The 127,532-nt window shown below is 43.5% G+C and overlaps 3 protein-coding genes across 6 annotated transcripts; all 3 read left to right on the plus strand.

Moving 5' to 3' along the window:
- The first annotated feature begins 10,902 nt into the window (after window positions 1–10,902).
- Window positions 10,903–63,894, plus strand: LOC109873947 (tenascin). 2 transcript variants are annotated; one of them, XM_031805785.1, is made up of 22 exons: window positions 10,903–11,299; window positions 23,817–24,400; window positions 24,746–25,966; window positions 27,127–27,390; window positions 28,072–28,187; window positions 30,073–30,226; window positions 32,700–32,969; window positions 33,653–33,838; window positions 35,479–35,568; window positions 36,241–36,504; window positions 54,468–54,743; window positions 56,215–56,337; window positions 57,048–57,191; window positions 57,848–57,967; window positions 58,629–58,772; window positions 58,946–59,076; window positions 59,414–59,546; window positions 60,462–60,613; window positions 60,861–60,957; window positions 61,167–61,328; window positions 61,562–61,725; window positions 61,900–63,894. In XM_031805785.1, exons 2-22 carry the CDS (start codon window positions 23,914–23,916, stop codon window positions 62,008–62,010), a joined length of 4,809 nt encoding a protein of 1,602 aa, XP_031661645.1. In that variant the 5' UTR covers window positions 10,903–11,299; window positions 23,817–23,913; the 3' UTR covers window positions 62,011–63,894. The 2 variants fall into 2 exon arrangements, with proteins under 2 accessions (XP_031661645.1, XP_031661655.1); XM_031805795.1 differs by having other exon boundaries at window positions 54,471–54,743.
- Window positions 63,895–64,495: 601 nt separating this feature from the next.
- b3galt8 (beta-1,3-galactosyltransferase 8) lies at window positions 64,496–67,448 on the plus strand. Its single transcript, XM_020463533.2, has one exon. It carries the CDS (start codon window positions 64,707–64,709, stop codon window positions 65,694–65,696), a length of 990 nt encoding a protein of 329 aa, XP_020319122.1. The 5' UTR covers window positions 64,496–64,706; the 3' UTR covers window positions 65,697–67,448.
- Window positions 67,449–70,908: 3,460 nt separating this feature from the next.
- LOC109882551 (dual specificity testis-specific protein kinase 2-like) lies at window positions 70,909–98,113 on the plus strand. 3 transcript variants are annotated; one of them, XM_020474652.2, is made up of 10 exons: window positions 70,909–71,335; window positions 74,202–74,317; window positions 82,527–82,735; window positions 84,685–84,806; window positions 87,368–87,416; window positions 89,632–89,781; window positions 95,013–95,186; window positions 95,311–95,394; window positions 95,614–95,700; window positions 96,143–98,113. In XM_020474652.2, exons 2-10 carry the CDS (start codon window positions 74,287–74,289, stop codon window positions 96,257–96,259), a joined length of 1,023 nt encoding a protein of 340 aa, XP_020330241.1. In that variant the 5' UTR covers window positions 70,909–71,335; window positions 74,202–74,286; the 3' UTR covers window positions 96,260–98,113. The 3 variants fall into 3 exon arrangements, with proteins under 3 accessions (XP_020330241.1, XP_020330249.1, XP_020330257.1); XM_020474660.2 differs by having other exon boundaries at window positions 71,022–71,335; window positions 82,530–82,735; XM_020474668.2 differs by lacking the exon at window positions 74,202–74,317 and having other exon boundaries at window positions 71,025–71,335.
- The last annotated feature ends 29,419 nt before the right edge of the window (window positions 98,114–127,532 follow it).

Raw genomic sequence — 127,532 nt, forward strand, 5'->3', positions numbered from 1 at the left:
TTTGTAGGGATCCAGATTTTGCAGCTCTTTCAGAACATCAGCTGTCTGGATTTGGGTGAAGGAGAAGCAGGGTCTTGGGCAAGTTGCTGTTGGCCGGGGTAGGGGTAACCAGGTGGAAAGCAAGGCCAGCCGTAGAAAAATGTTTATTGAACTGATCGATTATCATAGATTTATCGGTGGTGACAGTGTTTCCTAGCCTCAGTGCAGTGTGCAGCTGAGAGGAGGTGCTCTTATTCTCCATGGACTTTACATCGTCCCAAATTAGTGCTACAGGATGAACATTTCTGTTTGAAAAAGCTAGCCTTTGCTTTCCTAACAGACTGTGTATATTGGTTCCTGACTTCACTGAACAGTTGCATATCGCTGGGGCTATTCGATGCTAATGCAGAATGCCACAGGATGTTTTTGTGCTGGTCAAGGGCTATCAAGTCTGGGGTGAACCAAGGGCTATATCTGTTCTTAGTTCTGCATATTTTTTTAAATGGGCATGCTTATTTAAGATGGTGAGGAAGGCACTTTTAAAGAGCAACCAGGCATCCTCTACTGACGGGATGACGTCAATATCCTTCCAGGATACCCGGGCCAGGTTGATTAGAAAGGCCTGCTCGCTGAAGTGTTTTAGGGAGTGTTTGACTGCGGACCCATTACGGACGCAGGCAATGAGGCAGTGATCACTGAGATTCTGGTTGAAGACAGCAGATGTGTATTTAGAGGGCAGGTTGGTCAGAATGATACCAAAGAGGGTTCCCATGGTTTGGTTGGTTCCTTGGTCTGGTAGGTTCCTTGATAATTTATGTGAGATTGAGGGCATCTAGTTTAGATTGTAGGATGGCCGGGGTGTTAAGCATATCCCAATTTAGGTCACCCAACAGTGCGAACTCTTAAGATAGATGGGGGGGAAATCAATTCTCATATGATGTCCAGGGCACAGCTGGGAGCTGAGGGGGGTCTATAACAAGCGGCAGCAGTGAGGGACTTATTTCTTGAGAGATGGATTTTTAAAAGTAGAAGCTCGAACTGTTTGGGCATAGACCTGGATAGTATGACAGAACTCTGCAGGCTATCTCTGCAGTAGATTGCAACCCCGCCCCCTTTAGCAGTTCTACCTTAATGGAAAATGTTGTAATTGTGGATGGAAATTTCAGAATTTTTGGTGGCATTCCCAAGTCAGGATTCAGACACGGCTAGGACATAGGGTTGGCGGAGTGTACTAAAGCAGTGAATAAAGCAAACTTAGGGAGGAGGCTTCTGATGTTAACATGCATGAACCCAAGGCTTTTACAGTTACAGAAGTCAACAAATGAGAGTGCCTAGGGACACACAGGGCCTGGGTTAACCTCTACATCACCAGAGGAACAGAGTAGGTGTAGGATGAGGGTACAGCTAAAGGCTATAAGAACTGGTCGTGTAGTGCGTTGGGAACAGAGAATAAAATGAGCAGATTTCTGGGCGTAGGATAGATTCGGGGCATAATGTACAGACAAAGTTATGGTAGGCTGTGAGTGCAGGAGGTAAACCTAGGCATTGAGTGATGATGATAGAGGGTTTGCCTCTAGAGGCACCAGTTAAGCTAGGTGTGGGGATGTGTCAAAGGAGCTATCTGAGGCATGTTGAGCGGGACTAGGGGTTCCGCAGTAAAATAAAACTATGAGAGCTACCCTCAACAACAGTATACAAGGCATATTGACATTAGAGAGAGGCATATAAGCAATCACAGTTGCTGGGAGAGCAAGGACAACAACAGGTAAGACAACAACGGGTAATCAGCTAAGACAACAGCAACGGGTAAATTACAATGAATGGGCAGAGAGGGTTAGTTAGCTACACACAAGGCCTGAGTTCGAGGCTGGGGCCGACAGATAAACAAAACAAATTACCGTGTTAATGAACAGTCCAGCAGGCATCATGTCACGACTTCCACCGAAGTTGGCTCCCCAGCCTGTTCGGGCAGTGCTCGTCGTCACCGGCCTACTAGCCACCACGATCCCTTTTTCGTTGTCTGTTTGTTTTGTTTTATTAGTTTCACCTTTGTCCTGTTGTATGTGCTTAATGGGCTTCCTTATTTAAAGTACGTGTACCAGCCCTTGTTTTGTGCAGGATTGTATTTGTGTTACGTGTGTGCGTTAGGTAGAGGTGTTCGTGTTCTGGACCTGGCACCCTGTGTTTTAGGTGGTCCACATTACTGTCCGCGCCCTGTGTTGTGGGCTTGTTATTTTGTGCCGCATTAAAGTGCACCTTTTCCCTGTGGAACTCTCTGCGCCTGATTCCTTCCTCACCCACCTAGTCCCGCGTGACACATCAGCTGTGTAGCCGAGTGATCAAAGGGTCCAATGAGCAGCAATAGATGAAACAGGGAGACGTTCGGTAGTCGTTACTACGCTAGGTGAGCGGGAGACACGGCGTTCAGGAAGCTAGCTGGCCGGGGCTAGAAGAAGGGTCTTCACCAATATCCACGATGCAGAAGCCGGTTGAGAGCACATCGGCCGAATTACATCAGCAGACCAGCAGACCAGTCATGATGGATCGGTGGGGCTCCGTGTCCACAAACGGTCCAGGTCAATTGGCAAGAGAGGTATTGTAGTTGGTGTACTTCATTTGATAGCCGGGAGATGGGCCTAGCTCGAGACTAGCTCGAGGCTAACTGGTGCTTGCTTCTGGACAAGGGCGTTAGCCACAATAGCCACTCGGTAGCAGCTAGCTAGCTGCGATGATCCGGTGTAATGGTCCAGAGCTTCCGGCAGGAATCCAGTGATGTAGTGGAAAAAAGCAGTCCGATATTGGCTCAGTGTTCTGTCACTCATGGGGAAAAACTAACTCTGACTGGGAATATAAGTTTTGAATGATCATCCAACTCAGAATGAGTCCAAACATGTTGTGTATGCTGCTGCATAAATTGTGTAAAATTCTAAGGAGATATGTACACTGTAGCTAAGAAATTAATACTAAGTGTATGGTGTGTGCCATAACGAGCAGCCTGGTGACCTAGAGGCCGGAGAGGGAGCACATGTGACAGTACCCCCTCTCCTGCACGTTCGGCTCGAGCCGCAGGAAAACAACCATAGGGACGATCCCGGGGATCAGGAGCGTACCGGTCGCCTCCGCTGAGATGCAGAAATCTGATGAACCGGCTGAGACCTCCCCAGTTGCCTCAATCGAGGCACGGGAACCTGTTCACCCAGCTGAGGCATGGGAGCTTATCGAGCCAGCTGAGGCATGGGAGCCTATCGATTCCCTGATGCTTCCCTTAGGTGAGGCATCATTCTGTAACATGTGCGCTGAGAGTCGGAAGCAAGTTCAGGGAGTGAGTGTTTTAATAAATAAATGGAACATAATACAAACAAGAAACTCGAACAGCACACAGACATGAAACAGAAACAATATCGCCTGGGGAAGGAACCAAAGGGAGTGACATATTTAGGGAAGGTTATCAAGGAGGTGACGGAGTCCAGGTGAGTGTCATAATGCGCGTAACAATGGTGACAGGTGTGGGCCATAACGAGCAGCCTGGTGACCTAGAGGCCGAGAGAGAGCACACGTGACAGTGCTGAACAAATAGTTGTATTGACTACGTCTGTCCTAGCTCGCTCATTAATGTCTTCATCGAAATTACGGATTGCCTCTTAGGCCGGGAGAGTGGTGGGAAAAAATTCAAATACTGTGAAGAACTATTATTATTTACAAAGGATGTAAAAAACAAAACAAACAGACTTGTTGACTTACTGTGTGAGGTGAATAAAAAAATGAATGAGAAACTCAGCTTATTAGTGGTGAACTTGGTGAGGTAAGAGAATCCAAAATCAGATATTCCAAATGGAACTTTCCTACATATGCATGCAGCAGGCCAAGTAGGACCTACTACTATGTGTGCTCAGGCTCGCTAGCTCCCTCTGTATGTTCCTAGAGAGAAACCAGACACATGCTCATTGGTCACATGGAGTGCTCTAAACAAAAGACAATGAAAAAATTGTCAAAACTCGTAAGTGATGGTTGTGGAATAAAGCAAAACTTGTTTCTCACAAGCGTAGCAGGTTGTGAACTCAAAGTTTCTACTCCGATAATGAAACGGTAGGCTAAATGACTGTAATTAATACATGCATTAACAGAAATTAATGTAACCAATTAATGGATCATTAATGGTACATTTACTGGGCCTGCTGGTGACATATGTAATGGGGAATTGATAAATAGATATACAATCAAAAGGGCAAACAATTCACAAAATGTATGTGCAAGAATTGCCGGGAAACAGCTGACTGGATTCTGGAGAGCTGAGTACAGGTATTCTGGAGAGCTGAGTACAGGTATTCTGGAGAGCTGAGTACAGGTATTCTGGAGAGCTGAGTACAGGTATTCTGGAGAGCTGAGTACAGGTATTCTGGAGAGCTGAGTACAGGTATTCTGGAGAGCTGAGTACAGGTATTCTGGAGAGCTGAGTACAGGTATTCTGGAGAGCTGAGTACAGGTATTCTGGAGAGATGAGTACAGGTATTCTGGAGAGCCACATGCCATGTCTTCTCCACACACCCCTCCTCTTCTTCTTGTTTCAACATTTTTATATTATACTTTATTATATCTTAACGCATATTTTAGAAGCTTTTCACGGACAGCCACAACTTAATCAGCTAGGACTATTGCCACACGCTCTGCCCAAATTGTGGGCCTCCCAAATAGACATAGGCCTACAAACTTGGGATTTGAAACAATCCACAGCTTTTTAAAATAAGCTAATTATCCTTTGTCATGCTGTCTCTAGACTGGAGTAATTATATCATTTTGGCAAAACATCAATTCAGTTTAGGGGAAGCCAGCATCCGAACAATGCACTGTGCAATCGCCAACTTTCCTTTCCAATTCACAAGAGGCTGAAATCAGAGATCTGTATATAATGACGAGATGTTCATGTCTCCGCCCTAACAATAGGAGTTGTTGTCCCAAAGTCGGGAAGGCAAGCTACAAGCTTAGGTCTGCATAATATGACCATGAAAACACATTGGGAGTATTCTGGACAGATTTTTGGCAAGAGTGAAACCTCTTGCTCGCTCTCTGCTGAATCTATCACTGGAGAAAGCATCCGAGCGAGCCAAACAGCGCCCATCTGTCTTACTATACAGTACCAGTCAAAAGTTTGGACACACCTACTCATTCAAGGGTTTTTCTTTATTTTGACCATTTTCTACATTGTAGAATAATAGTGAAGTCATCAAAACTATGAAATAACACATATGAAATCATGTAGGAACCACAAAAGGGTTAAACAAATCTAAATATATTTCCTATTTCAGATTCTTCAAAGTAGCTACCCTTTGCCTTGATGACAGCTTTGCGCACTCTTGGCATTCTCTCAACCAGCCTCACAGGGTACACTTTTGTGGTTCCTACGTGATTCCATATGTGTTATTTCATAGTTTTGATGACTTCACGATTATTCTACAATGTAGAAAATAGTCAAAATAAAGAAAAACCCTTGAATGAGTAGGTGTGTCCAAACTTTTGACCTGTACTCTATGTAGCACATGTATGTATCTGATCCTGTCTGGCCAGAAAGAGTATGTCATGCCATACTCTTTTCATCCAGATACATGATCTACACATACTACCGAGCGCTGTCTGACTCACATGGACGCTTTATCTGAGATTGATGCGTCTTTCTTTAGGCGCTCATCTCGGTCAAATAAATTCGAAATATTTCTATATTTTATTTGGATGGGCAAGGAGGTACAGTAGGACCCCCTTAGGCCCGCCCATAACGTCGGCCCCGACACAGTCACACACACACATCCCTCTGCACCCTGCTCCTTATCTGCGGCTTTTTTGAGTTTATGAATGTGCCAACATCTAGCCTGTTTAGGCATATTAAAACACGTCCGTGTTATCCGATCCAATACGACTAACAAACGGTCAGTCTACGGAGTACGATAACGAATTCGAGTAGCCCGTGGCCAGGTCGGCACACCCCTACTGTAGACACAGTGCCAACTGTGGCAACACAAAAGGTGGGAGGTCCTTGCTTACTGGGGTCACACAGAGGCTGTAAACTCACAAGGTCCTGTCATTGTGTTGGGAAATGTACAGGTGTTTTATAAGGCTGATCACAACTAAGTGTGTGTGCGCTTGTGTGGCCCACAGCATCAGACCTCGAGGCTTCCAACAATGTAGATAAGACGATACTCAATATCGATGTTTGACAGGGGCTCTCTGTTTGAACAAGTACTTTCCTTGTGTGTTGATCATCCCATTTCTTCACACGTAGGAATGCTCATGAATAAGTATTGTCTAATTGGTTCCATTTGTGTATTTCCGTCATTTCTGCGGTATTTGCTTTTGCCAAATGTCCATCGTTCATAGAGATTGAAGAGCCATTGAACAGTGAAAGAGGAAGAAAGGATCCTCTGTCCTCCAGCTCATGGTGTGGCTCTGCTTGAGCCTATCCTGGAGCCATGTCTCTTCCCTCCCTGGGTTATGAATTATGGATTCCTTCTAATAGGTCAGTTTCTCCCTTGTTTAACTTACTGCAGCCATGGGCTTATTGTGCTGATGTCTGATTTTAATGGCACACTCACTTCACCCAAGCTGAGCACTCTCCACTTACAGATCCACTAGCACATCCCTTGCCTCCCAACGCTGTGTTATTGTCTCACTACTGCATTAAGCAGCATGGGTTCCTGTAGACTGGAGGATCTACAGGACTTCTCCGCTCCTTGCTACTCTTGCTACTGTCCAGGTTGACCTTCCCTGAGGATTTAACCCACACCATGCCAGCTAGCGGCTAGTGCAAATAATAGATGAAGGACAGACATCGGGAGGGAGGCAAAGTGACCAGGCCCCATTATTACCTGGGAATTCAATTTTAATGAGGTAAACAGGGTTTTTCCAGGTCATCTGCACCTTCAGTGGGTGATGTGTCTGCCCCATCAGCTGCCTTATTGCTGCCTGCCTGCCTCCACTACAGTACCTCCCTGCCTTGACACACAGAATTGCTGCAGGGGCTCCATCTTATAATTAGGTCTCACTGTCATTGACAGAAAGTGTCTCACTTCCCGCCGAGTCCTTTTCCTCGCCTTCAAGTCGAGTGCCACCAATTATACAGTGGCAAGAAGACCTTATTAAATATGCTCCAGGCAACCCTTGCCTTAGTTTTTCTTCTCACTCTAGCCAGATGATGTTTTCTGTCAGCTAACATTAGACGGAAGGCTAGCTAGCTGCTCCACCACAAATGAGTGACTAGAGCACTGTATTGATTTCATTCTAATTTGCTGCTTAGAAAGAAACAATTCCTTTGGCTGGCTTGTGTACTAGCAAGTTATTCAATGTCGATCTGGAGAGAGATGTACTAGCTGGCCATTTTCATGCTGTGGTCATGGCTAAAAAGGATCCAGCTTTTGTCAAATGAAAACCCAGATTTGACTTTTGTTGCAGGTTAGGAGAATTAACATAGCAGGTTCGGAGAATTAACATTAGCAGGTTAGGAGAATTAACATTAGCAGGTTAGGAGAATTAACATAGCAGGTTCGGAGAATTAACATTAGCAGGTTAGGAGAATTAACATTAGCAGGTTAGGAGAATTAACATAGCAGGTTCGGAGAATTAACATTAGCAGGTTAGGAGAATTAACATTAACAGGTTAGGAGAATTAACGTTAGCAGGTTAGGAGAATTAACGTTAGCAGGTTAGGAGAATTAACGTAGCAAGATCGGAGAATTAACGTAGCAGGTTAGGGGAATTAACATTAGCAGGTTAGGAGAATTAACGTAGCAAGTTCGGAGAATTAACATAGCAGGTTAGGAGAATTAACGTTAGCAGGTTAGGAGAATTAACGTAGCAGGTTAGGAGAATTAACGTAGCAGGTTAGGAGAATTAACGTTAGCAGGTTAGGAGAATTAACGTTAGCAGGCTCGGAGAATTAACGTTAGCAGGTTAGGAGAATTAACGTTAGCAGGTTAGGAGAATTAACGTAGCAGGTTAGGAGAATTAACGTAGCAGCTTAGGAGAATTAACGTAGCAGCTTAGGAGAATTAACGTAGCAGGTTAGGAGAATTAACGTAGCAAGTTCGGAGAATTAACATAGCAGGTTAGGAGAATTGACGTTAGCAGGTTAGGAGAATTAACGTAGCAGGTTAGGAGAGTTAACGTTAGCAGGTTAGGAGAATTAACGTTAGCAGGTTAGGAGAATTAACGTAGCAAGATCGGAGAATTAACGTAGCAAGTTCGGAGAATTAACATAGCAGGTTAGGAGAATTAACGTTAGCAGGTTAGGAGAATTACCGTAGCAGGTTAGGAGAATTAGCGTAGCAGGTTAGGAGAATTAGCGTAGCAGGTTAGGAGAATTAACGTAGCAGGTTAGGAGAATTAACGTTAGCAGGTTAGGAGAATTAACGTAGCAGGTTAGGAGAGTTAACGTAGCAGGTTAGGAGAATTAACATTAGCAGGTTAGGAGAGTTAACGTAGCAGGTTAGGAGAATTAACGTAGCAGGTTAGGAGAATTAACGTAGCAGGTTAGGAGAATTAACATTAGCAGGTTAGGAGAATTAACGTTAGTAGGTTAGGAGAATTAACGTTAGCAGGTTAGGAGAATTAGCGTAGCAGGTTAGGAGAATTAACGTAGCAGGTTAGGAGAATTAACGTAGCAGGTTAGGAGAATTAACGTAGCAGGTTAGGAGAATTAACGTTAGCAGGTTAGGAGAATTAACGTAGCAGGTTAGGAGAATTAACGTTAGCAAGTTAGGAATATTAATGTAGCAAGTTAGGAATATTAATGTAGCAGGTTAGGAGAATTAACGTAGCAGGTTAGGAGAGTTAACGTAGCAGGTTAGGAGAATTAACGTAGCAGGTTAGGAGAATTAAAGTAGCAGTGATAAACATCAGAAATGTACAGGACAGTACATTTAAATGACAATCTAAATCAGAACATCCTTCTGCACTTAATGAAAAAAAAAACGTGTCTCCCTTGAGCGAGTGTCTGGTTCCGGATAGCTACGAGAATGGATGACAGGGAAGGATACGCTCGCACACACACACGTCAGCAGGGAAATCAAACTCTGCTCCATGCATTTCGTGAAAAGTCAGTAGACAGAGGTAGGAGTAGAAGCATGACAAACAGGGAGTAGTCAAGCTCCCACTGCAATTCCCTGTGAATCCTCCCTCTCCTCCCTGACTGCGCTGCGGTGAAAGAGAGAGAGAAGTGGAGAGTGCGACAGGAAGGTGAGAAGAGGAACAGATGGAGAGTCGCAGTACGTGTTCCACAGGAACGTAGGGTCTCTCTGCGTGTACAGACATACTCATTTAAAACAGGTGCTATACTTAGACATGGCTCCACAGCTTCTTTTCATCCTATAGTTAATGACGGCGTTGATTATAACCTAAGCACTGATTGTTAACACAACTATACAGCTATAGACTAGATCCTCTTTCCCTTTTACCCTCAGGGGAGCCATAGCAAAATGAATCAGGCCACTTGAGTCATGGAATATGCTTTATTACCCAACGGCCAAGCTACATACAGTATGTGCCATTGTGTTTTGTATGGGATTAGGGGGATATTTTCTATCTGACTGGTCACTGGCTCTCAATAACACGGAGGGGATCATGTCCCCTGCTGAGAAAGCCTCTCTCTCTGTCTCCCCTCACCACACACCGCTACGTCCCTTGCCTCACACACCAGGCATACTTATCACTGTTCATGCATCCCAAACGGCGCCCTATTCCCTATATAGTGCACTTATTTTGAACAGAGACATATGGGCCCTGCTCAAAAGTAGTGCACTATTAAGGTAATAGGGTGCCATTTGGGATACACACAGTGTTATTCAGCCATAGAGAGGAAGGAAGACATGGAAAGTGTTTCCATTTTCAGATTGTTTTATACAGAGAACATCCAGAAACTGGCACCATTAGAATATGCCACATTTTGACAAGGTTTTTTCTGTCACAGCAGCTCTATTTCATGATATATTGAGGAGAAGGAAGCTAATGGGGGTTGATAAAAATGTTTGTCAAAGGGTTTCTTGAAACGTTCCACAAGGTAAGCCCCCCCCCCCCCCCCCATGCACCACGGCCATTATCAGCACCATAGCCTTTGTAGCTCCCGATTAGTCTGCAGGCCGGGTCACTCCATTCTCCATGCTGGATCCTCTGGCTCTTATGAAATATCTTTGATGCACATCCCCTTTTGAAGTCCCTGGGAATTAGGGGACACTGCCTGGGAGCAGTATGGCTTTGGCTTTGGCTGGGTCCTGCCTCGTCCTCGTTGGTTGTTCCTGTGTTTATTTGAAGTGGGGCTGTCTGTTTACACTAAATGCTCAGTGCAGCACAGCTCACGGCTGGTAATTGCTACCAGCATCCACCGGGTTCTGCTCTACTGGCGTACTTGTAGTGGACCCTAAAGAAGGAAGTGTTACATTCACCCCAGACCTGGGTGTAGACCAGAGGGATGGAGGTCCCTGTGGGTCCTGGTCAAAAGTAGTGCACTATAAAGGGACTAGGGTGGCATTTGGGACGCAAGCTGTATCTAAACACACACTAATCAAGGGCTGTGTGGTTGGTGGAGCACTGTAGGGAGAGCAGGCTCGCTCTGTATGATGCCATGTATGAGGTTTCAGTCTCCTGGTATACTTGGGGAAGGTAGTCGGTGAGAAGGGATAAGAGGACAAAGATCTGATTGGCATCATCATAATCATCATTACCATCACCACCACCACCATTATTATCATCCTCATAAAGCAGAGGCAGTCACTAGCTGCATTTCTCTTCTATATTCAAGTCTAAAATTGTATATTAATGTGGCCCTGCATTCACTCATTTTTCCCATTGGCTGCCTTACTTTGTGGCTAATATGCCCCCCCCCCCCCCCTGTCTACTCCGTCCCTTTCTCTCTCTCCCTCTCTGTACCGTGAGCGAGCAGGAGCCAGCCTTGAGGCATCCCGTTTCAACTCCTCAGCTTCCCGTAAGAGGGTTGGGGGGGGGGGGGGGTATTTAAGAGCGCTAGGTAGGAGTGGGGTCTGACCGCAGAGTCTACTGTTTAAGAGAAAGGGAATTCTCCCTCCGTCTCTCTTTCACTCAGTCCCTAGATCTCCTGGCTGCTCTCTCTCTCTCTCTCTCTCTCTCTCTCTCACTGGCTACAGCATCAGCAGGCTGGCTCTCTAGGTGGCAGGAATAGAGTGACTGAGAGAAAGAGAGGAAAATGACATAACTGTCATTGCTTTAGAAGGCAAAGACAGACCCACAAGAACATTTGTTTTATTTCAGCCCAACTCTACTACATTGATTTAGCTCCAGTGGAGAGATTCTGTGAATTCAGTAGAAGGTAAGCTGCTCCTGTCTTTACCTGGCTGCAACACTTTGACGCTCTGTTCGAAATAGAATGAGTGCTGATGTCTAGGTTTTGTGTAATCAGATAATTTAAGACTATTGTTAGTGTGACTGTGACTGTGGATTTGTATTCATATTAGAGAAGTATCAAATTGGAAAATTCAATCAATTTCATGATTTTGGTTTCTAAATCTTCACAGGAAATGACGTATTTATTGCAAAATATGTAGATATCAATGCATATTCTATAGATACATCAGAGAAATTGCTGTTTATTGTCATAGCAACATATTTTGAAATAGTAAACTGTGGATTGTAATTAGATAGATTTCATCAATCGAAGTGGGATCTTTTATTGTTTACCTTCATTATTATTTAACAAGCAGACACTTCTGAGACCGGCTAGGTTTTGTTCCATCATTACCGACAGTAAATTGACTTTACATGTTCAAAGGTGCCCATTACAGTTTATGAAGGATGTTGTTCACCACATTTTTGACATGCTTCTACTATGTAGCTCTTACCTAATCTCCTCCACCATCCGGCTCTCTCTCTCTAGAGCCTGAGGATGAGGTTAGCTCTTACCTGAACAGAGGAAAATGTGTAAATTGAGGGATCCAAGACATCAGCTAACTACTGAATAATTCTGCAAGGTGTTGTATTCAGTTGCGGTCGGCTCGGGTTGTGTTAGGAGTACAGATAGGGGTATGGTTGTTTCCGTGGGTGCTGCCTGCTGCAGCCTGCCAGATCTGAGTCTGTCCAGCCCTCTGTAAATCTACTAAATGTGTGCCAGCAGACAGCGGGCTTCTGTAGCCCGGAAGACAGACAGATGCTGTGCATTTGAGTTGCTCTCTCTACTCTCTCTACTCTCGCCCTGTTCTCTCTACTCTCTTTGCTTTATCTGCTCTCTCCCTGTTCTCTCTGCTATCTCTACTCTTTCTGCTCTCTCTACTCTATCTACTCTTTCTCCTCTCTCCAGGTTCTCTCACTGTACGGTCGGTACGCAGTACTTGCTGGCAGCTCCGCCGACTCCCTCCCTCCCTCTAGCCTATAGCAATGTACTGTTCACGCTGTTCAGCATGTGTGTGTGTGTGTGTGTGCACGTGGTCCTCACTCCTCACAGATGTCAAATATATCAGCACGCTCAGAGAGAAAAATTAGGGATGTAAGGAGCTTATTGGGGGGGTTTGTCGATAACGTCCCACAAAGAGATTACACCCCTGTGACTGTGATGACTGAGAGTGGAGGAGAGGATGGATATGGAGTTGTGTGTGTGCGTGTGTGCGTGTGTGTGTGTGTGTGTGTGTGTGTCTGTGTGTGTGGAGATATTTGTGTGGTGTGCTCTGTGTGTTTTGAGGCACTGTGTGTGTGTGTATATGTATGGAGATGTGGGGTGCAGTGAAGGAGGAGACTCCCAGGATACCAGGGTTGTGTCTGTTGGATGGTAATTGCGAAATTAGGGGGAGATGCAATGTAATACTTACACCTCATCTAATCTTTTAAACATTGTTGGGTAAATAACGGTTGAAACAGGCTCAACCCATGCAACACAATGATATTCAGTGCCTAATTGGCCGATATTTAACTTTTTCCACACACGATTCCAATGCTTGTGGGATTAATTTTGACATGAGTTATCTTGGTTTATTTGTGTGGGTTTTATTCTATCGCCGTGAGCTAAGACATATGACGCTTCAATGTAGGTTTTCCTCTGTCAACCACTTTCTCATATACTTGACGTGTGTACAGCCAGTGTCAGATTGGTAGTGTTTGAGTGCCGACTGCTTGCCTTCGGTGGTTGCTCAGGCTTGGGGTAGGAATGTTTTATGACCCTATTGCCATGTGCAGAGGGAGGATCCATTGACAGTGACACCCAGTGCCAGAGATGAGTGGGGAAATGTCCTTTGTTTGGACAGCTGTATCCTCTAACACCCCACGCTGGATAATCAACGCACTTGGAGAAATGAACTGTTTTTACATGTGTATTCATAATGACCTGAAGAGGTTTGTCTGTACACGCCCACGAGGAGAGGGAAGGATAGCAAATTAGTTGAATTTGGATGATTCTCAGGACCAAATGGTGATTTCTTTTTTTTGCTGGACCAAACAACTGCAACCCCCCCCCCCCCCCCCCCCCTTCCCTTCAGTCTCTCTCTCTCTCTCTCTCCCTCTCTCGCTCTGTGTCTCTTTGCACAGTCATTGCTCTCACTGACCGTATGACATAATTACATTTCTGCATATGTCTCATTGATTGAATTGAATGATGTTAAGTAATTGACTAGATAATGACCTGCTGCGGTTCATTTAGACTATTCCAGGTTGGTAAATGTGTGTTGGTATTTCTGATAAGGAAGTCGTGCATATCACCTTGTATGTCCCAGCCGCTGGCAGTAGGGCATGTCTGTCTGCCAGATGTTAGCTACAACACAGAGATTTAATCAGATCATAGTACCTGGGAACACATAGCCCACAATGTGGAGCTTGACTGCAAGACCAAAACCTTTCTGGAGTGAAGAAGTAATTGTTTGTGCTTGTAGTAGTTTGAGTTCCTGTGACTCATGAAATCCCACCATTGACAATGAATGAATACCATCAATCTACCTCTTTGAGAGGACCTATTTGCTTCATGTACACACAGACTAAGCCTTCGATCCAGTAAATTGACCTCTGTAGTATCATGCTTCGTATTTGTGCTTTGTTTTCATGTAATATTTGCTGAACACATTTGAGTGACACATACGCATGTATTAAGCCTTATAAAAGGCCTCTTTCCTATGTCACTCCCAGAATTGGCCCCTGGTGGTGACGGCCCCTCTGAGACAAAAAGCTCCCGACAGATGAGTCATCACCACGGGAACAAAGACACAAAGATTCTCTCAAAAGAATCCAATGTCTTAAAGTGCAGAAATCGCAGATGGTTTTTAATGCTCCTCTGATGCTAATGTGTGAGCTGAGTAGAGGGGAAGCACTGGCAGCCGGTTTGTGCGTCCCACATGACACCCTATTCCCTAAATAGTGCACTACTGTTGACCAGAGCCCTGGGACACAGCCTGCCTGTGTTCCGGGGCCTCTGTGTTACCAACATAGTCACTGCATTGGAGGCGTCCAAGAGATGAACACATGTGGCTAATAACACGGCTGTGACTCTTTGCCTTCACCAGTGACCCCACATATTGGAATGCACCCACCATAGCATAATGTTCCCGGGGTGGGGTTATATAGCTCATACAAGTGTGTGAATGGAAGCTAGTGCTTCCCATTAGGACACGCGACACACTTTCTGCCCTTATCGACATGCCGACAAGGACAACCAGATGTCCTCATATCACAGCCAACATTCCTGCCTCGATTTCCGAGTGGGAAAACCTCTCCTTCCTGTTAGAGAATAGGGTGGGAGAAAGTCATAAAGCCTGTCAATGCTGTGAAGAATCTCCCTCTTTTCAGTCCTGAAAAGATACGTCTACAGTACTTTGGATGTCCTTGAATAACCTGAACATCCCTTCGATTAATTTGCAAGTGAATGAAGAGAGCATAATTTTTATTACTCTATACCTTTTCATCAAGTTGTCTGCTGTACATTGTTAACACATTTGCCATATTGGAAATACTGGACTGCTGCCAGTGCAGCTTGCGAGGGAGGAACTAGGACCAAGGACAGAGGAAGTTGTCCTTTCCTCTGTCTGAATGTACTACTACAGTGCAAAGTCAGGGAGCAGCACCACGAGACGCTCCCCAGACGACATGGTGCTCCCTCTCCAGGAAAAGGGAATTCTCTGTCCACAGTTGATAGATAGTTTCCTCTCCCAAGTAAACATGAACACCCAGATTGTTCTTGCCTTGTGCCTACCACAGTCCCGGAAGTAGAAGGTTATTGGTCTATAAAGCCACTAAAGAGCCTAGCTGAGGTATCTTCTGTCTTCATGTCTGTGAAGGAATTGGATCATGCTGTCCGATTTTTTTTCCCTTCACTCGTGTGTGATCCTAGTGTCACTTTTGTATGTGTAGGCATTAAGTAATAAATCACTCTCTAGAGGTAACTATTATGAAGCCCACACAGCTCCTAGCTCTCTTGTTATAGTACTGCAATCAGATCTCGGTCGAGTTCGTCTTGCAGCTAGATTTGGTGACCTGAGACGGAAGGTGTCGGTTACTTGGAAAGTTTATCAGCCAGCCTCAATAAGATACCTTTTCACCACATTACGACATAGTTGGAATACAGTTCAACTCAAGCAGATTTGATTGGAATTGCTCAAACTAAGGGAAAGGAAGTGGGATAAATTAATGGAGGGTTAGGTTGTTAAGACCGTCTAGAAAAATGAGTGATTAGATGTTCTTTAAAGGCAGCAGATGAGGTTAGACTAATAAACAGGAGGTCAACAGTCCTCAACATGTAAAAAAGAGCTCATGAACAATGACTAGTATCTATCCTCTCCAGCTGGACTGGGCTATAAGAGCAGCGTGAGACGGACCTACTGTACGTTGGGCCATGAAGCAGTGAAGAATATTGATGGGCTCACTGTCCAGAGATGAGCGAAATCTTGACATCATAAAATGGAATTGAGTCTTCAGATATCTGCCAAGGCAGTCACCTCCCATGTGCATTCACAGTATCACACTTTGTCTTTGCATCTCAATGTCAGATTTGGAAATGGCTTTTCTGTTAAATGAATGTGTGTTTATTTTTGTAACAGTCAGATAAGGTAGGAGGGCTCCAGGGCAACCTTGTGGTTCCGTCAGGGTGATACTGTTCACCCTTGGCAAAGTGATCTCACTGCAGTGCATTGGCTTCGTCCCAAATGGCACCCTATTCCCTATATAGTGCAGTGCTTTTGACCGGGCCCCATAGGGCTCTAGTCAAAGTAGTGGACTATATAGGGAATAGGGTGCCATTTGGGACGTAGCACAGTGCTGCGAGATAAGTGTTTGTGCTGGTATCACAGTCCTCCACCCCCGGCCTGTCTTATCAGACGTGAACACACCAACCCCCCACTCCCGCGCTATGTGTGCCATCAGATACACCAGGGTCATAGAGGACCAATAACATGGGCCTTAATTTATATGAAACCAAACCAATTCATCCCAAGAAAAAAAAACAGACCATATTTCGATTTCATTTTCATTTTGTGTAATTTTATGCTTTCCCATAAGAGGGAAATTGATAAGCTATATGCCAAGAGGGGAAGTAATCAAAACATTGCAACACATAATTGATTTCATATTCTCGCTTCTTGGAGTGTTTTCCCCTTAGTTTTAAAAGCCAGCATATTAAAAGAGAGTCGCCTACAATTTAAAGTTTCTTAAAGTTAATCTTTTGGGATTTAATTGCATTTCTGCAATTATTCAACTAAAGTTGTCACCATGTAAATTTACACAATACGGAAATAATGTGACTTGTCCAACAGCCAGACATGATAACCAGCCAGGGTCCGTTTCTGTGTTGTGACCCACCAGGCCTTTCATCTGTACAAATGGAAGTGTATTGTGTGTTTATTATGACTGCTCAAAACAATCCAATCAGCGAACCCAAACCTGACCTGCCACGACCGACTGCCCTTTTATTAAGGGTGTCCAGGCCAGACAAAATAAACGGCTAAGGGGCGTCGGCGTCCAGTCGTCCACTAGCAGACTAGACTAAGAGGGCTTGTTTGGAGGCAGTGGACTGTGTTGCAGGGTGCGTCCCAAAGGGCGCCCTATTCCCTATGTAGTACACTACTTTGGACCAACTCCAATAGGGCTCCGTTTAAAACTAGAGCACTATATAGGGAATTGGGTGCCATTTGAGGCTCCTATAGGGTTGTAGGTCATGAGCACAGTCAGTCCCGTCAGTTAGCCTCATCCCTCTAAGGCAAGTGGGGGCAAAGTACGGCACTTTAATCCAGCACGCAAGACATTTACAAAAAAAGAAAGAAAAACAAATGTTATGCTTTTTTTCTCCCAATTTCATAGTAACCAATTGGTAGTTATAGTCTTGTCCCACCGCTGCAACTCCCGTACGGACTCGGGAGAGGTGGTCGAGAGCAGTGCGTCCTCCGAAAAACGACCCAGCCAAGCTGCTTTTTGACACAATGCCCACTTAACCCGGAAGCCAACTGCACTAATGTGTCGGAAGAAACACTGTACACCTGGCAACCGTGTCAGCGTGCATGCGCCTGGCCCGCCACAGGAGTCTCGCGATGGGACAAGGAAATCTCGGCCTGCCAAACCCTCTCCTAACCCGGACAATGCTGGGCCAATTATGCGCCGCCTCATGGGTCTCCCAGTCACTGCCAGCTGTGACCCCGCCTGGGATCGAACCCAGGTCTGTGATGCAGTGCCTTAGACCACTGCACCACTCGGGAAGCCCTGGCAAATTGATTTTAACAAACAATTGGTCCCCCCAAAAATGCGTCCCTCCGTTGAATTTCAAAATCTTGAGTGAAAAAGTTTGCCCTGCTCTACAGTATGCGGTGCCTTCCTCCCCTCCCTTTGGACAGATAAGACGAGATTGATTGACTGCTTCATCCGCTGTGTTATCAAATATGAATTTCTGGGGCATCCTCAACCCTGTGCAATATCAGCACAGGTCGTGCACTGTATGATAGGTTGAGACAGAGAGGACAGAGTCTTCCATTGTTGCAAGGTGATAACTTTAAAAACCCATTTTGAGGAGCAGCAACATTGCAACAGAGGGCTGAATTTGACAATCGATCCCATGTCTCTCTCTTTGCAGTCAATCCATGTTATGAGTTGTCCTGGAAATACATTTTTGTGTTTGATGATTATAACTCACAGCCATAGTGCTGTCCTCAGCTACTCTCTCGCTCGATCTCTCTCTCTCGCTCTCTCTCTCGCTCTCTCTCTCTCTCTCTGATTGTGACCTTGGTGGGGATTGAAACAAATCAATACTTTAACTGCTCCAGAAGAGGACATAAGTAGAACCCCTTTCAACTTGCAGGCGTTTCATTATGATTTATGTACATATAAATCATTTCAATATCAGCCAGTAGGACTGCCTTATTGAGGAGCTTCTCTTCAGAGATGAATCTTGACATGTGATGAGAGAGTTACTTATTAGCCGATTTATTCTTGCCTTTGCAATGAATGGATGCTCTTAGTATGGCAGTGTGGCATGATTCATTTTTGTTTGACGGAGCAACGTTTCCTGGTCATTGAGCCTGGTCCATCCACCCAGACATTTTGTATGGCGTCTCTCAAGGTGAAAAGATCCTCCAGACAATAACTTTTCATTCATCTCCTCACGAGCGACCCAGATTAAGGAATAGTGTGTGTGGCAAAGAAGGAAAGCTCCTTGTTGTCATGGGTGACCTACAAAACTAGGCAAGCTTGATGATTTCTACAGAAATGAAAAGAAAAGCATGCTTTTCCACATTCCCCTGTTTAACATACTGGTGATGTATAGTCTGGGGAGTTGGTCGGTTGAAGAAGTCATTGAATATTTACAGTTTTTACACATCAAGTGGGCCAATCTGCTTCAATATTCAGTTTGTTTGTTGTGGAGTTTATCTTACTGATACTAGATAGTAGCACGCTCCAGCCATGTGAATGCTTCCCTTATACTCCATCCGACAGGCATATCTTCTATTTATCATTAGCAAACTATCATGATCTGTATTAGCTTGCATTTAAGTCATAAAACACATGCCTGCTGTGCAGAAGGATGGTTGCCTTCCTTCCTGCTCTATCGATAGCCAGCATCTTTCACCAAACGGGCTACACAGTGACAGCCTGCACTGTGCATGGTGAACAGTGGTGTTTTCTGGTGATTTATCTTGGCTGCACCATATGGCACAGTGAGTATTAGTAAAGGTAGACTACAGTGATGATTAAGTTTGCCAGCATGGGGGCCAGGCTGGGCTGAGTTTGAAAGAAATCCTGGCTTCTGCATAGGACGTCTGAAATCCTTGACGGGATTGAATTCAAAATTCAAAACTTCCAGTGTCTGCAGGGCCGGCCCTGGGCATATTTTTTTAGGGAACTCAGTCAGGGTCTCAACTTACTTTCTCTCTGTCCCATGGTAAAACGAGAGTAGAATTGCATGAAATTAGTTATAAAATTGCTAACTGTCCTTCCCATAGCAAAATGGGGGGGGGGCTCCCAACCAAATATCACCTAGGGCCCCCAACAAAATCTCACCTAGGGCCCCCAACAAAATCTCACCTAGGGCCCCCAAAAGGCTAGGTCCGGCCCTGAGTGTCTGAAAGAAGGAAAGAAAAAAAGACATGGTACCACTGGAAAAACAATCATTGACAAAATATTGTGTTTATTTCCCCTGAAACTAGAGGTGAACGTGAGAAATGGTAGCAGCAATGCTAAGCGATTGAACATTTACAGTGCAAATTCTTAACACAAGTCAAAACTTGGGCCTATTCCCTATATAGTGCACTTCTTTTGACCTGAGGCCCTGGTCAAAAGTAGCGCACTATAAAGGGAATAGAGTGCCATTTGGAATGAAATCAAATATTGGTATACACCACTGTAGCTTATATGGATTTAAATGGGCTGTAGAAGTGTCCGGGTTTTCCCTCTTGCTAACTCCCTATATTCCACCCTGATCCTCTTCCTTCTGCTTTGTGTTAAATAAGTGCATTCACTTGATTTACTGAAGGATTAAGATCCTCCAAGACTCCAAATGCAACACACAGCGGAGAGACGAAAGGACTATTTATCAGAGAAAGAAAGAACGTTTGGTACTGTAATGGTAAGTTTGGAGATGGATAACACAGCGCCATGGTTTATACATGACACTAATGAGGAAGTCAGGAAGGTACCGTATGGGAAGGAGATGTACCGAACCTGCCCGTTTCCATCACAGCTGTCGCGGTGTATTTTTTTATACGGTGTGATTCTACTCGCATGACAACTGTGGATGGAAACGTGGTTTATACAGAGGAAATAACACCACGTTACAAACAGAGTAGGCTTTCATCTCTGCAGGGTCTCAATTCTGTCTCGTACAGTCTCTTCTTTTCCATGCAACAGGAAGAAGCATGCTTATTGTATTCACACCCACATGGCAAAACCGTTCATCAGTTTGATATGATTTCTAGATTCTCGTCATGTAGATTTGTGCAGGATCATCCTGATTTGATCAGTCAAAATCATGTCAATTTAGTTTGCACTGTCACACTTGACACTATTTCTTATAACTGTGATCCCCATCACTGATACTGTATGATCAGAGACCAATGCTGACTTCATTGTTTTGAGATTTACTGTGTCTCATTCATTTATCTAACCAATCCAAACTTTTGCATATGTATGTTGGGGGAAACCTTGTTCTATAATCTATGACAGGCATTATTGTTGCTTCAAAGGAACGGTATATACAGCAAAGTTTAAATTAGAATTTGTTTTGAAGCTTAGGAAGAAGGGACTTTGTTTGAAACCATTCCCAGCTATCCTCTGTGTGTGGTGGGTATAAAACTGAAGTGTTGCCGGCTCAGCAGCACTCTTACAATACTGGGCTAATTTAGATCACTTGCACTAAATATGTGTGCCAGCCAGCAGGTTCTTGTTCCCCTGGTAAAATCCCCCACACATTGGCCACATGGCAGCCAACTGGCTTTGTTGCCGTCTGAGAAGCTAACAATAGAGTAAAATAAAAGTGAGAGAATTAGAAAGTAGCAGCAGTCAAATTGTGTCAAGTCCGAGTGAGTGTGCCAGCAACCAACTGCATTAGCATAGTGCCATGGCCACAGGGGTCTGCTGACGGAAGTCCAGGAGGGGAGGTTGTTTTCTCTGTTCCCATGGTGGGAAAAAGGCTAGAACTGTCTGGTGTATTTCAATGATCATCTAATAATAACCGTTGCAGCATATCAAATTATGGTTGCAAGTAGTTGATATATTAGACTACTGTCTATGGATATTTGAGAAATACAAGTTTGGTTCCTTTCCACTTGTTTCGCCAAAGCCACAGATTTGCTAAATAATGCCTCGCACAAAGACTAGTTTGCTCTCTCAGAGAGGGTTGGTTCCCTAAGTGTTCCATGTGGAGAGAAGCCAGCCAGCCTCCAAAGTGAGAAAGCCAACCATCCGCCCAGAACTAAAACCCTAGCAGCAACTCAAAGCAATTTTCTGGCTATTTTGTTGATTTAATCCCTGGTTTGCGATGCTCAGGCACAGCGGAGCAAGTGTGTGTGTGTGTGTGTGTGTGTGTGTGTGTGTGTGTGTGTGTGTGTGCCTGCATGTATGCCTGTGAGGTGGGGGGGGTAGCTTTTTCGTGCCCCCGAGGGCCCAGATCTCAGCGCTCCCATCAGCAGGCTACATTAGTGCTCTTACTGTGCGTCCATCACGGAGGCACTCATCCCTGTCTGTCTAATCAGGGGCTGGCTGCTGAAGCTGAGATCAGCCGTGGGATCCCGTTCGCTCTATCCCTGGGACTGGAGCTCATCTGTCAGACAGCCTAATCACACGTCAGCGCAGGTTCAGGAGACTGAGCAGAGAGCAGCAGAGCAGTGGCTCCTCACATCACAGGAGCTACTGCTCATGACCTCCCTGTGCCAGTGGCTGTCTTGGCTGTCAGGCTCCCGCTCTCTGTGTGTAGAGAAGATTTATGATTCGCTGCACACCGTTAGTATATTCTGTGTCACTCTGACCCTGTCTGCGGCAAGGCGGTAACCCCCTTTTCATCACCCCACGATAATGGAACTCCCTCCATAATATATCCATGGCTGAGTCCGAAAGGGCACCCTATTCCCTATACAGTGCACTACTTTTGACCAGGTCAGAAGAAGTGCACTATACAGGGAATAGGGTGCCCTTTGGGACGTACCCGTATGGAACATGTCTAGGGGCTCATGTCTAGTTAATGTTGAATTGGTGTTGAGTCGCAACAATTGTCTCTTTTTGGAACATATGGAGAACATTTTATTATGACTGCTGAAAGCAATCCTACTTTTAGAGCAACCTGTGTATCTGTTCTTACTGAAGGTGAGAAACACCAAATACATGGTGGCAGCGTAGCCTAGTGGTAAGAGTGTTGGACTAGTAACCGAAAGGTTGCAAGTTCTAATCCATGAGCTGACACAGTACAAATCTGTCGTTCTGCCCCTGAACAAGGCAGTTAACCCACTGTTCCTAGGCCGTCATTGAATATAAGAATTTGTTCTTAACTGACTTGCCTAGTTAAATAAAGGTAAAATAAAATATTACTGTGTAATTAGCTAGGGGGAAACACCTCTTTTTTTGAAGGCAGGAAATCCATTGTTAAATGTGTATTTACCCTCCCCCTTATACTGACCAATAATGAGAAGGTAAAAAAACATGTTGAATTGTATGTCACTCTTAACTTACACAAAGTTACTTAATTCCTGATTGTTCAGCATTGTCTTTACAAACCCCTTCCATATGTCCAGATTTGTTCTGTTGTTGATAAAGAACATGTAATGTACGCTCCCCGTTCAAGCTCTGTTGCCCACAGAGGGGCATATTTTCACTAACATGTATTTTTTATGTAACAACAAGATCAAAGGACAGACCACAAGGTTTTACTGCCAGCCTCCAAACCATAACTCAATCTCAGCACATTTTCCAGCAGACCGTTACTCTTAAAAGAAGCAACATGTCTCGGGAGCCTAGAGAAACAGCCCAGTAACTTTTGGTGTGGAAAGAATCATGTTACCAAATTGAACTGAATGTTCGTCTGGAGAGCATCCCAAATGGCACCCTATTCCCTTTACAGCCCAGGGCTCTGGTCAAAAGTAATGCACTATAAAGGGAATAGGGTGCCATTTGGGATGCAAGCCCTGAACACCCGGCCAACCCTGCGCGGTGTGCTGCAAGGCTAGCCGGAACCCTGCAGATGGTCTCCCCCTCACCGGTTTTTAATCTGTCAGCTTGGGTTGTGGTCTGGGGCGTCGGGAAGGGGAGGGGAGGGAGAAGGTTAGTTCCATTTTCCCCACATGCAGGTGTTGCCTGCTGTTCATGGCAGCCTGTCATGAGAAACCCGGACAGAGAATAAAATCCCGCAGCACTCAAGGTCACAACTCGCCACCCCTGCAGTAATTGCCCCTGCAGTGTTGGTCCTCAGAGAAAATGTCTGTCTCCTCCACTGTGAGCAGGGGGGTTGAGATGGGGTGCAGGCAGGCAAGGAGATAACTAGGCAGAAAGGCAGGGCAGACAGACAGGCAGACAGACAGGCAGCAACAGGATCATGTATTGGAGGAGGTATTCTGTTAAATGAGACTGTGGAATGTTAATTGCTTTTAGTAGGATACTTTGACATTTCACTGTAGCCACATGATCTGAAGTGAATCAGGCTGTTGTGTGTTGGTCCCTGCCAGATCCATACTGGCTAGTAAGGGCAAACTAGAAATGTCAAGATGAACAATGAGTTTCATAACTTGAGAATTGAGAGTGGGTTGAGATTGTGCATTCAATATTTTATAAATAAATAAAGTAGCTACTGTTCTCCAATCTTTCTCCTATTATTTTCCCTACTCTCTCTTACATACAGTTTATCTGAACCTTCGGCTTCGATTCACACTAGGCTTTCTTTTTTTCTTTGATTCTAGGATACAAGGGCATCTTCGCCATCTCACAGATAGAACGACTCCATTCTCCTGACAGATCACAAGCTCTCCCAGCAGGACTTGACAGGACCTGGTCATCATGGTGATGAAAGGCCTGCTCCTAGGCTGTGTGACCGTGACCGTGTTGCTCCAGCTCTCCAGCGCTGGCCTGGTCAAGAAGATCATCCGCCACCGCAGAGAGACCCTGAGAGACCCCTCTGAGAACATGACCCTGCCCCACCCTGACCAGCCAGTGGTCTTTAACCACATCTACAACATCAATGTCCCCTCCAGCTCCCTGTGTTCCGTAGACGTGGAGAGCCCCGGAGGAACCGAGATCAAGCCCAAAGGAAGTCCAGTCCAGTCGGACATGCAGACCACAGAGCACCTGGAGCACACGGCGGACGGGGAGAACCAGATCGTGTTCACCCACCGCATCAACATTCCCAAGCAGGCGTGCGGCTGTGACAACCCCATGCACGACATGAAGGACATCCTGAGCAGGTTGGAGATGCTGGAGTCTGAGCTGTCCAGCCTCAGAGAACAGTGTGGCAGTGGAACCAGCTGCTGTGGAGCTCAGATTACAGGTACAGTATAGTACAGTCGGTCTACAGACACTCTAGGCCAGTGTTTCCCAATCTTGGTCCTGACACACCTGATTCAACGAAAGGTTTGATAATGAGTTGATTAATTGAATAACATATGTTAGTGCTATGACAAAAACAAAAGGACCAGGATGTGGAAACTGCTCTCGGGGCAGTTAGTTGTACTTTCGATTTAGATAACATTTTTAGATTGGTCTTAATTCTTCTAAAGATCAATAACCCCTATTCAGACTTGTCTTTGTCTTTTTGCATAATATTTGTGGTATAACTTTTACTATTATAATCACCTAAATTGAATTTTGTGTTAATCCCTCCATGTTTCCTCAGGTGAGGTGGCCACCAAGCCTTACTGCAACGGCCGTGGTAACTTCAGCACTGAGACCTGCAGCTGTGTGTGTGAGCCCGGCTGGAAGGGACCCAACTGCACCGAGTCTGAGTGCCCCAACTTCTGCCAGGACCAGGGGCGCTGCATCGACGGCAAGTGTGTCTGCTTCGAGGGCTTCTATGGAGATGACTGCAGTATGGAGCTGTGTCAGGTGGACTGTGGGGACAACGGGGAGTGCATCGACGCCATGTGTATTTGTGAGGAAGGCTTCACAGGGAACGACTGCTCCCAGACCAACTGCCTGAACAACTGCCTGGGGCGTGGCCGCTGCGTGGACGATGAGTGTGTGTGTGACGAGCCGTGGACGGGCTACGACTGCTCCGAGCTCATCTGTCCCAACGACTGCTACGACCGCGGCCGCTGCGTCAACGGAACCTGCTTCTGCGAAGAGGGCTTTACAGGAGTGGACTGTGGGGAGCCTATCTGCCCCAGCAACTGTAACAACCGCGGGGTGTGCGTAAACGGCCAGTGTGTGTGTCACTCCGGCTACAGCGGGGAAGACTGCTCCAAGCTCACCTGCCCCAACGATTGTACTGAGAGAGGCCACTGTTTCAACGGGAGGTGCATCTGCGACCCAGGCTTCGAGGGAGTGGACTGTTCCATTTTGTCCTGCCCAGACAACTGCAGCAACAGAGGCCAGTGTGTCAATGGAGAGTGTGTCTGCAATGCAGGATTTGAGGGCGAGGACTGTTCTGAAATCTCCTGCCCTATGAAGTGTCTGAACCAAGGGAGCTGTGTGAACGGAGAGTGTGTGTGCAGTAAAGGCTTTGCGGGGGATGACTGCAGCATCAAGACCTGCCCCAAAGACTGCCTGGGACACGGCGAGTGTGTTGATGGCAAGTGTGTGTGCTTTGTGGGCTTCACAGGCAAAGAATGCAGCGAGCTGACTTGTCCCAACAACTGTCTGAACCGTGGCCTCTGTGTCAATGGCCAGTGTGTGTGCAACCAGGGCTTTGCTGGGGAGGACTGCAATGAGAAGACGTGTCCCAATAACTGCCTGGAGAGGGGTTACTGCGTGGACGGGAAGTGTGTGTGCTTCGAGGGATTCCAGGGCCTGGACTGTTCTCTGCTGACCTGTCCAGGAGACTGCGAGGACCAGGGGAGATGTATGAACGGAGTGTGTCTGTGTAACGAAGGCTTCATCGGAGAAGACTGCTCTGAGGGTAAGAGACACAGGTTACGTCCCAAATGGCACCCTATTCCCTTTATAGTGCACTATGTTCAGGGATGTAAAAAACTTAAGCAAAAATACTTGAAAGTACTACTTAAGTCGTTTTTGGGGTATCTGTACTTTACTATTTATATTTTTGAAAACTTTTTCTTTTACTCCAAACATTTTCCCTGACACCCAAAAGTACCTGTTACATTTTGCATGCTTAACAGGACAGGAAAATTGTCAAATTCACACACTTATCAAGAGAACATCCATGATCATCACTACTGCCTCTGATTTGGCGGACTCATTAAACACAAATGCTTAATCTGTAAATGATGTCTGAGTGTTGGAGTGTGCCCAACTATCTGTAAATAAAATAAATTTTAAAAAATTGTGTCGTCTGGTTTGCCATACATAAGGAATATGAAATGATTTATACTTTCACTTTTACTTTTGATACTTAAGTATATTTAAAATCAAATACTTTTAGACTTTTACTCAAATAGTATTTTACTGGGTGACTTTCACTTTTTTTTTGTCATTTTCTGTTAAGGTATCTTTACTTTTACTCAAGTATGACAATTGGATACTTTTTCCACCACTGACTATATTTGACTAGGGCCAATACGGCTCTGGTAAATAGTAGTGCACTATATAGGAGAAAGAGAGATCCTTTGGTTGATGAGAGAATTGTTTGATGTGATGTCATTTGTTTATGTTGGCTGATATTTTTAAGGAACATTTCCACATGATGACATTCATTGGAATGCTAATGTGTCTGGCCTCACAGCATTGTTTATATTGCTTTAAATTAATAATATTGCAGTTTAATGTGGTTGTCGAATGATGGCATATGGGTTGAAGTTTTCCACTGGCTTCAACATGGAGAATTGATGATTTGGTTGAAGTTAGGTCATTAGTCGCCACAAAATAACTCCGATCAGAGAAAAATGTCAAATTATACTGTTAAAGCCCCCCTTCCATTGAACTGTAGTTGTGTTGCTGTAATTTTCATACAAAAAATATTCACTTAGCCTATCTTGACATTTTAATTTCCTTGCTTCCATGATATATACAAGCTTCCATGATATAAACAACAAAAAACAATTATCACTTCTAAAAAGATGAATATGTCCCCCAACATGTTGTTGTTTTGTGTCTCTCCAGTGTCTCCACCCAAGGACCTGACAGTGCTAGAGGTCACCCCGGAGACAGTGGACCTCTCCTGGGTTAATGAGATGCAGGTGTCAGAGTACCTGGTCACCTATGTGCCAACTGGCCTTGGGGGCCTGGAGCTGGACATGCGTGTGCCTGGGGACAAGAAGACTGCCACCATCAGTGAGCTGGAGCCTGGTGTGGAGTACCTGATCAGTGTCTTCGCTGTTCTCAACAACAAGAGGAGTGTCCCTGTCAGTGCCAGGGTGGCAACACGTAAGTCAGGAGTAGTGTAACTTTGACCCAGGATGCTGATCTTGGGTCAGTTTAGCATTTCCCCCACTAATGGTTAAGGTTAGGATTTGGGTAGGGGAAGCCGTTCCTAGATCTGTACCGAGGGTAAAAATTCACCCCGGAGCCATCAGGCACCTCTACGGTGCCCACTTTCGGACATTCTCTGTCTCAGCAGGCACTCATGATAAGGCTGACTAAAGTCTGACTGAGACTGTCCTAATATGGACACTGTACAACCTTCACCGTTGATGCCTGACTGCTATGGGTAATGCAAAAAATGCCATTCATTAAGGGCAGTCAATAAAAATCCAATGTAACTTTTAATATCAACAAATTGATTACAGGGCTAATGCGAAAATCTGTTGCCAATGTAATTTCATTCAATCACTCATTTGTACCTGGGATGGTGCAGTTTTTCAATGTTGCCCTTGATCTACCCGTCATTGGAACCAGCTGCCCGTGAGTCCATGTCTGGGTCTCAATGGCGCCCTATTCCTTATAGTGGACTACCTTGACCAGAGCCCATAGGGCTGGCTCTGGTCTAATCAGTGTACTGTATAGGGAATAGGGTGCCATTTGAGATGTAGCCATGTGCTGGGTGTCCTGAGGGTTAAGTAAACAGAACATCAAATATGGTCTTATTTGTCCGTCTCATCCCCTTAGATCTTCCTGCGCCTGAGGGTCTCAAGTTCACATCAGTGAGGGAGACTGCAGTGGAGGTTCAGTGGGACCCTTTGGACATCCCCTTTGATGGCTGGAACCTCATCTTCAGAAACACTGTGAGTTAGCAGCAGTAGACCCCTCATCTTCAGAAACACTGTGAGTTAGCAACAGTAGACCCCTCATCTCCAGAAACACTGTGAGTTAGCAACAGTAGACCCCTCATCTTCAGAAACACTGTGAGTTAGCAACAGTAGATCCCTCATCTTCAGAAACACTGTGAGTTAGCAACAGTAGACCCCTCATCTCCAGAAACACTGTGAGTTAGCAACAGTAGACCCCTCATCTTCAGAAACACTGTGAGTTAGCAACAGTAGATCCCTCATCTTCAGAAACACTGTGAGTTAGCAACAGTAGACCCCTCATCTTCAGAAACACTGTGAGTTAGCAACAGTAGACCCCTCATCTTCAGAAACACTGTGAGTTAGCAACAGTAGACCCCTCATCTTCAGAAACACTGTGAGTTAGCAACAGTAGACCCCTCATCTTAAGAAACACTGTGAGTTAACAACAGTAGATCCCTCATCTTCAGAAACACTGTGAGTTAGCAACAGTAGACCCCTCATCTTCAGAAACACTGAGTTAGCAACAGTAGACCCCTCATCTTCAGAAACACTGTGAGTTAGCAACAGTAGACCCCTCATCTCCAGAAACACTGTGAGTTAGCAACAGTAGACCCCTCATCTTCAGAAACACTGTGAGTTAGCAACAGTAGACCCCTCATCTTCAGAAACACTGTGAGTTAGCAACAGTAGACCCCTCATCTCCAGAAACACTGTGAGTTAGCAACAGTAGACCCCTCATCTTCAGAAACACTGTGAGTTAGCAACAGTAGACCCCTCATCTTCAGAAACACTGTGAGTTAGCAACAGTAGACCCCTCATCTTCAGAAACACTGTGAGTTAGCAACAGTAGACCCCTCATCTTCAGAAACACTGTGAGTTAGCAACAGTAGACCCCTCATCTTCAGAAACACTGTGAGTTAGCAACAGTAGACCATTCATCTTCAGAAACAATGTGAGTGGGCAGCACGCCCCTCTCCTGTCTCCCATGGTGCATTGCATGTTGTTAATGGAGCTCTCTCTACCTATTCCACAAGGAGGAGGTTGAGATCTTCAGAAGCCCACAGCCTATCATTATCCCTGTTTCCCTGTTGAAGAAACCATATACGCCCCATAACAGGACAGACACCCACTTCAAGCTTCAGTAATTGCCCTAGCTATGTGACTGCGTCCCAAATGGCACATAATTCTCTATATAGTGCACTACTTTTGACCAGAGCCCTATAGATCTATGGGTCCTGGTCAAAAGTAGTGCACTATATTGGGAATAGGGTGTAGGGTGCCATTTGAGAGGGAGATTATGCGAAACAGGGTTAGTATTTCATGGAAAATAGTTTAGCCGAGACAGTATCCAAAGACTGTTTTCTTTAAGTCTCTAAGTTTAAATGTGACTGAATGTTCTGCGAGGCTTCTATTGACAGCTCTAATGGCCATGTACTGCAGCCATGAGGCACAGAATGATTATTGTTTCTAAAAGCTTTTTTTATTTTCAAGAGCCTATGAGAAATAGTCCTAGGACATGAAAGCCACAGTTAATTACATTCAGTTCCCCCCACACACCCTACTATAGTTCTACCATCACAGACTGGACCCCTGAGTATGATGTGACTGACCTATTCCCACACCAAGGGATTGTCCCAAATGGCTCCCTACTCTCTATATAGTGCACTACTTTTGACCTGAGCCCAATTGGCAGTGGTCAAAAGTAGTGCACTGTAAAGTGAATAGGGTTTGGGAAGCTGCTCAAGCCTAAGCTTGCCTTTGAGGTGGGTAATGATAGATACACTCGATAGATAGGTACTTAATTAATCCCCAAGGGGAACTGTGCCATTATGAAACATGCCATATCATTTTAATGATTGGCGTTGTTTGGTGTCGGCAGAAAGAGGAGAACGGGGAGATTCTGAACTCCCTGGGCAGCCCTGACACCATGTTCGAGCAGTCTGGGCTGGGACCTGGTCAGGAGTACGAGGTCAAACTGGAGGTGGTGAAGAACAACACCAGCGGACCCCCGGCACGCAAGAACGTTTTCACAAGTGAGTGTATATCCATTTGTTTACAGGACAACAATTTACTCCTCCAGGCAAATAACTTGTACCTGAAAATAACTTATACCTGAAAAATGTACCTGAATGTTGAGCCTGAGTAGATGGTAGCCCCCCCCCCTCCAAGTATATCCACCTGGTCGCACTGTGATACCCAAGGTTTACAGAATCATATATACAGTAGGCCTTTGATTTAATGCCTCAAGGCTTGAATGTCTTATCTCTGAAGAAGCTTTGAATTAAATGTTCAGAATTAATTCAGAATTAGATTTTTTTTCATGCCTGCCAATGCTGGCTACACACAATTACAGGTAAATAACTCATTCAAAATATGGAGAGCTTCACACAGGGACCTGCCAGCATCAAGTCTACTGTAATCCTTGTATTCATGACATATTTGCATGGGAATAAGCCATAAACCCCCCTTACGCCATTCTGACCTCCTGCATACATTTTTAAATATGATTTCAATCAATACAGACAGACTCAGAAGCAGCTTTCAGCTGTCAAAGTTACACACAGAAACACATTGTCACATTGATCCAATAGATTTCTTGAATATCCCCTCTCCTGCAGCTCTGAGATTCTGTCCTAAATGCCACCTTATTTCCTATGTAGTGTGCTACTTTTGACCAGGGTCCTATGGGACTAGTAGTGTACTATGTAGGCAACAGGGTACAATTTAAGAGGATGCAATCGGACAGTCGGTCCAAGGCATCCTGAAGTTCCAACGTTGAGTGATTAGCTCATTACTTTTCATATCATCGTCTTGATTTACTAGAGGCAGTAAAAAGCCATCACTACCCCTTGGAAGGTTTAACAGTTATGAGGAAATAATATCTCCATCAGGGTGCTGCTATCAAGGCTAATGGCTTGTATCAGTGAGAAGTATTTTGGGTTTTGGATCAATAGAACTACAGGTTTTGGGGTTGAAACTATACTCCAACTGCCAGCTTGGTTCCCACCAACCCTCTCACCAGCCAAGCTATTTTTAGGTGGCTCACCACCAAAACATTCAAGACTAGTAGTCTTCGGGAATGGTGTTTTATTATATATATATATATATATATATATATTATTTTAAAGATTTGTGGAACATTTCAGCACTTAAATGGGATCTGAACAGAGTGTGAGCTTTTGACGCTGCCCCAGAGAGTTCTGTAACAACCAATCAGAATAAGGCAATTTCAATATGCTTAAGAAAATGTTTCACAAGGTTCTCTACTAACCTTTATGGCCTCACCTCCATCCCAAAGCAAGGTCAGGCTCTGCTTATTTATGGTTTGAAAACAGCCCCCAATTTGTCAGAGTAAACGGAGCAAGGCAAGGAGAAGCCATTAGCTACCTGACGTTCTCCTCTTAGGGATCGGATGGGTAGTTTATAAGTTAACGCATTGACTGTCACTACTATAGGACTAGTATTTACAATGTGTGTGAAGTCTATGGAGCTGTTGAACAATGGAACCTGAGCACCACACTGGGTGGTGTTAAGCACACACACACACACACACACACACACACACACACACACACACACACACACACACACACACACACACACACACACACACACACACACACACACACACACACACACACACACACCTATATCTCCATGTCACTCAGGGCTTCTTTATGTCTTCCATTAACACACATTGACATACTGTAGTGGGATTTGCATTCTGGGGGTCTAATTGCATGGAGTGATCCCCCCCCCCCCACCCCCCCCCCCCCCACTCTCCCCCTCCCCTCCCCCCATGGTGTGTATGTGTGTGGGATGGAGGCACCACTTAGGAGACAATCACAACCCTGGAACCGCACACACACGCGCACAAGCACACAGCCAGTCTCATTGGGGGTTAAATCTGTGTTAAGCTCCAATGCAGGTTCCATGTCTTATCTCCCTTTTGCAGAAGGTTTGACTTTCCTGAAGTTGCTGAATGTGACAAATCAATTCCATCACACTGTAGGGAAAGTGCCTTTCATGCTCCAGGTTTTGATGTGTACTTACATGAACAACCGCATGCATGGATGCATACTAGAAATTGCAGTGTTTTCAAACTATTATTGGTAGTACATGCTCTCACTATTCATATTCAACCCTGTAGCAAAGGTTCTGATGAGAGCTCATACTCTCTAACCTGGATTCCAAGTCTCTCTGCCCGATCCTTGGCATCTTACCTGGGCACCTGCAGCCAGTACCACTTCCTCCCTTGCCCAGTTCATTCCTAAATAGGCAACCTGCCTTAATTTAACAACCAAACCCCCTTCTCTGGCCCACGAACCTTATGAATGCTTACTAAATGCTTATTAAATGGGATTCGACCCAAATAGCACCCTATTCCCTATATAGTGGACTACTTTTGACCCGTTACCATAGTGCTCTAGTCAAAAGTACTGCTCTATATAGGGAATAGCACCCTGTATTCATCCCACCCCCTTTTCTGGCCTCCTCTCTCTACAGAGATCGATTCGCCCAGAGAGGTGGATGTGCGTGACGTAACGGACACCACAGCGCTGGTGACCTGGTTTCTGCCGGTGGCTGTGGTGGACGGGGTGAGCGTGACCTACGGGCCCAACGACAACCCCTCAGACAGGAACACAGTGGAGCTGTCCTCCAGCGACACACAGTACCACCTGGGCAGCCTGAACCCTGACACAGAGTATGAGGTGTCTCTCATGGCCAAGAGGGGAGAGATGACTAGTGTGCCTGTGTCTGAGAACTTCCTAACAGGTAAGACACGAGCAATGTCCCAATTGGCACCCTATTCCCTTTACAGTGCACTACTTTTTCATCAAGGCCCATTATTGCTCTGGTCTAAAGTATTGCACTATATAGCAGGGTTGGGGTCAATTCCAATTTAATTTGAAATTCCAATTACATTTTTGATTTCACTCATGAAGTGGAGAATGTACATTGAATTCAATTTGAATTTCAACAATCGTCAATTTACACAATTGGAATTGAATTGTAATTAGACTGTTTGAATTAGAATTGTAAAACATTTAATCTTTAATTGATATTTGTATATGTCCCAGTTAATATAATTAATGCAGTATCAAAAGTTGACTACATGATTTGTTTAAGTCATTTCAACTTGTATTTCTATATTTCCAGTACAGCTTGGCTGTCTGAACAGATCAGCCTGAAAGCCTGAGGGAATTCATTTGAATTTGTAGAAGTTCTAGGAATTTAATTATCTCAGAATTCAAATAATTTAATTAAATGGAATTTACAGGGATAGAATAGAATTATAATTTAATTTGTGGAATTGACCCCAATCCTGCTATATAGGGAATACTGGAACAAGCCTTTCATACAGCACTAGGGTTGCAAAATTCTGTTACATGGTACTGTATTTACATAAGGATCATACCATTCCCACTCCGACTGATCTGTGACTGGATGTGTTCCAGACCTGGATGCCCCGCAGGATCTGCAGGCGGTAGAGCTGACTGACGAGAGTATCACTCTGGAGTGGAAGAACAGCCTGGCTAAAGTAGACAACTACCGCATCAAATACGGCCCCCTCTCTGGAGGAGACCACGGGGAGCTGCTGTTCCCTACAGGACCCATGGACACCACCCAGGCCAAGATCAATGGTAAGTGATCTCATTTGAATATCTGTAAAACCCTGGTGAAGGCAGAGGGCTCAAATGTTATATCAATAAAGATGTTATTTTGATCTACTTCAACTGCCCTCCAAGAGTTTCTCTTCCAGACAACTTCCTCTTCACTTCAGTTAGCTCCTCAGTTCAATCGGCTTTGTTGGAGAGCGAGGTTGTGGCGGTGTTCCTTTCCCTTTGGTAAGACAGAACCCCTCCCACTAGTCCAGAGTTACAGGATGCTGTGGTGGTGCTAGTCTCGTTTCCCACTCTACAGGAAGTGAGGAAGTGAACTGTGCTTCTGGAACAGTTTCAGTTTTTAGATACTTTTGTTTTCTTTGAGTTTACATTAACTTATTAACTCTTTAAAAAAAGGATGGAAAAAGGATAGCTTTAAAACAACCATGCTATCTGTGTGTAAATGAATAGATATTGTTTTTCAATCTAAACGGCGGTGGCGCTCTGCCAACTATTCAGCCGCCAAGCATTTGTGGTCCTCTTTCAAAAATGTTCTGCATTATATTCAATGCACTTACAGTATTTCCAAATGGTCTGGTTTCTTTTTGTCTCGTGAAACGTTTGCCCTGCCACAAAAGCCCCCCAATTTATTAGAAAACAGCTAAAAGGAGAGTGCATTTGGGCTTTAAATTGAAACAAGCAACAGTGTTATTCCATGTGAGCTCCATCCTGGTCAAACAAGAAAAGCAGGGAGGGCCTTTTTTCATCCACATGCATCGGCTCCCAGAATGCACCATGCTTTGAGGTGGGCGGACGGACGTGTTTTTCTAAACCATGTGCCACTGCATTGAAGGATTAGGCTCCCTACTTTGAAAAAAATATAAAAAAGATTCCAAACCAGTAAATGTGTCTTTGTCTGAGGCCCATTCTTTGTCCTTGGGAGGCCCATCCCCTGTATATAAGGCAGTGCGTGCATTCCAAATGGCATTCCATTATCTACATAGTGTTTTACTCCCTACATAGTGCACTACTCATAAAAAAGTGCACTCTGTAGGGAATAGGGTGCCATTTGGGACACACCCAGTGTTTCTATTTAGCTGACTGACGTCCCCCTCCGCTCCTCTCTGATCCTCACACACCTCAGCACTTTTTTCACACAGTTATTATCTGTAATTGCCTTCACGCTTGTGATTTTATTGATAATGAGTTTCCTCTGCATTAGGTGTAATTTCATGCTGCAAGACTCCTGGTGCTTGGCTGCCTAGTGACCTCTGTGGGAGTTAATAAAGGAAATAAGGGCAGTTGGACTGAGGGCTGTTAATTGCACCGCACACAGCGATCTCAAAAGCCTCTTATATCACAGCAAATGTTGTTTCTGGCCCATAGAGAGCCTCTTCTAGAGCCATCAGTGCAAATAGAGGTTCCAAATACAGGTTCCAGGATGAAGAGGCTGAAACCCAATTATGCTTGAATCTCTTTTAGGCAATTAAGACCTTGAAGTGCTTGAGTCTTTTTCATTGTTGTCGAAGCTATTAGCTGCAAACAGCTGAGTGTTTTTCTATTACACAATTTTCATAGATCAAAACCTGATTATTGGTCAATACAACAAAAATATGTTCCTCATACTCTGTTTGCACACATCCGGTACAATACGTGTTATTTGTCTGTGTGTTGTGTAGGCCTGAGACCTGGGACAGAGTATGGGATGGGAGTGACTGCCGTGAAGAGCGAGCGCGAGAGCCTTCCTTCCACCACCAATGCCGTTACAGGTGAGATCTATTCACTTTTACTGTATTGTAAATAAATACATTGTGTTGTTTACTGTCATGGATAGTAGTAGGAATCTACTAATTATAATTCCCATTCAACTATTTACCTCCTACTATCCACAAATAGTTTTCTCCACTTGTCTTGTACTACAGTCAGACATCCTAGTCTTGTTAGCCTGAAATACTCCTTCTATATTTCCTATTCTATATTCTCCTTCTATATTATGTATTCTATATTCTTTGTCTATTTCATATTATTTGTTCTATATTATCCTTCTATGTTCTATATTCTCTTTCTATATTTCATATGATTTGTTCTATATTATCCTTCTATGTTCTATATTCTCTTTCTATATTTCATATGATTTGTTCTATATTATCCTTCTATGTTCTATATTCTCTTTCTATATTTCATATTATTTGTTCTATATTATCCTTCTATGTTCTATATTCTCTTTCTATATTTCATATGATTTGTTCTATATTATCCTTCTATGTTCTATATTCTCTTTCTATATTTCATATGATTTGTTCTATATTATCCTTCTATGTTCTATATTCTCTTTCTATATTTCATATGATTTGTTCTATATTATCCTTCTATGTTCTATATTCTCTTTCTATATTTCATATGATTTGTTCTATATTCTCCTTCTTTATTCTAATCTTCAGCATTGGATGCGCCTAAAAACCTTGAGGTGGAGTCTTCTACTGAGACCGAGTTGGTGCTGGTGTGGCAGAAGCCGGTGGCTAAGATCGACAAGTACAAGTTGCTATATGTGTCGGCCGACGGGTACAGGGCTGAGTTGACCCCCTTCTCCAATGACATCAAGTACACCCTGAGGAACCTGACGCCTGGCATGCTGTACACTATAACCCTGACCGCTGAGAGGGGACACAAGCAGAGTGGCACCGCAACCATCTCAGCAGCAACAGGTCAGTGAAGTCTCTAGCCTTGGTCCCATACATAGAGTTAGAATGAATAGAGCAGGTATCCCCATTCGGGTCAGTTATGCCATAATGGGAGGACTGGCGGCCATATTGAGTGTCCCCATATTCTATTTACAGTATATGGTTCCATACTGCAGTAGCCACAGGTCAGTGTGGACAGAACCTCTCCAAACCTGGTCCCTTACATATCTTTTTATGGTCTCAGAATGTACAGTATGTATACGAGCCACAGGTCAGTGTAAACAGTACTGTAATTGTCAAGCCAAAACTTCAATTTAATTGACAATAACTGTCTTGACAATGATGAGTTGGCAAGAGCACAAGCTAATCTGGAACCAGGCTAACAGTACACCTCTCCTAGCCTGGTTCCAGACTGTATGTACAGTGTCTGACTTAAATCTATCTTCATTGGCGAAAGCACAAACAGACTGGACGACTAGGCTACATCTCTTCACATGATGAGTTTTAGAAAATAATTATGTTAGGCTATACCTTAGCACTACCCCTATTCATCTTCCAGGTATATTAACTATCAACAATCTCTTACTGTATCTTAAAAAGCTATAGGAGGGATTTACACTGTCCATCATTCATGTTGATGCTACCCGTAGGGGTATGGAAGAAAGTAATTTTTTTTTATTCTGTGAGAATGAGTTTGGGCTGTGTTTTGTGAGGTTTGGTGCTGTAGGGTTTTTTATTATATGGTTTTGTACTGCAGGCTTTCGTACTGTAGGACCCCAGCCCTTTTTCTCATTAACCAAAGATTCAGTTTTGCTCTCGAGGCCTGCAGCCAAACCTAGGCAATGAATTGAATTCATTGTTACCACTTTTCTGTCTGTCTCTGTTTCCCCCCTCAAGCCTTTAATTTAACTGAATGTGGGTTTATTTAACTTATTTTACTGAAACTAAGGAAAGAAAAAGAAAAGATGATTGTGATTTTTTGTTGTTGCTAGCCCCAGTGGTCAGGGTGCTTCCAAACCAAACATTTGAGAAGAAAGTCCTCCAGTTATGTAACAGGGTAGCCAGTAATGTGTATGGCTATGGGCAAAATTGAAAACGCTGGGATGGAAAACGCTGGGATGGTTCAGAATAGCTTTATTTTGTTGAATCTGTGTCCCATGCTGCCAAGGTGCAGAATGGAGGCAGTGTGTGTGTGCTCCATACAAAGCTCATTCATGTGATAATTGTTGGAGTGAGCCCATTCCCCTGTGTTTTTTTGTGTGTGATTTGACTACGATGAACTGTGGGTCTGTCAGATAAAAGGACACATGCGGGAGCCCCTGCAAAAACATTGTGTCTCTGAAATTAACACTCCTCTAATCGCCATACAGCATTCGTTCCTCCGACTGTTTTATCGTCTCCAGACGGGTAATGCGAACACTAAGCATGCTGCATGTTAGCAGGGATATAAAGGGAACCCCCCCAGGTCTGGGCCTTACTTGTACTTGTGTTTGACAATCATCAGGCATTGAAAGGATTACAAGAATCTGAGTTCAAGTGTTTGGAGACCCACTGGAGTGAGCAAATAAGAAACACATACGTTCGGGAACAGCGGTTCTGAATTTTGAGGCTATTTCAAATGCTGAGCCAGTATTATAATAAATGTCCCGGTAAATTGAAAGTACCAGATCAGAAAGCAGTCAGAAATGTACAGGAAGATCAGGAGACAATAAACCTGCAGTTTAACCATCATTTAGGCTAATCTGCAAATTCAGGGACTCACCGAGTTGTGGGGAGCCTTTGTGTAAACGGAAGACTCAGGCACAATGAGAGAGAACTGTTTGATTGATCATATCTTGAGCAATAGTCAAAGGAGCCAATAACCGGATTGGAATAATAGAATAAACACATCAGCATGTATTGGCTTTAGTGCCCTGCACACACCATAAAGACTATGACGTATAACCCTAGAGTGTAAACTCTGCTGTACAGAACCCTCTCTATTCCGTTCACCCAGCTCAATGTAACATTGACAGGTTTAGGCCAGGGTTTCTTAAACTATGGTTTGGGACCCAAGGTGGGACCTGAGCATGTGAGCCAGTGGAGGCTCCTCAGAGGAGGAAGGGGAGGATCATCCTCCTCAGTGAATACATATTTGTTTTAAATTGTAAACAGATAAAACTATGCAAAATATACAAAAACACATAAATATATATATAAACTCAGCAAAAAAAGAAAGGACCTTCAGGACCTTCAGGACCTTCAGGACCTTGTCTTTCAAAGATCATTTGTAAAAATCCAAATAACTTCACAGATCTTCACTGTAAAGGGTTAAACACTGTTTCCCATGCTTGTTCAATGAACCATAAACAATTAATGAACATGCACCTGTGGAACGGTCGTTAAGACACTAACAGCTTACAGACGGTAGGCAATTAAGGTCAAAGTTATGAAAACTTAGGACACTAAAGAGGCCTTTCTACGGACTCTGAAAAACACAAAAAGAACGATGCCCAGGGTCCCTGCTCATCTGTGTGAACATGCCTTAGGCATGTTGCAAGGAGGCATGAGGACTGCAGATGTGGCCAGGGCAATAAATTGCAATGTCCGTACTGTAGGACGCCTAAGACAGCATTACAGGGAGACAGGACGAACAGCTGATCGACCTCACAGTGGCAGACCACGTGTAACAACACCTGCACAGGATCGGTACATCCGAACATCACACCTGCGGGACAGGTACAGGATGGCAACAACAACTGCCCAAGTTACACCAGGAACACACAATCCCTCCATCAGTGCTCAGACTGTCCGCAATATGCTGAGAGAGGCTGGACTGGGTGCTTGTAGACCTATTGCAAGGCAGGTCCTCACCAGACATCACCGGCAACAACATTGCCTATGTGCACAAACCCACCGTTGCTGGACCAGACAGGACCGGCAAAAAGTGATCTTCGCTGAAGAGCACTTCGCTCACCAGGGGTGATGGTCGGATTCGTGTTTATCGTCGAAGGAAAGAGAGACACTGAGGCCTGTACTCTGGAGCGGGATCGATTTGGAGGTGGAGGGTCCGTCATGGTCTGGGGCAGTGTGTCACAGCATCATCGGACTGAGCTTGTTGTCATTGCAGGCAATCTCAACGCTGTGCATTACAGGGAAGACATCCTCCTCCCTCATGTGGTACCCTTCCTTCAGGCTCATCCTGACATGACCCTCCAGCATGACAATGCCACCAGCCATACTGCTCGTTCTGTGCGTTATTTCCTGCAAGACAGGAATGTCAGTGTTCTGCCATGGCCTGCGAAGAGCCCAGATCTCAATCCCATTGAGCACGTCTGGGACCTGTTGGATTGGAGGGTGGGGGCTAGGGCCATTCCCCCCAGAAATGTCTGGGAACTTGCAGGTGCCTTGGTGGAAGAGTGGGGTAACATCTCACAGCAAGAACAGGCAAATCTGGTACAGTCCACGAGGAGGAGTTGCATTGCAGTACTTAATGCAGCTGGTGGCCACACTAGATACTGACTGTTACTTTTGATTTTGACCCCCCCTTTGTTCAGGGACACACTATTCAATTTCTGTTAGTCACATGTCTGTGGAACTTGTTCAGTTTATGTCTCAGTTGTTGAATCTTGTTATGTTCAAATATTTACACATGTTACGTTTGCTGAAAATGAACGCAGTTGACAGTGAGAGGACGTTTCTTTTTTTGCTGAGTTTATATACACTACCGTTCAAAAGTTTGGGGTCACTTAGAAATGTCCTTCTTTTTGAAAGAAAAGCACATTTTTTGTCCATTAAAATAACATCAAATTGATCAGAAATACAGTGTAGACATTGTCAATGTCGTAAATGACTATTGTACCTGGAAACAACAGATTTTTTATGGAATATCTACTTAGGCGTACAGAGGCCCATTATCAGCAATCATCCCTCTTGTGTTCCAATGGCACGTTGTGTTAGCTAATCCAAGTTTATCATTTTAAAAGGCTAATTGATCATTAGAAAACCCTTTTGCTGTTATGTCAGCACAGCTGAAAACTGTGGTGCTGATTAAAGAAGCAATAAAACTGTCCGTCTTTAGACTAGTTGAGTATCTGGAGCATCAGCATTTGTGGGTTTGATTACAGGCTCAAAATGGCCGGAAACAAATAACTTTCTTCTGAACCCTGTCAGTCTATTCTTGTTCTGAGAAATGAAGGCTATTCCTTGCGTGAAATTGTCAAGAAACTGAAGATCTCGTACAACGCTGTGTACTACTCCCTTCACAGAACAGGGCAAACCGTTTCTAACCAGATTAGAAAGAGGAGTGGGAGGCCCCGGTGCACAACTGAGCAAGACGACAAGTACATTAGTGTCTAGTTTGTGAAACAGACGCCTCACAAGTCCTCTACTGGAATCTTCATTAAATAGTACCCGCAAAACACTCATCTCAATGTCAACAGTGAAGAGGCGACTCCGGGATGCTTTGACGTCCTCTAACCTATCAGAGCTCTTGCAGCATGAACTCACATTTTGTCCACCCAATCAAAGGATCAGAGAATTAATCTAGTACTGAAAGCATAAAATACAGCTAGATAGCACTGCAGTGTATAAAATGTGGTGAGTTGTTGATTCAAAGAGAGATAGAAGCAATAGTCGAATAGTTTTGAACAAATACATTTCTTCCAAAATGAAGGAGAGACAAGAGAAAAATAGAGAGAGAGAGTTCTTCATTTTTATTTTATTTTTATTTTTATTACTTTCTATTTCACTTATTTAGCTAGCAAATGCAGCTAGCCTACTGAAACACCCTGCTCAAACAGAGGAATTATATGTTAGCTAGCAGGCTATGACTTTCCAACACAACACTGGAACTCTTCCAAATAAAGGTAAGCTTTTGGTTTACTAATATATTGCCTTCGGGGCCCGCCGGTGTAACTGCTTAATGACTGTACACTGTAACGTATGATGATGCATGATTGTAGCGGGTTTACTAACGTGTTAGTTCTATCAGCTATGCTGACTATGATGCTACCGCAGATAGAACAGTGAGTTTAGTTATACATATCTTTGTTGTTACTTTAGCAAATATGGTGACAACGATGTAGGCTTTGTGTAGCGGTTTGGCTTGGAAAGGTTTTTTCGCCTGGTCACATACAGCTAACGTGTTGTGCATGGAAGTCCACAAGTGAAGGGAAGAGGTGAGAGGAGGAGAGCACATGAGAAGAAATACAACATGGCTGCTATGAAAGTGAACTGTATTTACACGTGATCAGGGGTGTATTCATTCCACCGATTCTGTTGAAAAACTATTTCTATATCAGCTAGATGCAGGCAATAGTGTGCAAGGCGGTATTCAATGTCACTGTCAGTCCAAGTGTCACTGTCTGTCACCTCAAATTTGTCTCTTGACCTGTGTGCACCTATAATCTTTATAAACTTATAAACTTTCATTCATAGGCTAGGTTGTAGCAACCTCATGATGGGTATAGGGAAAAGTTGTGTATCATATAGTAGCCTAAACCTATCACTGTTACATTGAACTGGGTGAATGGAATATGAATGAGAGTCATCCAATATGCTGTAACAGAAATAAGGCCATGCTCATGAAAAAAACAACATCCTCCCTCATCTTAAATGGCCCTGACCGCCACTGATGTGAGCTGTGGGTCATGAGTTATGAGTAAACATTTATAATGACACACTATTTCTTCTTAATTTCGGTCGTTCAAGGACAGAACATTTCTCATTTTGGGTCTCGAGCTGAAAAAGCTTAAGAATCTCTGTTTTAGGCTACTACATGATTCTAAAATTGTCCCTGTACCCATCATGAGGTTGCTACAAATGAAATCAAAGTTTATTTGTCAGGTGCACAGAATACAACAGGTGTAGACCTTACAGTGAAATGCTTACTTACAAGCCCTAACCAACAGCGACATTTAAGTAAAAAAATAGGTATTAGGTAAACAATAGATGAGTAAAGACATTTTAAAAAAACTGTAAAATGACAGTGAAAATAACAGTAGCGAGGCTATATACAGGTGGTACCGGTACAGAGTCAGTGTGCGAAACCTAGCCTATGAATGAAAGTTTACAGTGTAGGTGCACACAGGCCGAGAGAATTTTGAGTAATCAATTGAGGAGACAGACAGTGACGCATTCAATACCGCCTTGCACAGTCTTGCCGGCATCTAGCTGATCTAGGGTGTAATCATTAGTCCAACAGTTGCAAATTAGAGTTTATTTTGGACAAATTAGGGAAAGGGGGATACCTAGTCAGTTGTACAACTGAATGCATTCAACATAAATGTGCCTTCCACATTTAACCCAACCCCTCCGAATCAGAGAGGTGCGGGGGGCTGCCTTAAGCGACATCCAAATTCCGCTATGTGTTTATCCCCTTTTCGACTCAGTTTGCTTCCGTTTAAGAAACAGACACAGTTCACTTTCATAACAGCCACATAAAAACAACATGCTCTTTGTTTATATGATTACTTCTCCCAACTATCTATGCGCTCTCCTCCTCTCATTGTTTACCTTCACTTGTGGACTTCAGTGCACAACACATCAGCTGTCTGTAACCAGGCGAAAAAACCTTTCCAAGCCAAACCTTCATATCATGACTGCTAACCACTACACACAGACTACACCTTTATCATGTCATAGTCAACATATTAGAACTAACTAGAACTAATATGTTAGTAAACCTGCTACAATCATGCAGTACAGTGTACAGTCAGAAAGAAGTTTAGCAGTTACAATAATTTAATGAACCCAGCAAGCTTACCTTGACTTGGAAGAGTGTTCCAGTGTTGGATAGTAGTAGCCAGCTAGCTAACATAGCAACCCTCTCTTTTTGAGCCATGTATTTGAGTAGGCTAAACTAGGTAGCTGCATTCTCTAGCTAAGTGAAAGTTTTTTTTAAAATACTATCAAATCTCTTTCTCTCTCTCTTGCTTCTCCTTCATTTTGTAAAAAAATTATTTGTTCAAAACTGTTCAACTATTGTCTTTCTCTCAATTTAAATCAACTACTCACCACATTTTATGCACTGCAGTGCTAGCTAGCTGTAGCTTATGCTTTCAGGACTAGATTCATTCTCTGATCCTGGACAACATGCCAGTTAATGTTGCAAGAGCTCTGATAGGTTGGAGAATGTCCTCCGGAATTTGTCATAATTACTATGTAAGTCTATGGAAGGGGGTGAGAACCATGTGCCTCCTAGGATTTGTATTGAATTCAATGTACCCAGAGCAGGAAAGAAGCTAGCTGTCCTCCGGCTAAACCATGGTGCTACCCTGCAGAGTGTTGCTGAGGCTACTGTAGACCTTCATTGTCAAGCAGTGTGTTTTAATCAATTATTTGGTGACGTAAATATATTTAGTATAGTTTTACCTAAAATAATTTATAGTTTTTAAAGTTTCACTATTTTTATTTTGATGAAATTCACTGAGGAGTATGGTCTTCCCCTTCCTCCTCTGAAACCAAAGTTCCAGGAACAAGACCGGAAATGTTGTTAAATTTTAAATAAGTTTTGATGTTTGATTAAAAAAAAGGTTTTACCCTGTTTTCTCCTCAATTTCATGGTATCCAATTGGTAGTTACAGTCCTGTCTCATCGCTGCAACTCCCATAAGGACTCGGGAGAGGCGAAGGTTGAGAGCCGTGCGTCCTCCCCGAAATACAACCCAGCCAAGCCGTGGTGTTTCTTCACACAATGCCCACTTAACACAGAAGCCAGCCGCACCAATGTGTTGGAGGAAACACTGTGCACTGGCGACCGTGTCAGCGTGCACTGCACCCGGCCTGCCACAGGAGTCGCTAGGGCATGATGGGAAAAGGACGTCCCTGCCTGCCAAACCCTCCCTTAACCCGGAAGACGCTGGGCCAATTTTGCGCCACTCCATGGGTCTCCCGGTCGCAGCCAGCTGCATCAGAGCCTGGATTTGAACCCAATATCTCTAGTGGCACAGCTAGCACTGCGATACAGTGCCTTAGGCCACTGCGCCACTCGGGAGGCCCTGTTGATACTATTTTGATATAACAATGTTGCATGACTATTTCACCTCAAAATGGAGCACAAAGTGCCTGTCCTGCATGTTTTTGAGATGATCTCGTCTTGACAATAAGTTATTTTATTCATCCCATCACATATCCATCTGCATGTGCTAAAGGCCAAACCTGAGACCCTGCCACAGTTGCTTCTGATGACTGAAAATGGGAGGAGTGACAATAATCCCAAATGGCACAGTAAAAGCAGTTTACATACACCTTAGCCAAATACATTTAAACGCAGTTTTTTCACAATTCCTGACATTTAATCCAAGTCAAAATTCCCTGTTTTATGTCAGTTAGGATCACCACTTTATTTTAAGAATGTGAAATGTCAGAATAATAGTAGAGAGAATGATTTATTTCAGCTTTTATTTCTTTCAACACATTCCCAGTGGGTCAGAAGTTTACATACAATCAATTAGTATTTGGTAGCATTGCCTTTAAATTGTTTAACTTGGATCAAACGTTTCAGGTAGCCTTCCACAAGCTTCCCACAATAAGTTGGGTGAATTTTGACCCATTCCTCCTGACAGAGCTGGTGTAACTGAGTCAGGTTTGTAGGCCTCCTTGCTCGCACACGCTTTTGCAGTTCTGCCCACAAATGTTCTATAGGATTGAGGTCGGGGCTTTGTGATGGCCACTCCAATACCTTGACTTTGTTGTCCTTAAGCCATTTTGCCACAACTTTGGAAGTATGCTATGGTCATTGTCTATTTGGAAGACCCATTTGCGACCAAGCTTTAACTTCCTGACTGATGTCTTGAGATGTTGCTTCGATATATCCACATAATTTTCCCCCTTATGATGCCATCTATTTTGTGAAGTGCACCAGTCCCTACTGCAGCAAAGCACCCCCATAACATGATGCTGCTACTCCCGTGCTTCACAGTTGGGATGGTGTTCTTCGGCCTGCAAGCCTCCCCCTTTTTCCTCCAAACATAACGATGGTCATTATGACCAAACAGTTCTATTTTTGTTTCATCAGACCAGAGGACATTTCCTCAAAAAGTACAATCTTTGTCCCCATGTGCAGTTGCAAACCGTAGTCTGGCTTTTTTATGGTGGTTTTGGAGCAGTGGCTTCTTCCTTGCTGAGAAGCCTTTCAGGGTATGTCGATATAGGACTCGTTTTACTGTGGATATAAATACTTTAGTACCTGTTTCCTCCAGCATCTTCACTAGGTCCTTTGCTGTTGTTCTGGGATTGATTTGTACCTCCAGGCATTCGGAAATTGCTCCCAAGAATGAACCAGACTTGTGGAGGTCTATCATTTTCTTTCTGAGGTCTTGGCTAATTACTTTTGATTTTTCCCATGATGTCAAGCAATGAGGCACTGAGTTTGAAGGTAGGCCTTGAAATACATCCAAATGTACACCTCCAAGTGACTCAAATGATGTAATTTAGCATATCAGAAGCTTCTACAGCCATGACATAATTTTATGGAATTTTCCAAGCTGTTTGAAGGCACAGTCAACTTAGTAAACAAAGTAAATGTCCTAACCGACTTGCCAAAACTATAGTTTGTTAACAAGAAATTTGTGGAGTGGTTGAAAAACTAGTTTTAATGACTCCAACCTAAGTGTATGTAAACTTATGACTTCAACTGTATATAGTGCACTACCTTTGACCAGGGCCGATAGGGTTCTGGAATAGGGTGACATTTGGGACACAGGAAATATACTACATGACCAAAGGTATTTGGAAACCCCTTCAAATTTAGAGGCCTCTGCTATTTCAGCTACACCCGTTGATGACAGATGTATAAACCCGAGCACACAGCCATGCAATCTCCATAGACAGACATTGGCAGTAGAATGACCCGTACTGAAGAGCTCAGTGACTTTCAACGTGGAACCGTCATAGGATGCCACCTTTCCAACAAGTCAGTTCGTCAAATTTGAAGAACTTGACTGGTCTACACAGAGCCCTGACCTCAACCCCATCGAAAAACTTTGGAATGGCCCGTACTGAAGAGCTCAGTGACTTTCAATGTGGAACCGTCATAGGATGCCACCTTTCCAACAAGTCAGTTCGTCAAATTTGAAGAACTTGACTGGTCTACACAGAGCCCTGACCTTAACCCCATCGAAAAACTTTGGAATGAATTGAAAAGCCACCTGATAGCCAGGCCTAATCACCCATCATCAGTGCCCAACCTCTCTAATGCCTGACCTCACAATACAAAAAAACCCCACAAGTTTTAACCTCTTACCACTCAAATCATGCCTCTCCCATAACCCATTATCACCTAACAATACCTCTTCCCACATTGTGTGTTTCCCTCACTTTGATGCACTGACTGTAAAAGATGTTTTGAAACCAACCGTCCACGGTATAGAACCACCCCTCCCAGACAAATATGATTCAGTTCACATGAGGCCTGGCATGGCCTACAGCGAATCAATCTTTGATCCACCCTTAGCACACTATCTGCCTGTCAGGACGTGCCATGAGATAAAAAGCACCTGAAGCATTTCTAAACTGTCAGTGGGCTAAGAAGTTAAGCAGTAGTTACAATAAGTGATAATAAGTATTTGTATGCAGTGGCAAAACTAGTAGAGTTGCATGAAATTAGTTCTAAATTTGCAACATTTTCTCTCCGCCACATGGCAAAATGTATACCCATGGCAAAATGTGTAGAATTGCAAGAAATGAACTTTTCAACTTCAAAATGTTCTGGACGGGTGCCACTAAAATGTTTTGCCAGCAAGGTAGGGGGGACGCCCAACCAAATCTTTCTTAGGGCCCTCAGGGCCGGCCCTAGCCTTTTGAGTGTTGTTCAATGTAGTAATCTATTTTCAGTTTGGATTTAAGTTGGGTTTCAGTTTGGTTACAGCCATCTGTTTTACAGCATAGAGTACATGGATGAACCTGGCCTCTGCATACTTCTGCTGTCATGGAGAGAATAATAACTGTCATTTCAGATCAGTTAGCCCCCTGGTACCACCCACTCCACAACAACACTCAGATAGAGACCCCTGGTACCACCCACTCTACAACAACACTCACATAGAGACCCCTGGTACCACCCACTCCACAACAACACTCAGATAGAGACCCCTGGTACCACCCACTCTACAACAACACTCACATAGAGACCCCTGGTACCACCCACTCCACAACAACACTCAGATAGAGACCCTGGTACCACCTACTCTACAACAACACTCACATAGAGACCCCTGGTACCACCCACTCTACAACAACACTCAGATAGAGACCCCTGGTACCACCCACTCTACAACAACACTCAGTTAGAGACCCCTGGTACCACCCACTCTACAACAACACTCACATAGAGACCCCTGGTACCACCCACTCTACAACAACACTCACATAGAGACCCCTGGTACCACCCACTCCACAACAACACTCAGATAGAGACCCCTGGTACCACCCACTCTACAACAACACTCACATAGAGACCCCTGGTACCACCCACTCCACAACAACACTCAGATAGAGACCCTGGTACCACCTACTCTACAACAACACTCACATAGAGACCCCTGGTACCACCCACTCTACAACAACACTCAGATAGAGACCCCTGGTACCACCCACTCTACAACAACACTCAGTTAGAGACCCCTGGTACCACCCACTCTACAACAACACTCACATAGAGACCCCTGGTACCACCCACTCTACAACAACACTCACATAGAGACCCCTGGTACCACCCACTCCACAACAACACTCAGATAGAGACCCCTGGTACCACCCACTCTACAACAACACTCACATAGAGACCCCTGGTACCACCCACTCTACAACAACACTCACATAGAGACCCCTGGTACCACCCACTCTACAACAACACTCACATAGAGACCCCTGGTACCACCCACTCTACAACAACACTCACATAGAGCCCCCTGGTACCACCCACTCTACAACAACACTCACATAGAGCCCCCTGGTACCACCCACTCTACAAAAACACTCACATAGAGCCCCCTGGTACCACCCACTCTACAACAACACTCAGATAGAGCCCCCTGGTACCACCCACTCTACAAAAACACTCACATATAGCCCCCTGGTACCACCCACTCTACAACAACACTCACATAGAGCCCCCTGGTACCACCCACTCTACAACAACACTCAGATAGAGCCCCCTGGTACCACCCACTCTACAACAACACTCAGATAGAGCCCCCTGGTACCACCCACTCTACAACAACACTCAGATAGAGCCCCCTGGTACCACCCACTATACAACAACACTCAGATAGAGACCCCTGGTACCACCCACTCTACAACAACACTCACATAGAGCCCCCTGGTACCACCCACTCTACAACAACACTCACATAGAGCCCCCTGGTACCACCCACTCTACAACAACACTCAGATAGAGCCCCCTGGTACCACCCACTCTACAACAACACTCAGATAGAGCCCCCTGGTACCACCCACTCTACAACAACACTCAGATAGAGACCCCTGGTACCACCCACTCTACAACAACACTCAGATAGAGCCCCCTGGTACCACCCACTCTACAAAAACACTCACATAGAGCCCACTGGTACCACCCACTCTACAACAACACTCACATAGAGACCCCTGGTACCACCCACTCTACAACAACACTCAGATAGAGCCCCCTGGTACCACCCACTCTACAAAAACACTCACATAGAGCCCCCTGGTACCACCCACTCTACAACAACACTCAGATAGAGCCCCCTGGTACCACCCACTCTACAACAACACTCAGATAGAGACCCCTGGTACCACCCACTCTACAACAACACTCACATAGAGCCCCCTGGTACCACCCACTCTACAACAACACTCACATAGAGCCCCCTGGTACCACCCACTCTACAACAACACTCACATAGAGCCCCCTGGTACCACCCACTCTACAACAACACTCACATAGAGCCCCCTGGTACCACCCACTCTACAACAACACTCACATAGAGCCCCCTGGTACCACCCACTCTACAACAACACTCAGATAGAGACCCCTGGTACCACCCACTCTACAACAACACTCAGATAGAGCCCCCTGGTACCACCCACTCTACAAAAACACTCACATAGAGCCCACTGGTACCACCCACTCTACAACAACACTCACATAGAGACCCCTGGTACCACCCACTCTACAACAACACTCAGATAGAGCCCCCTGGTACCACCCACTCTACAAAAACACTCACATAGAGCCCCCTGGTACCACCCACTCTACAACAACACTCACATAGAGACCCCTGGTACCACCAACTCTACAAAAACACTCACATAGAGACTCCTGGTACCACCCACTCTACGAAAACACTCACATAGAGACCTCTGGTACCACCCACTCTACAAAAACACTCAGATAGAGACCCCTGGTACCACCCACTCTACAAAAACACTCACATAGAGACCCCTGGTACCACCCACTCTCCAGAAACACTCACATAGAGACCAGGCTGCACACACACATAGCTTTGTTCTATTGAGGTCTCGCTTTCTGTCTTGCCTCTCACCTGCTAAAAAAAAACGACGTCAAATTAGTTGTCCCATTTGGTCATTTTAAAAGGGATATATTTGAAATGATCCTTTCAAAGCTAATTTTAAATTATTATTTATTTTGACAAAGGGAAGTTTTTCCATTGCATACTCGCAGTATAAACAATATGGGTATTGTATCATTGTTAGTAAACATCAAAAGCACATGATAGTTCAGCTGTTCCCAGATAATGATGATTCAGCAAATGGATAGATGGAGAGTCAGTGGTTTCTTCAAGTCCCTGAGGAGCTTTTGTTTCATTCTGTGAAGGCTCTGATCTGTATGCACCCCCAGTTCTCCCTCCATCCCTCGACTCAGACCGCTCTGCTCCGCTCCCAGACCCTCTGCTCCTCATTCTCAGGCTCACATTGACACTGTGGCCAGGAGCCTGGCGCCTGGTGTTGGGGTGCCAGGGACTGTTGCGGCTTGCTGGGACCATGGCTCAATGTGGCACATATTCAAGTCTGCTCTGAAGCCCATTGTCTGCATGCTAATGATCTGAAGAGAAACCAGCCCCAACCCCAACGTTTCGTAATTGTATGTTAGTTAAAGGGAAAATATGGCTGTTTTTTTCCCCCATTTACTGAAAGGTTTCTGTTTTGGAGCTACCATGTTTTCTTCAGACAGCGCTGATTGACATTAGCCTAAACATAATCAATTTACAACACTATGAAGTATCCATACAAACACTGTCAGTCTGTCTCCATTGATTGATTCGTTTGTGTGATGTATGTTCAACACACTTCTGAAAGAAGTCGAGAAACAAATGTTTGCACTCCTAGGTTGTGTCCCAAATGGCTATTCCCACTATTCCCTATATTTTATTTAACTTTTATTTAACCAGGCAAGTCAGTTAAGAACAAATTCTTATTTTCAATGACGGTCTAGGAACAGTGGGTTAACTGCCTTGTTCAGGGGCAGAACGACAGATCTTTACCTTGTCAGCTCGGGGGATTCGATCTTGCAACCTTTCGTTTACTAGTCCAACGCTCTCACCACTAGGCTACCTGCCACCCCATATACAGTGGGGCAAAAAAAAGTATTTAGCCAGCCACCAATTGTGCAAGTTCTCCCACTTAAAAAGATGAGAGAGGCCTGTAATTTTCATCATAGGTACACTTCAACTATGACAGACAAAATGAGAAAAAAAATCCAGAAAATCACATTGTAGCATTTTTTATGAATTTATTTGCAAATTATGGTGGAAAATAAGTATTTGGTCACCTACAAACAAGCAAGATATCTGGCTCTCACAGACCTGTAACTTCTTCTTGAAGAGGCTCCTCTGTCCTCCACTCGTTACCTGTATTAATGGCACCTGTTTGAACTTGTTATCAGTATAAAAGACACCTGTCCACAACCTCAAACAGTCATACTCCAAACTCCACTATGGCCAAGACCAAAAAGCTGTCAAAGGACACCAGAAACAAAATTGTAGACCTGCACCAAGCTGGGAAGACTGCAATAGGTAAGCAGCTTGGTTTGAAGAAATCAACTGTGGGAGCAATTATTAGGAAATGGAAGACATACAAGACCACTGATAATCTCCCTCGATCTGGGGCTCCAGACAAGATCTCACCCCGTGGGGTCAAAATGATCACAAGAACGGTGAGCAAAAATCCCAGAACCACACGGGAGGACCTAGTGAATGACCTGCAGAGAGCTGGGACCAAAGTAACAAAACCTACCATCAGTAACACACTACGCCACCAGGGACTCAAATCCTGCAGTACCAGACGTGTCCCCCTGCTTAAGCCAGTACATGTCCAGGCCCGTCTGAAGTTTGCTAGAGAGCATTTGGATGATCCAGAAGAAGATTGGGAGAATGTCATATGGTCAGATGAAACCAAAATATAACTTTTTGGTAAAAACTCAAATCGTCGTGTTTGGAGGACAAAGAATGCTGAGTTGCATCCAAAGAACACCATACCTACTGTGAAGCATGGGGGTGGAAACATCATGCTTTGGGGCTGTTTTTCTGCAAAGGGACCAGAACGACTGATCCGTGTAAAGGAAAGAATGAATGGGGCCATGTATCGTGAGATTTTGAGTGAAAACCTCCTTCCATCAGCAAGGGCGTTGAAGATGAAACGTGGCTGGGTCTTTCAGCATGACAATGATCCCAAACACACCGCCCGGTCAACGAAGGAGTGGCTTCGTAAGAAGCATTTCAAGGTCCTGGAGTGGCCTAGCCAGTCTCCAGATCTCAACCCCATAGAAAATCTTTGGAGGGAGTTGAAAGTCTGTGTTGCCCAGCAACAGCCCCAAAACATCACTGCTCTAGAGGAGATCTGCATGGTGGAATGAGCCAAAATACCAGCAACAGTGTGTGAAAACCTTGTGAAGACTTACAGAAAACGTTTGACCTCTGTCATTGCCAACAAAGGGTATATAACAAAGTATTGAGATAAACTTTTGTTATTGACCAAATACTTATTTTACACCATAATTTGCAAATAAATTCATTAAAAGTCCTACAATGTGATTTTCTGGATTTTTTTTCTTATTTTGTCTGTGTTGAAGTGTACCTATGATGAAAATTTCACTTTTTTGCCCCACTGTATAGTACACTTCTTTTGACCAGGGCCTCCATGTCCCTCTCTATCCCTCTACTGTATCTAAAGCAGGCCTGCTCCGCTCCTAACGAAAAGTGACAACACCTGGGATTTGTCTACTCTGGTTTTCATTTTCCACCACTTCTTCTCACAACAAGTTCCCTCGTTTCACGTCAGCCGAATCCTCTGGGTTCACACTGGCTCAAGCCCTTGCGACCCTAACGTTTGGTGTAGTGTTCTAATGAGTTATGGCCCTGTATCTAGCCAAGTGGCACTGAGGCGGCACCGAGTCCACTTCGAGATCTACGGCAGTCCGTCTCTCATATACAGCAGAGATAATTTAAAACCACCGTGGGCCACCTTCTATCCATCTGTAACTCTGTTTCTCCAGGAAGCAGCTTTAGTTTAATGAGCTGCTGTCTGTATGCTGCATTGCAGGCAGTCGGTCTAACCTCTCTCTCTCTCTCTCTGACTTCTGCCGAGCACTTCCTCTAACAGCTGTAGACTCCTGCTGGCTCAGCTCCTCTACTCTTCCTCTGCCATTATTAGCTACTGCTAATGACTAGTTAACACCGTTGGCTTTTACAACACTGCATCTGACCGACCCATCTGCCCTGACGTCACCCAAGCTCTTAAAACTCTAGTAAAACTCTGGCTGAGTCTGTCTAATGTTCCTTTTCTTCTGAATGTAGATTACTTTTCGTATCAGTGTATTTATGGAACTGATGCACAAATCCCATGTATGTTCTTTTGCAGTCACAGCATCGATAAACTAAGGGTTGAATTTGATCAAACTAGCTGGTTAATAACAATGTACCTATCTACACCGATAAAATGCATGTTGTTACTTTCATACTTACCTAGGGTTGCACAATTCCTGGAACTTCCAATAAATTCCTTGGTTTTCCAGAAATCCTGGTTGGAGGGCTTTGGATTTCTTGCTTATTCATTCCTGATTCCGGGATACCTCCAACCGGGATTTTGGGAAAACCATGGAATTTATTGAAAATTCCATCGATTTTGTAACATTACACACTCACCACAGTGGATGTGATAGGCACATACACTAAGCACAAGGTTTTCTACCCGTGTATAGTTGTGTCAAAACCTATTAAGATGCCTAAGTGGTATAAACACTTCAGTTATGCCTGACACAATGAGTATGAGTGAACACAAAGTCAACATGAAAATCATTATAATTCTTGGAAATAACCTCTTAATTTCCCCCAGGATGGGGTATGTAACAACTCTTAATTTCCCCCAGGATGGGGTATGTAACAACTCTTAATTTCCCCCAGGATGGGGTATGTAACAACTCTTAATTTCCCCCAGGATGGGGTATGTAACAACTCTTAAGTTCCCCCAGGATGGGGTATGTAACAACTCTTAATTTCCCCCAGGATGGGGTATGTAACAACTCTTAATTTCCCCCAGGATGGGGTATGTAACAACTCTTAATTTCCCCCAGGATGGGGTATGTAACAACTCTTAATTTCTCTCAGGATGGGGTATGTAACAACTCTTAATTTCCCCCAGGATGGGGTATGTAACAACTCTTAATTTCCCCCAGGATGGGGTATGTAACAACTCTTAATTTCTCTCAGGATGGGGTATGTAACAACTCTTAATTTCCCCCAGGATGGGGTATGTAACAACTCTTAAGTTCCCCCAGGATGGGGTATGTAACAACTCTTAATTATTGCATCTTGTGAACCTGCTCTTCTTGTTTGACTCATATTGGATCCATAGATTGATATGGATCCATAACTAATTGTGATGTCTATTGTACACACAGATTTGAATAACTTTTACTTCCTGATCTTCTGTAATCTTCATAAGAACTTATTTAAGTACTCTTGAGGTCTAGGGGACAAAAACAACATGTCTTCCCTTATCACCCAGAAGCTGAACCCATCGTGGAGTATCTCTTGGTCTCCGACATCACACCAGACAGCTGTAAACTGGCCTGGTCAGCGGAAGAGGACCTCTTTGATAGTTTTGTCATTATGATCAATGATACAAGCGACGACCTCGCTTCTCCGCAAGAGGTGGTCGTGCCCGGGGAGGAGAGAACAACAGTGCTTACTGAGCTAATTGAGGACACAGAGTACAACATTGAGCTCTATGGAGTCATTTCGGGACAGCTCTCCAATTCTATTTCCGTGGTGGCAAAAACAGGTACGCGGTATGACATCACACCAGCAATGGCCTAGGGCTACTGGATAGATTATGTTAGGAATGTATTCATTACAACGTGTCAGCTTCTTTTAATACTGTAAATGGTATATTCTCAACATCTCAATGTGTACCCCTAAAACAACAGCATGGAAATGGGGTCAACGTTGGGTCAGTGTTGAATATTTTCCATCCCTGCAGCCATTTTTGTTTACTAACCTGATAACATTGTGTGATAATATTTGTTCAAGGCAGCAATCTGGTAGAATTATAAACAGTTAGCTTTGCAAATTAATTATTAAAACCTGCTTGGGCTGCCTTGTGTGTCATGTGTCAGCAGCTGTGTGTGATGTGCCTCATCGTGGTTTGTCAACCCAGTTGGGCATGTCTGTTCTGTGTTCACTGTCCTGTCATTGTCTTGTCTGTCAGCACTCTTGAGTGATTCCACAGGAATCATCCAGCAGCCCTCTCATCTTAAACCAGTCCCAGCGTCTGTGAACCAACTGTCTGTCTGTCTGTCTGTCTGTCTGTCTGTCTGTCTGTCTGTCTGTCTGTCTGTCTGTCTGTCTGTCTGTCTGTCTGTCTGTCTGTCTGTCTGTCTGTCTGTCTGTCTGTCTGTCTGTCTGTCTGTCTGTCTGTCTGCTTGCTTCTGTCTGTCTGTCTGCTTCTGTCTGTCTGTCTGTCTGTCTGCTTCTGTCTGTCTGCATCTGTCTGTCTGTGTAAATACCACACTCAGGTTCTGATGGCCTCTCATTCACGGGGGTCCAGAGAACTGCTCAGGAGATTTACTCATCTATTAATTTGCTCTGTTTTTTTTGTCTCTATCTGTCAAGTTGTCTCCAATGTTGTCTTTGGCTGGCTTGCCCCTAAATGGGTTTGTCTGATTGTCTTTAAACTGTAAAGGGAAAGTTGTCTGTTGAGTGTCTGAATGGCTCTCTCTTGCTGTCCTCTGCCTTCTCTGGGGATATGGCTTCACTCTTGGGTCCAATGGCCCTGCCGCATGTTTCACTTTAGTGTGTCTGCAATGGGGGCAAGTTAATCTCCCCCTGTCATGTCTGTCACGCAGATACTGTGGCTCAGTACTGACGAAAGGCGCTGGCCTCTTTGTTTCAGTCTATCTCCTTTTATCTACTTTAACTAGTGGTTCTCAATGCTGGTGTATCGGCTCACACTAAAAGAATAGAATAATGTGTATTATCTGGGTTATTAATGGATTTAATATGATCTTTACGGATGTATTGAGGGATGGGATCTTTAGGAATGCTTTAGGGATGTGTTTTCCTGTTAAAATTATTTTTGTTTTAAATTTGTAACCAGTATTATTTTATAAAAAAATGTGATGAGGCATTATTTGATATCTTAGGATCTGGTATACATTTCTCTTCACTTAAAAGCCTGCCCACGGAGTCTTTAGCTAACTAGCTACCTGTCTTCTGTGTGTTTGTTGGACTCTCTATCATTTATCCTATGCCAGGGCTAGGCACCCCCACGGGCATCCGTTTCTCTGAAGTCACTGATACCTCTGCCACCGTACACTGGGCAATCCCCAGAGCTCGAGTGGACAGCTACCGTGTCACGTATGTCGCTGCTCAGGGAGGTGAGTACATACAGATATACCTATACTAAACATACCAGTGGAGGCTGCTAAGGGGAGGACGGCGTCAAACACATAGAAACCATTCCGCTCCAGCCATGACCACGAGCCTGTCCTCCCCAAGGAAGGTGCCACAAACATCCTGTGATACATACCTATACTTTACATACAGTGGCTGCAAAAGCAGGGGTAAGTCATTGACACGTATGGTGTGGTTATATGGCATTCGTTTTCATTTAATCAATGAAAAATAAATAAAGTGTTTTTTTGAGTCTCTGTAAAAAGAACTGATCAATCCTGTGGAATCCTATGTTAGTCTCATTCTGCCCTCTAGTGGTTGTTCTGTCTATGTGAGAGGATGTGGCAGTTTGAAAGCAGGGCGTCAACACAACTTCGATGTCAACTGCTTCGCTACTGGTTCACTATTTCAACTCACTACTTGATGATAATGAAAACACTTTTTGGGTGCTCATTCTATGAAGTTCATATGCTAAATGCTTTAGAATGCCTTGCATTATAATACACTTATAATGTGTTATGACACTAACTTTGTATACAGAATCAGACGTCTGACTGACCTTTTGACCGTGTGTGTGTGTGTGTGTGTCTGTCTGTGTCTGTGTCTGTGTCTGTGTCTGTGTCTGTGTGTGTCTGTCTGTGTCTGTGTGTCTGTGTGTCTGTGTGTCTGTGTGTCTGTGTGTCTGTGTGTGTAGGCGCTCCCAAGACTGTGACAGTGGGTGGAACTGAGACTCAGACCGTGCTGCCAAACCTTACCCCTGGAGTTACCTACCAGGTGTCAGTCATTTCTGTGAAGGGACAGAAGGAGAGTGAGCCAGGCTCCAGCAGCGTCACCACAGGTGAGATTCACACTTGTTCACAACACAAGGGCTGTGTCCATTTGTGTTACAAATGGGAATTCTGTTGAGCGTGGAAAAACCCAGCAGTATTGCAGTTCTTTACACACTCAAACCGGTGCGCCTGGCACCTACTACCATACACCGTTTAAAGGCAGTTAAATATTTGCCCATTCACCCTCTGAATTGTCTCAAGGCTTAAAAATCCTTCTTTAAGCTGTATCCTCCCCTTCATCTACACTGACTGAAGTGGATTTAACAGGTGACATCGGTAAGGGATCACAGCCTCATCTGGATTCACCTGGTCAGTGTGTCATGGAAAGTGCAGGCGTTCCTAATGTTCTGTACACTCAGAGTACATCCTCACAACAGTTATAGGCATGTCTTTGTATGCTCTGCAGAAATGGTTGGATTCATTCAATATTTCTAAACAAAGCATCAAACACTAATGGTGGTAACCAGTCTCTAAAGGCTGAGCGCGTAGACCATTGTGAAAGCTGTTAGTGTGCACAGATGGAGCATGGCTGGGGGTGGATAGGCTTTGTGTTTCCGTTTAACAACAGAACATGTCTCTATCCTTGGGGAGGTATTTGATGTGGTTCTGCTCAGAGTAACCATATTGTTTGCCTGTGTGCGTGCGTGCGTGTTCTATGTGACAGCTCTGGACAAGCCCCGTGGTCTGACCGCAGTCAACATCACTGACACTCAGGCTCTGCTCCACTGGCAGCCTGCCATCGCCACTGTAGACGGATATGTCATCACCTACAGCGCAGACACTGGTACAGTATCACAAGCACACACACACACACCATCTGGATGTACTGTACACTATATTACAAGGGATTGTGGGAGAAAAGGCATTAGGCCTCCCATTGCGTGTGTTGTACGTTCCTTCATTGTTTGGATTTAAGAAGAGATCTAAATTGACAGATTGCTTTAATCTCCTTGCCAGAATATTTTAGACAGATGCTGACCGGGCCCTTACTGTATCTGTACGGATACTCTCCTTTACTGTCTCTGTCTGTCTATGTCTGTCTCTGCCTGTTTCTGTCTCTGTCTGTCTACAGTATGTCTGTCTCTGACTGTCTCTGACTGTCACTGTTTGTCCTTGTCTGTCTGTCTGTCTGTCTGTCTGTCTGTCTGTCTGTCTGTCTGTCTGTCTGTCTGTCTGTCTGTCTGTCTGTCTGTCTGTCTGTCTGTCTGTCTGTCTGTCTGTCTGTCTGTCTGTCTGTCTGTCTGTCTGTCTGTCTGTCTGTCTGTCTGTCTGTCTGTCTGTCTGTCTGTCTGTCTGTCTGTCTGTCTGTCTGTCTGTCTGTCTGTCTGTCTGTCACTGTCTGTCTGTCTCTGACTGTCTCTGTCTGTCTGTCTCTGACTGTCTCTGTCTGTCTGTCTCTGTCTATCTCTGTATTCTTACTGTATCTGTGTGTTCTGTGTGTGTAGTTTCCCCAGTGATGGAGAGAGTGTCTGGGAACATTGTCGAGTTTGAGATGAGCTCCTTGACCCCTGCCACCCACTACACTGTCAAGGTCTATGCCATGAGAGCGTCTGCTAAGAGCGCCGTCACCACAACTGAGTTCACCACTGGTGAGTGGCCTAAAGGGCCAAGACCTAGAACATTCCCTCCCACACACAAACTCTCACTTCCAAGTCTTTTTCTTTTTTTTTACCCCCTACCACTTCAAACAGACAACCTGAACCTGCAAAAAGAAGGTCAAAATAAGAGGTACGCAGTCTGAACTATGCTCTCTCTCCCCTAGATGTGGATGCCCCTCAGGGCCTGGCAGCCAGTAACATCCAGACAGAGAACGCCATGTTGACCTGGAAGGCCCCACGTGCTGACATCACCGGCTACATCCTCAGCTTCGAGTCAGCTGACGGCACAATCCGGGTAAGTAGTGGAGCCATAGAAATGGAACCGTAGAAATATAATCTATTCTATTCCAGTAGAATCTATTCTAATCTGAAACCTATTTCTATGGATGGAACAACCTTGCATTCTTTCAATTCTAGAATAGATGATTGTTTTGTCCAAGAGGTCTATTGACCTATTGATGAATACATATTTGGGATCTAGAAAATAACTATATTACAGAGTCTATGTTAGGACAGACACAGTCTCACAGTTTCAGGTAATATGGACACTGTCCTATCTAAATCCAATGTATTATTAATTCTGTATTTCTGGCGTATATTCTGACTACTGTGGTGTTGTGGTGTTCCGCCAGGAGGTTGTTCTGAGCCCCACAGCCACCTCCTACAACATGGCCCAGCTGAGTGCCTCCACTGAGTACTCCGTCAGACTGCAGGCCATCGCAGGGCCCAAGAGGAGCAGAGTCATCACCACCGTCTTCACCACCAGTGAGTGTGTTACCATAGTGATGCTGGAGTCTAGTGGTAGCTCTGCCGACTCCGGACCGAACATACCTTCTGGCAATAGGGTTATGGATCCTGCCTCGGCCCCTACTCTCTGTTTTCCTCTGGATCTGTCTCCCCGACTGTCCTTGTCCATAAATGCTAAAATATGAAAATATACACTACTGTTCAGAAGTTTGGGCTCACTTAGAAATGCCCTTAAAATAACATCAAATATACAGTGTAGACATTGTTAATTTGTAAATTACTACTGTAGCTGGAAATGGCAGATTTGTAATGGAATATCTACATAGGCATACAGAGGCCATTTTGAGCCTGTAATCGAACCCACAAATGCTGATGCTCCACATGCTCAACTAGTCTAAAGAAGGCTAGTTTTCAGCTGTGCTAACATAATTGCAAAACAGTTTTCTAATGATCAATTAGCCTTTTTAAAATGATCAACTTAGATTAGCTAACACAACGTGCCATTGGAACACAGGAGTGATGGTTGCTGATAATGGGCCTCTGTACGCCTATGTAGATATTCCATAAAAGAATCTGCCATTTCCAGCTACAATAGTCATTTACAACATTAACAATGTCTACACTGTATTTCTGATCAATTTGATGTTATTTTAATGGCCCCAAAAAACGGGCTTTTCATTCTAAAACAAGGACATTTCTAAGTGACCGTAAAACGTTTGAACGGTACTGTATGTTTAAAAAAACATGTCATGAATATTGAATAGAGATGGCCTCAGTGGATTGTCACTGTACCCTCTGTTCTGTTCACCATCCACTGAGACCATCTCTATTCAATATTCATCTCAAGCGTAGAGTTTGTTGGGCGGATGGAACTGTTTAGTAACTAATCCTCTGTGTGTGTGCGCGTGTGTGTGTGCGTGCGTGTGTGCGTAGTTGGCGTGCTGTACAAACACCCTAGGGACTGCTCCCAGGCCTTGCTGAATGGAGACACAGCGTCTGGTGTTCACACCATCTACCTGGGTGGAGATGAGGGTCAGCCCATACAGGTCTACTGTGACATGGACATGGATGGAGGTGGATGGATTGTAAGTCACCGGCCAGTAAACTGTGCAACCCAACTTGGCAAGACTTCCTATGAAGTGCATACGTATAATGCTTTATATCACATCCTTTATCATGCTTTATAATGAGTTATAACACTGACTATATGAACAAACGCATAAGCGGTTCTAAACCGTGTTGATTCCGATGCATCTAATGTGGTGCAATGGATCTTAGTCCATATGATGTTAGAATGAGTGAGCTGATGTAGTTTGGCCCGATCCCATGCAGGTGTTTGTCCGACGCCAGAGCGGTAAACTGGAGTTCTTCCGCAACTGGAGGAACTACACTGCTGGCTTTGGTGACATGAACGACGAGTTCTGGCTCGGTATGGTCATATTATGGAAAACATTTCAACACACACATTGATTCAGCTATAGCACCACTGTGTGATCAGGAGTATTTTGTCAAATGTTTGAAATCTTTTAGATGCGATATGTTTTATTGTCCTCCACAGAGGAAATTCATGTCCACAGTTCCTACATTTACATAAAAAGTCGAGCACATCACCTTGACTTTATATCTTTTTCTCCAAAGGCCTGTCAAACCTCCATAAGATCACAGTAGCAGGACAGTATGAACTTCGTGTGGACCTCAGAGACAAGGGGGATGTAGCCTACGCCCAGTATGACAAGTTCTCTGTCTCTGATCCCCGCAGTCGCTACAAGGTCCACGTTGGAGGCTACAGTGGTACCGCGGGTTAGTCTTCCTTCTCTACAACCATTAGTTACATGCCTGCATCCCAAATAGCACCCTATTCCCTCCATGGTGCGCCATTTTTTTACCAGAGCCCAAACGTAGTGCACTATATAGGGCATAGGGTGCCGTTTGGTAAAGGACTTGACATGGTGTTAGGTGTGAGTATGACGTCAGCATGGATTCAAAACCTCCTTCCTCAAGTCCGATCACTTTCTCTCTGCTGCCCTGTGTAGGTGATTCTATGACCTACCACCATGGTCGCCCATTCTCAACCTACGACCATGACAATGACATCGCCGTCACAAACTGTGCCCTGTCCTACAAGGGTGCCTTCTGGTATAAGAATTGCCATCGTGTCAACCTTATGGGACGATATGGAGATGACAGTCATAGCAAGGTGAGCGCACATATATTTGAAAGTACAAAAACTAACAGCAATTTCTACATCCATATTTCAAAAATACTTCTGTAGCGCAGTATGAAACTATAGACAGAAATGTTTGGATGCAAATTGACTATGCAAATGAGGAAATGCAAGGCATTTGTGTTAATAAAATAAAATGTTCTTCAGGGAGTCAACTGGTTCCATTGGAAAGGCCACGAGCACTCCATTGAGTTTGCTGAGATGAAGATCAGGCCATCCAACTTCAGGAACTTTGAGGGAAGAAGGAAGCGATCGTAAACCAACCGACCAATCCACGCTCCGACCCCTCTCCTTGTCGCTCCGCTTCGTGACCCCTGAACCCGTCCTCCATCCTCTGCCCCTGCTGATTCCAGGGTAGCATTCCAAATGGCACCCTATTCCCTGTGCAGTGCACTACTTTACGGGCCCTCGTCAAAAGTAGTGCACTACATAGGGAATAGGGTGCCATTTGGGACACAACCCACACCTCCCCGCAGCTACCAAAGCCACTGCCAAGAGCCCAGCCACCTCAAATTACACCCCTCCTCCTGCTCACTCACAGAAATAAGCACAGATTCAGTCAAATTCACTACAAATTCCACTATCCAACCCCACCTGATACAAAATGGTTGTGTGCAGTATAAATACTGTCAAAGCCAAATTGATGTGAAAAAAAATGAACTCCACCAACCCAGCCCACGCCGATTAAACATGCACCAAAGAGAGCTTAATCTATGAAACCCGAGTATAAAGCATTTCTTTCTTTCTTCTCACTCTCACAATGTTACAGCACTAAGCGGAGGGGTGCATTTGAGTCTGGTATGGCATGGCACATTAACATGTAGAATACTGATGTTTTCTGCCTCTACAGTGTGTCCATCTCCTCCAGCCACAGTAGCTTGTTCATTAGGGTGTTCGCAGAGAGGGCATGGCTGTCTACATACATGTGGTCTTGTTTTAGTGTCAGGGCCTCTTCAATAATACTGATAACCTCTAAACTGGATTATAGAAATTATATTCTTTGAATAACACAACACCCAATAAAAGCACATACTGTGCCGTATGTACATTCAATTCCATCATCCGGATTGAAGTGATGTTATTGATCTCCTGGATTGAAGTGAGATTATTGATCAAAAAACAGGATGTTCTTCATAAACCGCACGACTCGTTCAGATGTTAAATGTCTGCGTAAAATGGAGAGAGATCCCAGAGAAAGTCCTATCTTGTCGTTCATCAGTCTATGTGTGACTCATCCTTTGTCCCTTTATATCTTTCCCGACATCCCTTCTTCACCTCAACCTGCAAACTGTCATCTGAAATGACACGGGCGAAAATAAATGACATTCTGAACATAGATCATCTGCTGCATCCCACACAGACATATGTGTATGACATGATGTGTTTCCATTGATTGTGTGGGCCATGCAAGTGCTTGTGCAATTGTTTCTTACACATTTACCTGAGCTTGTACTATTTGTTCCTCCAGCTATCATGCATTAGCTACAGGATCCAGAGGGAAAAGTCAATGTGTTTGATTTGTTTTTATTTCCTTTATAAAATCCAAGGCGGGACCTATTATTCAATATATAATGAAATGGTGGGTGATTGTTACATTTTTTGCTAAATGTGAAATACATATATGGATACATATATGTGTGCAACAAGTCAGAGGGGAATATTGTGTTGAAATACAAAATATATTGATGCTGAAAATAGGTTCATGGCCAATTCCAATTGACATTGTAAGGTCACTGTTCACTTTGCTGAGAAACATATATTTGGGCACACCAAAATTAACTACAGAAGTTTAGTTAAGAGGGGAATATTGTGTTTTGAAATGCAAAATATATTGATGCTGAAAAGAGGTTCATGGCAAATTCCAACTGACATTGTAAGGTCACAGTGTTCACTTTGCTGATAAACATATATTTGGGCACACCAAAATTAACTAAAGAGAAGTTGTTCTCATTCTGTTTTGTCCCCCCTCCCCCCTCCCCATGCCTGGAGACGAAACCACTGACCCCCGTCCCTTGAATACCTGTGTAATGAAACGTTTCTGTGCTTCTGTGGTTTAACATTTTTGGGGGATTATAACTGGGTGAACAACAGGTGTTTCTCTGTAACACGTATTACAATAAAACAAAGTTTGTTTAAAAATGACGAGTCTTCAATCTTGTCTAAAGCAAAACATTTTTTAAATAATTTAAGACGCCGATCAGTTACCGCCATAAATGTGTTTTTACCTTTGATATTTGGAGTTGGCTCGTCAATAGCTCTTCGACGCAGCCATGGGAAGGAGCCATAGAGTGTCTATAAAGCCTATTTTGGGGGCTATTTATAGTACTAAGAATGCACGCCTCATATTTATAATGAGATTGTATTTTTATGGGAGGTGGCCTACACATGAAGGTCTATCGATCACATGTATTGATCAATGCCACGTGAAGGGGGCACTAGCACAACAAAGCACCGCTGTTATGATACTGATGGTTTGCGGAGACTGATAGTTTGTACGGTTGTGGCTACCCGTATAGCGCCATCTAGTTGTCACTTCAGTGATAACAGTTGTTGACAGCTGTAGCGTTGTAACTAACCCGTTTCCTAACCGTAAACTTATTAACCTAATCTGCTACATTAGTTATCGTAACCCACTATGTAAACAAACCACCAGTGCTGAAAACCGGTAGTAATCACCACCACCGGCCATTCCAGTAGGACCCGTATGCTGTTTAGTAGTCAGAGCTTTTAAGGAGCTCTGAGTCAGACGGAAACTATTTTCCTGTTTGCTCTTTGGCCTGGGAGTGGCAACATGAAATCGTAGCAAGGAAATGATGCAAGCTTGATGTTGTCGCCACCGTGAATGCTTTTCTTTTGGTGCTTCGCGAATACAGAAACAGTAACCTAGGAATTAATATGTTTAGGAATTAAAATCAGATACACTCGAGATACCGATTGTATATGATTACTTTGCAATGCTTAAAACGTCTTACTGGAGGTTAGTGAAGTATTTTATCATTGCAGGTGTACTCACAGTTGTTGTTAATATCTTACTGAACAAAAAAGCTCAGCCAAAGACGGATTTATCAACACCAAGTCCTCTGTCTCAGGAACTTTACAAGGTGATTTCCCCAGAGACCTACAAATACGTTCTCAACCATGTGTCTGTGTGTAAGGAAAGAAGCCCATTTCTGGTGCTAATGGTTCCAGTGGCACCCTCTGATGGGTTATCCAGGGATGCTATCAGAAAGACATGGGGCAGACCAGGCCTCATCTCTAATGTGGATATCCTCACTCTGTTCTATGTGGGCTTGCCCGCGGAGGGACAAAGCTCCCACATTCAACGGGACCTAGAGAAGGAGAGCAAAGAACACGCTGACATCATCCAAATGGACTTCCTGGACAGCTACCACAACCTGACCATCAAGTCCATGATGATCATGAACTGGCTCGCCACCCACTGTCAGGGTGCCTCTTATGCGATGAAGGTGGACACAGACGTTTTCGTCAACGTGTTCTACCTGGTCAATAAGCTGTTAGTTGGAGGTGGCCCTCTCAGGCATAAGTACATCACAGGCTCAGTCATCAGTGACGGCAGGCCTCGTAGGGATAGGAAGAGCAAGTGGCATCTGTCTGAGGACATTTACCCCGAAGACACATTCCCCCCATATGTCTCTGGAGCAGGGTATGTCTTCTCTATTGACCTGGCCAACAGGATCTCATGGGCATCCAGGTTTGTGAGACCCATCCCCCTGGAGGATGTCTATGTGGGGTTGTGTCTCCGGGTACTAGGGGTCCGGCCTGTGTACTCTCAAACACTGCTTCCTCCCAGGAACTTGTTTGAGATCAATCGGTTGGATTATGAGACGTGTACGTATGACACACGGGTCATTGTCACTGGATTTAAACCACATGAGCTGCTGGACATTTGGGGTGACTTTCAGAAAAGCCATCTCACCTGCTGATGTCTCAATCCAGTCTTTCTGAGGCACTAAAATGAATAACATGCCCTCAAATTAATGTGTATGTTTCTTTGTTTTCTCCAGTGGTGGAAAAAGTATGCAATTGTGCTCCTTGAGTAAAAGTCTAAAAGTATTTGGTTCTAAATACACTTAAGTATTCAAAGTAAAAGTATAAATAATTTCAAATTCCTTATTAAGCATAGCAGACGGCTCCATTTTTCTTGTTTTTCAAATGTACAGATCGCCAGGGGCACACTCCAACACTCAGATATAGTTTACAAATTGAGCATTTCTGTTTAGTGAGTCAGCCAGATGAGAGGCAGTAGGGATGACCGCTTGTTCTCTTGATAAGTGCGGGAATTTAACCGTGTTCCTGTCCTGCTAAGCATTCAAAATGTAACGAGTACTTTTGGGTATCAGGGAAAATTCATGAAGTAAAAAGTACATTATTTTCTTTAGGAATGTAGTGAAGTAAAAGTTGTAAAAAAATATAAATAGTAATGATACCCCAAAAAAGTAGTACTTAGAAGTATTTTTTACTTAAGTACCTTACACCACTGGTTTTCTCTGACATTACAACTAGTGGAGGCAATGTTCTTTGATGTCATACACAATATCTTGAACTCGACTGGTGTTTGACTGGTGTTTGTTGGCAAAATTATAAGCTACAATTAGGTGAAAGGTTTATTATCGACCTCTAATACTAAAGAGGTTGACATAAAATTGACATAAAATTAGATGTAATCATTCCAAAGGGAAGCAAAGCTCTGCAGTTACACTTGATAAACAGCTGGTGGCATAGTTCACCCACTATCCTATTATAATGACATGGAAGAGAACAGATCAGTATCACAGTGCAATGGTGTGTGGTGTCATGGCCAGAGTATCATTACAAGTCACATATGTTATTTAATCATGTCTATTCAAGTGCCTTCTGATCATAGAACATATTGAATCTGTCCAACTACTACCTCAGAAAATGTATTCCATATTATGTTCAATGCATTTTTATCCTCTGCACTGAATAGTGTCATTGAACAAGTAGACCATTCACCTGACTATCCTTAATGCAATGTAATCTAACTGAGGAAAATGTTTATATTTATGACTTTATTTAGTTATTTGATGTTATAGTATAGTAATCCATATCATTATAATTAAGTGTTTGTTGGTGGTGACTGTTACATAATTGCTGTGGGAAAATAGTCAAGTTAACAGAGGAATGAAGATGTCCTCAGATGCTGTGTAATCACAGGGTGGGTGGATGGTAAAATGATGATATAATGATAGAATCTCCCTGCAGCAGAAGAGGGATTTGTTAGTGAGGGGGATCAAAAAATAGGCTGATGATTCATGAACATTAGAGTCGGCAGCCCGCTTCTCTCAGCCAGCCTGCAGCAGATGGTTGACTAACAGTCAGGCTGTAGGACCAGTCACACTAACCATAGCACCATGAGACAGTGACAAACAGTAAGTTCCAGCCTTTCTTTGTTACGCTACTTTACCTCTTCTGTGTGTATTTGGTTCCCACACTTTCAGAGCGAGTTTATGCTTAGACTGGTGCACTCAAGCCTGCAAAACAACCATGTTCCGCTTTCCCGGCTCCAATGTTACCTTCATGCAAACTCTGTTTGACATCAAAATGTTCCAAGAAATATAGCTGGTTCATATAATATTTGTGAGTTTAGTTACAGTGACTGTCTATGAAAATACTGTTTAAAATGATTATATATTAAAGACTTAGCTAGAATAATGTCTATGTCTCCAATACTGCATCATTTTACAGATTGTTATATTGTGTTATGGGGGGGGGGGGGGGGGGGGATTCTGACCTGGCTAAGCACGTGTAAATGGAACTTAATTCCCTTGTATTAACTTTTCTCTCTATGTGTATTCTGACCTTGAACTTAAGCATGAGAATAGCATGCTGTTCACCCGCTATTCATTGCCAGTGGATATCATAGAAATGAAGGCGTGGTGGAGGTGTGTCTACAGATACTCCGTATTCTGACCTTGATTTAATTCCCTCATAATTCCACCACCTTAACGCGATGAAAGGTTGAATAATGTAGAGCAACCTGTCACTTCCAAGTGGAACAACATAAAGGTATATTATACTTCATTCTTTCCCAAATAGAAATAACACCATTCCGGCTCCTGAGTGGCACAGCGGTGCAACTGCATTGCATGTAGTAGTGTTAGAGGTGTTACTACAGTCCCGGGTTCATATCCCGGGCTGTGCCACAACCGGCCGTGGTCGGAAGTCCCATAGGACGGCGCACAATTGGCCCAGTGTCGTCCGGGTTAGGGGAGGGTTTGGCGGGTGGGGTTTTACTTGGCTCTAGCGACTCCTTGTGGTGGGCCGAGTGCCTGGCGGCTGACCCCGGATGCCAGATGAACGGTGTTTCCTCTGACACGTTGGTGCGGCTGGCTTCTGGGCGTTAGGCGGGTCATGTTTTGGGGGGCGCATGACCACCTTCGCCTCTCTCTCTCTCGAGCCCGTTGGGGAGTTGCAACGATGAGCCAACATTGAAAAATTGGGGAGAAAAAGGGGCTAAAATAAAAAAACATTTATGAAATAACACCATTCTCCACTATACTTTATAAATTGATAAGAGTAAAACGGTAAGTATCAATTACAATTATTTTATATATATTTTACCTTTTGATCGCTGGAGACATGTGAAACCAGTCATATGGCAGCAAATGGAAGCATATCAACACTTTTCCACAGTGAAGTTCGGGATGAAATGTGGAGACCCAGACTATAGGCTTCTGAAGCCATGAAGGTGGTATACCGGGAAACCAACGGAGTTGATTATTTCTAGAAGGTTTTAATTATATGCCCAGACTTTTCACTGTATTTCTTTTACAATTTGTAGTATTAAATATTAGCCACGCTCAGTTATACTCACGTACATTTATAATTGTCACTAACTTTATTTGTTAGTCTCCTTACATTTTGCATCATTCCATTACATCGTTAGGTTACCTTTCTGTCCCCTGTCACGTTCATGTGGTTGTTCCTGAGGATCGCGAGCAAAAGTGGATCATATAAGACTAACGTATTACAAGTTGTGCATTAATGCATCCGATTTGAATCATTATGGAACGCACACCAGACTTAGCAGTTTAAACCTGGACCCTGACACACGGTTCATGACAACTGGACCATTGTCATCACAGTTGCATGATTAGTGAGGGTTATCAGGGTAGAGTTAAGGGACTACTATTCAACCCTTACTGTACACTTTTCTCCCCTTACAATATTTCATGGATGGAACAATTGATTATGGAACTTTCGGGATAAATGAACCCACCAATATATTTTGTGCAAGGGCTGGTCCATTTGTAATCCTAGTGGGCATATCTAACTTGTTTTTATTGTGCAAAATTATCATTATCTGGCTAATAATGGGGGCCACATCTGGCTAATAATGGGGGCCACATCTGGCTAATAATGGGGGCCACAAGGAATATGTTTTGCAGGTGGGTTAGAAATGCCAAGGCTGATTTCTGGTCACAGCCTCTACCCCTAATTTTGTGCGTTAAAGGCTTTCCAAACCTGTTTGAAAACTTTACCAAAATACTTTCCTGACCCTAAAAAATTACAAGATTAGAGTATTTTTTAATCTATATATTGGTGCTGGAAGGAGATGAATATGCATATATTTACATGGATTTCATTCATTGATCCCTAATATTCTGAACCGTTCCATACTCTACATTACCTAAAGTATAAGGACACCTGCTTGTCGAACATCTTTTTCCAAAATCATGGGCATGAATATGTAATTGGTCTCCCTTTTCTGCTATAACATCCTCCACTTATCTGGAAAAACTTTCCACTAAATGTTGGAACATTGCTGGGGGGACTTGCTTCCATTCAGCCACAAGAGCATTAGTGAGGTCGGGTACTAATTTTGGGCGATTAGGCATGGCTGGCAGTCAGCATTCCAAATTATCCTAATGGTATTCAATGGGGTTGAGGTCAGGGCTCTGTGCAGACCAGTCAAGTTCTTCCACACCGATCACGAACAAACCATTTATGTATGGACCTCGCTTTGTACACGGGGGCATTGTCATGCTGAAACAGGAATGGGCCTTCCCCAAACTGTTGTCACAAAGTTGGAAGCACAGAATCATCTAGAATGTCACTGTATGCTGTAGTGTTCCTATTTCCCTTTACTAGAAATAAGGGGATTAGCCCGAACCATGAAAAACAACCCCAGACCATTATTCCTCCTCCACCAAACTTTACAGTTGGCACTATGCATTCGGGCAGGTAGTGTCTCCTGGCATCTGCCAATCCCAGATTCATCCGTTGGACTGCCAGATTGTGAAGCTTGATTCATCACTCCAGAGAACGCACTTCCACTGCTCCAGAGTTCAATGATGACGAGCTTTACACTACTCTAGCCGACGCTTGGCATTGCACATGGTGACCTAAGGCTTGTGTGCGGCTGCTCGGCCATGGAATCCCATTTGATTAAGCTCCCAACGAACAGTTCTTGGGCTAACATCGCTTCCAGAGGCAGTTTGGAACTCGGTAGTTAGTGTTCGAACCTAGGACAGTCGATTTTTACATGCTACGCGTTTCAGCACTCGGTGGTCCCATTCTGTGAGCTTGTGTGGCCTACCACTTCGAGGCTGAGCCATTGTTGCTCCTAGATGTTTCCACTTCACATTAACAGCACATACAGTTGACCGGGGCAACTCTAGCATGACAGAAATTTGACGAACTGACTTGTTGGAAAGGTGGCATCCTATGACAGTGCCACGTTGAAAGTCACTGAGCTCTTCAGTAAAGCCATTCATCTGCCAATGTTTGTCTTTGAAGATTGCATGGCTGTGTGCTCGATTTTATACACCTGTCAGCAACGGGTCTGGCTGAAATAGCCAAATTCTGTCATTTGAAGGGGTGTCCACATACTTTTGTATATATAGTGTAATTTAGTGCGTTAAGAAAATTCTAATTAAAGGTACACCACATTTAAAGGGATAGCTTTAGATACAGTAAATGTTTTGTAACCCCTATTGAATGAATACTCCATGTGAACATTTGTTGGCTAGCAAGTGGGTGGGTTTTCAGTGGTTGAACAAAATGTATTCAGCGCGCAAAAGGGAACCACGCTGCAAAGCCCAATATGCAGCTGCATACGGTAGCCTACTGTAAGTCTGAATACCAACTACTGAGAAGTGCATAGGAAAGGCTGCACAGGAAAGGCATACATTTCCTAAATCTGAATTGGCCACAGAAGTAAAAAATAAAATAAAAAATAAACATTCTATTGTAATTGATTTCATAATGTAGTTTCACGCCTCTTATTGTAGAGTGGGTGGAGACTGAGTTGAGCCATATCAACCGACGTAATGGAAGTTGCATCCTAAGACAAACCATCAAACATGTATTTCATCGAGTTTGTTTCACCCCCCGTCGCCATACCGCTTTCAGACTGTGAACCTTGCATGACGCGAGTGCGTTGGTTGGAGACTGAAGAACCGCACACCCTACACGGAAACAGTGAAGCGCGCCCAGAATTCGGTGCCCAATATAGTATATCCTGTTTAGAATAAAATCAAGACATTTCTGGGAGATCACATTACTTGCCTTTATAAACGAAGTGGACTGTTATAACCATGTAAGTAGGCTAGAATTTATACCGATTAAGTATGTGTATGTCGTAAATAGATGTATCAAAGGTTGGAGTTGTAGCCTAAAGTTGCCCTTGTTTTTCTTAAAACAACTAATCATTCATTGATTGAATACTTGAAGATTAGGCTGCATACCACTAAGGCATAGAAAATAGCCTCGATGATGACTGGGAAAATGGTTGGCTCCTATTCAAAAATCTAATCTCATTTTTGAAAGATTTGTCATATAGCCTGCTGTACTTTGCTTTTGTAATCCTGCTTTTAATTGTAATATTTTATTAGATAGGATAGTTTGGGGCAACTAGCCCTCTGGGTAACCCCCCTGTAATTCTCATAGAAACCCACCTTATGTCACCAATCTTTCCTAACACTTTCTCCTGACTGCCACAACTCTTTCTCAACTAAAAATGTAATCGTTCTCATCTACATTTTTTAAGTCACTCTAACAAAACGATTTTAAGGTAAATGTATCTAGTATTTTGTCATTTAGAAAAGGTTATATATATAAAGTATATAAGCTAATGAAGTCAGATCTATACACTCCACATTTTGTTGTGTTAAAGCCTGAATTTAAAATGGATTCAATTGAGATGTTGTGTCACTGATCTACACACAATACTCCCATAATGTGAAAGTGGAATTATGTTTTTAGAAAAGCTGAAATGTAATCAGTCAATAACTATTCAACCCTTTTGTTATGGCAAGCCTAAATAAGTTCAGGAGTGTGCTTAACAAGTCACATCGTAGGTTGCATGCACTCACTCGGTATACAATAGTAGTGGTTAATTAAGAGTCTATAGACGGTCAATATAATGAACATAATATCAAAAGTCCCCATCAAAATCTATACATTTGCATGGCTTGCGCCTCAATCCACCACATCTGCGGTGGAAAGTGGCAGAGCTACAGAACTGTTTGTCAGACCAGGAGACATCTCAGAAATTGGTCTTCTCAGGAAAATGTCTGTAGCATCCGAACAGTTTGGCCACCCTATGGAAAGATGAGACTCTCGCGAACACGATGGTGTACTCCGTTTTGCTCTATGACTCTTACAAATGTCACGGGACTCATATTTCCAAATTAATGGAAATATGGAGGTAGTTTTGTGCCAACAAAATAAGGGGTTAAATATGTGTCACCCGAAAAATATTTCCTAAGCTTTCATATATCTCATAGATGTAGGACAGACACTGCAAAACTTTATTCCTCATGATTAATTTTTTTGGACTGTATTTTTTTGCTGTTTAGGAATGTGTTATTCAATCTATTTTTATGGGCTACAGTAGGAAAGGCCAAATTCAATATTTTATCAAATAATTTGTGAATATTTTGTTACATATCTAAAGGGGTCCTAAAAATCCAAATCAAATAGTTAAATGATCCATGGTATGACCATTTTAAAACAATTCCATATGTTGGCTTAGTAGAACATGATTTTTAGATGATTACCATATCTCTGTACCTTACACATACAATTATCTGCTCTGTCGAGCAGTACATTCAAGCACATATTCAACCACAAAGACCAGGGAGATTTTACAATAGTTCGCAAAGAAGGGCACCTATTGGTAGATGGTTAAAAATAAAAAGCAGACATTGAATATCCCTTTGAGCATGGTGGGGGGTCGGCAGGTAGCCTAGTGGTAAGAGCATTGGGCCAGTAACCGAAAGGTTGCTCGATCGAATCCCAGAGCTGACAAGGTAAACGTCTGTTGTTCTCCCCCTGAACAATGCAGTTAACCCACTGTTCCTAGGCCGTCATTGTAAATAATAATTTGTTCTTAACTGACTTGCCTAGTTAAATAAAGGTTAAATACATTTTAAAAATGGTGCAGTTATTAATGAAACTTTGGACTGTGTATCAATCCACTCAGTCACCATAAAGATACAGGCACCCTTCCTAACTCAGTTGCCCGAGAGGAAGGAAACTGCTCAGAGATTTCACCATGAGGCCAGTGGTGATTTAAAACAGTTACAGAGTTGAATGACTTTGATCGGAGATAACTGAGGATTGATCAACTACATTGTAGTTACTCCACAATACTAACATAAATTACAGACTGAAAAGAAGGAAATCTGTACAGAATAAAAATATTCCAAAAGATCCTGTTTGCAATAAGGCAAAAAAATGTGAAAAGAATGTATTTTTTTCCTGAATACAAAGTGTTGTATTTGCAGCAAATCCAACACAACACATTACTGAGTACCACTCTTCACATTTTCAAGCATGGTGGTGGCTGCATCATGTTATGGGCATGCTTGTCATCGTTAAGGACTAGGGAGTTTTTAAGGATAAAAAGAAATGGAATAGAGCTAAGAAATCTATTTTAATCCTACCTTGTAACATAACAACATGTGGAAAAAGTTAAAGGGAGTGAATACTGAAAGCACCGTTTACATACCATTAGGGAGCCTAAATATAAATTATACACTTGTTTAGAAAGATATTAATGCAATCAATGGTACCTAAATTAGCATTTTCCAAATCATACCTAAATCATCTATACGTAAATTCATTGAGTTACACAGTCATGTTTTGATACTTTAGGATGATTTGGAACCTTACATTACAACCTCATCATAGTGAGGATATTAATAGTGAGATGTGCAATGCCATTGTGTTTCAATATTTGATGTATTTCATAAAAATAACATACCTAGACTTTAGCTCTAAATAGTTAATTACTTAAAAATGTCAAAATAAGTGAATGAAACAGGTTGCCTATTGAATTCATGTTTATGTCTGCCTCTAAATGTTGCCTGCACGAAAGAAAAGCCTAATGTTTGTCACTGTACAGTAACAGTCCTGGGTCTGTGTGTGCTCATTGTTGCATGTATGTGGTTTTCCCCCAGCTTCTGGATAAGGACTATAGCTTCTGCCCAGCTGGCTTGGGTATTGTACTGACTGACAGCCAGTGCATTTTCACCCATCCTCAAGATGCATATGAATAGCTTATTAAATCAATGGAGTAAGTACTGTAAAACTTCTATTTTCCCTTGCAATGGAAATCCCCTGCCGTCATATCCTATGATTCTCCCATGACAACTATGTATAATATAGGAACGTTTCACAGCTTTGCAGAAGTAGTGCTTTGAATTTGTATCCTAAGGCCTGTTTTTACTCCTAATCATATGCCTATGAGTCTGATTGATACTTCCTTAGACATAATACCCTTTAAGCCCTGTTTATACCTGGTGCTAACATGTACCCTTTGTCCTGATCTTGTCCACATTCCGATTGTGCCACATTTTTAGACAGGTGTAGACAATTAAAAGACACATTGTGATCTGATTGTGATCAGATCTTCATCACCAGCTCCAGAGGTAGTCAGCATGCATTTTGCCTGGATAACAACCAAGTGTAAACAGACCTGGAGGGTCAGACTATTTAAATCATCATTATACCGGCCTCTAAAATCATTGACAGGTAGCACCATTGACTCATGGCATCAGTAATTGTCTCAAAATGAATACATTCATATTATTTCGAAATAATATCTTTCAAATCATTTGCAGGGAGGCACCAGTTGATCTGGTCACAATGTGGACACAGTGGACGGATGAGACGGATGAGACACATTTTAATGCAATGTGTAGACTCGACAAACCTTGATCAAATAGTGATTGGATCATATTGCTCAGACCACGAAGCTTTAGACACAACTGTTTTATATCCTAAATGATCAGTTAAATCAAATATTTTGCCTGCTTCGCAGCGTTTATGATTATAGCGTATGTGCATGGAGCTTCAGTTTCTCACCCTGTGTCCTTGTTTAGACATTGAGTCTCTCATATTGTGTGACTAATGTGTGTCTCAAATGGAACCCTATTCCCTAGTGCACTACTTTTAACCAGAGCCCATAAGGAGTAAGGTGCATTGTCCTAATATAGAAACTCCTTTCCTCTGCATATCCTAACCTTTTTCAGAGGTGTTGAGTCAGGAAAGTGTCCTGTTACCCTGTTACTTGTCTACATATATCCTCCTGGAGATCAGAGACTCATTCTCTAAACAGACTCCATCAAATTTGATCTTATGTATGACTTACGCAGAAAACCACGTATAGGTAGTTATTTATAAAAACCTTACTTTGACGTGGAAATGATCTTACGACTAAGTTCAAGTATAAATCTAAGAACATTATTATAAATGAGGCCTCAGGTGAATAAATGTGACGAGAGTGATGTACTGGCACGTTAGAGACTCGAGCATCTAAAATAGCCTTTGGGGCCAGACCAGAGTAGAAGTGCTGATTTAGGATCAGGTCCCCTTGTCCAGTCATTATACCGGTAATTAAACATGCTAACTTGATCCTTGACCAGAGCACTCTTACCCTGAGACACTTTATGAATACGTGCCCTGAAGACTTGCTGGAAATGGTCATTTTCTGTTAAAGTGGTTGTTAAGTGGATGTTTACAGAACATTTGGCATTTTAGTAATCTAGCAGACGCTCTTATCCAGAGTGACTTACAGTAGTAATTGCATACATTTTTCATACTTTTTCACAGAAGCCATGGAGACTGTGCAGGGCCTTTTTCTGTTTCTGTTTGCCATCTGACCAGCGTAGAAACAAATGGTCTGGTTCCCGTGAAGCCTGTCTGTGGTGGGGGTTAGTACTTTGGAGCAGAGGGGAGGGGATGGCAAGGGGAGGGGAGGGAGGGAGAGAGAAATAGAGAGGCCGGAGGAGTTAGGCGAGGGGACTCAGAGGAGGGAGGGGCTGGCATAAATCCCTCTCCTCTCTCTGGGTTTGTTGCTGTTTTTGATGATGTAATCAGAGGGGTTGAGGCTTTTTAGTCTGTCCTCCTCTGAACCAGGATTTCCATATTACTGGGCAAGTAGGCAGACTTACTTACAACGTGTATGTTCTGCCCTTTTAACTTCTTAGCCTTAAGCTCACACACAGATGTCACAGTGTATGTTACATAGGAAAGGATGCATGGGGATAACCTCAGGTTTCTGTACGTCTGTTGTCATCCCGTCTGTTGTCATGGCAACACTACTTGTGCACTATATTACGTATGTATTTTGAATTATGTATCCGGTGGTGTATTTAAACACCCAAAACTATTTCTATGAGTTTTTTTCATTTATTCCCACTGACACGCCACTCTTCCCTCACCTGAGAGGACTTGCAAATGATGTTGTTCCTTCCTATAAGCGTCTCCCGTCCAAGACTGTCCAAGGCTGTTCTTTACCCTCCCAACGTTCCTAATACTTCCTCCCTTACTAAATGTCAATTCCTAAACAAACCCTAGATCCAGTTGGTTGTTTGACCACTGCACGGTTGGGAGACAGGACAAAGCTGTGTCTGAAATGGCACTCTGTTCCCTATATAGTGCACTACTTTTGACCAGAGCCCTATGAATGACCTGGTCAAAAGTAATGCACTATTAGGGAATAGAGTGCCGTTTAGGACATACACAAGTTGGAGAGGGACAGAGCTACATTGTGTCCTGCTGACATTTTGTGTGACCTCCCATACTGTACATCATCCTACTCCCTCCCGTCCCACAATGCTGTGTTGTTCTCAAAAGTCATTATGCTACCGGAAAGCATTTAGTGCACAATTGATCCATGATGAGCAAAGCCAGCATTTCCACAACTGTTAACAACTACAGTGTGTTGTGGGCCTGCACAGTCTGCATCAGTATCATTTGTAAACAAGGCTTCATTCTCAAAGTAAGGGTGCCTTTTATATACAATTTCTTCTCTGCCTATACTGTATATGTAATTCAATTGTAATATATATATTTTTATCCTATAGCATCTAAGAAAAGTTGCACTGAGAGTACAAAACATTACGAAAACCTGCTCTTTCCATGACATAGAATGACCAGGTGAATCCAGTTGAAAGCTACGATCCCTTATTGATGTCACTTGTTAAATCCACTTCAATCAGTGTAGATGAAGGGGGGAGACAGGTTAAAGAAGGATTTTTAAGCCTTGGGACACTTGAGACATGGACTGTGTATGCGTGCCATTCAGAGGGTGAATGACAAAAGATGTAAGTGCCTTTGAACGGGGTACGGTAGTAGGTGCCAGGCGCACCGGTTTGTGTCAAGAACTGCAATGCCGCTGGGTTTTTCCACGTTCAACAGTTTCCCATTTATATCAAGAATGTTCCACCACCCAAAGGACATCCAGCCAACTTGACAACTGTGGGAAGCACTGGAGTCAACATGGGCCAGTATCCAGGTGGAACACTTTTGACACCTTGTAGCATGCACAAAAAATGTAGGCTGTTCTGAGGAACAAAGGAGGGATGCAACTCTATATTAGGAAGGTGTTCTTAACGTTTGGTACACTCAGTGTATACGCGCTTATATAGTTTTGACTGGACTGGATAGTGTTCATTGGGAGTAGCCTAATACGTGGAATATATAGGTTAGAGTTAGGCTGTTTGTGCCAGGTAGGTATTCTACTGCAGCTTCTTAATAATTAAACCCTGGGTACCTGCTACCATGCCTCCCATTGAGGCGGTGAACCAGTGCAGAGTCTGTGACAGCCTGAGAAAGGCCTAAATGGATAGAGTTACTGCCTAACAATGGAGGTGAAGAGACGCTTGAGGCAGAGCTGAGAATGCCCCCCAAATAATTAAATGGACTCAAAAGGGAAGCATGGCCCTTTTCTGATGCTCTCGCTGCATGGCCATTAATGGCAAATGTGTGTACTGCACAGCATTACGGTCTAGCTACTTCTTTATATAGAACCCTGTTTTACTGTATCTTCCAGGGGTATTGTATCTTCACATATTTATGGACACTGTCTGACATTATTGATATGCTCTATTCTTGCAACAGATACTGTGCTAAATTCACAATTTTTCTTTCATGTGACCATCATTTGTTGAATCTAACAAGCTCTTGCCTCATGGAAAGATGGTGTTGTCTTAGTGTTATGGAACTCTGCGTTTGTTGATTAGGAGCTCCCAATTCGTGAGCAAAACACGTACAGTAAGCAATCGATCCAGAAATGATTGGTCCCATGCTTTGATTCAAGAAAGTAAAGCCTCCATCTTTTTGACCTGTCGGGATGTGGTTTGATTGGTTAAATGAAACACCTCATCCCAGTACATTATTGAACACTTATGGACTCATTTGATCACTTGGGTGCATTATAGGGCAGCCTATCTGATTCAGTCAGCCACTTACACCTCGAGTGCGTCCCGAATGACACCCTTTCCCCTAAAAAGTGCACTACTTTTGACCAGACGCCTATGGACCCTAGTCAAAAAGTAGTGCACTACATGTCAATAGGCCTATGTCAGTTTGTGAAAACTGCTGATGTAAAAAGGGGCTATCTAAAATAAATGTGATTGACTGGTAGTTAAGATTTCCAGGCAAATCTCTGGTCTTTGCTTTAGGCTGCTGGTACTGAGATCTAATCCAATAGCGGGTTAATGTGAGATACTAGAGGTCCCCACCCACATGACCACACAATGATATAACAAGAAAATACGATGGGATTTTTCTGAGGAAATACATTGTGTAAGATACAGAGGAGCTGCAACACTGATGCAATTACCTACCTTATTCATGGCAGAAATGTTCTCAATGAAAGTATACATTTCTCAGTTCTCTTTTCCTTCTTTCTTTCTTTCTTTCTTTCTTTTCTTCTCTCTCGCTCTGTATTTCTCTAGAATACATTTCATTTTGAGTTATGCCTTGGTTTGGACTCTCGGGCCATTAGCTACAGGCTCAACAGGAACCCAAACGTAGAGACAACCTCAGACAGACCGCCATGTATGGCACACACATACATTTTAAATGCAAAAGGACAGTGGCTTTGGCATGTTCCACCTATGTGCGGTGACTTATGGTTGATACTGAGCACAGTCAGCGCCACAGGTATGTGTGGTCTGGCTGGGGGCTGTATGTTTCAGACCTATTGATCAGCTGTAGAGACACACAACATGATCCTTCCATGCTGTTTCTGTGTTGATCACAGAGCTGCAGGCGTACACAGGAAGCACCAGGGCTCCTGTGGCAGAGCCCCTTTCTTTGTGTGTGAAAGGTTGCAGCTCGAAAGTGTCAGGGATCGTATCAGAATCTCTGTCGTGAGACTCATGTCGGTTGCACGTCTGTGCAAAGGCGGCGTAATCGCTTCAGACATCACCCCGTTGACGTGATTTACTCTCAGTCCGGAAATGGCTTCGCTGAAGGGTTTCGTTCAGATGCCTCTGACTCTATTTCTCTCTCGATGGCCACATTTATCACACAGCGTATTCACTAGAAACACTGTCCCGCTCTCTCTGCCCTGAACTGAGAAAGCAGTCAGATCTGCGGGAACTTCCTCAGAAAGAGAGTCATTCCCCTGAGGGACAGCCTCACCCTGGTGTGGACTGATCTCACTGTTAAAGTCTCATAACTCACATTCCTTATCTGTAGGTGGGACGTCAGTAGGGCGGTCCCACTGGTGGTGTTTCTCATAAAGGTCTCTGCGGTCGGACACTTAGTCAAAGGTCAAACTCGTTTCGTGTGATAACAGGCCTTTTCACAGGAGGTCACTTTTAACGAAGGCCCTGATCTAAAGTAGTATATAGCGAATAGGGAGCTATTTAGGACACCCACTAACAAGTGTCTTCCTTTTTTGCAATCTTGGCTCAGTAACAAAGCACTTTGTAAGATAAAGCTAAAAATAGACCAATCCAAAAAAAACAGATTTGTAAACACAAATTGAATCCAAACATTATGAAATTCCGTTTAGAGACAGAGATTTGTTGTTTGCACACCGAGATTCACTCTCAATTAACGTGAAGTGCAAGCAAACTGATGCTAAGTGTCATGGATCCCTCCGGAGCTGTCATTACGCACACCTGGTCCCCATTCCCATTGATTAGTAATTGTATAAATGTGCCCTTTGGTTTACTATTAGGCTGTCGATTTTTGTTCTAATGTCTGTTAGTCGCCTGTGCTGTGTTGTTTTGGCTTCCGTGCCGCGTTGTTTTGGCTTCCGTGCCGCTTGTATTGTGCCGATGATTACGGGTCTCGTCCCATGTGGTATCATTGTGCACTTGTGTATTTCTTCGAGGTACTTCTCGCTTTTTTGTTTGTTTGTGTTTCAACCCTGTGTTTTGTATTTGTTAGTTTTTTTCGGTCCTGTGTTTTTACACAGCGCACTGTAATTTGGGTCAATTAAAAAAAAACTATTCCTGCGCCTGTCTCCCGACCCTTTTAGACCGACGTGACACTAAGGAGGCCTGTCACAATGGCCTGATTAATCTACCAACATGTATTCATGCAAAACAGTGTTCTAAATGGCATCCTATCCCCTACATAGTGCACCACATTAGGGCTCTGGTCAAAAGTAGTGCACGATATAGAGACACGGGTGCCGTACGGGAGGTGGATGAGAGTCTGGATGTCTGTGTCTGTGAAAGTAACTGATTGTGGAGGGTGTCTTTATGATATACCATGGGTTGTCAGTGAGTGACATAAGGCTGCACTGTAAGTGTTTTCTCTGACAGCCAGTTGGGTTAAGGCGGTGCAGTTGAGCTGAAAAGAGTGCGTGGGCTAGCTTTGATTCACACTTGTGTCAGCATGTCAGTCTGTGCTGTTCACTGGTGTCATTGTCAGGACTGAGTTTGTTTTTCTGGAAAACAAACTCCCACTGCCCTTCACTATGTCCCCCCCCCCCAATACCGAACCTTTAAGATGTAGTGGCGTGCTTAGAGGCTTGTGATTGTCCAGTGGGTGAGCATTGCTTGTACAATAAACTTTGTTTGAATCAACAGAGAAAATACTGTCTGCTTCCAACTCACACTCTCAAACATTGATCCCCTGAATGCAGCTCACTCTCCAGATCCCAATCACCTGTTCACACACCTGTATGTCGTTTACACACACTATTTAGTTCAGTTCTTTGCACCCCGTCGTTGTGATGTTTTGTTACAAGTTATATTCAGAGCTCTGTTTTATTTCTGCATTAGTCCTCCTGTGTATCGTAGTTTTTGGCCATCCTCACTAACGACACCTTGCCTATTCCCTGCCTGTACTTTTGCCTATCAGATTTCCTGTCGTCAACCCCTTGCCTGATCTCCCGGACTACGTTATTAGCCTTTTCCCTGCCTGTACTGTTACCTTTTTGGCGTCCCTGTGTATGACCTTCTGCCTGTCCCTGTGTATGACCTTCTGCCTGCCCCTGCACCCAGCTACCCGCCTCTTCCTGTGGTCCCTTGCTAATAAACACCTGCTGCGCCCTGCGCTTGGAACCAGCACTCTGTCTCTCCATTGTATTCATTACAGTTGTAAGGAGTGGACAGTTATGTATGTTGTAAACCACATGTCTGTGCCACACATCATAGGTGCCTATCCTACTGCTATAAAAACAATGACAGTGTGGTTTGGTTTGCTGCACAAGCTTCCTGTTAGAGGTGTTCTCTTCTCAGCGACAGTTTCCTGTGACAGGCGATTCCAATAATTTGTGTTTGTCTGATAAGGGCTTGGTGAAAGAAGGCCTAAAAACCTTAAAGATGGAATCACACACTGACATTTATAAATAATGCAATCGAGGAACATAATCTTATGAGGAAAAAAGGGGTTACAAATTAAAAGATACATCTCCAGATAAATCAAAATAACACATTTTATTTGCCAAATGTCTCCCTCTCATCCTGTGTGTGGGCTACATGTCCCACTCCTATCATCTCATTAAAATAAATAGAACCCCTCTCCATCTTTCTTTTTATGATAAGCCAAGATGGAAAACAAGTCACTTGACTAGAGAAGGCTACACTGGACAGTCTCTCACCTGCACTGACCAGGCCTGCTCCTCTCTATTTTAAGGAACCATTATTGTCTCTTTGTTTCACTCCATAAAGGGGAGGCATGAAGGGTAGGCACTTTCCCTCCCATCTAGTTAACGAGTGTGTGATTGAATTATTGTGTTCTAATCTGCTCTGTCTTTCATCCGCTGTACTTTATTTCTGCATGGGGTTATTTGGGGGTTTTGCAGACTCTTTGTTTAAGGACAGCCCTCCTTTCAATGTAATCTGTCACAGAGGTGAGGGGTGTGGCTAACATTTGTGTGTGTGTGTGTGTGCGTGTATGTGTTTGTGTGTGCGTGCGTGTATGTGTTTGTGTGTGCATGCGTGTGTGCGCGTGTGCGTGTGTGCGTGCATGTGTTTGTGTGTGCATTGCGTGCTTGCATCTTCATGTTCGTGTGTGTTTGTGTACCATAGCAGACATCACTCCCCACTCCAGGATGTGTGACTGTGACGTGGACGTGTCCTCGGAGCCCACCAGCCCCACGCTCTACGGCGAGTCCTCTGACAAATACTACCATGTGGACCGCTGGCAGAAGCTCCGCACCGCCGTCCGCAAGCTGGAGTTCTGGGAGAACTTCACCGCCGAGCTCATCGGGAGCGGCTTCTTTTCCAAAGTCTACAAGGTACCTGGTCCCTCCCTAGCCATCTGTATTGAACATAGCATGCATCCCAAATAGCACGCTATTACCTATATAGTGCACTACTTTAGAACAGAGCCCTATGGGTGCCATTTGGGATGCATTAGGACAAAGCATCCTGTGGGTTGGATCTAATTGGGACATATAGTAGTTGCCATTACACAATTAGCTTACACTCCATCATGGATGCCTGAGCAATGGTACCCCACTGTGTTTCAGCTAACATAACTTCCCAGGGGCCTCCCGGGTGGCGCAGTGGTTAAGGGCGCTGTACTGCAGCGCCAGCTGTGCCATCAGAGTCCCTGGGTTCGTGCCCAGGCTCTGTCGTAACCGGCCGCGACCGGGAGGTCCGTGGGGCGACGCACAATTGGCCTAGGTTAGGGAGGTATTGGTCGGTAGGGATGTCCTTGTCTCATCGCGCACCAGTGACTCCTGTGGCGGGCCGGGCGCAGTGCGCGCTAACCAAGGTTGCCAGGTGCATGGTGTTTCCTCCGACACATTGGTGCGGCTGGCTTCCGGGTTGGATGCGCGCTGTGTTAAGAAGCAGTGCGGCTTGGTTGGGTTGTGTATCGGAGGACGCATGACTTTCAACCTTTGTCTCTCCCGAGCCCATATGGGAGTTGTAGCGATGAGACAAGATAGTAGCTACTACAACAATTGGATACCACGGAATTGGGGAGAAAAAGGGGTAAAATTTTTAATAAAATAAAAACATAACTTCCCCAATCTGTACTCTGTACAGAAGTAGAGCCAATGGAGGAGTAACATGGCATGCATTTAGATTTTGAAGTGGAATGGGCCTGGGGAGAAAGACAGATGGGATGATTACAGAATTAATCTATTAGTCTACTAGAGTTGAACACTGGATGTTCTGAGTAGAGAGAGATAATACTGGCCATTAATCTGTTTTATGTTATGTGATGATTTAATCACATTCAAATATTAATATAATTGAGCAGTGCCAGTGAGATGGTGAGGTAATACATCAGAGGTCACTGTAAAACCATGGGGGCTGTTCAGAATTAAAATGAGGGCAGTGTCAATTAATGGAGGTCATAATGAATTTACCTGCAAAAACAGCTCCTTTCAGACACCTAACTGTTTTTTTGGGGGGGGGGGTTTGTACACCGTTACATGACTAGGTCTTGAGCAGGTCTTTTAGTGGTTAAAGGCCCAGGGCAGTCAAAAAACGGGATTTCCTGTGTTTAATATATATTTCCACACTGTAAGGTGAGTAGAGTAGAGTACTGTGAGATTGTGGAAATGATGATAATACTCTTTCAGTGTAAGAGCTATTTGAAAAGATCGCCTGAAATTTCAGCCTTCTTTGGTGGGTTGGAGTTCTGGCCATCCATGATGACATCACCATGCGGTAAATTAGTTAATAATAGACCAATAAGAAAAAGAGTTCCAAACCTCTGGCAATAACAGCAAATGTTCTGTTTTTCCCTCCCCACTCAGACCACTCCCAGACAGTTCTGGCAAAATTCTTGCTTGTGAAATTGCTCTTTGCTGAGATGCTATTTTTGTTTATTTTAATTGATAACAATCACAGTAAGGTCCTTAATTGAAAAATATATGTTATTTATCTTTGTGTAGCGTAAGATCAATCAAATCAATCAATGTGCATGCAAAAAGACACATATTAAAACAAACAATTCTAAAAATCAACCTACAATAGAGCATGCTGGGAAATATGATAATGATTGGCATAGTTTTTGATAGTCACGTAGGCCCATTCTACCCCTATGAAGTGGTTCCATAAGGTGTGAAGGCATAGTGTTTGTCCAAGCAATCTTATTAGCCTTTTTTGTTTATTTTAATTGATAACAGTCACAGTCAGGTCCTTAATTGTTGCCCAGAATGATTTGATATTGAGATAAAAACGGCTGCATTGGCCCTTTAAACTGTAAACCCTTGTCTGTTTCTCTAAGGTGATTCACAGTACGACCCGTAAGGTGATGGTGGTGAAAATATATAAGAACGACGTGGACCAGGATAGCATCGTGCGTGAGATTAGTCTACTGCAGAAACTCTCCCATCCCAACATAGTCAGGTATTAGTCAGTTACTCCCACCTTTTTGTGATGATCACTTATACATTTTGGTACAAGTCCTTATTGATAACAATTGGAATGCAGGGAATGTATGCGTTTGTCTTCTATGTGGTGCAGTCAATGGCACGAGAATATAGTAGTTCAATTAGTTCAATTACCCCTCTGAAGTGGTTAGATAAGCTGTGAAGGCATAGTATCAGGTGGATATTATTAAGTGCACCACAGAATCATGGCATACTGTTCCTGTATTCGAGTCCAAAATATAGGGTATTATACTGTGTTATATTGTATTATCTTTATACTGTATTTACATATTTATATACACAAGCATTTTGCTACACCCGCAATAACATCTGCTAAAACAAGTGTATGTGACAAATACAATTTGGTTTGATTTATATTATGCTGTACACTCTCAGAAATGTGTTCTTTAAAGGGGCACACACACGCTTGTCACTGTAGTACCTTAAGTTATCGGTACATAATTGTACCTTTGCAGTTCGTACCTTAAAAGTGCCAATAGTGTACCTTAGGGAACAAGGTAGTTAGTACAGGCACAAAAGCGTACCTTTGGAAAAAGTACTAATCTGCTTGTTTAGGGTACCACCACTTTTAAATGGCAAAAATTGGGTGTTGTTTTAACACTGTAGGGTGTTTTTCCCTCTAAAATGTTTTTGAGGGTATTGTTTTAACACTGTAGGGTGTATTTACGTCTAAAACGTTTTTGAAGGTATTGTTTTAACATTGTAGGGTGGTAAAGGCTTTTTCCCAGTGTGACTTTCAAGTACATTGTTTTGTTTACCCTAACAGTGGTCTGAAACTTTTGGTGTACAGGCCACATCGGGCAAGCCACATTATGTTGTCTTGTAAAGCGATATGTAATTCCTATTGGAATACAGGCAGAGTTAGGATATCCCAGAATTTGAAGTTTTAATCACCAACAACATGTATTTAGAATGACTGCCAATGTAGGAAAAATTTATAAATTAGACTACCTACACCATCTAAAAGAGAACAACCATCTCTGTAACAGGTCCAACTACTAACAGATTGGATTAGTTTAGAAAAATATACGTTATTTATCTTTGTGTAGCGTAAAATCAATCAATCAATCAATGTGCATGCAAAAACACACATGTTGAAACAAACAATTAAAAAAATTAACCTAAAATAGAGCATGCTGGGAAATATGATAATGATTGGCATGGTTTTTGGTAGTCACGTAGGCCCATTCTACCCCTATGAAGTGGTTACATAAGGTGTGAAGGCATAGTGTTTGTCCAAGCAATCTTATTAGCCTTTTTGCAAGGTCACAGTATCAGCGGGAATCAAACAGCACAGTTTATCTGCTGATGTCAGAGCATAGAGAGCCGTGATAAAAGCGAATCTGAGTCCAGTACAATATGTACCTGGCACAGACAGGCCATCCATCCCTCTGTGAGTGGGCACTACTCAAACAAGGATGTGAAAACATGGCCTTCCTCAGACACGGTGGTTGAATCTCAAATGGACCCTATTACCCACAAAGTGCCCTTTTTTTTTACCAGGGCCCATATGGTGCCATTTGGGACAAATTCACTGTGTTTGATGAAGGCAATGTTCTCAGGCTCCGATGTCAGAGCAATATAATAAAATGGAGACTGACCTGTTCATGTAATTAGCAATAACCTTTCAGTGAAGGATGGTGTTTTTAGGTTGTTAATCTCGGCAGCCCAGGTGAGTTTCTCGACATTTTGTCTGTCCACAAGAGATGCTGCCTAGAAGGTCAGCATCCCAGAGTTGCCTCTTCACTGTTGACATTGAGACTGGTGTTTTGCTGGTACTATTTAATGAAGCTGCCTGTTGAGGACTTGTGATGCGTCTGTTTCTCAAACTAGACACTCTAATGTACTTGTCTTCTTGCTCAGTTGTGCACCGGGGCCTCCCACTCATCTTTCTATTTTGGTTAGTGCCAGTTTGCATTGTTCTGTGAAGGGAGTAGTACACAGCGTTGTACAAGATCTTCAGTTTCTTGGCCATTTCTCGCATGGAATAGCCTTCACTTCTCAGAACTAGAATAGACTGACAAGTTTCCGAAGAAAGTTCTTTGTTTCTGGACTTTTTGAGCCTGTAATCGAACCCACAAATGTTGATGCTCCGTATACTCAACTAGTCTAAAGAAAGACAGTTTTATTGCTTCTTTAATTAGCACCACAGTTTTCAGCTGTGCTAACATAATTGCAAAAGGGTTTTCTATTGATCAATTAGCCTTTTAAAATGATAAACTAGCACAACGTGCCATTGGAACACAAGAGTGATGGTTGCTGATAATGGGCCTCTGTATGCCTATGTAGATATTCCATAAAAAATCAGCCGTTTCCAGCTACAATAGTCATTTACAACATTAACAATGTCTACACTGTATGATCAATTTGATGTTATTTCAATGGACAAAAAAATGAGCTTTTCTTTCAAAAACATAGACATTTCTATGTGACCCTAAGTGACTTTTAAACGGTAGTTTATATTCTGAATTTCATTATGTTTCCCCATTATAATTCTGTTTTTGTCATTCGTTCTAGGTATCTGGGGATCTGTGTGAAAGAAGATAAACTCTACCCCATATTAGAGGTGATTGTTACTTTTTCCAACTTGGATTCATGACATGTTCACACTCCAGTGAGATAAGTGAGGAGCCATGCTAATGTCTATTTCTGAGTCATGTACTGTACATATGCACACAATTAGGAAAACAACCTCTCATTCAACGTCAACAAAACAAAGGAGATGATCATGGACAACCACATCGAAGGGACAGCAGCGGAGAAGGTGGAACGTTTTAAGTTCCTCGGCATAGACATCACAAACAAACTGAAATGGTCCACTCACACAGACAGTGTGGTGAAGAAGGCGCAACAAAAATTTGTCTTGTCACCCAAAACCCTGACAAACCTTTACAGATGCACAATTGAGAGCATCCTGTCGGGCCTGGTACGGCAACTACACTGCCCTCGACCGCAAGGCTCTCCAGAGCGTGGTGCTGTCTGCACAGCGCTTCTCCGGGGGAAAACTGCCTGCTTTCCATGACACCTACAGCACCCGATGTCACAGGAAGGCCAAAAAGATAATCAAGGACAAAAACCACCCGAGCCACTGCCTTTTCACACCGCTATCATCCAGAAGGTGAGGTCAGTACAGGTGCATCAAAGCTGGGACAGAGAGAGTGAAAAACAGCTTCTATCTCAAGGCCATCAGACTGCTAAACAGCCATCACTAGCACAGAGAGGCTGCTGCCTACATTGAGACCCAATCACTGGCCACTTATATAAATGGATCACTGGTCACTTTAATAAATGGATCACTAGTCACGTTACACAATGCACTCTAAATAATGCCACTTTAATAATGTTTACATATCTTACATTACTCATATCACATGTATATACTGCATTTTATACCATCTATTCCACCTTGCCTATGCTGCTCAGCCATCGCTCATCCATATACTTACATGTACTTCTTCTCATTCACCCCTTTAGATTTGTGTTTATTAGGTAGTTGTTGGGGAATTGTTAGATGACTTGTTAGATATTGCTGCACTGTCGGAACTAGAAGCACAAGCATTTCGCTACACTCACATTAACATCTGCTAACCATGTGTATGTGACAAATAAAATTTGATTTGTTATGCAAAAGTATATGGACACCCCCTGAAATGGGCACACGGCCATGTAATCTCCATAGATAAATATCGACAGTAGAATGGACTTACTGAAGAGCTCAGTGACTTTCAACGTGGCAGCGTCATAGGATGACACCTTTCCAAAAAGTTAGTTTGTCAAATCTCTGCCCTGCTAGAGCTGCCCTGGCCAAAAGTGCTGTTATTGTGAAGTGGAAACATATAGGAGCAACAACGGCTCAGCCGCGAAATGTGTTCTCTGGAGTGAATAATCATGCTTCACCATCTGGCAGTCTGACAGATGAATTTGGGTTTGGCGGATACCAGGAGAACACTACCTGCTCGAATGCATAGTGCCAACGGTAAAGTTTGGCGGAGGAGGAATAATGGTCTGGGGCTGTTTTTCATGGTTCGGGCTAGCATACTATGACGTTCTAGATGATTCTGTGCTTCCAACTTTGTGGCAACAGTTTGGGGAAGGCCCATTCCTGTTTCAGCATGACAATGCCCCTGTGCACAAGGCAAGGTCCGTACAGAAATGGTTTGTTGAGATCGTTGTGGAAGACATTGACTGGCCTACACAGAGCCCTGACCTTAACCCCATCAAAACCTTTGGGATGAATTGGAACTCCAACTGCGGGCCAGGCCTAATCGCCAAACATCAGTGCCCGACCTCACTAATGCTCTTGTGGCTGAATGGAAACAAGTCCCCGCAGCAATGTTCCAACATCTAGTTGAAAGTCTTCCCAGAAGAGTGGAGGCTGTTATAGCAGCAAATGGAGCACCGACTCCATATTAATGCCCATGATTTTGGAATGAGATGTTCGATGAGCAGGTGTCCACATACTTTTGGTCATGTTGTGTATATAAGGTTGGGTTATGTCTGTGTGAGTGAGCCCCTTCATCTGGGAAAATATGACCTGCAGCAGCCAAAACATGTTGGTTTTTCAATAATGAAGCAGTTTTATCAACTTCCAAGAATTTCCTCTTCACTTCAGTTTGCTACTCAATTCATGCACATTGGTTGGAGAGTAAGGTTGTGGCAGTGTTCCTTTCCTTTGAACTTAAACCTAATTTCCAGGTCTGTTTTAGTAAGTGAGGCTGATTGGTCTCTTGGGCTGTTCTCAGTTTGTTAGTGGGGGCTGATGGGTTGTTTATCTGTTGCAGTATGTGAGTGGGGGCTGTCTGGAAGAGCTGTTAGCCAGGAAGGATGTGTCTCTGTGCTGGAGGGAGAAGGTGGACCTGGCCTGTGACATCACCAGGGGAATGATCTACCTGCACTACAAGAACATCTATCACAGGGACCTCAACTCCAAGGTACAGTAGATTAGGGGCCGCAACCCCAAGGTACAGTAGACCAGGGACCTCAACTCCAAGGTACAGTAGACTAGGGACCTCATTCCAAGGTACAGCAGGTCAGGGACCTCAACACCAAGGTACAGCAGACCGGGGTCTTCAACACGAAGGTACAGTAGACCAGGTTCCTCAACTCCAAGGTACAGTAGACCAGGTTCCTCAACTCCAAGGAACAGTAGATCAGGGACCTCAACTCCAAGGTACAGTAGACTGGGGCCCCCAACTCCAAGGTACAGTAGACCAGGGACGTCACTGAAAAAGGAAAACTACACACACATCTAGATGTAGATTATTGTCGTATTTGTGGTGCATCGACCAAAAGGTAACCATTTATGAACAGGAACAGTAGGAAGGTCCACACTCAGGAAAAACAATAGGAGATGTCATCTCACACACTAGCTGTCACTGAATTGGCACCCTATGCCCTATATAGTACGCTACTTTTGGCCTGACTACAGCCACTGACTACTCTCTTTGACATCAGGAAAACCCCTACTCTTACGTCAAACGTTTGCAACATCAGTGCTGTGGCATAATGTAGTGATCCCACTGGCTGGTCTCGATTGTAAAAGAGGTCTCCTGATCTCCTGAATAAATAAATGTTAAATAAATACTTTTTTTTCTGTTGTGGACAATGCAGGATAAGGTTGAATTGAGGCTCATTCAGTAGTCAGACTGAAGCTGAGGATAACTCTGTCCCATGTGGAGAAGACAACAGCGTAGAAAGATCGTTTGACTCTCTCTCCCGGTTGCCAGGTTCCACAGAAGTGCAGGTCAGTTATGTTATGCAGAGGAGCCAAGCAACAAGCACAGTCCATTGTCATGCTAATGTCTTCCCACTCTGAGCGGTGTTATTGTACACACACACACAGACACGTACACACACATGAATGCACACACACACACAGGGTTGGGGAGTAATTGATTACATGTAATCAGTTACATGTAATTTGATTACTAAAAACGTGTAACTGTAATCAGTTACTTTACCAGCACACACAAAAATAGCCAATTACAGTTACTTTTGAAAAACTAAATGATTACTTAATGGATTACGTTTAAATTCAGAAAGGATGTTTGCGAGAGAAACAAATACATTATGACATCTTTCTGTTTTCTCAATGACATTCAATACAGCCAGAGACCACTATGATGAAATACCAAATGCGTTTGATGGGTCTTTTTTGTCTTCTTCTGGTGCCTCTTAAGGGGAAAGTAATCAGATTACTTTACTAAATTTGGGTAATCCAAAATGGACGTTACTGTTTACAATTTTGGACAGGTAATTAGTAACCATAACAGATTACATTGAGAAAGTAACCTACCCAACTCTGCACACACACACATCCAGCCAGCCAGTCTCGCTTAGTCTGGGAAAATAGGATCAGTGAGCAGTGAATCAATAGTAGAGGCCCATTACACACACACACACACACACTCTCTCACACTCACTGTAAGGATGTATGACAGAAGCCTATAGACAAGACGAGGCATCTTCTCATGTGCAATATCTTTCAATCGTGAAAGAAGAGACTTCCATGCCTATAAATAACAAAGGATCTAAGCCAGACATGCAAGGTCATTCACTATGTCCAATAAGACATGTACAGTGTATTTTCTGAAGCGGTAATGTTAGGTTAAACCAATCACTGCTTCAGTTAGAGACATGAGGTTTGGCTGCACAGCGCAGGGCTTCTGACACATCTCTCCTGTAGAAGCAGTCATTACAGTGTAAAATGACCAGGGTAAGGAAAGGCATGGTGGATGGAATTGCAAACATAGATCATTTTAGTGAGCTTTACAAGAGTAACTGGAATCCAGATTTAGCTCTGAAGGTCAAATGGCACCCTATCCACTATAGTACACTACTGGGATCAAATCAAATCAAATCAAATTTATTTATATAGCCCTTCGTACATCAGCTGATATCTCAAAGTGCTGTACAGAAACCCAGCCTAAAACCCCAAATCATAGGATCATAGGGCTCTGGTCAAAAGGAATGCACTGTATATGGAATAGGGGTATCATTTGGGACACAGCCTTGGTTGCAGTTCATGCCAATTCCTCGGAGTTCCAGTGGCACAGACCTTTTTTATTTTCCCTCAAACTCCATTCTAGATCTTTTCCTTTCTTTGGCTCTGGGGTGAGGGCCCATGCTAAATTTAGCGGTCAGGTCTGGTGCTTGGAGCGATCTCCAGATAATAACAGGCTACTGAATGGAAACGCTGGAGCGGGAGAGAGGGCCTGTGGCTCCCTCTATAATGGGATCCAGATGCTTAGGAGTTGTCAGCCAACAGGGCCCTCCCCTCACTCCCTCCCTCCGCCTGCTTTCCCTCATCAGCAGTTCCTGCTCTGCTCCACACCCCTGTCTGCCTGCCTTTCTGCTTGTCTGTCTCTCTTGGGCTGTCTCTGCTCCACACCCCTGTCTGCCTGCCTGGCTGTCTGCTTGCCTGTCTACCTGCCTTCTTATTGCCGACTTGACTCTCTTTCTCTCTCCGCCTGCCTGTCTGTCTGCCTTTCTACACCCAAACCGCTCTGTCTGCCTGACTGTCTCTCGGCCTGTCTGCCTTTCTGCCCTGCTTGCCTGTCTCCCTGTCTGCCTGCCCATATTTCTGTTTGTCTGCTTGCCTGCCTGCCTGTCTACCTGTCTTTCTGCCAGTCTGTCTGCTTGCATGTCTGCCTGCATGCTTGTTGCCTGCATGCCTCTCTTCCTGACTCTCTCACTACCTCTGTCTGTCTACCTGTCTACCTGTCTACCTGTCAGCCTGTCTGTCTGCCTGCCTGCCTGCCTGCCTGTCTCTCTCTCTGCCTGCCTGTCTCTCTGCCTGTCAGCCTGCCTGCCTGTCTCTTTACCTGCTCGACTTATGTAATCACTCCACTGTTGAATCTTGGGTCCTATAGTAGCTTACCTACTGTTACTGAGCCCAGGCCCCAGTCATCTCCCATGCACTCTCTCCACACTTACAATAAATATTCTGCTATGGTAATCACCACCGAACACACAGTTGGGCTTTGTTCTCTGTAAGCATAGATGGCAAAGCAGGTGGATTATCACCTCTGTAGCTCACCAGCAGACCCCAGGTCAGAACTGAATCATTTAGCATGGGGGGGAGGTGATGAGTGCAGATTCCATTGAGTCAGGCTCTTTAAGAGTGTCTGGTCTGGCTGTCTGGTCTGGGGTATCCCCTTCATAAAGGCTTCGTCTCAAACGACACCCTATTTCCTAGACCAGAGCCCTATGGGGCACATACAGTCATCTGCCTATACTATGGAGAGAATTAAGAGTTGTTCCATGACATGTCTGTCATCACGTTTTCTCAGCTTTCAAAACGCCTGATTTGATTTGCTCGGGTATCTACAGCATCAAGTAGACCAACAGACAGGTGTAATGTTGAACGTATCAGGTTGAGGATCATTGTGAGATTCCAAGGCAGAGAATGTTCCGTTGAGTTGTCTGTCTTTTCAGACACATTTGCTTTACTCAATAACTTGCTTATTGCTGTGATCGTACTATAACTGTGTTACACTACCCTCTGCTGGCAAGCAGATGTCATAACAGAAATGCTCAATGGTGGCAGGACTACTGAAGTGGAAAAAAGGGGCTGAATGAAATCTCCTAAATATGTTGTTTATTCGGCTGGATCTTGCCATGTAATGTTGAAATGTCTTGGCATAATGTTGTGTATTGGGGATAATCATTTTCTATATGGTATATATTGATACATGTTATTGGTATATTGATGTGGATACTGTGGTCCAGTGTGGCATTGCCAGGGTTGGGTGTTCAATTCCCACCGGGCCACCCATATGGAAATTTATGTAGACTACTGTAAGTCGCCTTGGATAAAAGTGTCTGCTTAATGGCATAAAGTAACCTCCAAAATGATTGGCACCCTTAATAAAGATGAGCAAATAAGACTATAAAATAAATAAGAAAAAATACTGAGCTATATTGTATACAAAAATATATATATATATATATTGTTTTATACTAATACAATTGCTCAGAGAAAGATATTTTTGTTTGACAACAAGTCATATTTTTCTCGCTCAGAAAGATAGGGATCAAACCTATTGGCACCCTCGTTTTCAAAACATTGTATACTCTTCCCTTGTAAGGATAATGGCACTGAGCCCTTTTCTATAATGTTTTATGATTGGAGAGTGGACAAGACCTCTATTTTTGTCTATTATGACCATATCACCTGGTTCCTATCCAAGTGCCACAGCCTTATTCTAAAATGTATTAAATCGTTTTTTTTCCCTCATCAATCTACATACAATAACCCATAATGACAATGCAAAAACAGTTTTTTTTAAATGTTTGCTAATAAAAATGAAAAATAAACAGAAATATCACATTTACATAAGTATTCAGACCCTTTATTCAGTACTTTGTTGAATCACCTTTGGCAATGATTACAGCATCGAGTTATCTTGGGTATGACGCTACAAGCTTGGCACACCTGTATTTGGTTTTTCACATTCTTCTCTGCAGAACCTCTCAAGCTGTGTCAGGTTGCTGCACAGCTATTTCCAGGTCTCTCCAGAGATGTTTGGTTGAGTTCAAGTCCAGGCTCTGGCTGGGCAACTCAAGGACATTTAGAAACTTGTCCCGAAGCCACTCCTGCATTGGCTTGGCTGTATGCTTAGGGTCGTTGTCCTGTTGGAAGGGGAACCTTCGCCCCAGTCTGAGGTCCTTAGCGCACTGGAGCAGGTTTTCATCAAGGATCTCTGTACTTTGCTCCGTTCATCTTTCTCTCGATTCTTACTAGTCTCCCTGTCCCTGCCGCTGAAAAACATCCCCAAAGCATGATGCTGCCACCACCATGCTTCACCGTAGGGTTGGTGCCAGGTTGCCTCCAGACGTGACGCTTGGCATTCAGCTCAAAGAGTTCAATGTTGGTTTCATCAGACCAGAGAATCTTGTTTATCATGGTCTGAGAGTTTTTAAGGCTATTTTGGCAAACTCCAAGCGGGCTGTCTTGAGCCTTTTACTGAGGAGTGGCTACCGTCTGTCCACTCTAACATAAAGGCCTGATTCGTGGAGTGCTGCAGAGATGGTTGTCCTTCTGGAAGGTTCTCCCATCTCCACAGAATGACGTAACAGAATGTGGAACAAGTCAAGGGGCCTGAATACTTTCCGAAGGCACTGTATACTAACATATGACTTCTTATGTCTGTCTCTGCAGAACTGTCTGATCCGTGTGACAGCGCGGGGCAGGGAGGCCCTGGTCACAGACTTTGGCCTGGCCAGAGAGGTGGTGGAGTTGCCGGTTAAAGACCCAGAGAGGAAGCTCTCCCTGGTGGGATCTGCCTTCTGGATGGCCCCGGAGATGCTTCGCGGGGAACCCTATGACCGGAAGGTATACATGCCACCAAGACCCTTCATTGGATAAGATTGGAGGCTAATGGAAAGATTCATTTTCTCATTGTTTGAACACACATTGTTGGTTAGATGATTGGTATGTGGTTCTGTGTTGTCATCAGGTGGACGTATTCTCCTTTGGGATTGTACTCTGTGAAATACTGGCAAGGATCCCTGCAGACCCGGAGATTCTACCAAGAACGCAGGTAAAGCTCAACTCTGTATTCGCCTTATGTACGACCGTCAGTGAAAAAGCTTGGTTCATTTTGATATACACTCACACAAACACACATACTGAATAGAGAGCTGCAGGAGACATAGAGTATGACTAGACATAGATCCAGGTTGTCTGCCGTGTACCCTGTGTGGAAGCTATGCCGTATGCACCATGTGTAATGTCTGCTGTGCATGTGCGTGTTTGACAGGACTACGGCCTGGATGTGAGTGCGTTTAGGGAGCTGGCGAGCGGGTGTCCTCAGCGCGTGTTGGAGCTGGCAGCCAGCTGCTGTCTGGTGAGTAGACACAGTGCAGTATACTTTACAGCACAGTTCATGGCTGCTTACAGATACAGTATACTTTGCTGTAGTAGATACAGAATTAGGTACCATAACTTTACTGTAGTAAACGTTACATGGCTGCTGACAGCCTGATGACCAGTATAGAGCCCTAGATATGTTTAAACTTAAATGGGAAGCCAAAATCTCTTTGTCTCTGGTCTGATGCCAGACAGACTTCATATGTCAGAAATAGTCATTCAAGGCCCAACATTCACAAACCAGTAGGAGTGCTGATCTAGGATCAGGTCTTTCCTGTCCAAAATATCTCATTTATCTTAAAGATTGATCCTATATCAGCACTCCTACTCTGAGACGGTTTGTGTATACAGGCTCTGATTTTGTTTTAAACCTCAGACAAGGCCCAGTACTGATCCTTATGTTTCCTCTGTGTTTTCAGATGGAGTCCTTCAGGAGACCGGCATTCATAGAGTTGCTGGATGAACTGGGGGAGATCGCTGAGACTCTTGAGCCGCCCCCTAACCCGTCCCCTAACTCAGAGCAGACCACTGGGTGAGCAGCCTGGGCTGGCCTGGTCTGGCCGACGCCCCCGCCCACCCATCCATCTGGAGGAAGTTCTGTACTTATATATGGGCTGAATCCCAAATGGCACTCTGTTCCTTGTATAGTGTACTACTTTTGACCAGGTGCCCTTTAGAGAATAGGGTGCCATTTGGGACACAACAATAAACAGCTGCACAGGGCCAGGGGACAGAGATCCTCAGGATGACCTCTCTATAGGGGCTGACCTCTATGTCTGTGCCTACCTACACTGCACCTACAAATGTGTCTGTGGGTGGATCCACAACTTTCAAATTTAAGACTGGTGGATTGATGAATGGAAAATACTCTATGTGTCTTCTTGAAGAGAGGGTCTCTTTGGAAGCTGGACGGCTTTACTTAACCAGTTCACACACTTTGTGTGCAGTTGAATATCTTACCTAGGGGGATAGCAGTTGGGCATAATTTTGTTTAGCGGCATATCTCACCATATTTCAACGTTCTTTCCTTAAATTCATCTAATATTTCTACTTTTAGTTTTAGTTTGTGTTGTTGTTTATGACAGTATTTTGTGTTGATGATACAGACATTAATCTGTTGATGCCTTTCCTTCCCCCGTTGTTTTCTATTGTCTATCTTGCTCTAGTTTCTATTGTTTATTCAACTCTACCTAAATGACCAGGCGCTAGAGAGACGTCATGTTCAATACTCCATGTCACCTCTTTTCAGAAGTGAAATTGCCTCTCTCAGTTCAGTTAGCTGCGCTGTGAGTAGAGATGTTGTTGTTCACAACCTACAAGGAGCTCAACAAAGACATCGCCACGGCCCCGATTCTGACCTGCTGACGTCAGTTCAGCTAGCTAGCACAATGCAGACGGCAGGCTGATGCCTGTGGGTGGGTACACAATATAACAGAGTTTGATTCGTAACCTCACACCTCAGCTTGAAATGTCTCTACGCGTGATATCAAATTGGGTACCTTTTCTTATTGGCTATTGTTAAGCAAACACAGTGACACTTTACATACAATGGATAGGTCTAACATTAGCTACAGTACAGTAATACTCAATTCATTGTCCCTGAGCTCACTCTACCTGGCCGAAGATCTTATTTCAATAGATTTGTATTTTATGTTCTTATAAACAATGTAACACTTTTTTGTCCTCAGCATGTTTAATCATCTGTCCTATTTATTTATTTGTCCACTTTTTTTGCAATGTACATGTGCACATTTATATTCAGGTATCTACAGTATCCGGTACTGCTTTTGACATCCAATATCCAATCTGATATTTATTCTCAATGAATAACATGTGGCTGTAAATCTTGCCCGTAGTTGCCTGTAGTTTTTAACCGAAATGTAAAAAGTGCTGACACGTAGGAAAGTCAGCCAATAACAACTGTCTGTGAGAACCTTCCAACGGAGTCAATGCTCTTGCCAAGTGACCAGTATTTACCAGTGAGTGTGTGTTCATCTCAATCAGATGTTTCAAGTATCATTTGAAGAGTAGAGACATATTTTATTTGCTTTTTGTTGTTGTAAAACAGTATATTTTTAGAGCTATTTTTCTTTTTGCATATTAAATGGTAGCCCAAATTGAACAATCTAGACATTCCTTTTTTGAATTTTAGGTTTTTAACATATGATTAAATATCCCCCTCCTCCCCCAGTCTGGTAGGTCTTTGTGATATTCTATGAAGGAAGTTCTTACTTTATTTGGACTTTGTGTACCATTACTCTGAAAAGCTAAATACATTTGTAAGAAATGAAAAATAGGCGCTTAAAGAAAAAAAAGTCATATTTGAAACATTCACATGTATTTTACAAATGAATTGCTTCTTTCAATAAAAGTTTTTTTCTAGAACAGGGTAAGATTGATGTGTGTTTGGCATAGATTGGATCTTACATCATCAATGGCGGTCTAGGTCCAGAATTGTAACTACTGTATAACAACCTTGTTGGGGGTCAGAAGTGGCTTTGCTTTCATGTTTGGTTACCTGGGCAACTCCCCACCTCCTCAGGTGTTCTTGACCATGCTAATCAGATTTCAGACTGGCTCTAAGCTCTTTGAAGCTTGGTCATTGGCATAGTGAATTTACAAAGTGATTATGATGTACTGTACGTAACATCTTTATCTGAAACATCTGGGTCATGCAAAACGTTTTGAAACTGAAATTAGCTAGCATTTTCAGGTGGTACCTCCCTGCCTACTGAACATGGTCCTAGTACCTGGTCTGGTTGTTCTCTTCCTGTCCTTCACTTCCTGTTGTGTGAACAAACAAACTGCATCCCTCTATTAGTGCACTACTTTTGACCAGAGCCCCATGGGCCGTGGTCCCGTGGGTGGTTGTCAAAGGTAGTGCACTATGAAGGGAATAGGGTGCCATGTGTGAACAACAGGAAGTCATACAAGGCCCATTCTCTCTCCAGGTGAGCTGTTATGAAGAGGTAATGTTAGTGTCACACTAAGGAAGAGGCAGCTGTGCTGTCAGAGCTGCCCATCATTCAGATGGATGTCCTGGTCTTCACCTCTCTTTCAGCTTGTGTCTCTTTCAAAATTACAATAATGAATAGATCTATACTGATGAATTATGCAGAAGGACTGTTTCTTGCTGATGGTTTTGTCTGATGAAGCTTTGTTCCCTCCACACAATGTAAGGGCTCTGGCCCTTGAGATCAAGGCTTTTATCCCTCTCCTCTCATACAGGGGTGTTTATTAGGAGCTGCCGTTGTTTATGATATGTCTGTGTGGTGTTAACCTGAGCAATAACACAATCTAATAGGAACCAGAATCCACTGGGACCACTGGGTTTCTCTCTCACAGAGGTTTGGTTTTATGGGGAAATGCATGATGGTGTTTAAGAAGCATAATTGGTTAGGATAATCTGTTTCCTAATCCCTTTCTATTTCATTCAGGCTCGTGGTAATGGCTGGAGTAGTATTGGCGGAATGGCATCAAATTCATCAACATGGTTGGATGCCATTCCATCGGCTCCGTTCCAGCCATTATTATGAGCTGTTCTCCCCTCAGCAGCCTCCACTGAGTAGCAGGTATGTGTAGTGTTGTGTAGTTGCTAGTAGTACTTTCCCCAAAAATTCAAGTATTGCATTATGTACTGACTTAAAGTGCCCACAAGGTTGTAGCGTTTTGTAAAATATGTTTTGAAAGACCACATTTCTGTTTGCTTTTCTCCTGGGAATAAGGGCCTCACTTGGTTGCTTTTGCTCAGTTTTATTCTTCCCTGTCGTCATTTATAGCAGGGTAAGTATAGTATAGCTTTTGTGAAATAGTTGTGCATCAAATTCAAACCCCTCATTTCCGTGCAAATGTGCTTTCACACAAATATGTTTACTGGTCATAATGTTTGGCTAAAAATGCCTTCATTCAACAATAGCTTCATTGTTGTTCCCCTTTTATCTTCTACTGGTGTTCCGCTGGGGTTTAGGGATGATGTCACTCCATTTATTGCACTTACGCAGGTCTTTGTGAGGTTGTTCCTTGTGTGACTGTGGTGAGCCGATGCGGTAATTGTTTGCACAGCAAATATATATAATTTGAAAAATCTGCAGAGAGTTGAATAATTAAACACTGAGGCAATATCTCTTATTTTATTAGATTGTGCTGTGCTGAGCACAAAGAACACTGGTACCATGGGTATATGGGGAGGTGTGAGAACTAAGGAAATAGATTCTACTTAGGACACACGGCACACAACAATCTCCACAAACTAACAGCAGAGATTAATAATAACCTCCAAATAAACCATAAAAGTGAGTTGAAACATTTTTTGTTGTTGTTGCATTGCACAAAATGTGTGTCAAAGCACAACCTGAACTGTTTTCACACTGCGCAGGCAAATTCACTTTTCTTTTTTTTCTACTTAATAGGGCTAAGACTGGACAGATACAGTAGAGTGAGCTTCTGGGTTTCATTAAATCGACCAAAAGCTTAATCACCACTTGAGATTGACCAGGCACTGCAGCTGTCACTTAGCCTACTGAACCAAGTAAGCATTGGTATAAATGTCATATAGGCTATTGAACTGTGCATGTGTGTCATGTGTGTGTGTTGATGTGTGTCCATGTATATATGTACAGTCAGTGTCAATGTGGTAGACAGCGCATGAAACCAGTGATCGATGAAGAAGAGCCTGTAAATGTCAAACCCAGGCATGGAAGCGTACTGGAAGGGAAGAGCATTGTCCCCTACTCCATATAAAGTGCACTACTTTTGACCAGGGCTCAAAGGGAGCATGAACAAGTTTACCTTTATGACGTCAATCCATATTCATGGCTGTACGCAGACATGAATATGACCTCGAAGGTTCAAATAAGAGAAATGATGCATAAAAGCCGTGTTGTCGGAGACAGCGTCAGTGATGAATCAATAAGTATAATAATACACTTTGGTGGGTAGAATAAGGGGCATGCTGCTAGGGTCAGGGCGTGTGTCAGCCAGATTGAATGCCTACATGTTCCCGAGCTAGAAACTGGGTGTCTGTGTGCATGTGTGCATGTGTGCGTGTGTGTTTACAAAGTAGGTCAGGGACAGACTGGAGGTGACCCAACATTTGTAGATAAAACCAGAATCAATCAGGAAGATGGATTGGAGGGAGTGCCATGGTGAATATTTGTCTATACATCATATATATATGTATGCAAGCCTGACTCTGTCTCTTTAGATAAAAGCATTTCCTAAATGGCATATGTAGTATTCCTGTATATTACAATTTCCTCTCATATTATGCCTAGGGAAAGGGGATGAATTCTCAGTCATAAAATCTGATTTTACGAGGCAGTTTACTGCTCTGTGTCCAATTAAGGTTACTAGATAATTTATATAATGCTCTTTCCAAGAAACATGAGAGAGACGTGGTAAAGTGGTCTACGTGCGTTATTGAAGCCCTCAAAGTATTTCATTCAATTCAACCCCACGAGGTCCACAGCTAATTAATTCTCCCCCAGCACCAGCACCACCACGACCAGTAACCCCTAATGTGCTGAATGGAGCAGAATGCAGAGTAAATTAATGGGTCTAATGGGATGTTTCAGTGTTAATCGATATTGGGAGGGATAGATCTATAAACCCTGCTTCTAGGAGTGAATCTGTCTGCAGGACCTACAGCTAGAGGTCACAGTGTTTGCGTCCCAAATGGCACCCTATTCCCTACACCCAAATATAGTGCACTACATATGGCTCTGGTCAAAAGTAGTGCACTATATAGGGAACAGGCTTCCATTTGGGATGCAGGCATTATGGATGGACCAAGGAGAAGGGAGCTCTGTCATTGGTATTCTGGCCGGCCCAGTACTTTCGGTGTAAATGGGGTTGTACATTACTGTTGTTTTCGGTAATTGAAGTGCCGTGGTGACAGAAGATTTACTGTTCTGCCAATAAGCAGACGTTTGAAGATAGATCAGAGCTGGCAGAGCCCTGGCAGAATGTGTTGAGCTCTGCGACGGAGTCGTTTGTTATACGATGACCACTGGCCAAATCCTTTCAGAGTCAAGTGGGAATGTTGTGGAGAGTTGAGGAGTGAAACATAAGCAAACAGTGAAAATTAACAGCCTAAGAATTAGTTCAAATCCCCGAGCTGACAAGGTAAAAATTCTGCCGTTCTGCCCCTAACCCACTGTTCCTAGGCCATCATTGAATATAAGAATTTGTTCTTAACTGACTTGCCTAGTTAAATAAAGGTCAAATAATTTTTTAAATCTTCATTATCTTCCAAACTGAGTGTATTTTTAGGTGTTTCAACATGGCTGTACTTTAAGACTTTCTTTTTACCTCTACATACAGTGCATTCAGAAAGTGTTCAGACCCATTGACTTTTTCCACATTTTGTTACGTTACAGCCTTCTTCTAAAATGCATTACATTGTTTTTCTTTCTCTCATCAATCTACACACAGTACCCCATAATGACAAAGCAAAAAACAGGTTTTTAGAAATGTTTGCAAATGTATAAAAACAAAATATATTTACATAAGTATTCAGACCCTATATATTTACATAAGTATTCAGACCCTATATATTTACATAAGTATTCAGACCCTATATATTTACATAAGTATTCAGACCCTATCTATTTACATAAGTATTCAGACCCTATATATTTACATAAGTATTCAGACCCTATATATTTACATAAGTATTCAGACCCTATATATTTACATAAGTATTCAGACCCTATACTCAGTACTTTGTTGAAGCACCTTTGGCAGCGATTACAGCCATGTGTCTTCTTGGGTATGACGCTACAAGTTTGGCACATCTGTATTTGGGGAATATCTCCCATTCCTCTCTGCAGATCCTCTCCAGCTCTGTCAGGTTCGATGGGGAGCATCGCTGCACAGCTATTTTCAGGTCACTCCCCAGAGGTGTTCGATAGGGTTCAAGTCCGAGCTCAGGTTGGGCAACTCAAGGACATTCTTCAGAGACTTGTCCTGAAGCCCCTCCTGCGTTGTCTTGGCTGTGTGCTCAGAATGATTGAGGCCACTGTGTTCTTGGGGACTTTCAATGCTGCAGACATTTTCGGTACCCTTCCACAGATCTGTGCCTCGACACAATCCCGTCTCAACGCTCTACGAACAATTCCTTCGACCTCATGACTTGTTTTTTGCTCTGACATGCACTGTCAACTGTGGAACCTTATATAGACAGATGTGTGCCTTTCCAAATCATGTCCAATCAATTGAAATGACCACTGGCGGACTCCAATCAAGTTGTAGAAACATCTCAAGGATGATCAATGGAAACAGGATGCACCTGAGCTCAATGTCGAGTCTCATAGCAAAGGGTCTGAATAATTATGTAAATATGGTATTTGTTTTTATATTTTTAATACTTTTTCCAAAAATTCCAAAAACCTGTTTTCACTTTGTCATTTTGGGGTATTGTGTGTAGATTTGATGAGGATGTTTTTATATTTAATCCATTTTAGAATAAAGTTGTAAAGTAACAAAATGTGGAAAAAGTGAAGGGGTCTGAATACATTCTGAATGCACGGTACATTAAGAACTCCTGCTCTTTCCATGATATTGACTGACCAGTTGAATCCAGGTGAAAGCTCTGATCCCTTATTGATGTCACCTGTTAAATCCACTTCAATCCGTGTCGATGAAGAGGAGGAGACAGGTTAAATAATGATTTTTAAGCCTTTAGACTGTGGATTGTGTACATGTGCCAGTCAGAGGGTGAATGGGCAAGACACAACATTGAATTGCCTTTGAACGGGGTATGGTTGTAGGTGCCAGGCTCACCGGTTTGAGTGGGTCAAGAACTGCAATGCTGCTGGGTTTTTCACGCTAAAGAGTTTCCGGTGTGTATCAAGAATGGTCCACCACCCAAAGGCCATCCAGCCAACTTGACACAACTGTGGGAAACATTGGGGTCAACATGGGCCAGCGTCCCTGTGGAACGCTTTCGACACCTTGTAGGGTCCATGCCCCGACAAATTGAGAGTTTTTTAAAGATACTTCTGTTTCGGAACCTAAATGATAAATTATTTTATGCATAGTGCAATATTACTCCACTGTGGCTGTTTCTAGTTACAATACAGACTCATACAGTAATGTCTATGTACTTACATATTTCCAATTATATATAAATATCTCATCCTTCATACAAATCGATACAGATATACTGAATTGTTAACCGTTATGTGAGTAATGATGAACAGTGAAGTAAGTGTGGTTCCCTGCTGTACAATCCAGAGCAGAGGGCAAAGCAGAGGTACTGTAAATAAAGAGAGTAGGAGGGTCTAGAGGACAAAAATGATGACACTGAAAATTCAGCCGGGAAGGGGGGGGTGATATAAAACTGGAGAGACAAAAATAAAATGAGAGAAAAGAAGAATGAAGGTGGGAGTGAAGGAAGGAGGGAATGAGAACAATGCAAGGATGATAAATGTCGGACAAGCTGTAAAGAGGCGTACTGTATAGGAGGCCATAGGTTTTCTACTCGGCTGTGGGAGTGACATGCAGAAGTTGGTGCTGATAGAGAGGAAAGGGGAAATGAATGGGAGGAAAGTTTGTGCGTGCCTGCGTGTGTGCGTCTGTGGTTGTGCCTGTGTCTGTGGCTGTGCATGAAAGACCAGAGAGTGGGTCAGACATGGTATATTGCTTTTGTGTATTTTAAAGAAAGATAAAGAAATAACAAAAACCGGTATGCAGAGAGACTGACTTCAGGGTGTGTTTGTGAGTGTGAGCGTGTGCGTGTGTCAGGGGGATCCTTGTTTTCTGTCAGAACAGATTGAATAGTGCAGTTTAAGAGGGAAGGTGTTAGTGCTGTTCTTAACACAGTTTTTATGCAACTCTTCTCCTGGCTGTATTTGACTGTCTCCTGGCTGAAGTGCCAGAGCTAGCGGGCTAATCCTACCTGGCTGTCACCTGCAATGCTTGTCTTGCGTCGCGGTAGGCTCTTGTAGCCGGGACCATTGATCCTGACCTGAATACGAGCCTGTCTGACTCCTCTGCCATGAAATGTGAATGGTTAGAGGATCTGAGGCATTTGATAATAGTTCCTACTTCACAGTAGGGCTGTAAAAAATATATATTTTTTGTTTTTGCAGAAATGCTTTCTTGAACATTCATGTGCCTTAATTACAAGCTTGTACGGGATACGTAAATATGAATAAAGATGATAGTTTATCAGCCTATTTGAGCCAAGTACAGAGCACTGAGCTAAAGGATCCTTCCTGGCTAGTCATGATTGGTTGGACATGCCGAGAGATGAATCCTGATTGGTCTGCCATGTCAAAGGCTTCTGTCTATAACAGAATGGGCTCTACCCCGGTCAGTATATAGATCATTTTAGCTACCACAGCTTTTTTGGAAATATATAGCTGTGGACAACAGCCTCCAGTATTTATGCTGCAGTAGTTTATGTGTCGGGGGGCTAGGGTCAGTTTGTTATATCTGGAGTACTTCTCCTGTCCTATTCGGTGTCCTGTGTGAATTTAAGTGTGCTCTCTCTAATTCTCTCTTTCTCTCTCTCTCTCGGAGGACCTGAGCCCTAGGACCATGCCTCAGGACTACCTGACATGACGACTCCTTGCTGTCCCCAGTCCACCTGGCCGTGCTGCTGCTCCAGTTTCAACTGTTCTGCCTTATTATTATTGGACCATGCTGGTCAATTATGAACATTTGAACATCTTGGCCATGTTCTGTTATAATCTCCACCCGGCACAGCCAGAAGAGGACTGGCCACCCCACATAGCCTGGTTCCTCTCTAGGTTTCTTCCTAGGTTTTGGCCTTCCTAGGGAGTTTTTCCTAGCCACCGTGCTTCTACACCTGCATTGCTTGCTGTTTGGGGTTTTAGGCTGGGTTTCTGTACAGCACTTTGAGATATCAGCTGATGTACGAAGGGCTATATAAATACATTTGATTGATTGATTGATCTTTTAGAAACATTCCTACCCTGAATTTAGCTGGGTTCAAGTAGCGAGTTTACTTTCTAGAGGATAATGCCATGCTGACTCTAATGCCATGCTGACTCTAATGCGTGTGTGGTAAGGTTTGAAAAGGGTGAAAACAATGCTGAATGGGCATAAACAAAGAAGAGCTCTCTTGGAATGTGTGAAAATCTCAGGGCATTTTTCTCCTACATGTCTTTTAAGTGGGATAACAAATACAATTTTAAAGCAGCATAACTTTCCATGTTTCCTCCAACTACAGTGTACGATATACCATTTTGAAGCTCCGAGTCTGTCCTTTTATAAGTAAGCAAATGACTTCCATTTGACATAAGCCTCAATAGATAAATCTGGACACAAATGTAAGACCAGTGATATGTTCAATGTGATCCCCTGGATCAGCCCCCAGAGCACGTTCCACAGTCTCGCAGCAACCTTCTCGTCTTTTAGAGGGGGTTGATTTAGGAAGCTCGTCTTTTAGTGGTGGTTGATTTAGGAAGCTCAGCTCCCAGAGCACGTTCCAGTCTCGCAGCGACCTTCTCGTCTTTTAGAGGTGGTTGATTTAGGAAGCTCCATAGTTAGGGATGTAGTGATCGCGGAAGTAAGGACCCTCTGCTTCCTTGGAGCCTGTGTTCGGGACGTAGATCACCAGGTCGCTGTTGTAATGGAGCAGTTCCCGACTGCTCACACAGTAATCATTCATGTTGGTACAAACAACAGCAAACTTCACAAGTCGGAGCAATCCAAAGCTGACTTCAGAGGGCTCATAGGCAGGCTAAAGGAGACGGACAAGCTGGTTCTCATTTCCTGTCCTCTACCAACAATAGGTCACGGAATTGATTGCTTTATCTACACTACTGGCTTGAATCCTACTGTTCCTCAATCGATTTGGAGATCATTGACACTTTTGACCACTTCTGGGAGAGGCTCCAGCTTTATAAGAGGGATGGTTTGCATCCAAACAGGAGAGGGGCAAAGTTCTCAGCCAACATTGAAGAAGCTATTATAAAGCATTGGCTCAACAACAGCTCAAGCCCTGCTCTGAATGTCCTTGAGTTTCACAGTGTTATCGTCGTACTGCTACAGATAACCATATTCCCAGGGGAATTGGCAGCAGTAATCTTGTGCCCATAAATTTTAATTCCACTATTAGTTAAGTTACTCTTAGCCGAAATGGGAAGCCCACTGTGGTCAGCTCGTCCAGTGCTATTATTTCAAAAGCCATAAATATGGATACCCCAAGCTGTTAAAAAAAATCACATTGAGGGCTTGGTCTGTTACATACACTACATTGCGGAAAGTATGTGGACACCTGCTCATCGAACATCTCATTCCAAAATCATGGGCATTAACATGGAGTTGGTCCCCCCTTCACTGCTATAACAGCCTCGTCTCTCCTGGGAAGGCTTTCCACCAGATGTTGGAACATTGCTGCGGGGACAAGCAAAATAGTGAGGTTGGGCACTGATGTTGGGCGATTAGGCCTAGCTCGCAGTCGGTGTTCCAATTCATCCCAAAGGTGTTCGATGGGGTTGAGGTCAGAACTCTGTGCAGGCCAGTCAAGTTCTTCCACACAAATCTCGACAAACCATTTCTGTATAGACCTTGCTTTGTGCATGGGTGCATTGTCATGCTGAAACAGGAAAGGGCCTTACCCAAACTGTTGCCACAAAGTTGGAAGCACAGAATCGTCTAGAATGTCATTGTATGCGGTAGCGTTCAGATTTCCTTTCACTGGAACTAAGGGACCTAGCCCAAACCATGAAAAACAACCCCAGACCATTATTCCTCCTCCACCAAACTTTACAGTTGTCACTATGCATTCGGTCAGGTAGCGTTCTCCTGGCATCCGCCAAACCCAGATTCGTCTGTCGGTCTGCCAGATGGTGAAGCATGATTATTCACTTCCACTGCTCCAGAGTCCAAAGGCGGCTAGCTTGATACCACTCCCAGCCCACGCCTGGCATTGCGCATGGTGATCTTAGGCTTGTGTTGCGACTGCTCGGCCATAGAAACCCATTTCATGAAGCTCTCAACGAACAGTTCTGGTGCTGAAGTTGCTTCCAGAGGCAGTTTGGAACACGGTAGTGAGTGTTGCAGCCAAGGACAGATGATTTTTATGCACTACGCTCTTCAGCACTCGACGGTCCCGTTCTGTGGCCTACCACTTCACAGCTGAGCCGTTGTTGGTTCTGGACATTTCCACCTCACAATAACAGCACTTACAGTGAACCGGAGCAGTTCTAGCAGGGCATAAAAGTCACTGAGCTCCTCAGTACAGTTATTATTTTATTTAAAACATTTGGGGTGTGAACTCAGTCGGGGTCTCAACTTACTGTTGAGAGTTAGAATAATAGAATTCACACTTGCCAATGTCAGTTAGTATTTATTTTAAATGGTAAATTAGTCTAGTGTCCAGCTATCTAATCTTTTGACGTAATCAAAACAGCAAACTCCTCGCTGATTGGCCTAATTCTGACAAATAGGCCTCACAAGTGCTTGTCCAGTGCTGTCTTTGCTAATTATCTCAAAAAGCAGGGATGGGACTTAAGCATTGTGTAAAATTGGAGCAAGTCACCTAAACCATACCATGGATGGAGGTGAAACTAAACGTTCAAAGAATTTCTGTGAGGGTTTTGAAAAATTCCCTCTTGAAGCAAATTGTGTCAAACTACCCAATTCTCGAAAACAGGATGATTCATCAACAGAAAACAAGAAAAAGAATGCCTGGACAACCATTTGTAATGAATTGAACTCAAATGAAAAAGTTTACAAATAGACACTACAACAAATTCAGGTAAGAAAATATATTTATTGTTGGATCTCTTTGAGTGTTAAGTTTTTCATTTGTCAAACAACACAGTGAGGCATAAATGTATTTGTGTGACAGAAATGTTGAATAAAAAACAAGAGCTGGCACACACCCAGAGAACGCACACTTTATATATAATCTCCCAGTCCTTTTTTGGGTAAATCCCCAATGTTTCGGAATCAGGGCAGCCTTCTTCAGGGCAGAAATGTAACACAAACAATATCATACACAATTACTGATATCATTTCTATATTGTCTTTTTATGGTCCTGTGGAGAAACACAAAAATCTACTTAAAGAAGACAAATGTTGCTCGTAGGGAGCATTTCAAGACTGGTTGCAGCCCCCCAGTAAGACAGATGAGCTGGGGAACTAGTTTGACCGGGATCATTGAAAGTCAGCAACCCCGAGAAGGTATCCCAGATGATGACCATTTGGACAGTTCAGATGCGGGACCGTTCCTCTCCTTATTTGGTTGGACACATTCATTCAACATGTGCCAGTCCCGGACTGCAGGGAATATGTAATGTCGTCAGTTATCTCTTGCACTCCCAAAATAAAGAGGAGGCATATGATCACAATAGCCTGGAAGGGATAAAACTCAAGGCCATCAGACTGTTAAACAGCCACCACTAACATTGAGTGGCTGCTGCCAACACACTGACTCAACTCCAGCCACTTTAATGATGGGAAATGATGCAAAATATACCTACCTAATATAATGTTTACATACCCTACATTATTCATCTCATATGTATATGTATATACTGTACTCTATATCATCTACTGCATCTTTATGTAATACATGTATCACTAGCCACTTTAACTATGCCACTTTGTTTACATACTCATCTCATATGTATATACTGCACTCAATACCATCTACTGTATCTTGCCTATGCCGCTCTGTACTCACTCATATATCTTTATGTACATATTCTTTATCCCCTTACACTTGTGTCTATAAGGTAGTAGTTTTGGAATTGTTAGCTAGATTACTTGTTGGTTATTACTGCATTGTCGGAACTAGAAGCACAAGCATTTCGCTACACTCACATTAACATCTGCTAACCATGTGTATGTGACAAATAACATTTGATTTGATTTGACCTGCTGTAAAGGGACACTTGATGGGAATATGACATCCATCTATACAGCCAATGACTCCAGGGAAGTTCCCATATTCAATTAACTATACCTTGTGGGCAGCAGCATCAGGGATCTTGATGTAATTTTGTTTCAGTTCACATATAGCATTGCATACTTTGTGGACTATTTTGCATGCAGTCGTTTAACTTACACTACAGAAGTCTCCTGTTCACGATTGAAGGTTCCAGATGCCAAAAAACTCAAGGAGATCAGTACTTGTAGGGAGGGAGAGATGGGCCTTCCCCTAAGAGAGTCAGTTGAAAGCCTTGGCTTAAGCAAACAAATGATGTCAGCTGCATTTTCTTTGTACATACGGAAGCGGTCACGTACATTTTATTTAATCAAAATAATTCACTGGGTTGCTCCTGTCTATAACTGCCTTTCTGTCTGGCCTTGGTGGTACTCTTTGATCATCATTGAAATAGTCCAACATTTCCTCATCTTCTAATGCGACTATCCCCGATGCTCCTCCCTCTTTTTCCCCTGCCCTGCTACAAAGTTTCTCCCTGCAGGCGGTAACTGAGTCCAAGGTGCATAAGGAGCTCCTTAAACTTGACCCCCAAAAAACATATTTCTTCTTTAATGCTGCTGCCCCTTAAATCGCCCGGCCTACAGTGCCTTGCGAAAGTATTCGGCCCCCTTGAACTTTGCGACCTTTTGCCACATTTCAGGCTTCAAACATAAAGATATAAAACTGTATTTTTTGTGAAGAATCATCAACAAGTGGGACACAATCATGAAGTGGAACGACATTTATGGGATATTTCAAACTTTTTTAACAAATCAAAAACTGAAAAATTGGGCGTGCAAAATGATTCAGCCCCCTTAAGTTAATACTTTGTAGCGCCACCTTTTGCTGCGATTACAGCTGTAAGTCGCTTAGGTTATGTCTCTATCAGTTTTGCACATCGAGAGACTGACATTTCTTTCCCATTCCTCCTTGCAAAACAGCTCGAGCTCAGTGAGGTTGGATGGAGAGCATTTGTGAACAGCAGTTTTCAGTTCTTTCCACAGATTCTCGATTGGATTCAGGTCTGGACTTTGACTTGGCCATTCTAACACCTGGATATGTTTATTTTTGAACCATTCCATTGTAGATTTTGCTTTATGTTTTGGATCACTGTCTTGTTGGAAGACAAATCTCCGTCCCAGTCTCAGGTCTTTTTTCCATCAGGTTTTCTTCCAGAATGGTCCTGTATTTGGCTCCATCCATCTTCCCATCAATTTTAACCATCTTCCCTGTCCCTGCTGAAGAAAAGCAGGCCCAAACCATGATGCTGCCACCACCATGTTTGACAGTGGGGATGGTGTGGTCAGGGTGATGAGCTGTGTTGCTTTTACGCCAAACATAACGTTTTGCATTGTTGCCAAAAAGTTCAATTTTGGTTTCATCTGACCAGAGTACCTTCTTCCACATGTTTGGTGTTTCTCCCAGGTGGCTTGTGGCAAACTTTAAACGACACTTTTTATGGATATCTTTAAGAAATGGCTTTCTTCTTGCCACTCTTCCATAAAGGCCAGATTTGTGCAATATACGACTGATTGTTGTCCTATGGACAGAGTCTCCCACCTCAGCCGTAGATCTCTGCAGTTAATCCAGAGTGATCATGGGCCTCTTGGCTGCATCTCTGATCAGTCTTCTCCTTGTATGAGCTGAAAGTTTAGAGGGACGGCCAGGTCTTGGTAGATTTGCAGTGGTCTGATACTTCTTCCATTTCAATATTATCGCTTGCACAGTGCTCCTTGGGATGTTTAAAGCTTGGGAAATCTTTTTGTATCCAAATCCGGCTTTAAACTTCTTCACAACAGTATCTCGGACCTGCCTGGTGTGTTCCTTGTTCTTCATGATGCTCTCTGCGCTTTTAACGGACCTCTGAGACTATCACAGTGCAGGTGCATTTATACGGAGACTTGATTACACACAGGTGGATTGTATTTATCATCATTAGTCATTTAGGTCAACATTGGATCATTCAGAGATCCTCACTGAACTTCTGGAGAGAGTTTGCTGCACTGAAAGTAAAGGGGCTGAATAATTTTGCACGCCCAATTTTTCAGTTTTTGATTTGTTAAAAAAGTTTGAAATATCCAATAAATGTCGTTCCACTTCATGATTGTGTCCCACTTGTTGTTGATTCTTCACAAAAAAATACAGTTTTATATCTTTATGTTTGAAGCCTGAAATGTGGCAAAAGGTCGCTAAGTTCAAGGGGGCCGAATACTTTCGCAAGGCACTGTATCTCCTCTCTGGGAAGGTTCCCATTGCTTGTAAGGCAGCCACGGTTAGTCCTTTATTTAAAAGGGGGAGATCAAGCTGATCCTAACTGTTATAGGCCAATTTTTATTTTGCTCTGTTTATCAATGTGTTGGAAAAACGTATCAATAATCATCTGACTGGCTATCTTGATATAGTCGAAATTCATCCTTCCGGCACGTAGGGCGTCACCTTCACATTGAAATTCGATGCTAATTTCGTTAGGTTCTCTAAGGTTGGCTTAGTTCTGTAGGTGGTCTTTGTCCTTTCAATGTGGGGACCTCAAGTCCACACGTCCTTGGAACAGCTTATAATCTGAGCCCCTTTAATGTAGGTCTGTCGCGCTAACGTCCTCGGAACACAAAGTTACATTTTCATCAAGGGCTTTATATAGGAGGGGAGAGAAGGGCGTGTTTCATAGTTTATAACCAATGCCTGTTCACATGGGCAGGGCCACTGAGTTGAGCATAGTTTACTATGACAAACCGTTCTCTCATTAAGAAGATAAATTACGTTTAATCTTTTCACAAATAGTTTCACATTTAAACATTTAAATTGCACAACAATTCCATGTGAATCTGATAACTATAATGTGCAGACTTTCCAAGATACAGTTTATGTCATCCTATCATCAGTAATAAAGGTCTCAGACGCCAACTGATCTGGCATCATATTAATTTAGTACAAACACATATTTTCAGCTGGTTGGATTACCGAAATATGGTTCCTTTCCCCCCACCTTTTGATGTTCCCAGACTCTCTATGTTTAACAAAGGCTTTTCAAGAGTCCTTCTGTAGAGTCAAGAGAGAGGAAAGGGAGAAAGGTATTTATGGGGGGGGGGGTCATATACCTCACCCACAGGCCAACGTCATGACAGTACCGAAGCGGAGGCAGAAGGTCAGGGTAGACAGGATGATCAGGCAGACAGGAAAGTAGTCCAGAGTCAGGCCGGGGTCAAAACCGAGAGGACTATTAAAAAGAGAATAGAAAAGGAGTACAGGAAAACCACGCTGGTTGACTTGACTAAACATACAAGACGAACTGGCACAGAGAGACAAGAAACACAGGGATAAATACGCTGGGGAAAATAAGCGACACCTGGAGGGGGTGGAGACAATCACAGGAACAGGTGAAACAAATCAGGTTCCCACAGTTGTGTCAAATTGGCTGGATCTCCTTTGGGTGATGGACCATTCTTGATTCACACGGGAAACTGTTGAGTGTGGAAAACCCAGCAGCATTGCAGTTCTTGACACACTCAAACCGGTGAGCCTGGCACCTACAACCATACCATACCTACAACCATAAGTCACTTAAATGTTTTGTCTTGCCCATTCAACGATTGTCTCAAGGCTTCAAAATAATTATTTAACCTGTCTCCTCCGCTTCATCTACACTGATTTAACAAGTGTCCTCAATAAGGTAGTATAGCTCTCACCTGGATTCACCTGGTGAGTCTATATCATGGAAAGAGCAGTTGTTGTTAATGTTTTGTATTCCTGGCTGATTATATTTTGTTCTAACCTGGTCCCAGATCTGTTTGTGGTTTTGCCTACTCCACTGTCATTGTCAAGCCAAACATGGCAATTCCGTAAAGAGTTAGCAAGAGAGCAGAAACGTTGGCACCCAGGCTAATGTCGCTCTAAGAAACAATACTAAACAACTCTCGTTAAAAACAGTGCACTATAAAGGGAATAGGGAGCCATTTGGGTTGCAACCTGTGTTGTTTTGGGGAGAGTGGCTGTGAGGATGCACTGTTAGAGTGATTTCTATTGACAGGCCCATTGGGCTCTCTGGTCTAATCCCATCACTGGTGGTGCCCTTCCTCAATGGAGGAGCTCCCAATCTGACAACTGCAAAATGAAAGCCAGGAGGAATGAAACACACACACACACACACACACACACACGCTCATTTTTGGACAGGAATTAATTATTTTATGTAGGACAAACAGAATTTCAGACACAGACTATAATAGACAAATGCATGCCCGCAACCACACACACAGACACCCACACTACGTACAGTGGGGAGAAGTATTTGATACACTGCCGATTTTGCAGTTTTTCCTACTTACAAAGCATGTAGAGGTCTGTAATTTTGTAATTTTCTGATGTATCAAATACTTATGTCATGCAATAAAATGCTAATTAATTATTTAAATCATACAATGTGATTTTCTGGATTTTTTGTTTTAAGTTCCGTCTCTCACAGTTGAAGTGTACATATGATAAAATGCTTTGTAAGTAGGAAAACCTGCAAAATCGGCAGTGTATCAAATACTTGTTCTCCCCACTGTATGTGTGCGCACGCCACACACGCGCACACACACACACACACTCACACGGTGTGGTAGTATCTGTGTGTGTGCATGCATGGGTGCGTGTGTTGAGGTGCCCCACATGAACAAATACTATAGTTTACTATAAAATACTATAGTACTTACCATAGAATTATGTAGAAAACTGTAGAAATACTATACTCCCCACCTCGATTGTGTAGTGCTTACTATAGAATTGTGTAGTACATCATAGAATACTATACCACTACCCCTTGATCCCTTGATTAGTTGTGCATATACTATAGTTTCTTAACTATAGTAATACTATACGAACATGTAAATAATACAGTTTATCATAGTCATTTCTGCAAAAACACTAGAGTAAATACTAGTCATGTCACAAAAACACTACATTGATTACTATAGTATATACAGTAAATATTGTTGTGGATTATTTCATGTTTAATGCCCAGTTCATTATCAAACTCACTATCACAGTGGCAAAGTGTCTCTCCAAAATGTCTGACAAGTCACGTGATGGGTCAGGTGGTCACCAGCTGAACATATTAAGATGGCCGCCATAACACACTACACCAAACAATTCATTGAACAGCAGTCATCATCTGAGGACCAGCAGTATGCGTCATTGACCAAAGGTGAGTTATTATCCAATATTTTCTCTTACTGTGTACTTTGATTTGTTCTTTAGTATTGCTGCTTATAACACCCATTTGAGTAGAATTATATGGGAAATGTGTATTGATGAATTGTGCCAGGGCAATTGAAGCTATAGTGGATATGTTAACTGCCAATTGTTTCCTTTGTTCCTAGAGCCAGACATTCTATAACTTTAATGTCCTCTGATGATTGACCTGCCTAAATTAAACAGATCAAAGAGAAGTCCTGAATCTGACTCTCTCTGACAGGAGCCCTTTGGTGGCCATCACTATTTACTAAAACCATACAGTCCTTTCAAAACTAGACCATTTCTTACATGGCCCTTCGTGTGGATTTGGTGGCTACCAAGGAGGATGGATACAGGACATTCTCATTTAGCCAGCTCTCTGCCAGACATATGGGCAGGACGAGCTGATGGGCAAACCCCTGTGCAACAGGCATCTCTGAACATGAAGTCCCTTAAGAGCACTTGTGGAGTCGGTGTCTAAAGCTGAAATGGAAGAGACGGAGAGATTAAGCAGCTTAGAAGCCAAATGCTCCAGTATGAAAGGCGCCATAGAAGGTGTCAGGAAATGCTTGACCACATTTCTTTATTCTTCTGGGAGGAGAGTGAGAATGGCCTCAGTCAGGAGAGTGGGCCTCTGGCTGGTCCCAGCACAACTGCTCCAAAACCAGCAACAGAACAAAACTTCGGACTCCGATGAGTCCTATGTCTCATTTTAAGGTTTGCAACCAGAGGAAGTGGAGCCCGGATCTCAAGATGGACTCCAAAAAGCAATCCTCTTCCTTGCATAATATGTACCTCTACTGCAAATCCAAAAGACCATCCCCCTCAGAGAGTGGTGTCCCGCTTGGACCCTGAAGTCCTACAACTAGGTAAACCCCAACCACAAGGTTCTAGAAGTCCTAACCTGTTATCATCAGTAGAGGGCACTTTCACTACATACAAGTTGTTCAAACTACCTACACCTTCAACCAGGCCTTCAGATCGGCACTGAGGAGCATTGACAAATCATTTCGTACTCTCCTTCAGGCCCTACTTCTGTAGCTAGAGGGCGTTCAAGCTCAAGGGCAACTGGCTCACTCGCAGCCTGTCAATGCTTGAGGCCACCTAGGTCACTCTCAACCAGTCTCTGCTCAACATCAGCCAGTGTACTTCCATCGGTTCCCAGTACCAGTCTATCCAGGTCACTCGCAGGAAGTTTTGTACCCTGTTTCAAAGTCGGAGTACCCAGCTATCCCGCAGCAAGTTCCACATCCAGCTCCAAAGGAGTATCTGCAGCCTCCTGGGGTCCAGGTCAGCAGATGGATCCAACTTTCAATGCAAGTCACCCTCAGCCACTGTATGGGGCTCCTAAACCAGATTTCACCACTGACAGTTAAAAGGACTTTGCGAATCTGAAACGGGCACTGGACAATCTCCTTGACTGAGAAATACAAGTACCATGTCCTATTGGAACAGATTAAGCTCCCTGTTGCACAGATTATTGGCCAGTCCAAATGTATCACCCTACACAGCTAGCATTCAGGCACTCCAGGTCCAGCATGGCCAACATCATCAGCTCACTCAAAGTGAAATTGCTGCCCTCCTCATGGCCCAAGATGTGAAGGTTGGTGACTCTCAGGGGTTCCAGAGCTTTGCTCTACAAAGCAGCATGCTCACCAGCAGATGGACGTCTTTGGAAAATCATTCTGGTTATAAGTTGAACTACTGTTTCCATGTTGACAGACTTCTCAGCAAACTGCCGAAGTGTCCCAGACTGCTTCATAGAGTTCCTACAGCTCAAGGGTGAACTAAACTCGACTAGCCTCAATCCCTACAATCTGCAAAACCTGCCAATGTGGCTTCAAGACACATTGGCTGGACCCTGCAAGGCTATGAGGGCCTTCCTTACCAGCTACACTCCAGTGCAACAGTGCTTTCTGTCTTCCCTGGTTATGCCCTCTGACACCCTGTACTGTCAAATGGAGATGCCAAGTTCACTGGTCCTTGATCCCAAGCCTTCTCGCAGAGATGCTGAAATGACCCTTCTCAGACACTGCCAGGCCACTAGCTGGACTGCCTGGTATGGCAACTGCTTGACCTCCGACCACAAGGTGCTACACAGGGTAGTGCATAAGGCCCAGTACATCACTGCTGCCAAGCTTCCTGCCACCCAGAACCTCTATACCAGGCGGTGTCAGAGGAAGACCCAAAAATTGTCAAAGACTCCAGACACCCTAGTCATAGACTGTTCTCTCTGCTTCCGGCACGGCAAGCAGTACCAGAGCGCCAAGTCTAAGTCCAAAAGGCTTCTTAACAGCTTCTACCCCCGAGACTCCTGAACAGCTAATCAAATGGCTATCCGGAGTATTTGTATTGTCCCCACCCCCCATTTTTACGCTGTTGCTACTCTGTTTCATTATCCATGCATAGTCACTTTACCTCTATCTACATGTACATATTATCTCAATTACCTCGACTAACCGGTGCCCCCGCATGTTGACCCTGTATCGATAGCCTCGCTACTGTTATTTTGTTAAGGGCTTGTAAGTAAGCATTTCACTGTAAGGTCTATACCTTGGCGCATGTGAGAAATTAACATTTGATTTGAGCACACAATCTCTGATATTCCAAATCCCGGATGCATCCCTGCCTCAAGTTGGCTTTGCCCTTGGCTCCATGGGGCGGCAGAGATTGTGCCGCAGTCAAGTGTTTGGACTTCATCTGTCAGTGTCAACCCACACTGCAATCCTGCCAAAAATGGACAAACCCTACCACTGGCTTGGTGGCCAAGAGATGCAGAGACCTGTGTAAGCAGCGACCCCGTCTTTGCCAGACTTGGCAAAGGACAATGCCTGAATAGCGGTTAGGGAACACATTAGCTGCATTCATGTGGTGGCGGCTGTTGCAGATTATACTATGTTTAATGCCCAGTTCGCGATCAAACTCCCCATCACAGTGGCAAAGTGCTTCCAAAATGGCAGACAAGTCACCTGACGACTCACCTTTCAGGTCAGATGGTCACCCGCTGACCATCTTAAGATGGCCACAATACATACCACACAATTCATTGAACAGCAGCCATCATCTGAGGACTAGCAGTTTACGTCATTGACCAAAAGTGAGTTGTTGCCTGACGTTTTTGTCTTCCTATGTACTTTGATTTGTTCTATAGTTTCTGACTTATCAGATGATGTTCTTGAACATTACTTTTGATGCTGTGTTGCCCTATTGTTTCTTATGGCTTCTTAGCTCTAGCATTTAGCATATAGTTCATTTACGTTTAAGCCAGTTCAGTATTGCTAGTTATAGCACCCTTTTTGAGTAGCATTATATGGCAAAGTTGTATTGATGAATTGTGCCAGGATTATTGTAGCTTATTGTGGATTTATGTTTAACGGCTACCTGTTTCCTTTGTTCCTAGAACCATACATACTACACTGAACAAAATTATAAACTCAACATGCAACAATTTCAAAGATTTTACTGAGTTACAGTTCATATAAGGAAATCAGTCAATTGAAATAAATGCATTAGGCCCTAATCTATGGATTTCACATGACTGGGAAAACAGATATGCATCTGTTGGTCACAGATACTGTAAGCAGGCCATGGATGAACTGGGACAATTTCAGCTTCCAAGAATTGTGTACAGATCTTTGTGACATGGGGCCATTCATTATCATGCTGAAACATGAGGTGATGGTGGTGGATGGACCTCAGGATCTCATCACGTATCTCTGTGCATTCAAATTGCCATCGATAAAATGCAATTGTGTTTGTTGTCCGTACCTTAAGCCTGCCAATACCATAACCCCACTGCCACAATGGGGCACTCTGTTCACAACGTTGACATCAGCAAACCGCTCGCCCACACAACACAGAATATGCCATCTGCTATCTGCTCGGTATAGTTGAAACCAGGATTAATCCATGAAGAGCACACTTCTCCAGCGTGCCAGTGGTCATCTAAGGTGAGCATTTGCACACTGAAATTGGTTATGACGCCGAACTGCAGCCAGGTCAAAACCCTGGTGAGGACGACGAGCATGCAGATGAGCTTCCCTAAGATGGTTGTGCAATCCCACAGTTTCATTAGCTGTCTGGGTGGCTGGTCTCGGATGATCCCGCAGGTGTAGAAGCCAGATGTGGAGGTCCTAGGCCAAAATTCTCTAACATTACGTTGGATGCGGCTTATGCTAGTGAAATGACCATTCAATTCTCTGGCAACAGCTCTGGTGGACATTCCTGCAGTCAGCATGCCAATTGCACGCTCCCTCAACTTGAGACATCTGTGACATAATTGCACATTTGAGTGGTATTGTCCCCAGCACAAGGTGCACCTGTGTCATGATCATGCTGTTTTAATCAGATTCTTGATATGCCAAACCAGTCAGGTGGATGCATTATCTTGGCAAATGAGAAATGCTCACTAATCGGGATGTAAACAAATTTGTGCACAAAATATGAGAGAAATAAGATTTTTCTGCATATGGAACATTTAAGGGATCTTTCACTTCAGCTCAAGAAACATGGGACCAACACTTTACATGTATCATTTTATATTATTGTTCAGTATATATATTCTTTAACTTCAATGTCCTCTGACGATTGACCTGCCTAAAATAAAACGTCTTAAAGAGAAGTCATGAATTTGAGTCCCTCTTAAGGGAGCCTTTTTCACCATTCACTAAAACCAGCCATACGGTCTTTTCAAAACTAGACAATTTCTTACAAATAATACTAAAGTGTTCAAAGCATAGTATACTGTTGTATTTTCATGTGGGTACTCTGAAATTCAATTTAAAAGATTATATGCCTGTCATAAAAAAAAGTCTAAGGGTTGAGAGTGTTTGTGAGAGTGAAACAGCATGGTAAGTGTTGCAAATCTGAGTTGGCTTAAAATGTGTTCACCGACAGCTCAATACTCCCTGAGTCATGATCAGAAGAGACAGAACACTTGCAGAGGCAGACGTAGTCGCAGGGCAAGGAAAAACACATCTGAGAGCTGATGGATAAGACATGGCGTTCCAGGGTCAAGGCGACCCCATTTCTAGAATTTAGACCAGCTCTGTCACATCCTGTGGGACAGATATCGGCGTTAGACCATTCTTGAGAGATGTGGGGGGGGATAGAGATTGATTGATTGGGGACAGAGCATCTAGACCAGGCCACATGGTGAGCTACTCACCTCTCCTCAGGATTCCAGGTTCAACTAGGCCAGTATAAGAAGATAAATACATAACGCAGAGGATGAGAGGACTAAAAACTAGAGTACTAATGGTCAATAGGGAATTGTAATTAGGAGTTGGGAGTCACAGGTCTGTGAAAGCCAGAAATCCTGCTTGTTTGTAGGTGACCAAATACATATTTTCCACCATAATTTGCAAATAAATTCATTAAAAATCCTACAATGTGATCTTCGGTATTTTTTTCTCTCATTTTGTCTGTCATAGTTGAAGTGTACCTATGATAAAAATTACAGGCCTCTCTCATATTTTTAAGTGGGAGAACTTGCACAATTGGTGGCTGACTAAATGCTTTTTTGCCCCACTGTACATGTGCTACGGTCTGTACATTGAGTCGGGAGCAGGATGCTTGTTATTTGGCCATTGGCCCAGTGGTACTGCAAGGACTTCTGATTGGTCAACCCCAGGCTAGGGTGGGGTGGGGGTTTATAAATGGCATCCTGTTCCTTTGTACGGTGGAGAAAAGCTGAGGACAGGGGAGACTGAACGTCTGTCTCCCAGCATAACATCTATGATTTGTCCTTCTCAAATAAAACTATTTTTCTCCCCCTGATTTGCTTTGGAGTTAGTGTTATTGAAGAATAACATCAACTGCTAACACCAGTCACAGTGGGAGAGCCACAAACAACACTCAGCATCAGTCACCAAGTGGTATTTCATCCAAAATAAGCCTTACGTAACACACCACTCTAGCCTAACCGTTCTGCTCGAGGAGAGGTGAGTAATTTCTCTACCAATTTCAGTGGCTCATTTGGATCTGTGACTCATGGCAGCTTGCTTCAGGCTCTGACTGTCTCCATAATGGGGAGTAAACACCTTTGACTGGTACTTTGTCTCAACCAGGTGGCCAGGGCCAATAAAGAGATATCACATGGGATATAATTGCAGTTATGGTAACACAATTGGAAAAGAGTTATTGTAATTTATAGAGCTTCCTGTAGTTCTAAAAGCACAATTTGAATTATATGTATTTAATTGTAGACGGCAGGCGATGCATGCTATTTGAGTACTGATGCCTCCTGCCTCTGGGTTCAGTGTGAGCAGCCACAGCTCTGTTGGACGCTTGATGTGTGAAAATGCTCCAGCTCTGTCACTTCCCAATTACAGGCCAGAGTTGAAAAAGCCACCTCAGCAGCTTTCCTATCCACACACTGTTCTCTCTCTCTCTCTCTGTCTCTATGTCTCTGTCTCTCTCTCTCTCTCTCTCTCTCTCTCTCTCACCCCAAAGCAATCAAAACACCCTGATTAGGTAGATGAGTAGTGTAATCAGAGCGTAAACCTGTGAATGACCTCAGCTGGAACGACAGAGACAACATAGCAGAATACCTTCTTACATTAAGTGTATAAATGATGTGAGGAACCAATTATATGTGTTATATGTGAAGTGGTATGAAGAATTAATTCATGTTGAGTTCAATATTTGAACCCTGCTGACAGTCTGAGGTGGGGTTCAACCAGAATTCATACTGCGCGACAGGCTGACGACATTAAAATCATTGGGTTTAGATAGGACAGGGCACCAGAGTCATTGACCTTTTCCGATCTCAGATTTTCCCCAAAAATGTTTAAAACCATCTTGCAACTAGACCCAGATGTCATGTCTTGCATCAGCCAGGAGTATATGTGAGTCAAGATGCTGAGCGGGGGGGGAAACACAGATCGAAATGCAGCCTGGTCACATGGTCACACCTAATGCCCTGCAAACTGTTGACTCTCTCTCGCTGGCCATTAGAAAAGAAACAAACTGAGACCAACTCAAAGAAAAAAATGACTCCGCAGCAGAGAGAAGGTACGTCAGTTCAGCTGTCAGTTCTCTTGTCTCTTCTCTCCATCTCTCTGTTTTCCTCCCCTCCCCTGGGCCTGGTAATGTGCCATAGAGGCAGGTTTCTACAAAGTGAGAGAGGAGAGCTGACTGAGCATATTGGAGAGGAATAGAATAAAAAATGTAGAGAGACACTGAAAGAACAGGAAAGCTAACAGTATATCTCTCCTTGGGGTCTATAAAGAATGTATATTTCTATACAAAGAACTATAGCTACCTTTGCGGAAAAGAGGAACTTAGTAATAAAGCCTAACTTCTGACATTCAGAACTACGGGGGAGATCAAGGGGAGACCAGAGAGAAGCTTTCTCCTACATAGCTGGCCTGGGGCGAGGATTAACAGTAAAAGTTAGTTACACGGTTATTAAGGATTTAAAAGTCGGTTGAACACACACTGGCCAATTCATGGTAGATTTAACTAATTACTTTACAACAGGGAAAATTCATCACCTCACGTGATAATTTTGCAGAATGAATAAAACATGAACCGAGTAAAAGTTGGGGGGAAAAAAACAAAGAATAAAATATTAATATATTAGAAGATAAGGCCGGTCCTTTACCATAATCTGACAGTCGGATAAAGTCTTCTGGATCAATGAGGATTTGCCTAATGAAAGGGACTGAAATCCCATTTTCCTTATTGTAACTACATCAGCAGTATCCTGAGGTCCAGAGGTTGCACTGTAGTAGATATATTTACGGAATGCTAGCATTAGTGTCCATGGCTTATTACACTGCGTCAGTGTCCTCCCTTCCCAGGGGTCTGTGCTTGTGGGCCATCGCGCTCTCTCCATGATGGCACCATCATAGAGTTATTACCATCCTAATGGCAAGAGAGGTGGAGGGTGCCCCAAAATGGACCTGTAAACTAGGGCTGGGTTGTAGAGATTGGAAGAACCATAAATGGAATAAGAGGCCGGTAGCAATCGCTACAGAATGTCCGGTCAGAACAAGGAACGAGGCAGAATGTCCAGGTTAAGGGGTTTTGCTGCAGGAACGTGTCCACATTCACACATATCTGACCTCTCTTGGTTCAGATAACTGAGAATCTTATCCAGTGAGAACAGACATTAATTGTGGTTCTGGAAATAAAAAGGAAAATACACTTACAGTAGGCTATAGCGCTGCTATGACATGCATGAAATGGCTGTGCAATCTTTGTCCCAAGTGGCGCCCTATTCCCTATATAGTATACCTTTTTTGATCAGGGCCCATACGGCCTGGCCTATATGTGGGTCAAGATGCTGAGAGGAGGGGATCCATTTGGGACAAAGTCATACATGGTGCTGCCTACTTACACACTGCACACAAGCATTTCTCTACACCCGCAATAACATCTGCTAAACACGTGTATGTGACCAATAAAAATTGATTTTGTCCACTTTATTAGCAAGAATTGGTCTGTGTGCTCAGTGCTGGCTGGTGTCTTATGTGATTATACCTGGCAGGGAATATCACGTAAGACACTCTTCTGAGGATCGGAGGACCAAAACGCAGCGTGGTAAGTGTCCATAATGTTTAATATAAACAACAGAACACTGGAACAAGACAAAATAACGTGCATCAACGAAACAGTCCCGTGCCGTCGAACAAACACTGACACGGAAGACAAACACCCACGAAACACAGGTGGAAAAAAGGCTGCCTAAGTATGATTCTCAATCAGAGACAACTAACGACACCTGCCTCTGATTGAGAACCATACTAGGCCGAACACAGAAACCAGCATAGAAAAACAAACAGACTGCCCACCCCAACTCACGCCCTGACCATACTAAACAAAGACAAAACAAAGGAACTAAGGTCAGAACGTGACACTCTCAGCCTATGTGTGTGAAAAGTGATGTGGAAATATGGCAGTCTGGTATTGTATACTGGACAATCTGTTGATGCTCATAACCCAGCCAGTACAGGAAGCTGTGCCTCTAATACAGCAGTAGGCAACTAGATTCAGCTGCGGATGGTCGGGGGCCGGAACATAATTTGAATCATTTTTACACTGCAAAGTGATCACAACTAAGCACAAAAAAATCTTGGGAAATGATCATATCTCTTTTTTTAATGTGAGTACTTGGTGAACAGATTTCCTAAATTAAACACTTTTAGCTGAATACCATTTTGGGGGAAAAAATACTCAAATCTGTTGCCTACCCCTGCTCTATAATATATCTATAACATATTTTTATATCAGTGATGGATGGTGAGGACTAGTGAGGGTGGATGGCTTTAGGGCATGATAACACTGTAGAAGCATTCAATTCCCTCTGTCTCAGCCCGAATCTATTCCGAGGCCCTGTCCCAAATGGCAATCTATTCCCTATATAATGCACTACTTTTGACCAGGGCTCATAAGGTAGTAGTGAATTATGTAGGGAAGAGGGTGCCATTTGAGACGCACACTGAGCTCTGCTCTCTGTACTCTTCTCCCCTCTCTGACCCCCACACAGTAAAGACCTGATTGATGATTGATCTGACCATTATGATGTGTATCTGGGTTCAACCCAATTAACCTTCAAACCCCAAGTACAGGAGTGGTGGGAGAACGGTTAGGGTGTGGTGGGGGAGCGACAGGGCCCTGACAGGTTCACCAATGGCTGAGTCTGAAATGGCATCCTCATTTATTTCCTACATAGGGCACTACTTTTGACCAGAGCCCTATGGGTCAAAAGTAATGCACTATATATGTAATAGGGTGCCATTTGTGACACATACATATGCCTGCTGGGGTGCATCAGGCATCTATCATACACACTCTTCAGGGAGGGTGAAGGATGGTTATTGAGCTCAGCAGTGGTGGTAGGTGGAGGACATCCATATTCTCAGAATTTCACCTCCGATACCTAGATAGCAGCCCCCATTTACACCACTCAAATCGATGTTGTACTGCTGATGAAAATGTCCTGCATAAGTTCAAATATTGATTGTTTTTCAAAACCATCTTCTGTTATATAATGTACTGATCTAAAATCTTAACCAAGGAAACAAATCCAATGTAAGGATTTTTCTGTCATTGGATTCCTTGGGCATTTTTTCAGGTCCAAACAGTGTAAAATATATATGTATATATACACACACTTCTGGTCAAGATTTGTATTTTATGTGTACTATTTCCTACATTGTAGAAGGGGGAATGCAAGACAAAAGATTGAAGTTCCTTTTAACGGGGTATGGCAGTAAGTGCCAGGCGCCCCGGTTTGAGTGTGTCAAGAACTGCAATGCTGCTGGGTTTTCCACGCTCTACCTTGTAGAGTCCATGCCCTGACAAATTGAGACTCTTCTGAGGGCAAAAGAGGATGCAACTCAATGCTAGCAAGGTGCTCCTAATGTTTTGTACATTCACTGTACAGTATACATAAAAACGTATTTGGATACCCCTTCAAATGAGTGGATTTAGCTCATTTAGCCAAACCCGATGCTGACAGGTGTATAAAATCGAGCACACAGCCATGCAATCTATATAGACAAACATTGGCAGTAGAACAAGTCAGTTCGTAAAATTTTGGGACCTGCTAGAGCAGCCCCGGTAAACTGTAAGTGCTGTTCATGCAAAGTGGAAACATCTAGGAGCAACAACGGCTCAGACGCAAAGTGGTAAGCCACACAAACTCACAGAATGGGACCACCAAGTGTTGAAGCAAGTAGCGCTTAAAAATGGTGTGTCCTCAATTGCAACACCCACTACCGAGTTCCAAACTGCCTCTGGCAGCAACAGCAGCACAGAACTGTTCGTTGGGAGCTTCATGAAATGGGTTTCCATGGCTGAGCAGCCGCACACAAGCCTAAGATCACCATGAGCAATGCCAAGCGTCGGCTGGAGTGGTGTAAAGCTCGCCGCCATTGGACTCTCTAGCAGTGGAAACTCGGAGGCATATGAGCTGGGGGACTTGTTGACCGGGATCACTGATAGCCAGCAACCCCTGTAAGGCATCCCCGATGATAACCATTTGGACAGTTTAGATGGGGGACCGTTCCTTTCCTCATTTGGTTGGACACATTCATTTAACATTGGTAATTATGACAATGCAGAATCTTCTTGGTTGGAAGCGCAATGTGTTTCTGAGACACCATACACCAAACATGTGCTCCACTACACTTCTGGTACGTATATGTGCTTGGTTGTACTGTTGTTGCTCAGGTCATATTGCATGAAGAATGTGGGTGAACAAGAAGTTGGTCTGTACATACTGTATGTACCCACTGTCACCAAGTAAGATTCCACTATGTTGTCCTCCTGAGCATAAAAAGAGGAGTTTTGGAAAATCCTTTCAATGTGCAACGACATTGGAGAACTGCAAATTGTGAGTGCACACACTTTGTACATTGATTGAGAACCAGTATTTACTCATCCTGTACTCCTCAGCACCTGCTGTAGAGGGACAATTGATGGGAATATGACATCCATCTATATAGCCAATGACTCCAGGGACGTTTCCATGAACTCTACCTGTAGTTGGCTTGGGCAACAGCATCGGGGATCTTGATGTACTGTAATTGTCTTTCAGCTCACATATCGCATACATAGCCCCTGTAGGGAAGGAGGGATGGGCATTCCCCTACGAGAGTCAGACAAAGTCCTTGGCTCAAACAAACAAATGTCAGCTGCATTTTGTTTTGTACGGAAACGTTACAGAAATCGATTTCATCAAAATCATTCTATAACCTTCTGTCTATAACCGCCCTTCTGTCTGGCCTTGGTGGTGCTCTTTGATCATCGTTGAAGAAGTCCGGGTAATCCATTTTCCTCCATTGCCAAGGTAAACCTGGGGGCCACCTCCCGAGTGCGGCAGTGGTCTAAGGCACTGCATCGCAGTTGCTAGCTGTGCCACTAGAGATCCTGTTTCGAGTCCAAGCTCTGTCGCAGCCCGCTGCAACCGGGAGACCCATGGGGCAGCACACAATTGTCCGGGTTAGGGGAGGGTTTGGCTGGCAGAGTCGTCCCTGTCCCATCGTGCTCCAGCGACTCCTGTGGTAGGCCGGGTGCATACACAATGACACAGTTGCCAGGTGTACGGTATTTCCTCTGACACATTGGTGTGGCTGACTTCTGGGTTACGTGGGCATTGAGTCAAGAAGCAGTGTGGCTTGGTTGTGTCGTGTTTTGGAGGATGCATGGCTCTCGAGCTTTGAGTCTCCGTATCGGGAGTTGCAGCGATGAGACAAGACTGTAACTACCAATTGGATACCATGAAATTGGGGATAAAAAAAGGGTAAAAGTTAAGAAAATAATCATTTTAAATCACCTGGGGGTCAACATCCATTAATCTGAAGTTTAACCTGCCTCTGGCCAGGTTTAATATAAGGCTTAATTTAGATCTAGATTAACTCTAATCATCCTTCTGGAAATCAAACTTTTTAAATCTACCGTGGCAAGTCGGAGACTTTTTTAAACCTGAGAAATGCCATTTCAGTTAGTCCAGTTTAAAAGTGCAATTGAGTCTAGGATTAGGCTTAATTTGTATCCAAGAAACCGCCCCAATGAGTCTGTCTATTGAGAAGAAAATTCACGCAGCACATGTACCTGAATGCATTCATGACTCTTTTCTGTATCCACTAAAATTATAATATTTTTCCTGAATTACATTGTAAGATTGTAATATTATATTTTATAATTTAGCTAGACATGTTGGAAATAGAACTGGCTTTTAA

The sequence above is a fragment of the Oncorhynchus kisutch genome, linkage group LG3, assembly GCF_002021735.2.
Source record: "Oncorhynchus kisutch isolate 150728-3 linkage group LG3, Okis_V2, whole genome shotgun sequence".
Classification (NCBI taxonomy): domain Eukaryota; kingdom Metazoa; phylum Chordata; class Actinopteri; order Salmoniformes; family Salmonidae; genus Oncorhynchus; species Oncorhynchus kisutch.

Coding starts and splice junctions, on each gene's coding strand:
- b3galt8 (XM_020463533.2), top strand. CDS start 64,707: ATGCTTAAAACGTCTTACTGGAGGTTAGTGAAGTATTTTATCATTGCA.
- LOC109873947 (XM_031805785.1), top strand. CDS start 23,914: ATGGTGATGAAAGGCCTGCTCCTAGGCTGTGTGACCGTGACCGTGTTG. Junction 27,391..28,071: donor CAGTGCCAGGGTGGCAACAC/GTAAGTCAGGAG, acceptor TCATCCCCTTAG/ATCTTCCTGCGCCTGAGGGT. Junction 54,744..56,214: donor TTCCGTGGTGGCAAAAACAG/GTACGCGGTATG, acceptor ATCCTATGCCAG/GGCTAGGCACCCCCACGGGC.
- LOC109882551 (XM_020474652.2), top strand. CDS start 74,287: ATGCATATGAATAGCTTATTAAATCAATGGA. Junction 89,782..95,012: donor ACAGGGACCTCAACTCCAAG/GTACAGTAGATT, acceptor CTGTCTCTGCAG/AACTGTCTGATCCGTGTGAC. Junction 95,395..95,613: donor AGATTCTACCAAGAACGCAG/GTAAAGCTCAAC, acceptor CGTGTTTGACAG/GACTACGGCCTGGATGTGAG.